The sequence below is a fragment of the Neovison vison genome, chromosome 2 (assembly GCF_020171115.1).
Source record: "Neovison vison isolate M4711 chromosome 2, ASM_NN_V1, whole genome shotgun sequence".
NCBI lineage: Eukaryota > Metazoa > Chordata > Mammalia > Carnivora > Mustelidae > Neogale > Neogale vison.
In genome coordinates, this window is record NC_058092.1 from 85,426,167 (window position 1) to 85,570,345 (window position 144,179).

The 144,179-nt window shown below is 38.8% G+C and overlaps 2 protein-coding genes across 3 annotated transcripts; one reads left to right on the forward strand and one right to left on the reverse strand.

The window, feature by feature from the left end:
* Positions 1–13,965: 13,965 nt before the first annotated feature.
* PALMD (palmdelphin) lies at positions 13,966–66,179 on the forward strand. The gene is made up of 8 exons (XM_044238747.1): positions 13,966–14,430; positions 33,496–33,576; positions 39,504–39,628; positions 58,006–58,120; positions 58,471–58,504; positions 58,622–58,735; positions 60,233–61,324; positions 65,813–66,179. Exons 1-8 carry the CDS (start codon positions 13,981–13,983, stop codon positions 65,854–65,856), a joined length of 2,055 nt encoding a protein of 684 aa, XP_044094682.1. The 5' UTR covers positions 13,966–13,980; the 3' UTR covers positions 65,857–66,179.
* Positions 66,180–89,638: 23,459 nt separating this feature from the next.
* Positions 89,639–138,342, reverse strand: FRRS1 (ferric chelate reductase 1). Of its 2 annotated transcripts, none has more exons than XM_044238749.1 (16): positions 138,308–138,342; positions 127,362–127,557; positions 126,322–126,458; positions 124,881–124,975; positions 123,622–123,769; positions 118,766–118,948; positions 110,467–110,565; positions 109,068–109,215; positions 99,602–99,715; positions 98,150–98,262; positions 96,224–96,310; positions 93,759–93,856; positions 93,447–93,505; positions 92,240–92,383; positions 90,624–90,685; positions 89,639–90,542 (listed from the first exon to the last, which is right to left on the reverse strand). In XM_044238749.1, the coding sequence occupies exons 2-16, from the start codon at positions 127,555–127,557 to the stop codon at positions 90,450–90,452; spliced, it is 1,776 nt and encodes a 591-aa protein (XP_044094684.1). In that variant the 5' UTR covers positions 138,308–138,342; the 3' UTR covers positions 89,639–90,449. The 2 variants fall into 2 exon arrangements, with proteins under 2 accessions (XP_044094684.1, XP_044094685.1); XM_044238750.1 differs by lacking the exon at positions 138,308–138,342 and adding an exon at positions 129,220–129,241.
* Between the last annotated feature and the right edge of the window lie 5,837 nt (positions 138,343–144,179).

Sequence of the window (144,179 nt, forward strand, 5' to 3'; positions counted from 1 at the left end):
ACTGCTCAATCTAAATTAGCTCACCACCTACCACCACCACCAACAACCCAACCCGTAACTCTACTGAAAAGCCTGCTTTGTCTTCTCCATAGCACCTAACACTAGCTGAAACTGTGCTTATGTGTCTGCTTTTCTCGTGTCTGTTTTCCAGTATTGAAATCTAAGGCCCAAAAGAGCAAAACTGCATGCATGCTGCTCCGAACCCTATCACCAACCCCATGCACAGTGCCTGGTTCACAGTAGACAGACACCAAATACTGGTGGAATGCATGAATTCAACTATGCCCCAGCAATCATTTCTTTAAGGTGGATGGCATTGAAAAAGGTTCACCCTGTGGGTAGAGTTTCTGATCTCAAGAGACTTTCAGCTATCATTTGATTCCGGAAACATGTGTGAAACCAAGATTTTCTTTGTCACTCCAAGTGATTCATCCTTTCCAACTAACCGCACAGGCACCACCACAACACCAACTGGCACACAGGTGATCATGTGCAATGCGATTCCCACAATGGGCCTACTGATTTCAATCCATCTCTTTAGGGAAAGGATCATTTGTCACATGAGTTGACCCTTCAGGAAAGCATGAAGGCTTAAGCTACTATTCCGTTTAGACTACAAGAAGTGTTTTCACCATTAAATATACCATTCAGATTGACCTAAACACTTTGAGGGGTGGTAGATTATTAAACCTACTTAAACTCATTTAGCTATATTTTATCGAGAATTACAATTCCAAGGTTAAAAGGAAGAGAAGGATAATGTGGTCTTCATTCAGGGAGTAAGGAAACAGGTAATAAAAAAGATGGCCATGATATGGAATTAATTATGCATGCTGCTAGAATGTTGGCTACAAGCTCCAAATGTGTTATCGCTCCCTGGTTTGGCAGAAAGAACCAAGAGCAATGGACAGAGAAGGGTCCAAAAATAGCATAATATTGTTGTGGGAAACAAAGACTCTCAGCTATTATTTTAATACCTTATCAAAGAGACTTTAGAAAAATCCAGGTTTGTTTTTTTTTTTTCAAAAAACCTTCTCCTTCAAGTCCAAGACAGTAGGATCATACATTCAAAATTTCTCCTCCCCAATAATACTTAATCAGTCTCCTAAACTGAGGTACAAATTTTTTAACAGTATCCTACGGCAAGGTGAGTTTCCTGATTACTCAGGGTGTTTCTAGTACTTTCTGGAGCCCCAGACCAAATTGATTCCTTATTTACCTCCCTATTTCCTCTAGGAGCCCAGATGCAAATGCTCTGAGACCGCAGCATTCTCAAAGGTTAGTAGATCCCAGACTTCCCTCTACTTGCACTCTACCATTATTCTCTTACCAAGGTAAAAGTCTACTGTGGTGTGTATTTGGTGCCTTTGAAGTGAATGAAAGTGAGAAATTTAAAAGCTCAACAAAGCAGCCACAGCACTTCTTTGTTTATTGCAGAATCTTACCAGAAGTAGAGGAACATCATACTGAAGAAAGAGAGAGAGATAAAAGGGGAGAGAGAGAGAGGGAGGGAGGAAGGGAGGGAGGAAGGGAGGGAAGGAAGGAAGGAAGGAAGGAAGGAAAAAAGATAGAGAGAAGGGGAGAAAGAAAGAGAATGAAGGGAGGGAGGGAGGGAGAGGGGGAGGGAGGGAAGGAGGAAGAAAGGAAAGAGGAAAGAAAGAAGGAAGGAAGGAAAAGGAGGGGAGGGGAGGAGAAGCGAAACGAGAGGAGAGGAGAAAAGAAAAGAAAGACGAGCGAGAGAAAGAAACTGAAATCAGTGGTTTAGACTACAGTAAATAAAGAGGGAAAAAACTGCGAATCAGCTAACATTTAAGACTTCTCTGTAGGAGTTGAATATTTCTTCTAAATAGAGAGGTCAGCAGGCTGCCATGTAATATCTATTCAATAGGCTAGAACATTTTGCTCTTTAGTATAATGAAGCTTGTAAATAAAGCTAAGCTCTGAGTTGGTTCCCAAGGGGAAAATCACACAGTTTGCTTTGGTGGAATGTCAAGACGTAAGGGGAAAAAGTGATCATCAATAAACAAATGCACAGAACTGAATTATTACATTCTTTTTTGTAGACAAACCCTTCTTTATTCTGAGCCCTATGTTAAGAAGTTACTGCTTCTCCTCTTTATAAATAACTTGGCATTTGGGGGCTATCATCTGTAATGGCCTAGAAGAGCCTCTCTGTACATTTCCCCAGCAGTGTACCCATTACATACCATTTGTTTGCATTCCATTTGTCAGCATGTGTATCTGTACTTGGTAGATTTGGGGGAAGGGAGAGAAGATTCACCAGTCATAGAAAACTCAACAAAAAAAAATTAAAGTGTTTACACTGCTGTGTTAGAAGTGAGTGGACTGCCTTCAGTAACTCCAACAAACCTAATACATACTCCATTAAGCCTTCATAAAATCCATTTTCTTGCTTCCTCACACAGATCTGGCAAATTCAAAAAAAAGGAAAAGAGATCTGCCCCACACCCTAAAAAGATTTGGGTTTTTTTTTTTTTCACTTATCTCAATTTCTAAAAGAAATATCAATAGAGGAGGGGGATAAGAATAGAGCTTGATAAAAATCAAATGTCAAATGGACCAACTATAGTAAGTTAATAAAGCCTTGGACAAAATTAACCAGAGATAGTCATCTAGCTTGACCTTTCTTTTCCAAGTGAATTATGGTTCTTCCCCTATTCAGGACTGACTTTACAGGGCTGATTACTATTGTGGTACCACAATGGCTTAGGATTTCATTTTTAAGAATTCCAAGGTCCATAAGGAACACCAGAGACTGCCCTTTGGAATTTCATTTAACAAACAAAATAAAACAAACAAACAAAAACCAGAAACAAACTCATAAATACAGAGAACAAACTTGTAGTTGCCAGAGGTGTGGGTGAAATACATGAAGGGGATTAAGAGGTGTGAACTTCCACTTATAAAATAAGTCACAAAGATGGAAAGTACAGCATAGGGAATATAGTCAGTAACATTTTAATAACGCTGATCGCAGTGAGCACTGAGTAATGTATAAAACTGAAGAATCACTATGTTGTACATCTGAAATAACGTAACATTATAGGTCAGCCATACTTCAAAGATAAAATTTTTAAAATTAACAAATTAATGGGGCGCCTGTGTGGCTCAGTGAGCCTCTGCCTTCGGCTCAGGTCGTGATCCCAGGGTCCTGGGATCGAGCCCCGCATCAGGCTCTCTGCTTGGGAGGGAGCCTGCTTCCTCCTCCTCTCTCTCTCTCTCTCTGCCTGCCTCTCTGCCTACTTGTGATCTCTGTCTGTTGAATAAATAAATAAATAATCTTTTAAAAAAAATTAAAAATTAAAAAGAAGGAAACATTCATTTAAATTGTTTTTAAATTTCTCTCCTGAAAATATTTTTATATTAAGAGATTTGAAATTAGATAACATAAAAAAAAATTTTTGTTCTTGAGATTTTTTTTCTAAAGAGGCACAATGGGGAACTGATGTGGGTATAAAGTGGCAGCTATCTATCTCTGTCACTATTTGCACAAGACTCAACCTTCAGATTTCGCAGGAAATAAGGACTCAAGAACCTCCAGCTCTAAGGGAATTCCTACAGATCTGTTTGTGGCAACTGTAATTCTTGGAACTTCGTGTTCTCTCGAATTCCCCCTCCACCCACACCACTGCATGACTGTATAATGCAATTCTTTCAGTCTTCGCCCTGGGCACGCATGAAGCAATCTAACTCCTACAGTTAGAATCTCACCAAAAGGAGAGGCAAGGGGAGACGGGAGGATCCAATGATGAAATAAGAAAGATTTTTTTTCATACGATGCTAAAATGGAGTCAAACTTCCCAGTGGAAAATGTTTGGGTTTTTTGGTTTGGTTTTGTTTAGGTTCCTTCTTAGAGATCTCTCTCAGCCATGCAGTAATCACCAGCCCTTACAAAAGCAGGCATTTCTCCAAAGAGAGACCCATTAAATATTTTAGAAGTAAACTTTGAACTGGAATCTTTCAAAACACTTATTTCCAAAAATCTTCGGGCTGGAATTACAATTGTCTGGAATCCAATCTGTCACTGAACAAAACCTCAGAGCCTTCCTTCATACTGAAGTGGTCTGTGGGCAGACACACTGACAGCTGGCTCATTTCTTGCTCTTCCATGTAAATCCATTTCCACGTAACTGGCTGGTTCCCTAATTTTCAGAATGATGGCTCTGCCTAGAAGCCAACCTGATTGGATAAGCTTATAGCATATTTCCATAATGACAAAGAATCAGATCAAGTCTTCTAAGATTTCTAGAGTCAGTAACGGAAAGACTGCTGGACAGAAAATGTTAACCATTTAAAGAACTGGATTCCTGCCCAAATCAATCGGGCCATCCTTGCCTCAGTTTCCCATGTCGGAAATGAACACATCTGATAGCTTCTTGGTTCACAGAGAAGAATGAGATCTTGGTCTTTCTCCTAAATAAGTCAATTACGGTATTAGTTATATGTGTAGAAAGACACATTCACAAACATGGAAGCACTGAAAGAATTACTAATGTGCCTACAAGATTTAATAGACTTTCTAAGAACTTGGCTTGCACAATAAGATAATTAAGTAATAATAATAATAATAATTAGTTGCTATTATTACATAGTTATCCCATGACCAACTTCACCTAAAGAGTCACTTAATCTTAATCAAAAAAATTTTACAGAAACTATTATTATCAGTTTACACCCAAAGAAACAGACTCTCTGAGATATTAAGTGATTTTTCCAAGTTCCTTCACCTAGTAAGTGGAAAGGTTAGACAATAAGACCATGTCTCTCTGATTCCTAAAGCATTTATTCACTTTCTAATGGCAGAGAATTAAGATTCTGATGTATGTGAATTAGTTAAGGATCATTAATAAATATACACTGGCAAATTTATTTATAATACATGTATATATATGAATATGTACGTATAGTCTTTGAACACCACATACCTTTTATAATAAAGGTAAAAGTCTGTATATAGATGATTTGTCAAGTATGTCTCTCCATCATCCATTAAGGAATCTGCATCTGAGGGGTTTATTCAGTTTGTCTTTGACGGTCTAGAAAATCAGGAGCTGTGAGTGCACAATTTGTCTTTTGCTTCCCCACCCCCTACCCTGGCTCGATCTTTGGGTTCACTACCTCCTAACTGTCCAAATATAAAACACACAGCTCAGCTGGCCCCTCTGCTAGAATGACTTGGCTGAACTCTGGCCTCCCCTCTGCCCTGAACGACTTTGGCGACCTAGCACTTTTCACAGAGTGTTTACTTGTCTTCTGTTCACGTCTTTTCCACCAAAAAGAGTTCATTGTCTTATTCATCTGTCTCTAGCACATAGCATGATGTTGGTTACATAATTGGTTGATGTTTAACCGGTCTGTGATATATGGATAGATGAACAAACATTCAGAACCCAGAATACCCAAGCCTCCTGCTCTACAACTCCATATCCAATTTCCAAATTGCATTCCTGTGATGACCAAATGGTTCTTTGGAACCTCTTAGGGGATACAGGTATTTGAAATCTAAATATTACAACCAGAAATAGCCATGTCTAAACGTGAGAGCCTAGTTGAACGATGAGTCAATGACTTCTTTCTGGGGCAGAGAGCCCCCTCATTGATCAGTTTCAACTTTTCTCTTTGCATTTATGACGCCAATACAGATATAAGGGTATTTATTTTGTTATGCCAACAAAAACTGACGTTGAAACTTATGGAGGAAGTAAAAAGTAAATGCAAATTTTCAGTGAACTGAAGGAACTCTACTTAATATTTCTTTGTGCAAACCTAGGGCAAAAATTTCCAAGTACTCAAATACTAAAACTTACAATCAGTTACTCTTTAAACTAAAATCCCAAACTGGAAGAGAAAAAGAAAGAACAATTTTTCAAAACAAAAAGCAAAGAAAGTTCAAACTCTTTAAGTTCAAAAAGCAGCTGAGTACACACAGAAGCACCCTGAACCACTTAGACATCCAGATTCGTATGTGCTAGCATATATTATGGACACTTTCCAAGGTAGTTTTGACTTAAGGAACATTTCTAGGTCCAAATATTTTAAACATTCCATTGAATCCACTGGCTGAAAGTGAAAGCATCAAGGGAAGGTATCACAGTGGAACAGCATTTTGTAAAACACCCCAACCTGAAAACAATGCTGAGGGAAGGGCTGCTTCCTTACGCTGCAAACAAAGGACGGAAAGTGAATAAGGCCAGCGGTCCTCACCAAAGGCTCTGACTCAAAACAACATTTAAAGTTCAACCCAAATGATCCTTTTCATCCCCTCTATGGTACACACTGCACAAAGGCATGCGTACCACAAGGTTTGTACATGGGAGTGGTAAATTGGCAGAGAACTCGTTGTGCTGGGGCATCCACAGGCCTTGATCTTAGTGGGATGATAATTACAGACTCTCTAGTCCCTTGTTTTTCTCCAATTTACAGCGATGCTAATACTTTGCATGATACCCATAATTTTCATGTTCGTTAGTACACTGAGGCAGAGAAAAAGAAAAGATCCCCAATACTCAGCCAAATAAACTTCTCATGTTATGTGCTCATGAGAGGGGAAATAAATGCCAAAACATTTCCTTGTGTTTGATGGGAGCTTGGAGGGATTATTTTGCTACATATGTTTGGTTTGTTAATAGGTTATTTTTTATCTGTGGCTATTTTTGATAGGCTATTGGGTCACTTGAGGCCATGTTCAGAAAACAGCTGCCTCCTTCATCCACAAAAGTCTAACAATTGGACAGGTTAAATATTCTTTCCACTAAATCAGTTGTTCGAATTCTAGGAGTCTCAACCTGAAAGAGCTGTGTGCTATTCAAAGAGAAGCCAACATGCTTAACCACACACTCTTCTACTGCCTGTTAGTAGAATTTTGTTTGCACTGATGTATGTCTACAAGACTTCACTTACAGAAAAGTCATAGTGCATCTTTAGACAAATTCCCAAGGAAAAAGGGTTATAGACTGTCCGGTCTTAAAAAATCAATTCCACGAATCGTCAAAATTATCAAATTTGCTTGTCACACAGAATGCATTATTCTAGACATGTAATGATATACATGGTTAAACCTCGTGCCCTGGGGTCTAGGACAACTAAGGAAAAATAGAGGTAGGATGATATTGCGGACTGAGATGAAGCTTTGTGCCTAGACACTCTTAGAATTAAATCCTGGTTTCACTTCTCACTGGATACAGAACCCCTTGGTAGGTTATTTAATCTTCTTAAGGGCTGATTTCCAAACCCATTAAGTGGACCAATAAAGCACCTGACACAAACGAACAATCAAATAGATCATCATAATCATCATTCAACAATTATTTGTCGAGTGTTCACTAGGTACCAGGACTGTTGTAAGCACTTCAAATACAGATAGAACTTTCACTATCTGTAAGTTACACTCTAGTGAAAGAACACAGGCAATAAACAAACAAAAGAAGTGCAAAATATAGAATTGCAGAAGGTGATAAGGGCTATGACAACAAATAGAACAAAGTGAGGGGCACTGGTAAAATCAGAGAGAGGTATAATGTGAGGGAGGCCTCACTGAGAAGGTAATATCTTGGCAAAGACCTGAAAAAAGGGGGGGCAATGATCTATACAGATACCTTGAGTTCCAGGCGGAGGTAACAGCCTAAGACCCTGGACAGAAAAGAAGTCTACCTTGGAGATTAAATAAATTTAGAGTTCAGCATTAGGATGAGACTAAATGAGATCCCTAGGGAGTGAGTAGAGATTAATGTAAGACAAAAGGGCACCAACAACTGAGCCCTGATACATTCCCATGTCAAGTGGAAAAGAGAAGGAAGGAGCAAAGTAGGCTGGTGAGGTAAGAGTAAAATCAAGAGACCCAGGGAAGATAGGAGGGGAGGAGCAACTCTGTTCAATGTTGTTGATGGTTCGAGTACAATGAGCATCTGTGCTACAGACTGTCTGGAAGCCTAATGCATTTTCTCCACTTGTCCTCTGAACTGTAGAGCTCACATTACCTAACAGACACCAGTATATTGCCAATCCAACTATACAGAGTACTCTACGATGACAATAACTCATGATCAGGAATCTCTTGTAATGTATGCAGTCACCCTATTCACATACCTGTTTGTTACTTGAGGATAGCAGCTAAATCCCATCCAGAGGTCTACCAGAGAAGGAAAGGATGCAAAAAAGCCCATGTTGTCCAGTCATGTGGAAGAGTAAGTGTCAAAGGTAAGAAGAATTGAGATGGCCTGGGGACACTTAGTTTTGGATCAGGTCATGATCTCAGGGTTGTAAGCTCCCTGCTCGGCTGGAAGTCTGCTTGGGATTCTCTCTCTCCCTCTGTGCCTCCTCATCTCTCTCTCTCAAATAAATAAATAACATTTAAAAAGAAAAGAGAAGAGAAAGGAAAAGAAAAAAGAAAAAAAAAAGAAAAAAGGAGATGGCCTGGTTAGTACTAATAAATGTGAGGGTCAGGATTTTTTTTTCCCTTTACGATTCTTTCAGAGACATAGTAGGAAAAAAGAAATTTCCTGTCTTTAGGTCAGTACCACTTCTGGACTTCAGAAGTCTGAAAAGTCATAAAGAAAGAAAAGAGAAAGAATGAGAGAGAGAGAGAGAGAGAGAGAGAGAGAAAAGAGTCAGGAGTGAACACTTACTTTGTTCAAAAAAGTTCTACATTATATGCTGATAAAAAAATTTGTTTACGTTCTAGAAAAGCCTTTTCACATATACATCCAAGAAATATTTACTTCCTTATTTAGACTTTGGTTCTCTGTGGTTTTCAATCCAAAATCTCTAATCTAAGCTTCCCTTTTGTACTTAATTTGGAACCTACAAATTCTCATTCTTCTCTCCAATTTTACGCTCACTGAAATGTTTTTTGGCTTCCTCCCTTATAAATCATTCTTACTGCTGTCACTTTGGGGTTTTTAAATATTTAAATTAGCATGTTAAGTACCATTCCTCTTACTCTGTCCTATGCCTTGGCTTCTGGATTCAGACCTTCTAAAAGACAAGCAAAAGCCTAGGGACTTTCCTTCTTCAGAACATTGGCAAATTTTTAGTCTCTTTCCACAAGCACTCACATTTCATATCTCCTACCTTCCTACCTAATCTTTCCCTCTTCCTGTATGTTCTAAAGGGTCAACAGCTTTATTTTCCTAAAATATGAATTGGATCTTTCGTCTGCCACTGCCCTAGTCCATTTTTCCTGAACATCAAATTCTAGGTATGGATGTATATTTCCATCAATCTTTCTGTCTCATTTCTCCTCTCTCCCAGGTAAGGACATCTCCTTTCTGATCCTCTATCACATTATATGATAATCTCACCCTTAGAAATGGCTTTTGGGGACAGCTGGGTGGCTCAGTGAGTTAAGCTTCTGCCTTCAGCTCAGGTCATGATCCCAGGATCCTGGCATCGAGCCCCACATCAGACTCTCTGCTCAGCGGGAAGCCTATTTCCCCCTCTCCCTCTGCCTGCCTTTCTGCCTACTTGTGATCTCTCCCTCTCTGTCAAATAAATAAATAAAATCTTTTTTTTTTAAATGGCTTTTAGGTTCTGCTTTCCCCCTTCAGTGGCTTTTCTGCAACATACATTAATCTTTATCTTCTTCAACTCCTTTCACACTTACTGCTTGTGCTCCACACTACCGTTACTCTATGATATACTCTCGTGGTTCCAAATAGTCCAATAGTTAGAACTTTGTTTTATCACAATACAATGACAGTTGGTTTACTATTCTTTGTCCCCTAATTTTTTCTAACATATGTCTTACCTCTCCAATGAGATAGTGAATTCATTTTAAGAAAGAGCACTGTCGGGGCGCCTGGGTGGCTCAGTGGGTTAAGCCTCTGCCTTCAGCTCAGGTCATGATCCCGGGGTCCTGGGATAGAGCCCCACATCGGGCTCTGCTCAGCAGTGAGCCTGCTTCCTCCTCTCTCTCTCTCTGCCTCTCTGCCTACTTGTGATCTCTGTCTGTCAAATAAATAAATAAAATCTTAAAAAGAAAAGAAAAGGGCACTGTCTCAGAATCTGTTATAACTCTTACTTCCTAACACAAGACCGGGTCATTGATTTTAATTTCTAACTCTTGACATCTTCATTTACATTGTTTGGCAAACACCAAAGTCTTTGGTAAAATTAGTTCAACGAGATATCTGGGAGCAAATAAGTTCTATTGATTATGTGTTTTACAGAGACTGAATTTGGTCGTGAGTATTTAGTTAATGTTTAATGAATGCTAGTTCACTAGATTCTGCTCCATTGTGAGTTACAGTTCTAGATATTTTGTGATCCAGCTCACTTTCAGAGATGTGACGCATTTTGTAAATCTAGATGAGGCTTCTTTCCTGAACTCCAAACTCATATATCCAGTTTCTCCTCAACATCTCCATGAGGTAACTAATTAACTTGTCCAAAACTGACCACTTGGTATCTGCCCTCTCTGTCAGAAGAAAACGATGTCACCACTTCCCTTTCTCAGTTGATGGCAAACTCCATTTGCTCAGTCCAAGAGTCACAGAGTTATCATGAATCTTCTCTTTCTCTCAAACTCTGTATCCAATGTCAAGAAATCCTGTTGTTCTACTTTAAAATATATCCACAGTTCAACCAATTCCCAATAAATACCCCTATTGCTCTCACCTTGGCTCAAGCTGGCATCATTTCCCAACTGGATTACAGTGATAGTATCCTACCTACTCTCCCTGCTTCCATCCTTGCAAAACAGCTAGGTCACGCCGTTTCTCCGTATAAAATATCTCAAGGGCTTCTCACTCCACACTGAATAAAAACAAAGTCCTTACAATGTCGCATAAAACCTACGCAGACTGAGACCTTCTACATTTCTAGCCACCTCTGTTACCATTCCCTGCAGTGCTTCCTGTCACACCACAGTGGCCTTGTTCCTAAAACAAGCCAGAGAAAGTCTACCTTGGGGCCTTTGCACGGACTTCCCCTGATATGTTCTTCCCACTTGAATACTTGTGGCTAACTGTTACCCCTTCTTCAAGCATTAATCCAAATGCTCCCTTTTCATTCTAAATTGCCAATTGCAACCTTCCACCAGTTAGCAATCTTTATTCTCTTCCCTTGCTCTGTTTTCTTTCCAATGCATTTATCACTGTGGCTGTCATGGAAATGTGCTGCCCACACATCCAGCTACAGGAACATAACTGATAAAGGGTCCCAGCTGTTGCACCCTGAAATCTATCCCTGCCTTGGCATCAGGACCCTATCTCTCAGGGGCTACTCCCAGCCAGTGGGTGAGTAGGACAGAAATGCTATAAGCTCATTCCTGACAGACATGGGCCCTCTCTGGTAGCTGACTTTGGCTCCAAGATTTTTTTTTTAAGTTTTTTTTTTTCTTTTTCTTTCCTTCTTTCTTTTTTTTTTTTTTTTTAGGGGCACCTGGGTGGCTCAGTTAGCTAAGCATCTGCCTTCAGCTCAGACCATGATTCTAGAATCCTGGGATCAAGTCCTGCATTAGGGTTCCTTGCTCAGCTGGAAGTCCGCTTCTCCCTCTGCCTGACACTCTGCCTGCTTATATACTCTCTCTCTCTCTCCGACAAATAAATAATTAAAATCTTCTTAAAATTTTATTTATTTACTTATGAGAGAGAGAGAGAGATAGGAGAGCACACATGCCATCAGGGAAGGGATGGAGAAACTCAAGCAGACTGGGCGCTGAGCACAGAACCTGACACGGGTCTCAATCTCACAACCCTGAGACCATGACCTGAGCTGAAATCAAGAATTGGCCATTTAACGAACTGAGCCACCCAGATGCCTTGACCGCAGGACTTTCTGACGGCCTTGCCAGTCTGACGGAGCCTGCACTGCAGCCCAGGCAGTTCCCACGCCACTTTCTCTTCCTCTCTCCCTCGCTTGAGCCAGACTTGTGACACGGTCTGACCACTCTTCCAGACTCCAGGCTTCCGCCCTCTTTGCCTTCCTCCCCCATCTTCTCTCACAGTCATTCTCTTAATAAAATCTAGTACTTTCCACCCATCTTGCCAATTGTTTACTCTGAAGACTCCAACAGAACCATCTTCTTACCTACTCTGTTTTGCTTGCTTATTATGTTTATCTTTCATTACCTTCCAGAAGAGAAGTTCCAGAGAGCAGGAATTTTACTCATCCTTGTATCCCAGACACCTAGCACAGTGTGTGACACATCACAGGTACTCAATAAGTATGTGCAGAATAAATGCATAACAAATGCCTTTAAAATATTAGCAATTAGGAGTATTATCAACTAAATAAATGAATAAACACAGAATGGTACCAATAGTTGTCACAACTCTGCTCCCTCCTAAATTCCCTGGTCTTATTTTATCCAATCCTCCCCTACACTAGAAGACCTTTGGGTTTTCCCACAGCAGAAATGATATTTGAGCAGTAAATTGTTTTTAGGAAATATCCAGACTAATAATTGGATAACTGCCCATCTGTTCCGGGCTGCAAATATGCAATTCCGGCTAAGATAGTCATCACTGCTTCTCCCTTGTATTTAATTTCATCCAGGACCTACACAAACAAAATAAAAAATTCTGAAGGTCTGATTTTTTTTTTAAGCACAAGTATCCATCCAATAGTCACCAGACTTGGCCCAGACCTAATCAATTCTCCACTTCTCTAGTTTCCCAAACCATCTCTTTTGAGTATGTATGAACAAGGACAGGCTACTCACAAGGATGATTTCAGACTCTTGGCACTGATGGGATTCACTCTGCCATTGGGTAGCTCCACATGACGATATGGAAAAATCTTATCTCTCTAGGGCCACTAAATTACTGTAGAGATTCCCAAGGAGTTCTCCCTAAGGGGTTTGCTTCCAGATGTAAGTGTTCTGGAAGCTAGATGGAAGAGCAGGCTGGGGGTCCAACTCTTTCTCATGAAGACTGATTCAGCCTTCAACCTGTGTCTTCCCTTGCCCCATTTCTTGGGTAGGCCTTGATGAACGGCTCTCATGAAGTCTGTCAGCCAGTCTTGGGTTTGCCATCATTAGCGAGGCAGCAAATTACGGCTCTGAGCCTCGGTTTCCTTGTTTGTAAAGTAAGGAAAATAGCATCTATCTCCCAGCAATCTGTATGATATTTAGTATGTGGAGTATTTCTCTATAGAGAGTATTCAAGATTAGCTATTATTATTACGATCAACAGCGTGTAGGAAATTAAACCACATGGTCACTGTCTGGCTTGTCCCTTTAACGTGTTCAGCTGAATGCTGATCTGAAGGTGCTTGATAACATCCAAACACAGAACAACAAGGTAGATGGTAATTATGGTTTACTGCACAAAATTTAATCAAAGAAATCAAAGAGGAAAGAAAACAAGATCAATGGTAAAGCTTCCAGCCTCTGCTAAGTGTTTCACTGGGCTTGGCTTTCTTTTTCTAAAGGGCAGGGGAACACCCATATAATGTCAGACCACACGAGTTACAGAATGTCTGGCCACACTTTCAAAGGCTCGCTCCTTTCTCTTGCAGCACTGGTGAGGTCCGAATGGGGCACCTTCCTGAAAGCCCAGAGTGTCATTTCTGAATAAGGTCCGAGAAAGAATGGCACCCAGTGGCAATCCAAGACAAGAAATAACCCAGGGTGGTACTGGATGTTTAAGTCACACCCAATGCTGTTCAGTGGGCCGAGCATCACCTTAACCCCTTTGATTTCTCCCTGACCTCAAGACTTTGAGAAATTTGAAATTTGAAAATTTGAAAGCAACTGCTCGAGTGGGAGCAGGAGGGAGACGGAAGGGCGACCTGAGGTAAATTTGCCCCCATACTCAGTAATGAGATAAACACAGAATTTATTATTACTGCCTGAAGCCGGTCAGAGGAAGAAAGGCAAGCGAGTGGCTTGCCCCCGTCAGTCTAGGCGAGGCTCTGTCTCTGCACACTCGGGAGGAGGGTGCAGGTAAACTTTGGACACACACACACGCAGACCCACACACACCCAGAGATGGCCGTGGGTCGCTAGAGCACAGGCCGATGACACCCTCCGCCTCCAGGCTCCCTGGGCCACTCCTGGAAAATAATGAGTTGGGTAAGGAACAGTTAATGAGAAAATGTGCCTTGCTAACTGTGCACATTACAACAAAGAGCTGGCAGCTCCTGAAGGAAAAGGGCTGGTGCGGCTGCCGCTCAGACTTGTCAGTCAGCTCTCGCCAGCAGCCTCAGGGTCTGCCTCCCCAGCACACTCTCATTACATGTGTCTCTGTCTGGCCGGCTCTGGACATCTGCTCAGAGACGCTCCTGCCGCCTCAGGGGTTCCTGCCTTCCTCCACGGGGGCCAAGGGCTTTCTCGCTGTCACCCCTTGCCTCTCCCCCAGGAGGCTCCTGCTTTATGGTAGCTTGGGACTTCCTGCCCCCGTCTGCCTGCCCCTGACTTCCAGCATGGAAGAAGCCGAGCTGGTGAAGGAAAGACTTCAGGCCATCACAGTAAGTCTGCGTCCAGCTATCACTCGGGGAGGTGGTTGCTGAGGGGAAGGGCAGCCGCGCTGCTGGTGCCCCGGGCCGCCGAGCCCCCGCCGCTGAGTGGAAAAACAGAACTGTCATCCTTCGTGGACGCGGCTCGGGCGCTCTCTTAACCCCTGTGACCCTCTGTCATTCTCGGGCTTCAGAACCTGCGGGCAGGGCAATGGTCTGTATTTTCACCCAACTGTGCCAGCCGGCCGTCTTAAAGAGCAATCTGAAGCTTGAGAGGCAGTTCGGTTCACTGTCATGTACCTTCTCAGTACCTTAAAAAGGCAGTTTGTCCAAAGAAAAAAAAAAAAGGCAGTTTCTTCTCCAGTGGGTATTTGCCAGACAGGGGATTAAAAATCAGATCCTCAACTTGGAGACTTTTTTAAAAGCAAGGAATGCACCCAAAAGTTAAATTCTTTGAAATGGGGGAAAGAGGAAGAATAAAACAAACAACTCGAAACTTTTTATCTGTTATGAGGTAGTATGTTCCAGAGAGCCTAACAGAATCAGAATGAATGTCATTGTACTTAATTAAACTAAGCATTAAACAAGAGAATAGTAGGTAAAAGCAAGTATCAGATTCATTCTTAGAGATCTATTTTCAGCAGAGTCACAAACTGAGTAAGATCCTGATAAAGGAATGCAATACGTGCAATGCTGCGGGTTTGGAAAATATCTCCTTAATACCGGGAAGAAAAATAGCGTATTTTTTATGTCTGTTCTGGGAAAGAATCAAAGCAAGAAATAAACTACTTTCCTTAAGTGACCTGGCTTTTTTTTTTTTTAATTTTCTGAAATCCTGTATTTGGCAGTAACCTGGAAATCTGTGGCACAGTCAGTTACGATTAGTTACAATTTGTGATATAATTTTCTTAAAACTTGGAGATCCAGATCCCAATTTCTCAGCATTTTCTGCCACTGAAATTAGCTGTCAGGAAGAAATGAGTACTTTTTAAAAACTGATGTTAAATCAGGATGGGTAGGAGGATATTATTCTCTGCTCTTCCAGTTCCCAGAGCATAAATAATAAGGCTAATCCAAATTTAGCATTTTTATTAAATGGATACAATGTCTTAGTGTCACCCAAAAATGATTCAAGAAGTTGAAGCATTTTCTCAGCCAATAGTAAGAAACCAGAAGTCCAGACGTCCACCAATAAGGTTGGCGCTTTTCCATAAGACAATGCTTTTGAAATGTCTAGCTTCTAATTAGTACATTTCCCTTTCTTCAGAAAACTTTGTTTTGGAACTATTGTTTGTTTTGTTTTGTTCTTTTTTGTGTGTGTCTTTAAAGTCAGCCACCGTTTCAGCTGTCAGGCTTTAAGGGACAGGAACTGGGCCCTGCTCTGTTGTTTTTGGCATGGGCTTTTTGCATTACAGCTGTTGTCTAAAGGTTACTTTATTACACTGTGTGAGTTGTGTGGGCACCAGCTCAGCCTTTGCTTCTACCTCCCAAATTACTAAACTATATCATGTAGCTGGGGAAATACACAAGCCCGTTGTTCCCCATTTTCCTTCTTGAACTATAGCACAGCCTTATTGAAGCCCGCATTCCCTCCAGAGCACCTTTTAACTCCCACTGAAGCAGCACGTGGTCTGAAGTTATGACTGCCTACAGTTATTCAGGAAAACCAGGAGTTTGCACTGAGGGTTCCAAATGAAAATAGAGGTAGAACAAGAGGCATCACACCTTCCAAGCAGGCAAGAGAGTAAGTAGGTTCCTGAGTATACAGGTGTGTGCTTTTTCTGATGATTAACACACACGCATACACACACACACACACACACACACACACACACACACACACCCCTACTTTTTGAATTGTTCCATTAGCCTGAACTATCCCATTAGAAGGAATTAAGCAAATCTCCAAAGTAAGATCACAAAGTAATTCTACCTTGGAAGTAAATTGTTTATATGAAGGTTACGGAGGTTGCGGGGGGGCGATTGGAAAAAAAAGTTTTGGGGAATAAATTCATACTAGCCTCCACCTCACCAGGCAAAACTCAGTCCCATTTGTCACAACCTAGAGGGGAAAATAGAGCAGTGGTGTGTCCATGGAAACAACACATCCACCTCCTGCTAGACACCCCGGGACACGCCAGCTTTCCCCACCCTTGTTTTACCAGGAAGCCACCTCAGCACTGCCCCATCCCCCCTGGGAAAATGAAAACATACAGTATCCAGAAAATTCGCTGGGACTGTTTCACTTTAGGAAGTACTTAAAATTTTCGAAATCTCCGACCTAAATTAGAACTCAGACACAGTCTTCTCATTTTAACTGTTTTCTTCCTATTTCCTTTACTGAAGCAATATGTGTATGCTTAAGAAACAAAATCATAAGACTTTTCCAATGTACGCAAACACAGCAATTCATAGACTTTCTTAGGGAATGGGGAAAAAAAAGAAAACATTTTTACAGTCACAGATCTATTTGATTTTTATATTAAAATTTGTTCCTCCATTTCCTCACTGTGAAACGAGAGGTTCTTTACTGTACATTTATTCCACCTGGTTTTGAGTGTCCAAACAGTCATTATTTCCACTGCAAGGAGTTGAAAAACACAAATGTCCTTGCCTATAACTTGACAGAACCAAGTGCCTGCCCGTCCTCTTATTCCTCTAAAAAATAAATAAATAGATTAAGTACAGTAAGTAGGTGGAATGTGGCAGTTAGGCTCTCAGATTGAAAACTAATACTGTAATTGTGTCCTTCACTTCTCCTATCAGTAAACTGAATTTTAGATTGTCAGAAGTCTTCTCAAAAACTCAAAGAGAATAAAGAAAAAATTATGGAAAGTACACAGAAATAATTGTTTAAAAACCAGTATATCAGTCTGGGTATGTCAAATATGGATTCTATTTTATACACGTACTCTCACGTTCTTCCTTCATACTTTGTCCATGTACCAACCCTTCCTTCACTGAATTAATCATCAAAGTATCTCTTAGCCAAAGAGTTCAGTTTTCAGCTGTAACTCAAAAACAGGACTGCTTCAAACTGATTAGATGAAAAGTTTCTTGAGGCTTTTTTCAAGTTAGTACATATTTTAACAAATAGCCAGTTTTCATACAAAAGAAGAGCTATTGAAGTAGATTAGTAATTTGAATTTCACTTTTAATATTACTGGGATAGATGACACTAATATTTCCAGCATCCTCAGGAAGAGTGAGATGAAGGACTGATAGTTATCCCAACAGAACTCCTCTCTGGCAGGAAACTGGGCCCACAGTAAAACCAGTGAAAGACCTAGACAAATTTCTTCCAGAAAAAGAGAGATCCCCTCCCTTAGGAGTAATAGCATTCCATATGTTCTCGACATCCTACTCTGTCAAGGAACGCATTATCTTATCTCTATTCCTACCATGACCTTAGAAAATACAGTTCCTAAATAACATGGGGACACTCACACTGGAAAACTCCTAGACCTTAAACTGGCTAGAGATCATAAAAATAGCACTGTTTGGGGGCTGACCCCGGAAGAATTCTGAGAACGAGAATCGATTTTTCAGAGAACAGACCCAGCTGGGGAGTGAAGAAATAAGAATAAAGCAAACATTTTAATTCTCATCAAGGTTTATCTATAATTGTGAGGAATGTGTGCTATCAACCCGTCGCCTCATTCCTTGATTCAATTAATGGTGATCGAGCACCTACCATGAGCTAGGCCTTATGTATTTAAAGGAAAGGAAGGGAAATAAGGGAAACCAGGAGTAGGGAGTGGGCGGTGGATCACAGTGACGTTGACAGGACGGGCCTCACAGAGGGGGAGACATGTAAGCACAGACGTGAAGGAGGTGAGCTCTGTCACAATTTAGACAACAGAACTAATCACAACTACAAGCACCTGCCTAGAACGGACTCCATTTGGAAGGGAGCCATATAAAGTCCTGACGCTGGAATTTGAGCAACGGAGCCAGATTTGCCGGCCAAAGCCGCTCGTGACGCAAAATAAAAAGGAGCTCTCACATTTCCCCAGATCCACTCCCTATTTCTTTCCACTTCTAAGGAATTTTTTCTAGACTTGTAAACATGGGAACTTGGGTGGTAGAAATTTCCTTGCATAAAACAGAAATCCACTCAATACAAAGACCAACATTAAAACAAGAACACACACACACAGGTTCTAGTTAATTCATTAGCATGCATAGCCTGTCACCAGACACCACACTTCATCCCATTCCTTTTTTGTCGATATCTGGGATCTTCTAGTGTTTAATAAGACAGCTGATGGCCTCAAAGCAGGACCTGCTACATGATTTATGGGGCCAGCACACAAGGAAAATGTGGGGACCCTTGTTCAAAAAGCACTCAAAATATCAACGTGGCAACAGCACAGCGTTAAATGAAGTGCTGGGCCCTTCTCAGCATGGTGCCAAGTTACCCCAGAAACCAGCCCTACTTCTACTTCCTGGGCCCGCCATATATATTTCTCCCCCATTCATTCTGCCTGTCAGATAGGAAAGTAAAAACAAGAGCAAGCCTCCTGGCTCTTTCCTGAAGATAAACCCTTACGTGTGTTTGGATCATTGCCTCATTTAGAGTCCTAAGGACTTCTTAAAATCATAATGGCTAAAAGAACGCAAGAGGCACCGTTGTTCCGAAGTACCTGGTTAAGACAAAGTTACAGGAAGGTCTTCTAATTTGTCTTGGGCATCTAAAGACAGCCCATAACAATGGTACATGGAGACGCAGGAATCTCCTCAATAAAGAAGTCCAGTGTGAGGATTCGAACAATTAAGCCTCGGCCCAGTTTTCCACAGAGCCATACTGAGATTGCATGTTTCTTCCAGAGAGGGAAAGGTTGCTTCAAACAAAATGTGCTGTACCACATTTCTTTGCCAAACATAATAGCCCACCCACAAAGGAGGGCATGTGACGAGGTATAATAATTTCGATAGTTATTAAGGAAACTGCTTTTTGATAACAGGGTGAGGTTTTTCCAGCGTGCTACAGAATGATAATGCTGCTTTGCAAAGACTTCTCCGAACAAGGATCCCCAGGAACCTTCTGCATAGTACTGGATGGTTAAAAAACAAAAGCTGCTTCTTTATAAAACTCGGACTGAAGTAAATCAGAGTCTGAGCTCTGAAGTCTAGAGTATAAACAAGGGTCACAGGGCTCTGCCTAAAACTCAAACGAGGCTTCCACTCCCTCATCCCCCGTCTCAAATGGCCTAGCTTCTATTAAAATAAAATATAAATCTTTTAACTTATGTCAGTGACAATGATGTCATTTGGGGAAGAGACTCCCTTAAAATTCATTGCCTCCACAAGTGCCCTCACCAAGAAGCCTGTGGGATGTCTGCTCTCCTAAGAGACCATAGGAGCAGTTTGAGTGAGATCCAAACTTTTTTTTTAATGTTTCTTACGGGTTGTTTTTTTTTTACGTTTTTTTAAGTTTTTTTTTTTTTTGTTATGTTTTGTTTTCCCATAAAACACCCAGCGACTGAGAGGACTCAGTCAAGCCCTTAGAGACATGGAACCAGGTAATTCTCTGAAGCTCTAAAAAGAACTCAAAACTGGTTCCTGTCCGAAGCACCACATTTTCCATGTGTAATTGTGTCTGTGATTGACATAGGGGTACAACGTATTCAAATGAGCTACCACTGTTACTCAGAATCCACCTATGCTCACAGATCTAAAACATAAAGGACATTTCTTAAGTGAAAGAATTACATGATTAATAATGATAATAACAGCACCTATTGTCACATAGCACCTAGACCTTAAAATATATATATTACATATATATATTAAACTTTCACATCCATATCTCATTTGTCCAAATATCCTATGAGTATTTGTGAAAGCAGATGTCACCGTTCCCATTTTGTAGGTGGAAAACCTAACACCATGAAAAGCTAAGGGACTAGTTAAATAGCACAAGTTGGGTCAATTCTTCTGCTTGTCACACTCTCTGGCCGCAACATCACAATAAAATTCTAAGAAACATCAAAACCACAAACCTCACCCCATTTAGAACTTCCTCTGTGGTTCACTCTTAATAGAGTTTGAAATGGAACAAAGAGAAGAATCTATAGATGTTCTGCTTCACTTAACCGCATTTTCTAACCCAAACCAGTCCCTCAGCCCTTATAGTCTCCTCTGCTTTCCACAGTCCACAGGGGAGTAGAGGTGGGAAAAGAGAAAGTGATGCCTTTTCAGAAGCATTTGTAATTGCTTCGACAGGGCTGGGAGGGCACCATTTCCCAGAGCATCCCATACTCCGAGACTGTGACCTTCCCATCCCACTTCCATTACACAAGGTCTCTTCCCTCCAGCCGGGATTTGCTAAGGCAGGGACATCACTGCATCTCACACAGCTCCCCAGCACTGAGCTCAGCACTAGCTGGAACACACACACACACACACACACCCCTTTGTGAATGAGTAAATGAATGAAGGCCATCAAGCTGAAAATATTTTTTTCACTAAAGCCAACAACAAAGTTCACCATTACCCTTGAGTTTTGGGGGATTTACCTTGTGTTTGTTCTTTATCCTTGTTTGTTTTGTCACTATTCGTTAGAACAAACAGGAAAGGACAAAGGAATAAATGAGTAGCCCAACTGAGTTTCATTTCGAGATGTGTCAGAGTTTGTTCTCCGGCTAGGAAAGAAGACTAAAGTTACTGAATAAAATAAGGTTTAGAAAATGTGTGCTTTTTCATTCACCTCATAAGATGTAGTGATAACCAAATCCAACGCCCGTGGATAACTTCAGAATGAGGGTGTTTCAGAACTAGGATGCAGAAATAATCATAGAGCCAGGAGAAAACATAGAGATTTCCTGCTCTAGCTGAAGAAAAGTTAGAGAAGGTCCATAATCCCATCTTCAGTATGCTATGCTCCAAAGATGCTTACCCAGCTTCTCCTTAAATGCTTCAAAAGTGTGTCCATACCTCACCCAATACCCTCTTCCATTTGAGAACACTCATCATGGCTCCAGCCACTGAAGCCATAGGGCTTCATTTTCTTGATGTCGATCATTGCTCATATCACAGGCTCATTCTATACACTCTGAAATGTCAGTGTCAGCCTTTAAATAAGTGACTCTTAATCTCACGAAACAAACTGTGGGTTGCTGGGGAGAGGGGGGTTGGGAGAAGGGGGGTAGGGTTATGGACATTGGGGAGGGTATGTGCTTTTGGGTAAATTGGAAGGGGAGGTAAACCATGAGAGACTATGGACTCTGAAAAACAATCTGAGGGGTTTGAAGTGGCAGAGGGGTGGGAGGTTGGGGTACCAGGTGGTGGGTATTATAGAGGGCACGGCTTGCATGGAGCACTGGGTGTGGTGAAAAACTAATGAATACTGTTTTTCTGAAAATAAATAAATTGGAAAAAAAAATTGGGTACTCGAAACACTGACCCATACAGAGTGCTTAGTGCTATACCATCTTGTTTGGGGAGCTATATTTCTAATGACAGGTTTGAAAAAAGATAAGGTGTGGTATAAAGAGCATCATCTGGGGCTCCCGGGTGGCTCAGTGGGTTAAGACTCTGCCTTCGGCTCAGGTCATGATCTGGGATCGAGTCCCATATTGGGCTCTCTGCTCAGCAGGGAGCCTGCTTCCCTCTCTCTCTCTCTCTCTTTCTCTCTCTCTGCCTCTCTGCCTACTTGTGATCTCTCTACCTCTCTGTCAAATAAATAAATAAAATCTTTTTAAAAAATCATCATCTTTGGAGTTATAGAAATTTAGATTCAATACCAGTTTCAACACTGGACCAACCGTACCGTTTGGGGAAATTAATACACTCTAGTCCTTAGCTTCAGTGTCTGTAAAGTTAAGAATAACCATTAACTTGAAAGCCAGTAGCCAGATACACAATGAATACACAAAAATCAGTAGCTTCCTGAAAAACAATTATTCTTCAGAAAATGTAATACAAAAATATCTCATTCCTAATAGCTATAAAATTAAAAAGTAACCATTAAAAGATGAAAAGAATCTTACTTAAGGAATGTATAAGATTTATACAAAAAAACTTTTATACTCTTATACCCACTATGACGAGGAAATGTGCAGAATTTATATAATGAAACTACTAAACAATATGTGTTTGGGGAGGCACACCATTCCCTAAGGTGAAGCTCAAATACCAAAATTCCATCATATTTTTCCAAATTTATTTTATGTTTAATGCAATTCCAATCAAAATCCTCAAAGGAAGCATTCTTTTTTTTTTAAGATTTTTATTTATTTTTTTTCCCAATTTATTTATTTTCAGAAAAACAGTATTCATTATTTTTTCACCACACCCAGTGCTCCATGCAAGCCGTGCCCTCTATAATACCCACCACCTGGTACCCCAACCTCCCACCCCCCCGCCACTTCAAACCCCTCAGACTGTTTTTCAGAGTCTATAGTCTCTCATGGTTCACCTCCCCTTCCAATTTACCCAAATTCCCTACTCCTCTCTAACGCCCCTTGTCCTCCATGCTATTTGTTATGCTCTACAAATAAGTGAAACCATATGATAATTGACTCTCTCTGCTTGACTTATTTCACTCAGCATAATCTCTTCCAGTCCCGTCCATGTTGCTACAAAAGTTGGGTATTCATCCTTTCTGATGGAGGCATAATACTCCATAGTGTATATGGACCACATCTTCCTTATCCATTCATTCGTTGAAGGGCATCTTGGTTCTTTCCATAGTTTGGCGACTGTGGCCATTGCTGCTATAAACATTGGGGTACAGATGGCCCTTCTTTTCACGACATCTGTATCTTTGGGGTAAATACCCAGGAGTGCAATTGCAGGGTCGTAGGGAAGCTCAATTTTTAATTTCTTGAGGAATCTCCACACTGTTCTCCAAAGAGGCTGCACCAACTTGCATTCCCACCAACAGTTGAAGAGGGTTCCCCTTTCTCCACATCCTCTCCAACACATGTTGTTTCCTGTTTTGTTAATTTTGGCCATTCTAACTGGTGTAAGGTGATATCTCAATGTGGTTTTAATTTGAATCTCCCTGAGGGCTAATGATGATGAGCATTTTTTCATGTGTCTGATAGCCATTTGTATGTCTTGATTGGAGAAGTGTCTGTTCATATCTTCTGCCCATTTTTTGATGTGTTTGTCTGTATCGTGTGGGTTGAGTTTGAGGAGTTCATTATAGATCCTGGATATCAACCTTTTGTCTGTACTGTCATTTGCAAATATCTTCTCCCATTGTGTGGGTTGCCTCTTTGAAGCATTCTTTTTTTTATAAGACTATATTTATTTGACAGAGAGAGAGATCACAAGTAGACAGAGAGACAGGCAGAGAGTGAGGGAGAAGCAGACTCCCCACTGAGCAGAGAGCCCAATGCAGGGCTCGATCCCAGGACCCTAAGACCACGACCTGAGCCAAAGGCAGAAGCTTAACCCACTGAGCCACCCAGGCACCCCAAAGGAGGCATTCTTGTTCACTGCTGGTGGCAGCATGAAATTACTAAACAAGACAGTTTGGCAACTGGTAGAAGAAAAGTCAAAAATAATTTTATCCTCTGACCTTGAATTTTATTAACAAGGATCTTATACTAAAGAAAAATAAGAGATGCACTCACAGATGGAGTCCTAAGGTGCTCACGACATAGCAAAGTCATTTCTTATATTACAAAAGTAGAAGCAAACTCAATGTCTAAAAATAGAAATTTAGCTGAGTAAATAGAATGCATATATGTATGTGTGTATACATATATAGTATAATATATAAGTGTATATTACATATAATGGAATAATATGAAGCCATTAAAAATAATTTAGAGGGCGCCTGGGTGGCTCAGTGGGTTAAGCCGCTGCCTTCGGCTCAGGTCATGATCTCAGGGTCCTGGGATCGAGTCCCACATCGGGCTCTCTGCTCAGCAGGGGGCCTGCTTCCCTTCCTCTCTATCTGCCTGCTTCTCTGCCTACTTGTGATCTCTGTCTGTCAAATAAATAAATAAAATCTTTAAAAAAAAAAAAAATTTAGAATACTATTTAATAACATGACATATCATTGTGTTCATGATTTATTTAAAAAGTTCAGATTACTAAATATGTAAAATACACCTCCAATTTTATGTGAGCTATAATATATCATGTAGATATGAATCATATATAAGAGTATTGATCTCTAATTATCTCTGGATAATGATAGTTAATATTAGGAGTAACTTTTAAAATTCTACCAGGATACATGGTTTTTTGCTTGGTTATTTGGCTTTTTATTTATTTATTTATTTATTTTTGATGGGGAGTAAGGTGGATGGAGTATTGTTTGGGTTTTCAAGTTTATTTCTATAGGAATTTTTAAAAAATCACTCCAAAGTCCAAGTGGAAAAAAACAAAAAACTATTGCTACTAATTAAGACATTTTAGAGAAAAGCAATAAAGCTCAAAAACTTGACCAATAAAATGTTAATTTGTCTCATGAACACATTATCTAAATTATGTAATATTAATACCAAACCCAACTATGCAGGTAACCTGGAACCAGACCCTAATATACATACCAAATTAGTAAATGATAAAAATTAACACTTTTTTTTAAAGTAAATCAATAGGAAAGAATCCTTTGATAGAGCTATAGATCAGCCAAAATTTTGGAAAAAAGAATATTAGATCCTTGGCAGTTACCATAAATCAAAATCATTCAGTTAGATGGAAGAGGCTTTTAAAAAAAATCTTCAGGAAACTGGAGGAAAATATAGATGGATAATTACTGTATCTCAGACGATAAAGATATTAAAGACATCAAGATAATAGAGTAACATTTTCAGCACTTTTTTTTTAAGATTTTATTTACTTTTTGCCAGAGAGAAAGCACACACACAAGCAGGGGGAGTACAGGCAGAGGGAGAAGCATACTTCCTGCCCAGCAGGGAGCCTGGTATGGCACTAGATCCCAGGGCTCTGGGATCATGACCTTAGCCCAAAGCAGACACTTAATCGACTGAGCTATCCAGGCAACCAAACTTTTAATACTTCTAATAACACCAGAAGTAAAATTTAAATGCAATTAAAAAAACTACTTGCAACTAAAATGACAAACAAAAGGTTATTATCTTTAATTCAAAGAGTTCTTACCCATTGATAAGTAAATAATTAATAGGTTTTACAGAAAAAAAGGTAGACATCACAAACAGGCAATTTAAAAAGTAATTGATACAGATAGCCAAGAAAATTATGAATATTTCCCCACACTAATCTCAGAAATCTCATTAAGACATCAAAATGAGATACTATTTGACCTATGCAAACTGCTAAAAGAACTTTTACTTGCAATATTCGTAATTAGTAAGGGTGAGGTGAAATATAAGTTACAACTATTTTTCATTGAAGTCTTTTTAACAATCTGTATTAAGAATTTTTAAAACATCCCTATACCTAGCTTCTAGGGATCTATCTTGAGGAAATATTCAGAGAAAAGTGGTTCAAAATTCACATACAAGGAACTTCATCACACAACTAGATACAAAGCAGCCTAAGGGGCAGACAAAAGAGAGAGACTGAGGTGAACCATGAGAGACTATGGACTCTGAAAAACAATCTGAGGGTTTTGAAGGGGTGGGGGTGGGAGATTGGGGGAACCAGGTGGTGGGTATTAGAGAGGGCACAGATTGCATGGAGCACTGGGTGTGGTGCAAAAACAATGAATACTGTTAGGCTGAAAAGAAATTAAAAAAAAAAAAAGATGATGTAAAGAAGAAAGAAAAATAAAATAAATAATCCATTTAAAAAAAGAGAGACTGAGCAAATAATGGTATTCTAAATAAAATTTAATATTTTTATTAGTAAAATGTAATAACATGAGAGACACTCATGACACAATATTAAGTACAAAAAATGGAACACAAACTGTGTATGGGCCCCCTCACGTGGCTTGCACGTATGTTTATGTAAGGGTGCACATCTGTGGTTTGCGTATCCTGAAGAAAGAATGGAATAAAATGCATCAAAATGTGGACAGCACTTAGTTCTAAAGCAGTGGGAGTACAAGGGATTCTTATATTTTTCTTTAAAGTTGTCTGGATTTTTTTAATCTTCTACAATTAACAAATTGTACAAAGTTCCAGCTTACATTTGTTAAGAATAAAATTAATCATTAATTTAGGTCCAACATTCCTAATAGACAAGATATTTCGAAATCTTGATTTGGTCCTCTTTTATTTCATTGATTCCTAAAACTAGCCAACCTGGAGCAGTTTCTAACAATAAATCTTCCAGCACCCCCTACTTCACCCTCAAAATTCTGAGTCAGAAAGTTACCTCAATACATTTATGTTTATTGGTTTATTGGATTTAATTTTAGTGTTCTCTCTTCTTAGAGGCATTGGGGTTTTTTTAATGTTAATATAATCACTTTCAACTATATTTTTTTGTTTGAATTTACACAAATTTCTGAAAGAATAAAATAAGAAACTTTGTCCAAAGCCCTGCTAAAACCAAGGTATTGAATTTCCGTACTCTAGACATCATTTATCAATTTCTTCACCTACCTACTGGGGATAAACATGGTTCCTACTTCAAAACATTTGGGGAAGATAAAATAAATTGATTCATTTAAGAGCTTTAAGTAGCTCCTGACTCATAAAAAGATATCTGTAAATGTTAGTTAATGTTGTAACCACCATAATCATCATCTGCCCATCTAGAAAAATTAAGGAAAAGAAAGTTTTAAATGCTTCATTTTTAATAATCAAATGTTATCTCTTAGACATTGCTTGTCTAAATACAACATTGTTTAATAATTCACTCTACGACTTTGCCAGGGATTAACCAGTAAGTTCACAAATCTTTAAATATTCATAATTCCCCCATTGTCCCTCTTCCAAAAATTAGGACATTTGCTACTTTCAGTCTTTGAGACCTCTTCTCCCAAGATTCCAAGGTTACTTGACAGTAATTTTCTGTTATGTTGGGGCACCTGGGTGGCTCAGTCTGCTGAGTATCAGACTTTTGATTTCAGATCAGGTCATGTTCACAGGGTCATGAGATCAAGCCCCACACTGGGCTCTGTGCTGGGCGTGGAACGTGTTTAAAATTCTCACTGGCCCTTCCTCTGCTCCCCCCACCCCTGCTTACTCCCTCTCTAAAAATAACAAAAATAATACTAATAATTTTCTGTCATGTCTATAAATTTTCTACTCTCTGAAATGAACCCCATCAGAGTCTGGACAGCTCTGTCTTCAGTGTTCTATTTCTTCTTGTGCTTCAGTTTTCCTTTAAGCTTATTTACTCTACCCTCTTCAGGGTTAGAATTGTTCTCCTTAATCAAAAATGTGGAAGCAAAATAGAAATGGAATAGTTCTATTTTCATCATGTTGCTATTATACTATGTAGCTCAGCGATTGTCCAATGATTGCCTTTACCTTCTTGCTCTCAATATGACTTAAGTATACATAATCATTTATACACTTGTGCTTTGTGTGCCCTCAATGTTTTTCACATGATTCTCATCTTCACATCACCTCAGGTTTTTTTTTTTTTACATTTATTTATACTATTACAAGTAGGTACCACTGGCTAATCTTCATTCTTGGTTTCATGAGCTCCCTGGAGAGCTCCCATTGATTCCAAACTATTTGGTTTTGTTTGGCTTATAGCAGCTCTCTTTTCTTCTTACCCAAGATCATTTGTAATTGTGTAGCCATGTTTCCACTTGTAAACTGCCCAGGCTTCATGGTCTACCTTCCCTTTTGAAATGTTTGTCCCCTTTTCAAGAATTTTTTAGGAAATTCTCAAGACTTTTAGAAATCAAAGTTTCAGGGCACTCTAGTGAACCTCTAACTATGCTCGGGATTCTTTTCTGGGAATGTTGTGTTAGCACATCCCTTTCTTTTCATGTTACCATTATCTGCACATTGAAATTATAAGATACTCAGCTTCTAGCAGAATGAATCTGCTAGATTCATTCATTCATTCATTCAATCAAGTCTGAAATGACTAATTGAATTAGCCTAATTTTTCAAGTTCTATTATAATTTCTGATTGACTTCGAAATAAAATTCCATATGGATTCCCTTCCTCTTCTATCCCTTCAGTGTAGGCGCTTCCTGAAGGATCTGTCTTTAGCCCTCCTCTCTTTTCATAAATATGTCTCCAGTCGTGCTCTGACCATCTTCTGACTTCAGCTATCCCTTCTGAAACTCCAACATCTCTATCTTTGACCCCCACATCTCTCTCCAACCAATGTTTCAACTGCCTCCCAGATAACTCTATCTGGTTGTCCCAAAGACACCTTGAACTTGGTGTGAATCCATCATCTCCCCTACCAACCCCTCTTCCTTCTCCTGAATATCTTGCATCTGTTGACAATTCTGCCCTATCTAAGCATAAAAGACTTTTACTCACATTTGACCCCTTCCTTTCCTGCATCCATATGTCACCAGTTGCCAAGTCCAACCAACTTTAACTCCTTGGTCTCTGACAGACATACGCTCTCCTATCTCTTGCTCAAGTTCTCCTGGCCTAACTGATGATCCCCATTTGCACGATCCTCCTTCAATATCTACTACCCAATTACACGAGATTAAACTTCTTAAAACATGGTTTTAACTCTATGAATCCTCTCCCTCTGAACACTTTTCATTGCTCTCTATCAGTACATAAGTAAATTCCAAACCCCTTGTCCTACCATTGAATATTTTCTATTAAGGGCTTATCTTCATCCTCTTATCCCTATTTTTTTTAAAAGATTTTATTTATTTATTTGACAGAGAGAGAGAGAGCACAAGCAGGGGGAAAGGCTGAGGGAGAAGGAGAAGCAGGCTCCCCACAGAGCAGAGGAAGTCCCACGTGGGACTCAATCCCAGGACTCTGGGACCACGACCCGAGCCAAAGGCAGTGGTTCAACCAGCTGAGCCACCCAGGCACCCCTTCTTATCCCTATTTTATTTCCCACTACCCATATGGCAACTTAGATTCCAGAATTGCTGTTCTAGAGAATGTACCAATTTTCTACCTCCAAGCCTTTGCTCACATTGAGCCCTTGACTTGAGTGCCCTTTCTCCCCACTCGCCTGCTCCCCAGCAGCTATCCAACAACATACTCTTCACAAATGCTACATTAGAGCCTCTTCCAACCACATCATCTGGAAACAACTGCTCTCTATCTCCCCTCAACTCTCATAGAGCCTTCTCTTGTGTCTCAGGAAAGACATTTTTTAAAGATTTTTTTTAAAAAAATCTTTTATTTGATAGACAGAGATTACAAGTCGTCAGAGAGGCAGGCAGGGAGAGAGGAGGAAGCAGGCTCCCCACTGAGCAGAGAGCCCAACATGGGGCTTGATCCCAGGACCTTGAGACCATGACCGGAGCCAAAGGCAGAGGCTTTAACCCACTGAGCCACCCAGGTGCCCCAGGAAAGACATTTCTTACCTTTTTTCTTAAATTATATAGTTACTTGGATGAGTGATTTTTTTTTTTTTTTGTATAAGAATGTAAGTTTTGGGGCACCTGGGTGGCTCAGTGGGTTAAGCCGCTGCTTTCGGCTCAGGTCATGATCTCGGGGTCCTGGGATCGAGCCCCACATCAGACTCTGCTCAGCAGGAAGACTGCTTCTCCCTCTCTCTCTGCCTGCCTCTCTGCCTACTTCTGCCTACTTGTGATGTCTCTCTCTGTCAAATAAAAAAAAGAGTGTAAAAAAAAAAAAAAGAGTGTAAGTTTCTTGATGAAAGAATCTACTTTTTTTTTTTTTAAGATTTTAGTCATTTACTTGACAGAGAGAGACAGCAAGAGAGGGAACACAAGCAGGGGGAGTGGGAGAGGGGGAAGCGGGCTTCCTGGCAACCAGGGAGCCTGATGTGGGGCTCTATCCTGGGATCATGACCTGAGCAGAAGGCAGATGCTTAATGACTGAGCCATCCAGGAGCCCCAAAAGTATCTACTTCTGAAAAAATTTTAAATACTGCACAACTTCAAAGGTCACCCTGAACAGAGTGTTTGTACATAAGTACCCCAGTATTAGATAAATTAATCATTAAATAACTCAGGATCAGTCTTGTCCTCTTTACAGATTCAGGGATTCTGGAATATTAGTCCCTTGTTAACCTATAATATCTCTAAAATAGTCACACTCCTAAGTACGGTGCTTATTTTTATCAAGTACATGATTGCAATAATACTGGATTATGGGTGTTCACAATAGCTTTCTAGTTGCGCAAGATAAACTAATTTTCAACATAATCAAGAGGTAGGTTTATACGGAATTGGAATTTGTGGGTGTTAACTGCTAAAATATTCTAAGTCAGACAGCTAAAAATCTATCTAGGCAACTGTTCATTAAATAGAAGTCTTCCTTAGTTGAACATTTAAAAAGTAAGCATCAATGTAAGTTATTCATAAAAGTTAACATTAATAAATATATGATGTGCCAGGTTATAACGGATGTCTATAGACATGCTCAAGCTCCTGGGGAAATTTTGGGAAGCAGATGGCATCCTACATCTATTTGTTTCATGATAATTTTGGAAGGAATTAGCGGGTTATGGTAACTTTTGGTATACTAGCAATAGAGCTAGATATGTAACTTAAGGTTGACTTATTTATTTTGTCTTAATAAAATTAAATTACTGCCATCTTATTTTTCAGTAATTCTTATAAGCCCCTATGAAATTTGGCAAAAGGATAATAATCTGCTATTGAATATTTTATGAGGAATATGTACTTCTATCTTAAAAGAGAATCATGCCTGTAACATTATAAATTATCTTCTTAATTACCTAGACTGACATAAGGGAGGCATCATGTTACCTCTGAGAGACAAAACATTGGTATTCCTTAGCAACCCTCTATAAGCCTTGTGTTGCCAAAACACTTCAGACGCCCTGCCTCTACCCACACAGCTTTCCTTCCCTTATTACCAACCCAAGATGAAACCAGCCCAAACTGGTTATTGAAAGGGGTGGGGAAGCCTTGCTAGGTTCAACATCATCTCTTATACTTAAGACACTCTTCCCTATGGGCCACCTATGGCGTAAGGGAGATGATTAAACACCAACACTAAATATGGAATGAAAAATGGACTCCCTTCTAATGAGAGACCCCATTCCTGTTGCCAGCCAGAACTGGCCCCAGTTCTTCATGATAGACAGGACAGTGAGGGAAATTTTAAGAAGTGGGATTGATTTCTCACTAGGGAAAGTGGTGTGGTGAGTTGGCTAAGAGTGTGGAGGCTAAACTCAAATTGCCTAGATTCAAACCCTAGGTCACTAGTTGTGAGATCTCAGACTAATTAGTTACTCAGTTAGTTAAACTTACACTTCTTCTCCTAAGATGAAAATTAACGCAATACCTTTGTTATTATGATGATTCAGTGAAATAGTGCCTGTAAAATACTTACCAAAATGTTTGGCCTAATATATTTAAAATATTACTAATAGCTGCTCAATTTACAGCCTCTAGATAGAATGGAGAATTGACTCACAGGTCAATTCTCAAAGAGTTTTTGTTCCTAATGACCAGATCTGACCTAAACAAGTAATACTGAAGACCACATTTGTTGCCTAGCTAATTTTTTTAATTTTTATTTATTCTTTTTAATTTCTGTTCACTGTTCCAGAATTCATTGTTTATGCACCACACCCAGTGCTCCATGCAATATGTGCCCTCCTTAATACCCACCATGTTGGCACACCCCACACCTCCCTCCCCTCCCCTCCAAAACCCTCAGTTTGTTCCTTGTTGCCTAGCTGATTTTTTTTTCAAAATAACTGCTTATAAAATTTACAAAGTAGGTTACTGATGAAGTCATATATTCTTCTAACACACAAAGAAAAACATGACATTAAGTTGGAGAGTAACATGTTGTTTTTCTTCGACAAATGTACCTGAACTTAAACATCAAAAAAGAGTTTTTATCTTCAAAGGAGTCACATCAGGAAGGCTTGCACTTATTTCAACAATGTTGCCAAGCATTTTTGGAACTCTTCCTTCCAAATTACCTTCTGAGCCTGCTTCACATTCTTTCAGTTGTCTTCACTGGCAACAAATTTTTATCCTTTGAGAGTTTTCAATTTTGAAAGCTGATTCAAAATCCACTCTTACAAAAGAGACGGAGGATAATGTCACCTCTGGTCAGAAAATAAGGAAATAAGAGCCTTTTTGCATAGCTTGTAAAATGCCTCAGAAAATTCCAGAGAGGGACTCTCTAAAACATTTCAGGCTTATGGCAGCATTATCAGAATTAGTGTGCTACTTTCTGTGATTAACAGATTATGCCTTATTTCCTTAACTTTATTAAACAAATACTTACAGAGTGTTATGCGTCAAACACCATCCTAGGAAATCTGACGTATATTTAACGCTCGTATCTTATGAGCTCAGAGCCAGAAATCAAACCCAGGCTACATAGTATACAGTACATGCTGTATTTTCTAAAAAGTACAACCACTGGGCATTAACAGTTATGCTTCATGGGTTTTTTTGAGGTAATGCAATTTAAACTTGGTGAAAGAAACCCCATCATCTCATGAATATTTTTTTAAACTGGAGCTAAAAGCTCTCTTACTGTTAACAAACATTATCGGAACCCTTTTTTCTCAATCTTCACATAGCAAGTTATACAAGGAGGAAACACTCCCACCTTCTAGCTTCCTAGTTTTCAAATGTTCTGTAGGCTAGCTATCCTGTTTTCCCACAAAAGCAGACCTTTTACCCAGCAGTTTCTTCAGTCCTGTGCCAGGAACAGTCCTTCTCCTCACAGGGTTTCCTCAGGCTTATTTCAAAATTCCCTCCTTAAAATTCACTTTTTCCATTGCATCACTCAGTAGCGCAATCTTGCTAGATTAATGGGGAAGATTTTTTTAAAGAGGACGGGAGGAGAGTGGGGAAGGAAAGACATTGAAATATTTTCAAGTTCTCTTTGAAAAAGCACCTTCTATCGTTTTCCATCAGCAAAATGTTTTGAATGTCTCATTTTGCCCCCCTTCCTTTTGAAATATGAGTTTCCAAAGAAGCTTTCTACCAATGCCAGGAGCGTACGACTGGCCAGCCATTCGGTAATGACGACAACCCCAAGGAAACATATTTAAGCAAACTGAAAAAATAGATTACGCTGGAACTCCTTTTATTTCAGGATAAAAGAAAAATACAGGAAGAAATCTCACAGAAGCGTCTGAAAATAGAGGAAGAAAAACTAAAGCACCAGCATTTGAAGGTAATTTCTGATTTTAATTTCATTTCAATGATTTTGTATTCAAATATTCTAATGGCACTCAAAATCTCTATAGTAAAGATGCTTTGGGAAGGAAAAAATTCAGCATAGTTTTACAAACACCATAATAACTGTAGGGGAGGGCCGAGAAACTAGTAATATTTGCATAGGAGGTTGATATCTTCTGGTAAACATGTAGAAAACAAGTTTTTATTACTTTTATCCTTTATTATTGAATTTCCTCATTTTCTTGGGTAACCTTGAGAATTTAGCCTTGATAATTTGGACCCCTGAGCACAATCTTGCTTAAGATCCCTAGGGACCAATCCAACTAGGAAGTCCCTTTTGAAATAAACGAAAGGCACGCTTTCCCCCAGGGGGTGCACAACAGACACTGTCTGGCCTGGTCAAGGATGTTAGTATTGAAAAGCTCAGTGCCATGAATCCAATATTGTTTGAGTATGTTTGGGGGGTTTTGTTTCCTTTTGCTTTGTTTTGTCTTGACAAACCATGAGATCATCACCAAAAATAAACCTCCATTTTTAAAATCAGACTTTACATATTCTTTGGGTGTGGTCATTTTGTAATTAAAGCACACTGGGTTTCAACATTTTATTATGTAGCTTCGCCACAGGACGCAACCAAATGACAAACAGGAGATCCTTGTGAACAGACCCAGGCAAGGAGCTACCTCTCTGGCAAGGCTGCTACCAACAGATTTAATGAATCCCTCAGTGAAACAATGTCGCACACTCATGGGGTCTACACACTTAGGTAAACGTGCCTAGTTCAGCTGCTTCTAGCTTTCTGATAGATCCAGTGACCTCCTCTGAAAAGAAACATCATTTAAGATTCCAATTAGCTTCAGTTCTCTAAATTCCGTTTGCCTGTTTGCCCCTATATAAATTGACATTTCCAATGTTTGACGGTTAATTTCAAAGTATAGTTAACCTGCTATCCTTGCAGTGGGCCACATTGAATTTACATGACGCATAGATAGAGCCAAGAAATGCAGTGTGTATAACCAGAATGATCAGTGAGATTAAAGCAAACTTTACCAAGTTATTTCGGTGAAAGTCAAATCAAAAGACAAGTCCACAGTAATTGTTGAGCTGAGCCGTTTCTAACACCATAACCAGTGCTCATTCTCTCTCTCCCTCATCTCTCTCTCTCCCTCTCTCTCTAGTACAAACACACCCACAGTTTGAGGCTCTCCATAAACTAGTGACTGGTTCTGAGTAAATGGATAGCTCTCTGGCATTCAGCAATTGCTATCCTTGTCGAGTGGGTCGCCAAACAACCGTGGAGCTCACACTAGGAGAAAGGGTTAAATATCCCAAGTTCATTCTAGGAGGCAAGTTAGACATAAGAACTCTGACTCTGACTCACTGAAAACTCCATTTCCGAGGTGGCACCTCTTTTCAATACTTGCCAAAGTCAGTCTAAAAAGTCATACATGAGGGGCACCTGGGTGGCTCAGTCATTAAGCGTCTGCCTTCGGCAGGGTCCTGGGATTGAGCCGTGGATCGGCGGGAAGCCTGCTTCTCCCTCTCACACTCCCCCTGCTTGTGTTCCCTCTCACTCTCTTCTCTCTCTCTCTCTGTCAAATAAATAAATAAATAAAATCTTTATTTTAAAGAAAAAAAGTCCTACATGATCTTCCATATAGGTTTGCTTTCTGGAACCCAGGAGATTGTTTAATCCAATCCAAACAGAATATTTATAATGTTTTGGATTGCCGAACACTGTTGTACAGATTGTGTACGGCACAAAAATACTGAGAAAGGGGTGCTAAAACCCCTGCCTACACTCCCTTGGAACTGGGCACACTGGATTAGAGCTGGTTCTGGCTGAAGGATGGCATTTCTTTTTCTCTGCACAAAGGTGCCATACATCTTCCCAAGCTGTGCCCTGAGCCAAAGGGGTGGGGTGAGAAACAGCAATTTTTTCTGATTTTCATATTAATACCACAGAGACTAGCAGTGGTCCTGGAGAGCTGTAGCCCTTCTGCCTGCAATCTAGTGGGGAACCCAGGATTAAATAAAGAATTAGGACAAGTTAAGAGATTTTTTTTTTTAATTTAAGTAAGAATATAGGATATATATTCTTAAGTAAGAATATATATTATATATATATTTTCTTATTACTTATAATAATATATATTATATATATATATTATTCTTATTACTTATATATATATAAGTAAGAATATATATTCTTAAGTAAGAATATATAACTCTTTAATCTGAAGTGGTCAAAGCAAGACTATTAAAGGTGTGAGATTTCAGCTGAGTCTTAACCGACTGGTAGGATTTGTATGGGTGTATAGAGAGCCTTTGAGTCAAAAAAAAATTTATTAATTACTTATTACATGTCAGGTACTAAGGAGGACAATAAGAACACACAATAAAGTTTGACCTAGTCTTTACAATGAATACCTGACCCAGAACCTTGAGATAACACAGAAACACCGTGATGAGTCCTGCTTATTCAAGGCACAAACTACAAAGGGAACACAGAGGAAAGAGTGGCTGTTTGCATCATGTTTTACAGAAAATGGTAAGCTGGACCAAACAGGAACTGGGCACCATTATAAATGGGGCTCGGAAATGTGCAGAGGTGTTTTTTTTTAAGATCCATTTATTTATTTATTTATTTATTTATTCGAGAGAGAGAGAAAGAGAGAGAAGAGTGGGAGAGAGAGTCTGAAGCAGACTCACTGCTGAGCATGGAGGCCCCCCCACGGGGCTCAATCTCACGACCCTGAGATCATGACCTGAGCTGAAACCAAGAGTCTGATGCTTAACCAACTGTGCCTCCCAGAACCCAGAAATATTTTTTAAAATTGATTCTACAATACCCTCACCAAGTCAGGAAAGCTCTATTGGCCCCTATAGTCACCAGGTATTCTTTGATGTTCCTCTTCACCCATCTGTCTCCGGTCCACTGACTATCCTCAGCACTTCCCTGATTGCCAACTATTTCGTTACACTTCAATGACACACTTTAAACAACACAAACGCAAACATTTACAAAGCTCTGCTCTGTGTCATTAGTACATACATTGCAAAATAAGACTAGTAATTCACTCATATTCTTTGGCTCTGGAACTGGGCGATCATACCAATGACATGTCGGAAAGGGAATTTCCGGGGACATGAGGAGCATTCTAACTTTCAAACATTTCTGAGATTTGTACACTATGGATCTCCTCACCTAGTAACGTGATCACAGTCTGCCACCCAGAAACACAAACTACACTCAACTTAGAAAACTTTTCTGGAAGTCCATTGGATTCATGATATGAAAAACTAATTTATTCTTTTTTTTTTCTTACACTTTGTTTTCAAGATTTTATTTATTTGAGAGAGAGAGAGAGAGAGAACAAGAAGGGGATGGAGGGGTGGGTCAGAGGGAGAGGCAAACTCCCTGCCAAGCAGGAAGCCTGATGCAGGACTTGATCCCGGGACTCCAGGATCATGACCAGAACTGAGCCTCCCAGGTGTCCCAAAACTAATTTATTCTTCAAGTCCACTCTAAATGCTATATAAAATGCAAAGTTTTTTTACAGAAAAACTTTCCATAAAAAACCTGCTCAAAGATCTATTACTGGCATGTCCTTATATTTTCATTTAGTTAATATGGCTTTTGAATATGAATGTCGTTGTGGAACAGATTTTTCATCAACCTCATAGACGAAAGTACAAATCTAAACAGTGACATAAAAACAAAATAACTATGTTTAAGTTGTTACAATACGTGATTGTACCATATCATTTAAATGCACATCAAAATTATGTATTTTATATTCAGAGGCAAAGAGCTAATTCACAAACTCATTTTTTCATTTTACCTCTGGCAAAGTTCTCCGCCAGAGGTAAATGACAATTTGTGAGTTATGAACAAAGTTTTATGAGGCTAAAATTAAAATTATTCTTGTTCCTAACCATACTAAGAACACTTATATAAGACTATATATCAGACTATAGATATAACACTTATATAAGACTACATGGGCTCAAGTTCACATAACACATCACCAGAATTATTCTCTGCTCCCTGTAACTCAGCAATATAAGACCATCCCATCTAAATGTTTCTTATAGTGATATGGATATAAATGACTGAAACTGTCCTCGTAGGTGGTTTGTAAGGACTATAATTTACTTTGATAGGTGTCATCTGTCTTCTTTATTACTCATTAGCTATCATCACATTCCATCAAATAAAAATATATTAAAATTAAGGTAAATTCTTAAAATGATAGTATACTAGGATTTTCTTGGCATCTTTGATCTCAAAGATAAATCTTGACCTTGATTAATAACATTTAACTGTGTCTGTGGGAGAGCATTTCTACAAACAGCAGAAGAGCTATAATTTAGGGTTAAGATAACACTGAAGGAGAGACTCCCTTGCTACAAACTTTTCTTATGGGGTATGTTGTCCACATGCAATTGTTTGAAACTCTGAAAAGGCCAACACAAATACAATGATCTAGGACAAGATTCCTACTTGATCTAGTGGGTTTTCAAACTGTGTTCTGTGCTTCCACAGCCTGCCAAGCCCCCTCATTGCTTCAACTAGAGCAATGGTTGTATCAGTCCTACAAAGTGTAATTCCATATAATATATATTTGTAATCAATGTAATGTTTCTAATTGGTTTGAAAACCATTGCCTTACTCAAAATAGCCATCATCTGGTAATTACCTAGTGCAGTCAACATCATTTGAATTTTGTTTAAAATTCAAAGGTATTTATATGCTAGTAGTATTAACCCCAGCACCATTCTAAAAAAAGTTCTCTTTACTGGCTCTCACTTTAATCATGCATCAGAGAAAGAATTCTCAGGAAATACAAAGTTCCCATTCTTCTCTCCTCACCACTTTAGATACAGTGAATCCCCAAAAAGTAATTTTTGAACAAATAATTTACCCAGGTAGATTATATAGGGAGAAAAGTTTTCTCCAGGAAGAAAAGAAAAAACTCAAACTCTTTGGAAATAGTGTCTAACAGTTCCTATGTAAGACATGGATGGGATGCTAGCTAAGTTCCCTCCAAAATTTATATGTTTCTCATTTGCTTTAAGTCTTCTTAGGTTCAAGGTCCAGCATTGTAATTCTTTCATGCAAATCCAAGGGGACTTTTTTTCCATGTGATAAAACATAAATTTTGTTTTGTTAAAGTTGACAAAAATTTAACTCACCTGTATTTAGACAGATCAGTGAATTTCTACATCATGTTATTGGAATAAGTCATTTAGGCGAAGCTTAGGTATCTAGAACCAGGTGGCTTCTCAAAAGAAAGAAGGGTATTGGATAGGCAAGGTCATAAATGCTGACCACACCACTTAAGACCAACATTGAATTAGTTTAAGATATAATAGCAATTTCTTGTTTTGCCCACCATTTCAAATAATCCCCCCCAAATTTTTTTGGAGCATTCGCCATACACTGTCATTGAGATGAATAAAAAAATGGCTTCAAGGAACATTTTACTTCAAAGACACAAGATGTACCAACATTAACCAAACAAATAATAGATATCACATGATAAGGTCCCCGTACAACTGCAAGACAGAATGTCTATATAGAGTGCTGCCTGATTCTGAGGAAAGAGAGTTCTCTGAGGGTAAGGATGGGGCTGTGGAAGGTATGGGGGGTGGGGAGAACAGAGATTTTCACAGAGAGGGAGGGACCTGAACTGGAACTTAAAAGAAAAATGGGATTTAGACACATAAAACTGTTTTTGGAAGGGGGTCACAAAGGGTGCAGTGAAGGAAGACACCAGATTTATTCAGGCAAGACAGTGAGAAAAAATAATTTCTCTTTACTCTGTCCACTATTAAAATTCATGAGATTTCAAAGCAGCCAGAGATTGTGGAAACTACTGACTGATATAAGAACATCTTTATGTTTCCTGATATCAGAAAAAAGCCTTAAGGGAGAAATGGCTTCTAGATGGAGTCAGCACCGGAAAAGAACAGGAAGAGATGAAGAAACAAAATCAACGAGACCAGCACCAGATCCAGGTTCTAGAACAAAGTATCCTCAGGTATGGCCCTCACTGGGCTACTCCACAACTTTTTTTTTATTTTGGCTTTGCCCATGTTGCATGTATAAGAGCCATTCTTATTTTTAGAGACATAATCAGATCTTCCATCTGGATTTTTAATAAAGACCAAGGCAACACCAAAGGCAATAGAAATTTTACTATAAATATCCCCTATGCATAGCAACACAATATTTATTTTTTGAATACATATTAGTGACTTACCCCAAGTTCTCTAAGCCTATTTCCTCATCTATGAAATGGTAGTAGCAATATCTATCTTTTACAGTTTTTGAGCTAATAAAAAATATATGTATTTTACATATTGTGGCTAAGTTACTGGCACTTACCTGGCATATAACAGGTGATCAAAAAACAGTCCTTGTTCACAGCCCCAACCCCCACTCTCGACAGGTGACAACTCAATGGGTGTGTTTATACTGTTCCTCCGTCACCCCTCTCCCAAGCTGACCCCAGTCACAACCATACTTTGGAAGAGAAGACACTGTAGGAACACTTCACTAGCATTTTCTCTCTTCTACTTCCCTAATCATTTGGTCACAGGTGTTGACCTCACTTCTCGATGTCCTTCCTTGCCCATCACACAAAATCAGTCCAGAGTCAGCAACTTGCAACATAACAAGAAAAGTTTTAAAATTGCCTTGGCTTAAAATGAGGTGATGGACGTGAAAAAAACAATTGAAACGCTGGAATAGAAGATGGGGTTATTAGTATTACCTCAAAATATAGATAGCATGGAAGAAAGAGATGTGGAAAATGTCACAATCATTTTCTAACCTGCGCGTGGAAAAAAGATGGGATTTCTTGTGGTATAATAATGACAATAATTTAAAGCCTATGGATCTTTGAAACATAGGTAGCTTTCAAAATCTCAATCACTGCAAATTTGTTCTCTTTAGTGAGAACTATAAGAAAGAAAGACCTGGAAGTTGAAAACATCCCGTGGATTGACGACCACATTCTGTCCATCCTCACCACACTCCATAGACAGATCGCATTAGGTCTCAAATTGACAACACGAAGAAAAGTTTCCTTTTTAAACTGATTCTCATTTTACTTGCCTCGTTTCATACACTCGTATATTTAAGAGCTAAAATCACTGATTATGTGTTCTTATTGAGATGTTTTTTAAATTAACAATTCTTAAAAAGTTATGTTGTAATCATTGAAATGTTTACATTCATGAACCCTCAGTTGCTTGCTTAAAGAGAAATGTTTCTGAAAAGCAGATAACAAATACTCAAAAAATAACTCAATAAATCAACTCTACAGTTTGGAAAACTTGATCCTCGTAAGGCATCCCTTAGCAAGAGCTTCTAACCAAACTCTGGCTCAACTGATGATTCCTTTCTCACCACCAACACGGAACCCTTATCTCTGAAGGACTTCTGAATTTAATCCCTGCACACCCTGCACTTTGCAAACACCTTCATGCTTCCCTTCGGAGCCCCCTGGTTAAGAGTCTTTGCTCCTACTGAACACCTACGACTTTCTCTGCACTTGATCATTGAAGTGGCGAGATAGACTCAGACTTCATTAAGAAGTTTGGGTGGCATTGCAAGTAATCCCAGAGAATTTACTAGGGTTCTACTGATTGCTTTCAGACCTTGCCTGAATGCTCTGAATGCCTAGTTAGAGTTTTTATCTGACCAAAAAAAAAAAAAAAAAAAGGAGGGGGAGGAGCAGGAAGTAGAGAAACCATATTTACCGGCCATATTACCTGTCAGGTACTTTACATATATCATCATTTAATCTTCATAACCCTGTGACAAAGTGTCATCATTGTCACTTTTTGCCCAGAGGTTGAAGTATTCACACGATTAGGACGTGCTGGATCAGAAACTAATTCATGTGACTTCCCGATGCTGTCAATAAAGTGATAGCTCACAGCATTCCAGACCACACACTGTGGTCTGAGAAGCTATTATCTCTTCTGTGTCTTTATTTTTTTTTTAAAGATTTTATTTACTTATTTGACACAGAGAGAGAGAGATCACAAGTAGGCAGAGAGGCAGGCAGAGAGAGAGGGGGAAGCAGGCTCTCCGCTGACCAGAAAGCCCCAGGCGGGACTCGATCCCAGGACTCTGAGATCATGACCTGAGCCAAAGGCAGAGGCTTAACCCACTGAGCCACCCAGGCACCCCTCTTCTGTGTCTTTAAAGCATGTTCAGTCCCTCGGTTCTCCTTTCTCCAAACAGCTCCTACCACCCTCTGGATCTTCTTCCGTGTTGCTCTGATGTCTGTATTAAATTACCGGTTCCATATCTATACTCTACCCAATTTCTGGCATCTGGCATCTCATTATGACTTATTAGACTTATTTTATTTTTTTTGTTTTAATTTAAATATAGTTGAATATATTATTATATTAGTTTCAAGTGTACAGCATCGTGATTCAACAGCCCTGTACAATACACGATGCTCACTATGATATGTATAGTCAACATTGGTCAACCATACAATGTTATTACGCTATTATTGACTGGATTCCCTATGCCTGGCTTTTCATTCCTGTGGCCTCACTGCAACTTTGTTTTAGATCTTCAGGGTGTCATTAACCATCAGGGGATCCTTTATTAATACTAGACGATGTTAAGCCCCCAATATAAATAATAATAACACAAATGGTTCATTTTTAAATGGCCTCGTGCAGTTTGCAAAGCACTTGACTTACATTACATCATTGAATTCTCATAGCAATCCCAGAAAGAAAGCAGTGACGCCTCTTTGGCAGAGAGGTCTAAATAGACTCAGAGAGGATAAGGGGATTAACGAAGGTCACAGAGTCATTAAAGGGTAAACTTGGACCTCAAAGCAAGTCAGGCTCTGTGTTCTCCCACTATAGAACTAAAGAAGTATTCTCAAAATGCTAAAACCCCTGACACCCCATAGCAAATTGCTTTGTTTAAGGAATGGTCCTAAAAAGCCGTATTTGCAAAGAGTTAGTAAAGAATATGCATCACTGTGACCCATGATGGCATGTTTGTCTGGTTGACAATGGGCAGGGAACAGAATGTTCTGAAGCAACATGGGGAGACACAAAGTATCTGTGCCTTGTCTGTATCACGCAGCCTCTGCAGCCGCTCAGCATTAGAGAAATCACGGTGCCAAAGCCGCTTTATCTGTAACTGAACATTTTCTTCTCAGATCTTTCTAAAGCTGCTAAACTATCAGGTGCGTGTTGTTAAAGTCACTCTTTCCCCAAAACAACTGCCCACAGAGCCTCAGGAGCTTTTCTTAGCAGGTAAATAAAGTAAAATTTCCTGTGAGCTCCAAGAAGCAAGCCAGTCGATGGACAGACCAGGGAGCTGAACCGTCCTCCTTCCCCGAGCAGGGAAAGCAGCCCAAAGCCTGAATGTGGTTTATCACTTGACTTGGGTGACTGCTCAAGGGTGACATTTGCCATCTGCCAGGCCTCTCAGCCAGAGGATAAGATTTTAATGGGAACATCAAAATAGAAACGTTGCTGTTACCTCAGAGTCTGTAGCAGGGCCGGTCAGCCTCTGGAGTTTCCATTCCCCCTACTACTTACACGGTCTTGTGAGGTGAACTGGAAGAGCGTGGCCTTTGGCTTTCAAATCCCTGTTCTGCCAACCATAAGGCATAGAAGCCTGGAAACGTTCTTCATCTCTTTGGGCCTCAGTTTCCTTGTTAATAATAGTGGGACCATGAGAGCGACTTCACAGGACACTGTGAGTCAAGCAGCTTCTGGAGTGCCTGACACATGGTAGATGTTCAAAAAATATTAGATCCTGTTCCTTTTTAGGAGTCAAAATAATTAAAAGTAGGACGGGGATGTTTATCTTTTGACCAAGATCTCTATTTCTTTATGGCAGTACAAAGAATCTTTTTCTTTGAGTAAACTGAGATCCCCACCCAACAAGGATTCCTTCCATTCAGACATAATTGATGGGTTTTCTTTATGGCTTGAAGACTGAAATGCTAACAACAGCAGTTAATTTTTACAGAGTGTGTAGTTATAGACCAGGCACTGCGTTAAGCACTTCATATGGATTAGTTCTTTGAATTCTCACAACCACCTTATGAGGTAGGTAACATTCAGTAAGTGAGAAAGATGACTTTTGTAGATCCTAACTTGTCTTGACTCATGTAACTAAAAAATTAAGACCCAGGATTTAAAATTTAATTAAGTCTTCATTATAAAAATAAATTATGTCCCAGATCCTGCAGACAAATTTCACATTAGTTCAATCCTGTAAATGCTACCCTTTTACAGCACTTTTCATTTCCAATCCATGCTATGATTTCACTCTCTTGCATGCATCATTTCATATAGACATTCAGATGACCCTGCTATATTGAGCACACCCAAAGTTCCCCTGACTCACACCCAACCTTTAAGGAAAGCATGTCTGATTATTCATCCTCTCATCTTTTCTTTCAGAGAGGCAACATTTCAGAAAATAAGTAGGTTTCCATGGTTTTTGTCTCAGAGACACATTCTTAGCTTTGGAACAATATTAGTGAGTATTTTGCCTGTTGCCCTGATTAACGCCTTAGGAAGAAATGTTCCCAGGAGGAAAATGGTATTGAACATCTCCTTCTGAATCACTTTGCTTAAATAGAGTTTCAATTTGCCTCCCAAATGAGCCCTGTTCTTGCTGTGACCAGTGAACCATTTACTTCCTGATTATAGGCACAGGTGCAAATTCAACACTGACTTCTCAGTCCAGACAGCATGTGCACACATTCATTGGCCGGCTTAAGAATCCTCTTCTGTCACATCTGTTGCTTTCCTCCATCCAATAGCCTATACCCAAAATGACCCCCCCCACTCCAAGCACCCTCAGAAGTATCCAAAGGAGCCATGTCGTTCACATTCTAGATTCCTCTTTCCTATACAGCTGCCCAACTGCTCTCCATGACTCCCTCTGCCAAAATGCCTTGCATCACGCTGCCCTCCAGACACTTGCTACTTTTTGAACTGTGTCCAAAGACCTCTGACTTTAATTGGAGCACAAAGAGCGCCTGACAGAAGTGCCATAAGCATAAAATGCAAAAGGTTAACTGCCAAGGAGAATGAGGCAAACGCACTGCCTTCCCTTTGAGAAGGATTATCTACTTATGGTTAATGTTCTCTAGTAAGGATTTTTTTTTTCATAGTCCAAAGTACCCTTCTGACCCTCCACTTTCCTTTAATGAGCTTTCATTTGTCTCCAAATGGTTAGGAAATGCCTGCCCATATGGTGCTAACAGTAAGTTGCATGAAGGAGTGGATTTCTCTGTGACTCTTTGCCATGAGAAAATCTGAGGCACAGGCCATAACTGCAGCTACCACCACCCCCACATAAGTTAAGGGAAATTCCTCCACAAATGGAGATGCAGTATTAGGAAATGCATTCTGCTCACGTCATATAAAACAATAATCTACCCAGTTAATTCAAAAAAGTGCAGGCAAGATTCGATTTCAAAACGGATCCCAAAGGCCTGATGTAGAAAAATAAAGGTTAAATGACTTTGTTCCTGGTTATAATTTATCAAAGTTCATCTCGTGATTTCTATCCGTATTGCACCCCTACCTGATGCTCAGATCTACCTGTGAAGGCCAGCTGTATCTTAATGAAACTGATGGTTCATCCAACAAAGCGAGGAAGGCTGCCTGAAAAATAATCACATTCTAAATGTTTCTGCCTTCTTGCTCTGACCCAGTCAGCCGTAGCTAACGTCACATTGTGGGAGAAAGGGACACAGTCTGCTCTTCTGTGACAATGCGAGAGAGAAGAGAAAGGGAAGGGAGGAAAAGAAAGAGAGAGAGAGAGGACCTAGCATTTGTTTCTTCTTCTTAAATTTGCTGTTGCTTAGAAACACTTAAGAAATGATCTGAAGCAATTACATGAGTCAAAATCATTCCAAGCATGTTTTTCACTCTCCATATTTGACTAATTGGTTTATCAGGCTTGCAAGAGTTCATCTGTTGTTGTTTTTAATTTCCCAGATATTCTGATAATTTTTAATTCAGGAGATTCTTAAATTTCACAAAAAGAGCAAAGTAAATCAAATTTCCAGCAAAAATAAATAAATAAATAAATAAATAGGAAGAAATCTATCCCTAACCCCCACCAGAGAAAGCCTAGTGCATAGCAGGAATACCTGTCACTACATATTTAATAATGAATGGAAAAATATGCATGATGGATGGATGGATGGATGGTTGGCTAAATGGATGGCCAGACTTTAAAATACCAACTAAGAAAGGGACTAGCTAAAGACTACACAATGACTTAAACACTAAGCAACTAAAAAGGAAAGACTTGAAAATCTTTAAAAAATAAAGAATAAGACCCAACTATCTTGAGTCAAGGGCAAAATTACATGACATTCGTACCTCTGGTTTTTGAGCTCACTGTTGATGGCTCACCATCACTTCACTTTCTCACCCTTCCCCTCTTACATATGCTCTTTTATTTCCTTATTCCCCACCTTCTAGACTTCTCTGTTGTTCACACCTGCCAGTCTCATTCATAGGTTAGTAGAAATAAGGGTTAAATTCACATAGAATAAATACTCTCTCACTGTGGTAGGCCAAAATGTAGATTAGAATAATACCATTCCACTGAAGTTCAATAGTAACAGCTACCCTTTACGAAGCAAATATTATGTCCTAAGAATTTTCTGAGAGTGACAATTCTCTGGGGGAAGTCTGATTGGCGTTATGTCACATATAAGGACACTAAAACACAGAAAGCTGTAAACCTAATAACAGTCAAGCCATGAGTCACACATAGATCTTTCTGACTGCAGACCATTCCATCATGACTCACTCTGCTTGTTCTCGATTCAGTTCAATAAACATCTATAGAGAAGCCCCCGCTTTGAACCCATCTTTATCTTCTAGAGGAGATTAAGAATCATAAGTGCATCAAAGCAACTATTATTTACATTTACCTCTCTTTAGATCTTTTAACTTTTCAAAGGATTTTATTAATTATTTCATTCAAAACAACATTCAGTACTTGAAACACAAATTTAAAACCATTAGTATGAAAAAAAAATAAAATAAAATAAAAAAAAAATAAAACCATTAGTATGGATGTCATAAAACTTTGGCCGTGTTGACATGAGTCAAGAAGGAAGAAAGGAGTAAAGGAACAAAGAAGAAACTGGGAGGGCAGTTGGTTTCAGTGATCCATACTTCAGGTCATGGTCATAAGGAATGTTCAAAAGCAGAGAGCCTTTTGTATAATGTGCTACCAAAGGGTGTAGCCCTCTCATGGCCCAAGAGTGTCCCCCACCCCAGCTGCAGCCCCTTGGCTAAATTTATCAGCTCAGAAAGCTTCCACACCACGCCCCTTGGAAAGCATCTTTTGTCTGCCAAGAAGCAAGTGTCATTTAGTCCATTCAGACCACCCCAGGCAAACTGATCATTGTTGGTTATTCTATGTTATATTAAGGTTGGAAATTATATTTATTGGTCTTCAAATAATAGAGTTCTGTTCTTGGTATCAAATATGAACAATTCATACTAAAAACAAAGCAAAAATGATTATTCGTGGCTGCTCTACAATTCTGTGGGAGGCAAAGGCTAAGGCACAAAGCCAGTCATTATTTCTGAGTAGAGAGAATCAGCGGCTGTATACATCATTGGATATGTTTTGTCATTTCATAATATGGTTACAAGTGGTTTATTCACTAAAAATACTTTTTCCTACAACTTTTTTTTTTTTTTTTTTAAAGAAGAAAGATTCCCCAAACCATGAATAAGCCTATTTGCAGCTAACTTGCCATGACCTGGTGATAACAGTATTTGAAGGTCACTTGGGAAACTCATGACACCTATGGAGAGGTCAATTTGAATTATTATTATTCAAATTATTTAACTCTTATTAAGTGTTTTTCATGTACAACAAGGCTCTTTCCAGGCTCTAATTAAAAGCCACACATCCGGTTTCTGTCATCCGGTTTCAGAACATTCAAGAAGCCCATAACTAACCAATCTGCCATACCACACCAACCTCCAGAGCATGCATTTATTTGCATTAATTTGAAAATTATGTTTGTAATCTGCACATGAAAGTGGCTGATTCCCTGAAAACCAGTTTGGTTTCTTATTTTTCGTGGCAAATGAAACCCTTAATTTACAAAATATGATTCTGATTAAGAGGGTTTGCTTTTCTACTGAATTATTATCTTCTAACATTACCTGCCTACATGGCAGTGTCAAATCAGTATCATCTGCCCATGAGATAATTATTAATATTTGCCAAGTTATATTAGGAGATGAGATTCACCCATGCAAAAGCTGCTCGCATGTAACTATAAATTATTCAGCTTTTCTAAACATCTGCTCTCTTCCCAATTACCAGAGCAGACTGATACTTTTTCAGTGTCACTGCTGAGCTAGCTCTCTGCCTCTTGTTATCTTGAAGTTGCTGTGTTGTAATGCTCCTCCTGTTCTTAAATGCTTGGGATTAGAGGCAACAGATCTGGCTCAGGGCATACTGGGTGTCATACGCCAAACGCCCTTTAATTCTCTGGCATGCTTACCCATAGCATGTGATTGTTTGCACTGGTGGGTTAGCTCTTCCTTATTAGACCCATGCCCTTTGGCAAAGGCAAATTCTTGTCCTATGCCTGTGCAGAGAAGTATTCTTCATCTTTTTTGATATACTTTTATTTCAGTTTGGTGAATAAAACGTGCCTGACATGTAGTAAGTGCTTTTAAACAGTGTGTTAAATGTTCAATGAAATTTACCAGACCTCTAGTTTTTAAAAATAAAACAAAGAAGCACACCTTCTACTAGACTACATGTTCTCAATTTTATGAGAAAATATAGTTTGATAATACTATGAAGCAAACTATCTATCAAGATAAAATATCTTTAACCTCTGATCCATTAGTAATCACTTATTTGTCCATTACATATGACCAACACAGTGCAATCAAGATTACTGCGTTAGGGCGCCTGCGTGGCTCAGTGGGTTAAGCCTCTGCCTTTGGCTCAGGTCATGATCTCAGGGTCCTAGGATCAAGTCCCACATAGGGCTCTCTGCTCGGCAGGGAGCCTGCTTCCCCTTCTCTCTCTCTGCCTGTCTCTCTGCCTACTTGTGATCTCTCTCTGTTAAATAAATAAATAAAAATCTAAAAAAAAAAAAATGTTCCTTTAAGATTACCGGGTTAAAGTCATCGTCTACATATACTCAATAGTATCTGTCACGATTCCAATGCTATAAATTTAACTGAGTTTTGATTAAAAAATAAATAAAAAGATCTTTCTTTTTTTATTATAAACCTTAGCCATTCAATAATGACTAGCTATAGTCCTTATAAACCATGTCAGATTTGACAGATCATCTAGAAACTTATAAATTCCTTAACTGCTTTGCACAAAGCTGATTTATTTTTCTATTTTTATTGGCTAACTACCAGAAATGCAAGGTACTAATGAGTAATTTTGCAAATCAAAGAAAAAATATGGAAAAATCTCATCCAAGTGGTGACTCAAAGATTCATCCCCATAAGGCAATGCAATATTTAGTATACTGGTTTTGATGCTGTAAAAGATTCCATAAAAGCAATGACTTAAACAAGACTAAAAAGTTCATTTCTCTCACACCCATAATAATTTTAGCAAGGGAAGAGGAGAAGCAATGTCCTATGAGATGATAAATGATAGAGAGACCCTGTTTCTTTCTGTCCCCTTGTTTTGCTTCCTAAGTAATGCCCATGATTGGATGGCCAAAGACAGCTCACCATCACCATGTTCACATTCCATTGTAGGAAGGAGAGTATAAATGGAGGGCAAACAGTTCTATTTTCAAGATATGACCTGAAAATTGCAGAGGTCACTTCTGCTAATATCCTATTAGCCAGAATTTAGTCACATGGCACCATTTAAATGAAAAAGAGACCAGGAAATGGCAGGATAGCTAGGGAAATACATAAAACTCAAGGTGTTCTATTACTACAAAGAACAGGAGAAATGGATTGGGGTGAGGGGGAATTAGCAGGTTGTCAAAACAAACTGACCTATTACCTCATTTATAAAATAGATAACATTTGTTAAATAGACACCATCCCCATAAATATTATGAAAATTCTAATAATGCTAGAGTGTTATTTTGGTTTTCTGTCTAGAACTGTATTTTTCAAGACAGGTGTGTCCCTGAAGCTATAGTAAACCCACACTTGCTCCAAAATCATTGATATTAAAGTTGAAGATCAAATACCCAAATGGACCTGGTAGGTTTCCTTTATTGGAGTTGTCCTAGATGGTCCTCCTCGCCCTAGCAGAGTAGGAAGAGAAAAGGCTAACTACTACATTACCAGCTAATTCTTCCATGTCGCACCCTGTGCTAGGGGCTTATAAACATGATTCCCTTCACCTCCCAAAGACAACCTTTTGTGAACTCAATAAATAAGAAATTATGTTTCACTAAATAAGATTCACTAAATAAGAAAACCGGAACTTGGTTGGACTGAGTAAGTAAGCCAAGTGTGTTAGCTTTGGTTAACTTTGGGTTCACTTTCTTGTTTCCATGGGTAGAAGTGGAAACAAAAAAGTAGACCTTCCCACAAAATAATCACAAATGTAGGTAAGCCACCAGCCACCTCCTGTTCTCCCAAGATTCTGTGGGAAAGAAAGGAAAGAGAATCTGCACCCAAGGGAAGAGTCAAAGATTACAACTGCTCACCACTCCAGGATGCATTCAACATCTGCTGGAAGCAAACACGTTCTGAGAGCCTGTGAGTCCCAAAAGAAACTGGGTCCTTCTTTGTCTAGCTTGCCATGGGGCTGGTGAGGTGTTGCTAGCACGTCCATCACCTGGTTTCAGAGGTATGACAGAGGTAGCACAACCTGGATGAAGTCCTGCTGATTCACACCATCCCAGAGAAGTGATCGTGGGGTGCTCTTTGGGTGCAGTACTTGCTTTTAATAAGACAGCATGGGCCCCCAAGAGGCAAACAGGTCATCAGTCCTTTCAAAGTATCTGGCTAAAGCCAGTCATAAACTTAATTTCAAACATAGCATCAGTGATTACCTTCAAACTGCAGCTTTATAATCAAATTACACCAACCAGCTTTTATTTAAGACCTATGACTCTGAACAATAGTTTTGTTCTCGAAAAAAGAAAGGCTCTCTATAAAGTACCAGAGCTGAGTGAAACCTCAGACTCTGAAAGAGACTGTTCTAAGAACTTCTACCAAAATCCAAACTCAAGCAGCCAAAAAAAGAAAAGAAAGGATAGAGAAGAAAGGAAAGAAGGAAGGAAGGAAGGAAGGAAGGAAGGAAGGAAGGAAGGAAGGAAGAAGGAAGGAGACAAAGTCTTGACTTTAATCCTGTTCTGGCTGTCCACTAAGCAGAAAAATTCCTAGTATAACACAGTAACCCTAATGAAGGCCAGGACAGAAATATTCTTTATATGTAATGAGTCAACACTTTAACATGTGGGTGGACCCCAGCTTGAATGTCAATCTTCTCTCTCTTTATTATGAAAGGAAATAAGAAATCCTTTTACACTGCTTTGCAAAATGAATATTGCATCTAAGTTCACAGGAATCCACTTTTTAAAGTTGTGTTCCCATAGTGGTTAATTAGAAAGTTGTTAAAAGCTCAGACTGTCGGCGGAGATTTGATTTCAAATTCTGCGCTGCAACAAGCCACCTGTAAGCCTCCAGGCCAATTGCCTGTCTAGGTGCCCTGCTTGCTCATCTGTCAAACGGAACTAAAAATGGTGCTCCAGGGGGTTGTTGGGAGGACTAATTAGGACAACGTCTGATACAGTGTAGGTACTCAGTACATTTTAGAGGTTGTTATAATTACTAGCAAATAAAATGATGGAAGGTAGGATGTAAATCTCCCGAGTTCTGGCCTTTTGGGCCCCAGTGGCAAACTTCATTAGGTTATTAGTCCTTGTTAACCACCCCCCAAAACTGAAAGAGATAAATGGACACTTAGCAGCAGAAAAATTGCCTTCTGAAATAACCCTTCTTGATGCATCCAGCATTTAGGTGTTGTCCTTCTTCTAAGACAAAAAATTACATGTTGAAATTGGATTGGGGACATTATTTTGTGATGATTAAGGGAGGTTATTACTAGAACAGTGCACGAAATGAAAGCTACCTGCTTTCACCTAGGGAGCTCTTGAAAATAACCCTATTTTTTCCCAGCAAATAGGCAAGGAGAAGAAAGATTCCAATAATGGATAGCATTACAAATCCTTTTCCATGTACTCTGCTTATCTAAATTGGCACACGATGCCTGCCCACCATCTCTCAGAAATCGTGAGAGGTGCTAACTCATCCATCAGGCCCCGCCTAACAGCCCAGGAGGTACAAAGAAGGATATTTCTCTTTGTCCGCCTGCCTGTTTCTCGTCAAACTGAATCAGTATTTCTGGGAGCTCAATTCCCATTCAGAAAGGTAATACCTTTTAAAGACGGACATGGTGGCACTTATGGAAATTCTAACCCACCTGCTGAGAGATAAGCAGGTGAAGGTTAGAAAATTATCCCCTAGTGACCTCTCCAAAAGCTTTCCATGTACAAAAGAGCTTTACATATATATAAATTTATATTTTTATATAGAAAACTAAAACCTCATATATACACACATATGTATGTTTTTGTATGTGTGTAATATGATGAGCTTACAAACACACATATATACACTCATGCACAGATATATATACACACACAAATTTCCCCAGTATTTCATTTATACTTGCTAAATTTTTGTCTCTACCCAAAACTTTTGGAAAAGGATTAAATATAAGTCCCTTATTTAAGCTCCAAATTCTTTTTGAGTTTTAAATCAAGGTTGAATATCCTCTTCACTATGAATGGTCACTGAGCCAGAAGAAAATCAGTAAACGCATAGATAGATATAAATACAGAGAAATTTTTTTTAAAGATTTTATTTATTTATTTGACAGAGAGAGAGAGATCACAAGTAGGCAGAGAGAGAGAGGGGGAAGCAGGTTCCCTGCTGAGCTGAGAGCCTGACCTAGGGCTCAATCCCAGGACCCTGAGATCATGACTTGAGCTGAAGGCAGTGGCTTAATCCACTGAGCCACCATGGCGCCCTGAAATTTGAAATGAAAATGAACCCAAATAGTAATTTTAAATGAAAATAAGGCTGATTAAATTCTATTCAACAAATACTAGTTTGGATTCCATATTAGCTATACGGAAAAGAGAAATAATGGCAAGAAAGTAAAAATATCAGAGAAATGGATATTTTAAAAATCCCTTATGAAGCATGTATCAAGCACCTACCAGCACCTGTCAAGGGTCTCTCAACCTCAGCACCATTGACACTTCGGACCAGAGAGGTCTTTGTCATGAAGGATAGTTCTGCGTCTCCTAGGATGTTTAGCAGGGTCGCTGGTGTCCGCCGACCAGATGCCAGTAGCAAGTCTTCAAGATATGAAAACCAACATGTCTCTAGCATTGCCAGATGTCCTTAGTAGGAAGATCACTGTTAGTTGAAACCCACCGTGCTATATACACAAAAATAGTGCCTACATACCAGCTGCAATTTTTGTTGGGGGGGGTTGTTTTGTTTTGGGAGGTTTTTCTAGGATTTTACTTATTTGTCAGAGAGCGAGAGAGAGCACAATCGGGGGGAGCATCAGGCAGAGGGAGAAGTAGGCTCCTGATCCCAGGACTCTGGGATCATGATCTGAGCCAAAGGCAGACGCTTAACCAACTGATCCACCCAGGCCCCCTGCAATTTTTGTTTTATGTTCTTTAAGAACAGGCAATCCTCAGAAACTTGGTGCATTATCTAGTGTGGAGCTCCTTAGATCTCCTCTTCTTCCATTGCCAGACTACTATAGTGCCTTCCCTGGGAGAGGGAGACCAGCAGCAGCCAGGTACCTGCTCTGTTACTCTTTTCTGGCTTTCTCATCACTTCCACTGGCATGGTGAGCTGTCAAAAAGCTTTTCTGGAGGAACAAATCTCTAATATTTATATTTGGATGTTATTTATTTTGTCCACAAATAATATACAGAAGTAACAAATCAACATATAAAAATGGGATATAGAGTTTTGCATTGAAGTGAGAATTTTAGGAAATGCTCTGTATCAGTAAGCATTTCCTGTAGAGGTTTGTGATTCCAAGTAATTAGCACCAAGAAGCTTCCTTATTATGCGATTTAACTGACAGTTGGCTGTGACTAAATGATAAAGAACAGAAAGAGGGTGTTTGTTTGTTTCTGTTTGGTTTTCATAAACAGATGTGTCATCTGACTACAACCTCATATTAATGCATCTTTCACCCAGTGACTTGAAAACCTTCAAAAACATTCATTAGCAGATACTTTGATGAGGTTAGCAGGCTTTCAACCTCATAGTCCTACCTTATTAGTCTGAAGACATCCATGAAAATCACATCTCTTTACATTACCCATAGGCCTCTCTACAGTGGAAAACAACTACAAATACCAGTGTCTTTCTAAGTCCCTGAGATGTAATTGGCCAAACAGATCCAGAATCTGTCTCTGTGCTCCACCTATGGAAAGGGGAAGAAACAGGAAGAAACTAGCATTTGCTGAATACTTGCTATTTCTTTCATTCTTTATTATACCTTGTGAACTAGTAATATTGCCCAGATCTCTAAATGCTTAATTGCTCCAGGATTCAGCCCTTGGTAACCCTGACTTTCTAGGAAATCTTATCCATTCCCATAGCCATAAATACCAACTCCCAGATTTATTTCCTTTAAGATTTTACTTATTTGAGAGAGCAAGCATGAGTAGGGGGTCAGAGGTGGAGGAAGAGAGGGAGAAGCGGACTCCCCACTGGGCAGGAAGCGCCATGCGGGGCTCAATCCCAGGATATAGGATCATGATCTGAGCAGAAGGCAGACACTTAACAGACTGAGCCACCCAGGTGCCCCACTAACTCCCAAATTTATAATCAAACCCAGACTTCTCTGAGCTCCTGATTTTTATATCTAGCTGTTTTCTCATGTCACCATTGACATAATTAATTAGTTAATTAATTAAAATTAATTATTAAAATTGGGCCCAGGACAAAATTTAGTCATGGCCTAATTAATTGTTAATTAATTTTCGTTGACAAAATAGATGCTAAACAAATACTTTTGAATGAATGAATGAATATAATGAGGCTTAGCAAGGTCTGCTGACTTGTCTAGGGTCACACAGTAAGCTGGAAGATGAACCAGTATTTAAACCCTTGTCCATTGGTTCCACAGGTGAATCCTGCAGTCTGAGAGCTACTTGTAGCAATGATTTGAACAGCCTCATATTCTACTCAAAGGCTCCTCATTAGACTGTCTCAAACATGCTGTTGGGTAAAGGACCCTGTGAGACAAGATGTAGAAGGAGAAAGAAACACAGCATATGGCAGAAAACTTTTAATAATTACATCATAATAACACTTAACATCTGATATCAATCATATACATCACCTCTTCTTAGCTTCACCAAATTTCTGTATAAAGTAAGGCAGATACCATATTCTCATTGTTTATGCTACAAAACCAAGTTTCAGGGAGGTTAAAGGAAATGGTTCTCAAAAGTGGTGAAGAGCAGAAACAAAGTCATCCAGATCTATCACTTTTAGTATAGACCTTTCCATTCTCCCAACCAACATGCATGCCCACAACTCCACTGATGGACAGACGTGCTACAATGGATGGAGATAGACTTTTTTATAAAAATTAATTTAAATTCAATCAGTTAACATACAGTGTATCATTAGTTTCTAATATAGAGTTTAGATATCATCATCCATTGAATATAACTCCAAATGTTCATTACATCATGTGCCCTCCTTAATGCCTATCATGCAGTTACCCCATCCCTGCAACCCTCACTTTGTTTCCTATAGTTAAGAGTCTCTTATGGTTTGTCTCCATCTATGACTTCATGTTATTTTATTTTCCTCCCCTTCCCCTATGATCCTCTGCTTTGTTTCTTAAATTCCACATAGGAGTAAAACCATATGATAATTGTCTTTCTCTGATTGACTTATTTCATTTAGCATAATACCCTCCAGTTCCATCCACATTGATGTAAATGGTGAGATATCATCTTTTTTGATGACTGAATAATATTCTCTTATATAATACACCACATCTTCTTTATCCATCCATCTGTCAGTGGAAATCTGGGCTCTTTCCACAGTTTGGCTATAGTAGACATTGCTCCTATAAACACTGGGGTGCAGGTGCCCCTTCAGATCGCTATGTTTGTATCTCTGGGGTAAATACCTAGTAGTGCAATTGCTGGGTCATAGGGTAGCTCTATTTTTAATTTCTTAAGGAAACTTCATCCTATTTTCTAGAGTGGCTGCACCAGCTTGCATTCCCACAAATAGTACAGGAGGGCTCCCCTTTCTCTGCATCCTCACCAACATTTGTTTTTTCCTGACTTGTTAATTTTAGCCATTCTGACAAGATTGAAGTGGTATCTCACTGTGGTTTCAATTTGTATTTCCCTGGTGCTGAGTGATGTTGAGATTTTTTTCTTGTGTCTGCTGGTCATTTTTGTATCTTCTTTGAAGAAATGTCTGTTCATGTCTTCTGCTCATTTCTTGACGAGATTATTTGGGCTTTGGGTGCTGAGTTTGATAAGTTCTTTATAGTTCTTGGATACTCGCCCTTTATCTGATAAGACATCTGCAAATATCTTCTCCCATTCAGTAAGTTGTCTTTTGGTTTTGTCAACTATTTCCTTTGCTGTGCAAAAGCTTTTTATCTTGATGAAGTTCCAGTAGTTCATTTTGCTTCTTTTTCTCTTCCTTTGGAGATATGTCTAGCAAGAAGTTGCTACAGCCAGAGGTCATAGATGTTGCCTGTGTTCTCCTCTAGGATTTTTTATGGATTCCTGTCTCATATTTAGGTCTTTTATCCATTTTGAGTTTATCTTTGTGTATGGTGTAAGAAAATGGCCCAGTTTCATTCTTCTACATGTGGTTGTCCAATTTTTCCAATATCTTTGAAGAGACTTTTTTCCATTAGATATTCTTTCCTGCTTTGTTGAAGATCAGTTGACCATAAAGTTGAGAGTCCATTTCTGAGTTCTCTGTTCTGTTCCATTGATCTCCAGGATAACAATCACACCTCAGTAACTTCTAAGAAAACAAAAGTACTACATTTTACCTGGAGTTCTATTGATATATGAGAAATCTTCCTTAGTTACAAATAGCCAACCACCAATGGCCAGAGGCAGCAGGAAAGTCAGAATTTTGAAGCTCAAGCAATGAGTAGGAGAATAGTCAAGCAGACCATATCTTCATCTCTTACTGATGTGACATTAGCACAAGATTTTTGAACTCCCAGATCCATAATCATCTTAAAGAAGGAAGTCAAGAAAACTGACAATTATCATAGCAGGTGTGAATACCCCTGACTCTCACCTCCTGGACTAGTTGCTCTGCCTAATCAGCCATTCCCAGAGGCAGCTGACGTTGGAGTTTAGAGCATTTGGCTGAGAGACTGCATATGTCGTGGTAGCCAAAGGTCAGCCTTACTAACTTTATGAGTGCCATGCCCGATGTTTTTATACAGGACAGAATTCATGACAACACACCCTGATGTTAACTTGAATCGGATATGCAGCTGCACTCTGGTCAAGATTCCAGCTCAAAATGTTTGTGACAGTCCAATTTCAAACGTCTGTTTCTTTGTCCTTATAAGTTCCCTTACATTTCATCAGGCCATGTGTGCTTTTTTTTTTTTTTTTTTCTCCAGAAAATGTAGTCTCTATAAACAGCAGCAACTGAGTCCACTACCCTAGGCTTTGTCCATTTCTCATCTCTCTGTTCTACTCATTATAATATGGCACAATTCTTAGGAAATTGTAAAATTAAAAGGAGATGTCATTTCCAATGATAGGATACACAGGGTTTCAAAGTGATAATTTTGATTATTAAATTAATTCTAAACATTATAGTCTTATGAAGTGTTGATTGGTTAGAAAAAAAGTAATTATAATGCTTTCTCCAAATAATTTATATGGAGACTTAGGTAAGAAAAATTGGTGAGCTACATAATAACTACCAATGAACCATTCCTTTTGGTTCAACTTTAAACTTAAGTCTCTTTATAAAAGAAATTTCTCTAATTATTTGGACATAACATTCGTAATTGCAATAAAGAAAATGAGGCAAGGTTCAAACACTTTACCTAAGAATTCCCTTTGTCAGAAAAATTTTTTGTTTCAACTTGATTTAAAAACTGTTCAATCAAAGTCAGGTGTTATATCCCTTATATGTACTAAATGTGGTGGTTGGTGTGATGCTATGTTCTTAAAAGGTACCCAGATATTTACATGCAGTATTCCAAGGAAAGTGTATATATGGAGAAAATATATTTGGGAACTCTGTAGTGCCTTAAGCAATGAAAAGCATATCTTTCTGTTGTCAGACTCGAGAAAGAAATCCAAGATCTTGAAAAGGCTGAGCTCCAAATCTCAACCAACGAAGAGGCAATTTTAAGGAAACTAAAATCAGTTGAGAGGACAACAGAAGACATAATAAAGGTGAGCGTTAACATTTAAACTATGAGCTCTTGGGGCGCCTGGGTGGCTCAGTGGGTTAAGCCGCTGCCTTCGGCTCAGGTCATGATCTCAGGGTCCTGGGATCGAGTCCCGCATCGGGCTCTCTGCTCAGCAGGGAGCCTGCTTCCTCCTCTCTCTCTGTCTGCCTGCCTCTCTGCCTACTTGTGATCTCTCTCTGTCAAATAAATAAATAAAATCTTTAAAAAAAAAAAAAAAACTATGAGCTCTTCCCAGAATGAGTCCACAAATAGTACATAATTCTTTAAACTATATCCACATTTAGAATTTATGTTTTAACTGTATTAATCACGGAGGATTCTTTTTTCTTATAGTCTGTGAAGGTGGAAAAGGAAGAAACATCAGAAGGTATGTTTCCAAACATCCTATTCTATGGCTAACTATGACATTTTTAAATAAACTCACAGAAATTTTTCTCATTATTATATATCCTAAATGTATTTTGAATTAATATTAATTTTACAGAGTCAATTGAAGACATCTATGCTAATATCCCTGACCTTCCAAAATCCTACGTGCCTTCCAGATTAAGGAAGGAAAGAAACGAAGGAATAGAAGATGATGAACAAAACAGAAAAGGTATATGAAAAATCTGTATCCAAACGCAGGTTCTCAAATTCAGATTTTACAATGTCAGATATTAGCAACTTGCTAAGACATCTGATGCTTCAGGTGAAGCAATGGTCCATTTTACAAAGTTCCAAGAGTTATTTGAGTCACTTGCATTGGTAGGGATAGAGGGGTTACAGTATTTATGCAAACTAGGTAGAGACAAAGAAGGTCAAGACTTGAAAGAGACAAACTCTTAAAAGCAAAGCTCCCCTGTTCAAAAATCTCTCTCCCCAAGTACTCCATCTAGTAGACACTCTCTTGGATTACTAAGATTCTTTATGAAAATAAAAATATCACCTTGGAAACTTTAGATATGATTTACCCCCATGTGGGAGTGACTTTCATAAAACATACTTCAAAGCCTCCAGACAAAATGAAGGCTTGTCTGGGGGCAGGGTGGGAACCTTTGAAGTTTAGATTAGAAAAAGAAGCCACACTCCACAGGCAGGGAACAGTCATTCATTTAAATATTCAACAAATATTTAGTGACCATGTACTACATGGCAAGCTCAGTTCTTGCACTAGGAGTCCAGGAGTGAATGAAACAGCAATAATCTGTGCCCTCGTAGAGGTGGGATGCAGTTTTAGTTGGGTAGTTAGGGAAGGCCAAGAACCACCAGGCTACTGAGGAGGAGGTATGGAATCTGAGATGGGTCCAGAAAGGGAGGTGGGAGGTCACAACGGAAGTTAAGCACTGCCACATTGGCCCAGATTCCTATTAGCTCTTAAAACTCCAGTCATAAGGAATCTGCCTGGGCCATGCAGCAGAGCTCTATTACCCAGTGTTCTCCAGTTCAGCTGTTTTCAGTTCAGCTGATACCGCTCTATCATCCCCCCTACTTGAAAACTGGAGCAAAGGAAACAGAAAAAAAAAAAAAAAAAAAAAAGGCAGAAGGAGAAGGATTCTTACCTCCCTCCTCCCTCTTCAATAGCTGTTCTACATTTAAACAAGCTCCCTGCTGTGGAAACTCTAGAACACTCCTCTATAATTTCAGTGGGCTGCTGGCCCACACAGCAAGGATGTAACTTAATAAAATATACTGTGCTAGGCCTTTTACCTGTTGCAATGCCTAGTGCTACATATTCCTCCTAACTAACAAAGAGGTCTGATTCCTCCCATTGAATAATGTAAGAGTATAATCTGTCTTGTCAGATTTATTATTTATAAATAAAATATTTTTTGGTATATAATATTTTGAGCCTTACTGTTTGGAATCCTCAGCTTCTCTTCTCCAATCAGCTTTTCAACCCCATTTCTCAGCCATCCCACGCATCGTTACATAAAGACCTATGTCACTACCATGTTAGCCATTATACAACTAATGCAATCAAAAGTTGTAAAAACAGACAGCAACATCTCACATAAAAGAATATCAAAGAGTATACTTAGCATAAAAACACACTGTGAAGGCAGGCTATACTTTTGAAGAGAAAATTTTAACTAACAAATTTCTCTCTCAACAGCTTTGTATGCCATGGAAATTAAAGTTGAAAAAGACTTGAAAACTGGAGAAAGCACAGTCCTGTCTTCAATACCTCTCCCCTCAGATGACTTTAAAGGTACAGGAATAAAAGTTTACGACGATGGGCAAAAGTCAGTATATGCAGTAAGCTCTAATCACAGTGCAGCGTACAATGGCACAGATGGCCTGGCCCCAGTTGAGGTGGAGGAACTTTTGAGACAAGCCACAGAGAGAAACTCTAAATCCCCAACAGAGTATCATGAGCCTGTCTACGCCAATCCATTCTGCAGGCCTACGACTCCACAGAGGGAGAAGGTAACTCCTGGACCAAACTTTCAAGAAAGGATAAAGATGAAAGCTAATGGACTGGGTAATGATATGAATGAATCCGTACACAATCTGGACAATGGGCTTTCAGAGGGGAGGGTCAACAGCTTCAATCATGTCAGCCCCGTTCGGCCCATACCTCAACCCCGATCAATGACTCAACAAGCTGAGGAGATGCCCCACACTCTACAAAGGAGGCTGATGACTCCTTGGGAAGAATCCAACACGATCCAGGACAAATATATGGCTTCTCCAGAGGCAAGACTGAGTCCCAGTGAAGCCCTAGCTGGGAAGTCAAAACACCAGGATTCGTCTCCTGCTTGCCAGGAGGATGAGGAAGATATTAGATATAATATCGTTCATTCCCTGCCTTCTGATATGGCTGATTCAGAACCTGTGACAATGATTTTCATGGGGTATCAGCAGGCAGAAGACAATGAAGAAGAAAAGAAGCTTCTGACAGGGTATGACGGGATCATCCATGCCGAGCTGGTTGTGATTGATGATGAGGAGGAGGGTGAAGGGGACGCTGAGAAACCATCCTACCATCCCGTAGCTCCCTACAGTCAGGTTTACCAGCCTGCCACACCAACACCACTTCCTAGAAAGAGAGCAGAAGTTAATCCCTATGAAAACACAAACCACAAATCTCCCCACAAAAATTCCATATCTCGGAAAGAGCAAGAAGAAAGCTTGGGCAATCCAGTTCATTCTCCACTTGACGTTCAGATGGCTGGAGATGGGACTGAGGACCCATCCTTAACAGGTAAGGAGAATGATAAGGCTTGCCACTGCTGTTTAATCATGTGACAACCTTCTTTTTGCCTTAACAAACCCTTTTGCTTTCAGCTTTTTTGACCACCTCATAGACTAATACAAGCTAAGGGTTTGGGGTTTTTTTAAATTCATGATGACCTGAATTATTGTCACTGTAACTAAAGTGATTAAGTCACTTGGAAAGAGAGAAATGAAAAAAACAACTGTTGTCTACTTTGGATAGTGCAATAGTAATAGTAATCAATGGATTGACCTTAGAAACTTGAAATTTGTCTTCTGTCACAGTGTGGTACTGTTTGTGAATGTATTTGGATCAATAATATGTTGGATCATCTACATCACATCTTTTCCCACCAGAAACTGATGCCAGCTAATTGTTTATACATTTTTGTTATTTAAACATCTTACCTAAGTTAACAAGTTGCCTTAATTTTGCAAGAAAAAAATAAGAAACAAATTCTATTTTCAGTGTGATATTTTATTACTTTGCTATATCTTGTTTCTCCATACTTTCATAGTTTGAACTATGAAAGTAGTTTAAAGTTACGTTAAAAGTAAACTGACTTTATTAAAGTTAAACTAACTTTATTTCCTTAATTTTTCTACATTTTAAAACAGAATGTCAATTTATTTTAATTATCTGTAACATTTATCTTTCCATAGTCTTCCTGAACTTAGCAATTTTTTCCATTTTCTACATACTCATATTTTTCATTCTCTATAGTTTTATAGCTATCTAGCTTGTTTAGCATTAAATGGAAAATAACACTTTTTCCTACAAAAGTGGTAGCTCATTGGTTTAAATTCCTTATTACCACTTGGATATTGTATTCTACAATTTTTTTGTAAGTACATCCTCACTTACAAAAAAAAATAAAGAAGATTCTGACAAAATCAATTATAATAGCTATACTTAACCTTAGCTAAAGACCAACATAAATTATCCAGACATACAGATTCTGGATGAATGGATGGGATGGTAAATTTTAAGTGTATCTAATGGAAGGATTCTTGTTAAATAGCAATAAATATCAAGACTCAGCTAATTCAGCAAGCAGAACTGGATAATTCTGTAGAAGTGTGGAAGTACTTGCACAGTTCAGGAAGGTTTCTTCTGCAACCCATAAGCTCAATTTGGGGCTGCCAATAATATAATTAAATGGACTTCTTCCATTCTTTTGGATAGTTAAGTTAGGCATACACTGAAATAATTACCTGAGGAATTTCTAACCTCTTGGCAAGTGCACGGTTATCTTCCTCATAGTTAAGTGATGCGTCCCCACAATGAAAACCTGCTAAAACTAAACATTCCTCTCCGTTTTGAGAATGAATTTTGTTTGCTGATCAAATTTTGCATCTTAAATTCATTTTTAAAACAACAACACAGTAGACTTAGAAGAGAAAAGTAGACTTAGAAAAGAAAATCACACTGATTATGGTCAAGAGCAGTAACATTACCTACCATAAAACCTTCCATTTTTGAACTTGGATGTTAGTCACCTCCCACTGAATGCCCTTATTCCTTCTCCCCTACCCATGTCAACACATTTACCCCATAGAAAAAGACAGGAAGTGACTAACATTTCCAGACAACACTAATCATGCCACTGAACTAAAATAATGAAAACAGGAAGACCTTTTCCAGACCAAGTAACAATACAAAGTTCCGTACTATCAATCAAAGCGTATTACAAACAGAATGCTCCAAATTCCTTGCCTTCCATCATGATATTGTTTTACAATCCTGTTTTCAAATTCAGTGCATGGATTACAGAGCCGATATTTTTCTAAGGGGTTTTTTAAATAAGCATATCATATTGACACATGCCCTCAGCCTCAGGAGGCATCCATATACATAGAACAGATAGCCACCTGTGCAGTTCAATTCCACAAGCACCATGTAGGTTAAGCGTCTCCCCCAACACCCCAAAAATGCTTTTTGATACTTGAAAATCCATCATCTCAATAAATTCCTTCATCCAAGCTTTAGGTCCCCTGCTAAAATATTCTTGGTAGGCATAATAAGTCTCTTAGTGTAAATGTTGTTATGAAAGTCTTATATAACAGCAATTTTGAACTTGGAAAAGAGCACAAAAAAGGAAGAAAGAGGTTGAAAAGTGGAGCCTGGAAGTCCATATGTCTTAATCAAAACCTTTGAACAGGTTTAGACATGACAAGAAAATTCAGCAAAGTTATGTCCATCTGCTAATGTAAACGTAACAGGGTCATTTTCTAAAGTATAGGTCAATGCTGGGCACAGCCACCAATGAGTGGTCCCAGTAAGCTTTACTGGGATTTTACTACTATCCCCACCATATAAGCATCTGGCTTTTTGGTAGTTAGTCCTCACCAACCTACTCTTGTATTCCTTCTAGCTCTATTCACCCCTCTTAGATACATCTGCAGCATTTCAGGATGATAGAGACAGGGAACCTCAGCTCCGAGGGATTCCTATGCTATTGGTGTTAAAACTGCAAACCTGTGGCAATCATTAGGAGCCAAGGAATGCTGAGAGTAAGGAGGCAAGCTCTCCTCCACCAAGTTCAACCAGCCAAAACTACGTGTCTGAATTGCTGTCGGGGAAGGAGGTGAAGATCAGAAAAGAGCAGAAAGCAGAAATATAAAGAAGAGCTAATGGCCCCCGTTATTTACCTGCCACCCCTTCCTATTGCCAACATGCTCAGGCCCCAAACTTCTACTTGAAACTCACACCATCTACCAGCCATAGGCCTAAAGAAAAAAACAGCAAACTCTAACACCCTAGAATTCATTTTCTTCCCTTAAGAAGTTGGACAGTGAGCTACTGCACACCCTCACTCCCGAGGATGTGCACATCTAGGATGTCCTTCAAGAACTTCAACGAATTGTCTATAGCACAAAGGCTGTGCCTGATTTACTGAATCTCAAATTGAGGAGTAAATGTAAGGAGTAACTGCCTTAAAAGGGGCGCTAGGGTGGCTCAGTGGGTTAAAGCTTCTCCCTTCAGCTTGGGTCATGATCCCAGGGTCCTGGGATCAAGCCCCGAATCGGGCTTTCTGCTCAGCAGGGAGCCTGCTTCCTCCTCTCTCTCTCTGCCTGCTTGTGATCTCTGTCTGTCAAATAAATAAATAAAATCTTTTTAAAAAAAAAGAGAGAGAGAGAGAGACCTTTAAAAAGTCTCTTAAAATGGACTTTCCCCTGCTCTCATTTTTGGCATGACCAAGGTAGAGGTCCATAAAATCCAAGAGTAGAAAACATAAAGCCTTGCCTTTTGCCTTCAGTTCACCTCCTGCTCTGGAAGTATAGTCCTCTCCTCAGGCTCCACCATCCATCATCTCCCAGCAACAGAGACCATCCTCCTGGCTACAGAGTAAAGGACATTCTCCCAGCTGGTCCTAAGTTCAAGGAAATATTCTTGACTCTGACCTTAGAAATGACCATTCCCCATAAGATTCCAGAGGAAAGAATCCTCCTTGACTTCATTTAAATGAAAATATTCCATATAAGTAGAATAACAACAACAACAACAAATAATCATAGTCTTGTTACAGTAATGGATCCCCCATCCCTTCTCATATTTATGAAAAAGAGCACCTCAGAGATGAGATCATTTCATTTGTTAATAGACAACTAATTAAATGGCTGGAAAATGAGGGAAAGAGTCTTCCCTTTTTTAAATTTTTTTCATTAAATGGAATCTTGCAATCAGTTAAACAGCTGGCTTTTGAGCCATATTTACATATGAATACAATGATCAGTGCCTTGAAAGCATCTTTCAACTTTTGGAACATGACCCAGGCAGCTATACTGATACCCTAAGTATTAAGGGCATGATACCAGAACATTGGAGGAGTATTACAAATTCTAAATCTATGTTTTTAAAAATGGTTTTTACATCATATTTATCATTAGCAGTGGCATATGCTCAAAAGATATGTTGTCATTTGAAAGTATACCTGATGAAGACACAATTTTATAATCACTCCAGCTCTTATTAACTGGGTTCACATTTTTTCACTCACAAAGAAAAATGTTTTTATCATTCTATATCCAAGGTTGGAGTCCCCAGAATAACCAAGTTTGATGACTTAAATGATAACCATGAATTAAAGTTTATGTCAATGACTTTTTTATTTTTAGTAGTGCATAGCTCAGAAATAGGAACAGAACATGGTCATTGATGTATAGGAATTTGTCTAAGGCTAATAGTACAATTGCACACTAATCCTATACTTACTCAACTTGTGCTGTGTTTACCCTACTAATTTTTCTAATCTTTATAGAAATAGGTTCCTTCTAGTTCTGAACCTGCTTCAGCCCTAGTTAACCATAGCTTATTATTTCTACTATCTTTTTGTGCTACTAAAACAATGCTCACATTGTTGGATAAAACCATCTGAGGTATGTTTCAAACTTTCCTGCATTCTATGAAATGGTCATTTAGAGTGAAAACTAAAGCTCTCCTTTTATAACTCTCTATTGTTTTTTAAATTTTCAGCTTTAAGGATGAGAATGGCAAAACTGGGGAAAAAAGTTATCTGAGAGGTGTATCATCATCGACCTAAACATCCTTTGAAGAAGAAACTAAGAAACGTTTGCCAACTTCTCTTTTCGGTATTTTGTTTCTTTCTTCCTGAGACTCCAAAAATTATAATTATAGCCATATTAAGCCATGTGAATAAGCAGTAGTCATCATTCGTGAAAAAATCCCAAAAAAGCTAGGGAGAACAAATGCTTAACTTTTCCAGTTACTTGACACAATTCAGTGCGGGGGAGAAACCAGCATATTTTTATTGTATTGATACCAAAGCATTTCTAATAAGAGTGTGTTAAATTTAAGAATAAAGTTATTTAAAACAGCCTGACTATAGTCTCTTAACTGACATGGTAGTTTTGCTAATACAAAGATTGAAAGATCATAGGACGCCATTGCAACCTCATCACAGAAATATTCATCTTCCACCCTAACAAGTAAACATGGTTTCCCAAATCTACAAGGCATTAAGACAACTGCACCCTCCTGCTAAGGACCAGTTTATTTGATAGAGACTTCAAACTCTGCATCCATTTCAAAGGTGCATGCAATAATTAACCTCACATTTTGGGCCTAGGTTTGTAGTATCTTGATAGTTTTCATGACTTTTGTCCATGATAACTGACACATTGATTCTTCTTGAAATATTATCTTTTCTTTCATTCGGTTCAGTGTGAACTCCATGGTGCAATGACTGATTATGACCTAAGGCTATTAGATGGAGAACTTCCCATATTCTCAAAGAATACAAATCTAGTCTATGTTTGACCAATCCTTATAAACATGTTAGAAGCCTAATATTAAAACTTAGTAGGAATGCGTACAGCGTCTCATTCCTAAGTGTTCTTGCCAAGATGTTAAATCCCGATTTGAAGAATATTCCCATGCCAGTTCTCTCCTACTCTACCTTATTGTACTGTTTTCCGCCCAGCACTCTCAAAATCCATTCTCACACACCTTCCCCTGGATCATGCCAGTGCATATTACACAGAAACCGCAGTCCTTCAGTGAATAGTCTGTTTCCTCTCAGGGCAGAAACTGAATTTCTCTGGTGAAACTATAATGAGACCTTACCTTGGTTACTGGTGTGGAGGCAATGAGAGGTCAAAGAAGCAGATCCCGATGAGAACAAGCTTAACCCTGCCAAGCATCAACCTCAGGTGAATTGTTTGCATGGGACAGCTGTTCTCTAGCATGAGAAAGCTCCTCTCTCTGCTGGCCTGAAATCCGGGAAATCTGGAGGTTCAAATTTCAGAGACACCTTGACACAAATTCCCCTACCCCAGGTCCAGTGGTCCCACTCCTTCCCTTTCATGGCTCTGACTTTAGCATAAGTGACTCATCAAAATTGCAAATTCATTTGTAGCTCTGCCATCTTTGTGATTAAAGCATTGGCTTTTAGTTTTGATTGTGTGTACACAAATGTTTCCTAGAACACTGCCTGGCACCTAGTAAGTGATCGATAAATGAATGAATAAATGAATGGTTCGGGAAGGAAAAGATGTGGTCTGCCCTGGGGTGGAAGGGGGGGAAGGCCAGTCAGGGCGGTCGAAGTGAAAGTTGTTTTGTTTTGTTTTGTTTTAAGTTTTTGGTTTTTGTTTTATTTCTTAAGATTTTATTTATTTATTTGTCAGAGAGAGAGCACAAGCAGAGGGAGCCGCAGGCAGAGCAGGCAGACAGAGAAGCAGGCTCCCCACCCAGCAAGGAGCCCCATGCGGGACTCCATCCCAGACCTGAGCCAAAGGCAGCGGCTTAACCGACCAAGCCACCCAGTCTTCCTGAAGTGAAACTGTATTATCCCACACACCAATTCACTGATTCCTGTGCTCAGTGAAGAAAGGAAAACTAGAAAACGGAAGTGAGGTGCCTTATTGCGGCTCTTGCCTCACAGCGTCCCTCCAGCACCCTCTATCGGCAAAGCCTAACGTTGCATCAATAGGCAAAGGAGAGCTGTTTACAGGGTCAAGATCATGGAACAGGGTAAAGGGTGCATTTGGAGATGAAGCATTAAATGATGAAGATAAAGATGAAGCATTAAACTACCATAGTCCACCCATTTTTCTAACCCATCTTCCCACATTTTTCCTTCCACATACATTTTACCATTCGAGAAACTGAAAAACTCTGCTTCCATCTAATAAGATGCTGCTATCTTTTATACAAAGACTTCACCCTCTCCCCAAAAAGAGGAGACACACACTCTCAAGAATCATTGTATCCACAGCTAACTACATTAGACATTACTTTTAAGAACAATTTTGGATTTTTTTTTTTAGATTAACAGAGAGATTGAGAAGATAATACAGAGTTTCCATATACTGCACACCCAGTTTCCCCTATGACTAATTTCTTTATTAGTGTGGTACACTTGTTATAATCAAGTGAACTAGTAATGATGCATTACTAAGTCCCATAGTTTATTCAGATTTCTTTAGTTTTTACCTAATATTCTTTTTTTGTTGTTGTCCCAGGATCCCACACAGAAACATTACTTTTATTTCTCATGTCTACTTATGCTCCTTTTAGATTTTTCCTGTTTTTGATAAGCTTGAAAATTTGAAAATTACTGGTCAGATATTTTATAGGATGTCCCTCTGTTGCAAATTGTCAGAGGTAAAGTGACATTTTCATTGCATCATATCAGGGGTACATAATATCAACAGCTTATTACTGGTGATGTTGACCTTGGTCTCCTGGCTAATGTGTTTGTCAGGTTGCTCCATTGTAAAATTATTATTTTATCCCCTTCCAACTGTAGGCTTTGGAAGGAAATCACCATATACAGCCTACGCTTAAGGGAGTAGGGAGTTAGGTTCCTTTCCCTGAAGGCAGAGTACCTATATAAATTATTTCAAATTCCTCTGCACGAGAGATTTTTCCTATTTTCCCTATTTATTTTTTCAATCATTAAATCAATATGGACTCGTGAATGTTTACTTTACACTTGAGTTATCATCTAAATCAACACAATTTGCTGCTCAAATTTTTTTCAGTTTGGGCCATTTAAGGTGGCTCCTATATGCCTTTTATGTATGCCCAAAAATGTTTTCAATATGAAGTGTCTTTCCATTTCATCATATCTTTAGTTTCTTTCAACAATGTTTTGCAGATTTCAGTTTAACAGTCTTGCATTTACTGGGATTTATTCCTATTGTATTCTTTTTGATACTATTGTAAATGGAATTGTCTCTTTAATTTCACTTTCAGATTGTTCATCACTTGTGTTTGGAAATACAACTGATTTTTATACATTAATTTGGCATCCTGCAACTGCAACCTTCTTGAATTCATTTGTTCTAGTAGTTACTGGATTCCTTATAATTTTCTTTCTTTCGTTTTTCTTAAAGATTTTATTTATTTATTTGACAGACAGAGATCACAAGTAGGCAGAAAGGCAGGCAGAGAGAGGGGGGGGAAGCAGGCTCCCTGCTGAGCAGAGAGCCTGATGTGGGGCTGGATCCCAGGACCCTGGGATCATGACCTGAACTGAAGGCAGAGGCTTAACCCACTAAGCCACCCAGGCGCCCCGCCTTAGAATTTTCTATATATGAGATTATTCATCCATAAAAAGTAATAGTTTTACTTCTTTCTTTACAATCTGGATACCTTTTATATCTTTTTCTTGCCTGATTGCCCTTGCGTGAGCCTCCAATACCATGGAGATGCAAAATGGCTAATGTGTTTGTCTTATCTTATTCCTGATCGTAGAGGGAAAATGTTTAGTCATTCACCATTGAGTATGATGTTAGCTATAGCGTTTCTCACATAGCTTTAACATTGAGAAATTCCCTTTTATTTCATATTTTTTGGGTGTTTTATATTATGAATGAGTGCTTCTCTTTAATTCTGTCTACTTTTTCTTCATGCATTTTGAAGTCTGCTGGTAGGAACATACATATTTATGACTGCAATGTATTCTTGATAAATGAATGCTTTAGTCATTAAGAAAGGTCTCCTTTTATCTCTGTTAATACTCTTGGCTGGAAATGAAGTTATCTACCATAAATACAGACATTGCGCCCTTCTTGTGCTTAATATTTCATGGTATACCTTTTTTCATTTGCTTTCAAACTATCTGACTATATTTAAGTCACATAATGAGTTTTCCCTTTTATTTTAAATCAGTCTGACATTCTCTGACCTTTAATTAGAGTATTTAATCCACTAATGTTTAATGTAATATTAATATGGTGAGTTTGGGCCTACCGTTTAATTATTTGTTCTCTATCCCTTCTGCTTTTCCTCCTTTATTTTTCCTTTCTTGCCTTTCAAAGTTATTTAAATAATTTTAAAATTCCATGTTAATTCTTCTTTTGGCTTTTTTTATATAAGTCTCATTTTTTTCTCTAGGAATTACAATATACATTCTTAATTTTTACATTAGAAGTTACTGAGAACTAACACTGTAACTTTAAATAAAATGCAAACATTTTGCAACTATTTAGGTCCATTATCCCTTCCCATCCTTAATGCTAAATTGTTGTATGTAGTACATTCACCTATATTACAAGTCCCATGAAAAAATGTAGGCTTTTTTATTTACTTGTTTTAAACAGACATATTTATTATAAAGAATTGAAATGGGAAAAATCCAAAACAGATTTTATATTTACAATTGTTTATCATTTTGAGGGCTCCTCATTCCATCCATGCTCCCGTTTAGTATCACTTCTCTTTAGACTGCAAAACTTCCTTTTTCATTTCTCTTATAGTTCATATGTGTTAGCAACAAATTCTCTTAGATGTCTTTCACCCAAAAGTGTCACCATTTTGCCCTCATTCTTTTTTTAAAAAAATATTTTATTTATTTATTTGAGATAGACAGGTAAAGAGCGAGAGAGCACAAGCACAAGCAGGGTAGGGGGAGGAGGGTTGGGCAGAAGGAGAGGGAAAAGCAGGCTCTCCACTGAGCAGGGAAACCAGTGTTGGGCTCCATCCCAGGACTCTGGGATCATGACCTCAGCTAAGGGCACATACTTAACAACTGAATGAGCCATCCAGAGCCCCCACACTGCCCTCATTCTTGAAGGATTTTTTTTCTTTTCTAGATAGAATTCTTGATGATTCTTTTCAGCACTTTAAAGATGTTATTCCACTTTCTCTGGCCTCTACATATTCCTACAAGAAGTCAGATATTAAATCATTATTTCTCTGTATATAATTCCTCCTTTTTATCATATTTTTTTTTACTTTCAAAAGCTTGACTATGATTTTTAAAACATGACTGTCTTTATGTGTGTGTGTATATATATATAATTTTTTTCTTTTATTTTTGCTTAAGTTGTTTTCCTACTTCATGAGTCAGTAAAGTTAAGCTTTTTAGCAAATTTGGGAATTTTCTGTTCATTTTCTCCTCAGATTTTCCTCTCCTTCTTAAATAACACCTAAATATGTTATTTAACAAGTCCCTGAGACTCCTGTTCAATTGTTTTCCAAATTTTTTTCCTTCATCTCTTAAAAGATTAGACAATATCCATTGATCTGTCTTCAAGTTCATGGGTTCTTTTTTTTCTGTCTCCATTCTGATATTAATTCCCTCAGGGAATTTTTCAAATGGTTTTATTTTTTCAGCTCTCCAATTTCTATGTGATTCTTTTGTATTGTTTCTATTTCTATGCCTCTTTTTTATTTATAGCAAGCATATATTCTTTTACATCATTGAGGATAGTTATAATAGATGCTGTGAAATCTTTATCTCTTTAATCTAATCATCTAAGAAATCTCAAAGGTTAGTCTTGATTGATTATTCTTTCTTTAAAGCATGGGTTGAAAAACTATAGCCCATAAGGCAAATCCATCCCACACCCTCTTTTGTGTATGTTTTTGTATGGCCCACGAGCTAAATATGCTTTCTCAAATTTTTGAAGGATTGGTGAAAAAAAAAAAAACCCACATATGTGTATTCTACAGAGACCATATGTGGTCTACAAAGCCTAAAATATTAGCTATCAAGCCCTTTAGCAAAAAAGTTAGCCAATCTTTACTTTGAAGACTGGATCAGAATTTCCTGGTTCTTCTTATATTAGGTAATTTTGGATTATCATCTGTACAGCATAAAATATTACATTATGAAAATACCAGATTCTCAGGGCACCTGGGTGGCTCAGTCAGCTAAGCATATGACTCATGCTTTCAGCTCAGGTTGTGATCTCATGGATCATGGGATCGAGCCCCATGTGGGCTCTATGCTGAGAGGTGAGTCTGCTTCTCTCCTTCTCCCTCTCCCTCTGACTCTCCCCCCTCACACACGTTTTCTCTCTCTGTCAAATATATCTTCTTAAAAAAACACTGGATTCTCTTATCTTTCTCCAATGAATGATGTTTCTTTGGAAATGAAGAGTTAACTTTTCTAATTAACTGGATTAGAAGGCTAACTCTGTTTCTTGTGTTACAGCTCCAATTTCAGGTCAACTTTTTTTCTTTGCTCTAAACTGCTTTGTTTGCTTCACACATGTGAACATATCCAAGGGTCAACCAGAGCTTTGGGTAAATAGGAATTGGGATCCCCTCTCTCATGTTTTATTTCCAAGATTACCTTACCCCACCCCTGACAATGGGAGTTGTCCCAGCCATCAGTCTTCTGGTTTCCTATGCCAGAAGCACTGTAGGTCCCCCACCACCCAGCACCACACACCATTGATTACAACTCCCCAGAACTTAAAAATTTTGAAAACAGGGCACCCTAAACCATTTGCCTTCTCTGGCTGTTGACTCGTCACCAGCATCCTCCTACTTCTGTTCATTCCTGGGACCTTCAAGTAGATACTCTGTTGAAGTTTATACTAGTTTTCTGGAGGAGAGTTAGTTTGGCAGGATCTCACTCAGCCATTATCGGCATTATCAGCCATTATTGGCAGTACATGTTTAAAGTGTATGGGTTCAGAAAATTCTTGTACCAAGAATCTGATTACAAATCAGAAAATGTGTTTAGGTCCTTACAGAAAACCCAGAATACAGTAACAATTTCTTTTACACATGAATAAGACATCATATGAAGCATATATACTTCTAAAGGTATGTCCTAGGAACTTTTCTCCCCTAAACTAGGGGAATATAACCAGGCATAAAATAAAATTACATTAACTTCTCTGATAATGAAATAATGAAGCTGAAACCAAGTTTAGGGCCAGCAAAACCCCTAGATCTTTCCACCCAAAGGAATAATCCAAAAGCCATAACATCATAAGTATTTGTTTCACTGAGGTGATAGTCAAACAACATAAAATAACCATTTTATAGTGGACAATTTAGTGGCATTTCTCACATTCACAATGTTGTACAACTATCACCTCTATCTCCAAAACATTTTTGTCACTCCAAAATAAAATATTATTCCCGATATGCAATTACTCATTCCCTCCTCCCCTACCCTCAAGACTATGGCAACCACCATTCTGCTGTCTCTATGAATTTACTTATTTTGGATATTTCATACAAGTGGGATCATGATATGTGACCTTTTACATCTGACTTCTTTCACTTAGTATGATATTTTGAAGGTTTATCCAAATTATAGCATGTAGTAGTACCTTATTCCTTTCTATGGCTGATGATATTCTCTTTCTTTTTTTTTTTTTAACATTCTCTTTTTTCATAGCATTCTCTCCACCATTTGGCTATTGTGACTAGTGCTGCTATGAACACCAAATTTCTTATTTTGTTTTGTTTTTTTATTGTGTTAAAAATATACATAACACAATGTTTACCATTTTAACCATTTTTAAGTGTACAATTCATTGCATCAAATACATTCAGTATTATGCAAGCATAGCCATGACCAATCTCCAGAACTATTTCAAAATCTCAAACAGATACTCTGTTAAACATTCTCTTCTGTTCCTCAGCCCCTGGTAATCACCATTCTACTTTCTTCTCCATGAATCTGACAAGTCTTGGTACTTCAAATAAATAAAATCACACCCTGGTTGTCCATTTATGCCTGGCATTTCACTGATCATAATGTTTTGAAGGTGAAAATCAAAAGTTTTTATAAAACAAAAATACACATTTTATATGTAAGAATGACTGAAGTTTAACACTGTAATCAAACAGCATCAACATCACAAAGCACCTTTTGCTAGAATTACTTCATTCCTTCCTCACAACTGCCCTGTGAGGTGGGCTTTATAGATGAAGGAACCATGTTCAGAGAAGATATAACTCATTTGCCCAAGGACAGGCAGCTTATAATATAAACATGCATACACATATCTTCCAATTCCATTCCCAAATTCCTGGTCCTTTTTACTTTTATTTTTTTTAAGATTTTATTTATTTGAGAGAGACAGCACATGAGTTGGAGTGGGGGAGGGGGGGCCAAGGGAGAGGGAGAAGCAGACTCCCCACAGAGCAGGGAGTCCACCACAGGATCAGTCCCAGGACCTTGAGATCATGACCTGAGCTGAAGGCAGGCTCTTAAGCAACTAAGCCACCCAGGCACCCCACTCCCAATCCTTTTTAATTGAAAGGATCAGCTGCCTCCTAGCCCAATACCACACCACTTATAAGGATGGTCAGGAGGGACCTACATGGAAGGGAGAAACAGAGAGGCACCAGGGACAAGGAAGATCTTGAGACAGAACTTGATAAACCAGATTTTGCTAGAAAGAGAAACACAATGGGAATTCCAGGAATCACCATGACCATCCAGGACCTGGGTGCAGAGAAGCCTGGGTACTAGGCAAGGAGAAAAGAAGCAGGATATGGATAGGAATAGTGTGTATCCTAATCAAATCTGAGAAGAGTTAAGAATCCTAGCTTTCATTCCCATCTATAATGGATTATCTTAAACAAGGACATTTGTTCCTCTTATTTTCTCCTGCTTTACCAGAACATAGAGGTAAATAAAATTTCAGCCAAAAGCTACATGTGCCCCTAGAGCTTCCTAGTTGGCATTGACTGCCAGTCAGCACTGTCTTTTTCCACTGCATCCTGGACTGAGGCAGGATGTGGAAGGGATGAATATCACTTCCCACACATTACAGCCAAAATCCTGATTGAAACCAAGTAAGCACTAAAGTGAATTTGATTCATTTATTTGATAACTTATGCCATAGGCTACCTACACCGTTAAGATTCATTTTCACAGAGGAGAAAATAATAAAAGCAAAAAATAACCTCAGCTGTGAATGCTAACCCAACCACTTATTTTTATTTTATAGAGGAAATCATCTTTAAGAAGAAAACTTGTGATTTTGATCACTGAGGGTGACACTGCTGAAAATCTAAAGACATTTCATTTTATAATCACTCCTATTAAGGGAAGTTTTTAAAAAACTGTTTATTACAAAAGCAAGAATCATGATAAGAGTGAAGAATAAACTCTTTTCAATCTGTGGATATCAACCATTCATAAGCAGAAAAATCATAATTTGGTATTAATAAAATAGTGTCTCTATCAAGACTAAATAAGAAAGACTTTTTAAACAACTCTGTATATCAACTGATGATACAGCAAAATAGTGCCAACAGTGAATCAGGGAAAAGAAAAAGTTAAAATATCTTGGCCTCAGCACTAAAAATCCCATAACTTCATGTATTTGAAAACCAAACATACCAAGGTTCATTTTCCCTTAAAAGGAAGTTTTCTTTGAGGGAGGAGCAAGATGGCAAGATGGCAGAGTAGGAAATCTAAATATAGTTGGGAGCTCAGCTAGATAGAATCGAACCATTCTGAACAGCTACAAACATAACAGGAGATCAAAGAGAATTAGAGCAGCAATTCTAGGAACAAAAAAGCAACCACTTTCTGGGAGGCAGGATGTGTGGAGAAGTGAATCCGAGGAGACGTATGGGAAAATAGACTGTGGGTGGAGGGGCTGGCTCCACACAAGCAGTAGAGCAACAGAGCACAAAATCAGAACTTTTAGAAATCTGCTTCACTGAGGGACATCACTCCAGAGGCTAAGCAGGTGGGTGGAGCCCTCATGGGGACAGTGTGGTCTCAGGTCCCTTGGGGTCACAGAAAGACCGGGGCTGTCTGAGGGTGGCAGAGCTCCCAGATATCGGAACCAGGAAGCCAGCTGCAAAGATGGAGCTGAGGAATGGGCTCTCAGCTCAGGGTTATTTTAGACTGTGATCCACAGTACAGTCAGGCCACTTGCTCTTCAAGCAGGGACCCCACAAGTGGGGAGGCTTATCTTCCCTCTCTGGAGGCAGGAATCTGCGGCGTTTGGGCACTCCAAATGGGACTGTGCACCAGAGACAGAAACGCTCAGTCACAGGCTGGGTGAGCTTGGAGTGCAGCCAGAGACCAGGGAGTTGGGAGGGACTGACTGCTTTTCTCCAAGGGCGCACTGAGGAGTGCAGTGCCAAGCTCTCAGCTCCTCCTTGTGGAGATTAGGAGGCTGCCATTGTCATTTCCAACCTCCAAAGCTGTACAGAAAGCATTCAGGAAACAAAAAGCCACAGAGAGCTAACATGAGCAGATTACTTAGCCTAGACCCTGGGAAGGGCGTGCAATTCCGCCTCAGGCAAACAAGTGTGATGCAATTCCACCTCAGGCGAAGACATTTGAGAATTATGGCAATAGCCCCCACCCCCACCCCCACCACACCCCCGCCGAAAAGATTAGCAAGAACATCTATCCAAGACCAATCACTGAGAAATACAATCACCGATTGTATGAGAAATAATCGATTTCTGAGAAATAGATCACTCAGAAATATGGAACTTCAGAACTAGGGGAAAGCAACACATAGAATTCATGGCTATTTTCCCATGATTCCTTAGTCTTTCAAAGTTAAATTTTTTTAATTTTATTTTTTCTTATTCTATTTTTAAACTTTGTCCTCTTTCTTATTTTAATGTTTTTCACCTATTCTATCTTATCAATACCTGTTTTAAAAAGTCTTTTTTTAAAGATTTTATTTATTTATTTGACAGATAGTGATCACAAGTAGGCAGAGAGGCAGGCATAGAGAGAAGGGGAAGCAGGCTCCCTGCTGAGCAGAGAGTCCAATGTGGGGCTTGATCCAAGGACCCTGGGATCGTGACCTGAGTCAAAGGCAGAGGCATTAACCCACTCAGCCACCCAGGTGCCCCTAAGTCTTTTTAAATTTTCATTGTTATAGTCATATTCTATCCCTTCATTGTATTTAACCCTATTTTGTGTATACATACAGGTTTTTCTTTCTTTAAAATTTTGGGATACAGTTTCTTCTAACTGATCAAAATATACCCTAAATCTAGTGCATGGCTTTGTTCTAGTCTCTAGCCTGATCACATTCTTTCCTTTTTTTCTTTTTTTCAACCAACTTCTTATCAATTCCATTTTTAGAATCTTTTTTAATTTTCATCTTTACAATCATATTCCATCCCTTTATCATGTTTCCCCTTATTTCTGGATATATATAAGATATTCTTTCTTTAAAATTTTGGGAAGAAGTTTTTTCTAACAGACCAAAATACAACCAAAATCAAGTGTGTGGTGCTATTTCATCCACTAGTCTAAGAGAATTCCCCCCTCAAAATCAATAAAAATATGTACACACCCTGTCATCTAATAGTAAAACTTACAAGTCTCAGTAACAAAGAGAAAATCCTGAAAGCAGCTCTGGACAAGAGGTCTGTAACATATGGTGGTAGAAAGATTGGCAGAAGACCTATGCACAGAGACCTGGCAGGGCAGAAAGGACTGGCATGATATATTCAGAACACTAAACAAAAAAATATGCAGCCAAGAATACTATATCCAGCTACGCAGTCACTGAAAATACAAGGAGAGATAAAATGCTTTCAGGACAAACAAAAACTAAAAGAATTTGCAAACACCAAACCAGCCCTACAGGAAATATTGAAAGGGGTTCTCTAAGCAAAGAGAGAGCCTAAAAGTAGCAGACCAGAAAGGAACCGAGACAATATACAGTAACAGTCACCTTATAGGCAATACAGTGGCACTAAATTCGTATCTTTCAAGTTACTCTGAATGTAAATGGGCTAGATGACCCAATCAAAAGAAACAGGGTTGGGGCACCTGGGTGGCTCAGTGGGTTAAGCCTCTGCCTTCAGCTCAGGTCATGATCTCATCTCAGGGTCCTGGGATAGAGTTCGCATCACATCGGGCTCTCTGCTCAGCAGGGAGCCTGCTTCCCTTCCTCTCTCTCTGCCTGCCTCTCTGCCTACTTGTGATCTGTCTGTCAAATAAATAAATAAAATCTTAAAAAAAAAAAAAAGAAAGAAACAGGGTTTCAGAATGGATTAAAAAGCAAGACCCATCAATATGCTGTCTGCAAGAAACTCATTTTAGACCCAAAGAAACCTCTGGATTTAAAGTGAGGGAGTATAAAACAATTTACCTTGCTAATGGACATCAAAAGAAAGCCAGGGTAGCAATCCCTGTATCAGATAAATTAGATTATTTAACCCAAAGACTCTACTAGTTGATGAAGAAGGACACTAAATCACATGTAAATGATCTGTCCAACAAGAAGATCTAACAATTTTAAACATCTATGCCCCTAACATGGGAGAAGCCACTTATATAAAGCAATTAATAACAAAAATCAGGGGCGCCTGGGTGGTTCCATGGATTAAGACCTCTGCCTTCAGCTCAGATCATGATCCCAGGGCCCTGGGATTGAGCCCCATATCAGGCTCTCTGCTCAGCAGGGAACCTGCTTCCTCCTCTCTCTCTCTGCCTTCCTCTCTGCCTACTTGTGATCTCTGTCAAATAAATAAATAAAATCTTTAAAAAACAAACAAAAAAATAACAAAAATCAAAGAAATACATCAATAATAATACAATAATAGTAGGAGACTTTAACACCTCCCTCATTGAAATGGACAGATCATCTAAACAAAAGATCAACAAGGAAATAAAGGCCTTAAATGATACATTGGACCAGATGGACATCATAGATATATTCAGAACATTCCATCCCAAAGCAACAGAATACACCTTCTTCTCTAGTGCACATGGAACATTCTCCAGAATAGATCACACCCAGGATAACGAATCAAGTCTCAACCAGTACCAAAAGACTGGGATCATTCCCTGCATATTTTCAGACCACAATGCTCTGAAACTAGAACTCAATCACAAGAGGAAAAATGGAAAGAACTCAAATACATAGGGGTTAAAGAGCATCCGACTAAAGAATGAATGGGTCAACCAGGAAATTAAAGAAGAATTGAAAAAATTCATGGAAACAAATGAAAATGAAAACACAACTGTTCAAAATCTTTGGGATGCAGCAAAGGCAGTCCTGAGAGGAATCTGTATAGCAATACAAGCCTTTCTCAAGAAACAAGAAAGGTCTCAAGTACACAACCTAACCCTGCACCTAAAGGACCTAGAGAAAGAGCAAAGAAAGCCTAAACCCAGGAAGAGAAGATAAATAATAAAGATCAGACCAGAAATCAATGAAATAGAAACCAAAAGAACAATGGAACAAATCAACAAAACTAGGAGCTGGTTCTATGAAAAATTAGTAAGATTGATAAACCCCTGCCCAGATTTATCAAAAAGAAAAGAGAAAGGGCCCAAACAAATAAAAATCATGAAAGAAAGAGGAGAGATCACAACCAACACCAAATACAATTATAAGAACATATTATGAGCAACTATATGCCAGCAAATATGACTGGAAGAAATGGATCCATTCCTAGAGACATATAAACTACCAAAACTGAACCAGGAAGAAATAGAAAACATAAACAGACCCATAATCAGTAAGAAAATTGAAGCAGTCATCAAAAATCTACCAACAAACAAGAGCCCAGGGCCAGACGGCTTCCCAGGGGAATTCTACCAAATGTATAAAGAAGAATTAACACCTATTCTCCTGAAACTGTTCCAAAACATAGAAATGGAAAGAAAACTTCCAAACTCATTTTATGAGCTTGATCCCAAAACCAGCATTACCTTGATCCCAAAACCAGACAAAGATCCCACCAAAAAGGAGAATTACAGATCAATATCCTTGATGAACAAGAATACAGAAATTCTCATCAAAATACTAGCCAATAGGATCCAACAGTACATCCCATGACCAAGTGTGATTTATTCCAGGGCTGCAAAGTTGGTTCAAAATCCACAAATCAATCAATGTGATACAATACATTAATAAAAGAAAGAACAAGAACCATATGATATTCTCAATAGATGCTGAAAAAGCATTTACAGCATCCTTTCTTGATCAAAGATCCAACTCAAACTTGATCAAAACTCTTCAAAGTATAGGGTTAGAAGATACATACCTCTATATCATCAAACCCATCTATGAAAAACCCACAGTGAATATCATTCTCAATGGGGGAAAAACTGAGAGCTTTTCCCCTAAGGTCAGGAACACAGCAGGGATGTCCACTATCAGCACTGCTATTCAACATAGTACTAGAACTCCTAGCTTTAGCAATCGGGCAACAAAAAGAAAAAAGTCATTTGAGTCGGCAAAGAAGAAGTCAAACTCTCAGTCTTTGCAGATGATATGATACTTTATGAGGAAAACCCAAAAGACTCCACTCTAAAACTGCTAGAACTCATACAGGAATTCAGTAAAGTATCAGGACATAAAATCAGTGCACAGAAATCAGTTGCAGGTCTATACATCAAGAGCAAGACAAAAGAAAGGGAAATTAAAGAGTCCATCCCATTTACAATTGCACCAAAACCATACGATACCTAGGATTAAACCTAACCAAAGAATCTGTACTCAGAAAACTATAAAGTACTCATGAAAATAACTGAGTTAGACACAAGGAAATGGAAAAACTTTCCATGCTCATGGACTGGAAGAAAAAATGTTGTAAAAATGTCTATGCTACCAAAAGCAATCTATACACTTAATGAAATCCTTATCAAAATATCATCAATATTTTTCAAAGAAATGGAACAAATAATCCTAAAATCTATATGGAACCAGAAAAGATCCTGAATAGCCAGAGGAATGTTGAAAAGGAAAAGCAAAGTAGGCAGCATCACAATTCCAGATTTCAAGCTCTCTTACAAAGCTGTAATCATCAAGACAGTGTGGTACTGGCATAAAAACAGACACATAGATCAATGGAACAGAATAGAGAGCCTAGAAATGGACCCTCAACTCTATGGTCAACTAATCTTCGACAAAGCAAGAAAGAATGTCCAATGAAAAAGTCTCTTTAGCAAATGGTGATGGGAAAATTGGACAGCCACATGCAGAAGAATGAAACTGGACCATTTCCTTACACCACACACAAAAATAAACTCAAAATGCATGAAAGACCTCAGTGTGAGACAGGAATCCATTAAAATCTTTGAGAACATAGGCCGCAACCTCTTTGACTCACCCACAGCAACTTCTTCCTAGAAACATCACCGAAGATAAAGGAAGCAAGGGCAAAAATGAACTATTGTTGGGACTTCAAGATCAAAAGCTTTTGCACAGCAAAGGAAACAGTCAACAAAACCAAAAGACAACCAACAGAATGGGAGAAGATACTTGCAAATGTCATATCAGATAAATGGCTAGGATCCAAAATCTATAAAGAATTTATCAAACTCGACACCCAAAGAACAAATTATCCAACCAAGAAATGGGAAAAGACATGAACAGACATTTCTGCAAAGAAGACATCTAGATGGCCAACAAACACATGAAAAAGTGCTCAATACCACTTGGTGTCAGGGAAATACAAATCAAAACCACAGTGAGATGCTACCTCACACCAGTCAGAATGGCTCAAATAAACCAGTCAAGAAAGGACAGATGTTGGCAAGGATCCTACACTGTTGATGGGAATTCAAGTTGGTAAAGCCACTCTGGAAAACAGTACAGAGATTCCTCAAAAAGTTGAAAATAGGGAGAGGAGTCAAGATGGCGGAGAAGTAGCAGGCTGAGACTACTTCAGCTAGCAGGAGATCAGCTAGAGAGCTTATCTAAAGATTGCAAACACCTGCAAATCCATGGGCAGATCGAAGAGAAGAACAGCAATTCTAGAAACCGAAAAACAACCACTTTCTGAAAGGTAGGACTGGTGGAGAAGTGAATCCAAAGCGACGGGAAGATGGACCCCGGGGGGAGGGGCCGGCTCCCGGCAAGCGGCGGAGCAGCGGAACACAAAATCGGGACTTTTAAAGGTCTGTTCCGCTGAGGGACATCGCTCCAGAGGCTAAACCGGGGCGAAGCCCACCCGGGGTTGGCGTGGCCTCAGGTCCCGCAGGGTCACAGAAGGATCGGGGGTGTCTGAGTGTTGCAGAGCTTGCGGGTATTGGAGCGAGAAAGCTGGCTGCAGAGACAGAGCCGACAGTGAGCTCGCAGCTTGGGGTTACCTTGAACCAGTCGCAGGCTCGGTGAGCTCGGAGCGTGGTTGGTGGTCAGGCAGACGGGAATTACTGGGCGCTGTTCTCTGAGGGTGCACTGAGGAGTGGGGCCCCGGGCTCTCGGCTCCTCCGGGCTGGAGACCAGGAGGCCGCCATTTGTATTCCCGTCCTCCGGAACTCTATGGAACCCTCTCAGGGAAAAAAAGCTCCTGAAATCAAACCCCAGCGGATTACTCAGCCCGGCCCCAGGTAAGGGCGGTGCAATTCCGCCTGGGGCAAAGACACTTGAGATCACTACACCAGGCCCCTCCCCCAGAAGATCAACAAGAAATCCAGCCAAGACCAAGTTCACCTACCAAGGAGTGCGGTTTCAATACCAAGGAGAGCAGCAGAATTCCAGAGGAGGAGAAAGCAAAGCACAGAACTCATGGCTTTCTCCCTGTGATTTTTTAGTCTTGCAGTTAAAGTAATTTTTTGCTTTTTCATTTTTTCTCTACTTTTGCTAAAATTTTAAAATTTTTTTTAAATTTTTAAAATATTTTTTAACTTTTACCCTTTTCATTTTCAACTTTTTTTAACTAGTTTATCTAATATATATATTTTTCTTTTTCATACTTTTCTTTCTTCGTTTTCTTTTTTTCTAATTCCTTTTTTTTTTCTTTTTTTCTTTTTTTTTTCCTTTCTTTTTTTTTTGAACCTCTTTTTATCCCCTTTCTCTCCCCTCACGATTTGGGATCTCTTCTGATTTGGTTAAAGCATATTTTCCTGGGGTTGTTGCCACTCTTTTAGTATTTTACTTGCTCCTTCATATACTCTTATCTGGACAAAATGACAAGGCGGAAAAATTCACCACAAAAAAAAGAACAAGAGGCAGTACCGAAGGCTAGGGACCTAATCAATACAGACATTGGCAATATGTCAGATCTAGAATTCAGAATGACAATTCTCAAGGTTCTAGCCGGGCTTGAAAAAGGCATGGAAGATATTAGAGAAACCCTCTCGGGAGATATAAAAGCCCTTTCTGGAGAAATAAAAGAACTAAAATCAAACCAAGTTGAAATCAAAAAAGCTATCAATGAGGTGCAATCAAAAATGGAGGCTCTCACTGCTAGGATAAATGAGGCAGAAGAAAGAATTAGCAATGTAGAAGACCAAATGACAGAGAATAAAGAAGCTGAGCAAAAGAGGGACAAACAGCTACTGGACCACGAGGGCAGAATTTGAGAGATAAGTGACACCATAAGACGAAACAACATTAGAATAATTGGGATTCCAGAAGAAGAAGAAAGAGAGAGGGGAGCAGAAGGTATACTGGAGAGAATTATTGGGGAGAATTTCCCCAATATGGCAAAGGGAATGAGCATCAAAATTCAGGAGGTTCAGAGAATGCCCCTCAAAATCAATAAGAATAGGCCCACACCCCGTCACCTAATAGTAAAATTTACAAGTCTTAGTGACAAAGAGAAAATCCTGAAAGCAGCCCGGGAAAAGAAGTCTGTAACATACAATGGTAAAAATATTAGATTGGCAGCTGACTTATCCACAGAGACCTGGCAGGCCAGAAAGAGCTGGCATGATATTTTCAGAGCACTAAACGAGAAAAACATGCAGCCAAGAATACTATATCCAGCTAGGCTATCACTGAAAATAGAAGGAGAGATTAAAAGCTTCCAGGACAAACAAAAACTGAAAGAATTTGCAAACACCAAACCAGCTCTACAGGAAATATTGAAAGGGGTCCTCTAAGCAAAGAGAGAGCCTACAAGTGGTAGATCAGAAAGGAACAGAAACAATATACAGTAACAGTCACCTTACAGGCAATACAATGGCACTAAATTCATATCTCTCAATAGTTACCCTGAACATTAATGGGCTAAATGCCCCAATCAAAAGACACAGGGTATCAGAATGGATAAAAAAACAAAATCCATCTATATGTTGCCTCCAAGAAACTCATTTTAAGCCCGAAGACACCTCCAGATTTAAAGTGAGGGGATGGAAAAGAATTTACCATGCTAATGGACATCAGAAGAAAGCAGGAGTGGCAATCCTTATATCAGATCAATTAGATTTTAAGCCAAAGACTATAATAAGAGATGAGGAAGGACACTATATCATACTCAAAGGGTCTATCCAACAAGAAGATCTAACAATTTTAAATATCTATGCCCCCAACGTGGGAGATGCCAACTATATAAGCCAATTAATAACAAAATCAAAGAAACACATCAACAACAATACAATAATAGTAGGGGACCTTAACACTCCCCTCACTGAAATGGACAGATCATCCAAGCAAAAGATCAGCAGGGAAATAAGGGCCTTAAACGACACACTGGACCAGATGGACATCACAGATATATTCAGAACATTTCATCCCAAAGCAACAGAATATACATTCTTCTCTAGTGCACACGGAACATTCTCCAGAATAGATCACATCCTCGGTCCTAAATCAGGACTCAACCGGTATGAAAAGATTGGGATCATTCCCTGCATATTTTCAGACCACAATGCTCTGAAGCTAGAACTCAACGACAAGAGGAAGTTTGGAAAGAACACAAATACATGGAGACTAAACAGCATCCTTCTAAAGAATGAATGGGTCAACCAGGAAATTAAAGAAGAACTGAAAAAAATCATGGAAACAAATGATAATGAAAACACAACGGTGCAAAATCTGTGGGACACAACAAAGGGAGTCCTGAGAGGAAAATATATAGCGGTACAAGCCTTTCTCAAGAAACAAGAAAGGTCTCAGGTACACAACCTAACCCTACGCCTAAAGGAGCTGGAAAAAAGAACAAGAAAGAAACCCTAAGCCCAGCAGGAGAAGAGAAATCATAAAGATCAGAGCAGAAATCAATGAAATAGAAACCAAAAAAACAACAGAACAAATCAACGAAACTAGGAGCTGGTTCTTCGAAAGAATTAATAAAATTGATAAATCCCTGGCCAGACTTATCAAAAAGAAAAGAGAAAGGACCCAAATAAATAAAATCATGAATGAAAGAGGAGAGATCACAACTAACACCAAAGAAATACAAGCAATTATAAGAACATACTATGAACAACTCTACACCAACAAATTTGACAATTTGGAAGAAATGGATGCATTCCTAGAAACATATAAACTACCACAACTGAACCAGGAAGAAATAGAAAGCCTGAACAGACCCATAACCAGTAAGGAGATTGAAACAGTCATTAAAAATCTCCAAACAAACAAAAGCCCAGGGCCAGATGGCTTCCCGGGGGAATTCTACCAAACATTTAAAGAAGAACTAATTCCTATTCTCCTGAAACTGTTAAAAAAAATAGAAATGGAAGGAAAACTTCCAAACTCATTTTATGAGGCCAACATCACCTTGATCCCAAAACCAGACAAGGATCCCATCAAAAAAGAGAGCTATAGACCAATATCCTTAATGAACACAGATGCGAAAATTCTCACCAAAATACTAGCCAATAGGATTCAACAGTACATTAAAAGGATTATTCACCATGACCAAGTGGGATTTATTCCAGGGCTGCAAGGTTGGTTCAACATCTGCAAATCAGTCAATGTGATACAACACATCTATAAAAGAAAGAACAAGAACCATATGCTGAAAAAGCATTTGACAAAGTACAGCATACCTTCCTGATCAAAACCCTTCAAAGTGTAGGGATAGAGGGCACATACCTCAATATCATCAAAGCCATCTATGAAAAACCCACCACAAATACCATTCTCAATGGAGAAAAACTGAAAGCTTTTCTGCTAAGGTCAGGAACACGGCAGGGATGTCCATTATCACCACTGCTATTCAACATAGTACTAGAAGTCCTAGCCTCAGCAATCAAACAACAAAAGGAAATTAAAGGCATCCAAATCGGCAAAGAAGAAGTCAAACTATCACTCTTCGCAGATGATATGATACTATATGTGGAAAACCCAAAAGACTCCACTCCAAAACTGCTAGAACTTGTACAGGAATTCAGTAAAGTGTCAGGATATAAAATCAATGCACAGAAATCAGTTGCATTTCTCTACACCAACAACAAGACAGAAGAAAGAGAAATTAAGGAGTCAATCCCATTTACAATTGCACCCCAGACCATAAGATACCTAGGAATAAACCTAACCAAAGAGGCTAAGAATCTATACTCAGAAAACTATAAAGTACTCATGAAAGAAATCGAGGAAGACACAAAGAAATGGAAAAATGTTCCATGCTCCTGGATTGGAAGAATAAATATTGTGAAAATGTCTATGCTACCTAAAGCAATCTACACATTTAATGCAATTCCTATCAAAGTACCATCCATCTTTTTCAAAGAAATGGAACAAATAATCCTAAAATTTATATGGAACCAGAAAAGACCTCGAATAGCCACAGGAATATTGAAAAAGAAAGCCAAAGTTGGTGGCATCACAATTCCGGACTTCAAGCTCTATTACAAAGCTGTCATCATCAAGACAGCATGGTATTGGCACAAAAACAGACACATAGATCAATGGAACAGAATAGAGAGCCCAGAAATAGACCCTCAACTCTATGGTCAACTAATCCCCGACAAAGCAGGAAAGAATATCCAATGGAAAAAAGAAAGCCTCTTCAATAAATGGTGCTGGGAAAATTGGACAGCCACATGCAGAAAAATGAAATTGGACCATTTCCTTACACCACATATGAAAATAGACTCAAAATGGATGAAGGACCTCAATGTGAGAAAGGAATCCCTCAAAATCCTTGAGGAGAACACAGGCAGCAACCTCTTCGACCTCAGCCGCAGCAACATCTTCCTAGGAACATCGCCAAAGGCAAGGGAAGCAAGGGCAAAAATGAACTATTGGGATTTCATCAAGATCAAAAGCTTTTGCACAGCAAAGGAAACAGTTAACAAAATCAAAAGACAACTGACAGAATGGGAGAAGATATTTGCAAACGACATATCAGATAAAGGACTAGTGTCCAAAATCTATAAAGAACTTAGCAAACTCAACACCCAAAGAACAAATAATCCAATCAAGAAATGGGCAGAGGACATGAACAGAAATGTTTTGTGAGATTAAGAGATTAAGATGTCTTCTGCAAAGAAGACATCCAGATGGCCAACAGACACATGAAAAAGTGCTCCATATCACTCAGCATCAGGGAAATCCAAATCAAAACCACAATGAGATATCACCTCACACCAGTCAGAATGGCTAAAATCAACAGGTCAGGATATGACAGATGCTGGCCAGGATGCGGAGAAAGGGGAACCCTCCTACACTGCTGGTGGGAATGCAAGCTGGTGCAGCCACTCTGGAAAACAGCATGGAGGTTCCTCAAAATGTTGAAAATAGAACTGCCCTATGACCCAGCAATTGCACTACTGGGTATTTACCCTAAAGATACAAACGTAGTGATCCAGAGGGGCACGTGCACCCGAATGTTTATAGCAGCAATGTCCACAATAGCCAAACTATGGAAAGAACCTAGATGTCCATCAACAGATGAATGGATCAAGAAGATGTGGTATATATACACAATGGAATACTATGCAGCCATCAAAAGAAACGAAATCTTGCCATTTGCAACAACATGGATGGAACTAGAGCGTATCATGCTCAGCGAAATAAGTCAAGCAGAGAAAGACAACTATCATATGATCTCCCTGATATGAGGAAGTGGTGATGCAACATGAGGGCTTAAGTGGGTAGGAGAAGAATAAATGAGACAAGATGGGAGTGGGAGGGAAACAAACCATAAATGACTCTTAATCTCACAAAACAAACTGAGGGTTGCTGGGGGGAGGGGGGTTGGGAGACGGGGGTGGGGTTATGGACATTGGGGAGGGTATGTGCTTTGGTGAGTGCTGTGAAGTGTGTAAACCTGGCGATTCACAGACTTGTATCCCTGGGGATAAAAAATATATATTTATAAAAAATAAAAAAATTTATTAATAAAAAAAAATTTGAAAATAGAGCGACCCTACAACCCAGAAATCACAATACTGGGTATTTACCCTAAAGATACAAATGTAGTGATCTGAAAAGGCATGTGTACCTGAATGTTTATATCAGCAATAACCACACTAGCCAAACTATGGAAAGAACCTAGATGCCCATCAACGGATGAATGGATAAAGAAGATGCGGCATACTATGCAGCCATCAAAAAACGAAATCTTGCCACTTACAACCTTATGGATGAACTACAAGGTATTACACTAAGCGAAATAAGTCAATCAGAGAAAGACAATTATCATATGATCTCTCTGATATGAGGAATTTGAGGGGCAGGGGGAGGGGGGGAGGGGTCATGGGCAGAAGGGAGGGAAAAAATGGAAAAAGACGAGACCAGGGAGGGAGACAAACCATAAAAAACTCTTAATCTCAGGAAACAAACTGAGGGGTTGTGGGGGGGCAGGGAGGGATGGGGTGGCTATGTTATGGACACTGGGGAGAATATGTACTATGGTGAGTGCTGTGAACTGTACAAGACTGATGATTCACAGACCTGTACCCCTGAAGCAAATACTACATTATATGTGGGGTTTTTTTTTAAGGCAATAAATAAATAAATAAATAAAAATGAAAAAAGAAAGAAGAAACAAAGGAAGTCTTCTTTGCATATACAGACTATAATTTATTTAAAAGAAGTTTATTTGCTGGCTAATAATTTAAAAAGTAATTTATTAACCTTTAAGCCCCTTATAATTAAAACCTAGAGGAAAATATTTTAGTACACATTTAATTTTCTATATTAAAAAAATATTTTCAATGAAACTACTTAAAAGGAAAGTTTAAGCTGTAAATAATAGCCTGCCACTCACAGAACATGAATACAGAAGATTCACATCTCAACCCTAAGCTATGTACGATAAACACTTATATAAGGAACAAAACTGAAACTTCACATTGTTTTACCCCATTAAAGATGTAGAATACACAGACAAGGATATTATTCACTCCAAATGTAAATTAGGTACTTGGACCAAGCAGAAACTGTAAGACAATCAGACAGAACACCTAAAACATAAAATATGCCCTCCTAAATATTTTTTTAGTCATGTCCAGTTTTGCTTGGTTCCTCTGCTTAAGATATAGTAATTTGTCACAGCATCAGATGAACGTAAATGGAACTACCAAGCAACTGTTACAAATAATCATGGGTAGAAAACAAATGGAAATGTAACCAGAAAAATAGTAACAGTCCCTAATTTCAGTTTATAACTCACAACCCCAACCCCCTCACACTTCCCAAAATGGCAGAAACTTTTCAAGTAAAGATTGGTGAATTTAAGGGAAATGCCACACCATGGTATTACTAATCTAAGTACTAAAAATGAGTAGCAACACAATGAAACAGGACCAAAGCATTACTTTGATACTATGGCGCCACCCACTGGCTAAGAAGTCCCCATAGCAAATATGAAACCCAGCCGTTAAAAAAAGATTATTGAAATAGGAAGGAGAATAACACTGATATTATAATTCATTACAGCACCAGGAACTTCTGAAAAAAAAGAACCATCCATATTATTTATTATTACAAAGAAAGAAGAGTAACTGCTAAATATATTCACAAGGGTAAATTTTATTACTTTTGAAATGCAATTCTACAGTCTCCAAAAGCTAGGACATAAATCCTAAAAGTCAAAACAATTAATATATAAAATGTCCTTTCAGCCCTGTAACTGTATATAAAAATACAGTCTTAAGCAGAAGATGCACACTTGTATTTCACTGCTAAGAAAGAAATTATAATATTCATAATATATTTAAATATAATTTAATATATAAGATATATATTTAAATATATTTAAATGTTAATAAAATGGAGTTAGCCCCATTTCCACCTTTACCAAAGAAGTGACAGAATACACAGAAAAAAGGACATGTTCAAAAAACTGGACTGAAAAACACAGTGTGCCCCCAAAAAAGTCCTAAGAAAGACCATTCAGATAAACTAGCATAAATTTTTCTTTAAAACAGCACCTTTATAGTCCAAAATATATTCAACTTAATACAATCTCCATTTCCTCCAAATGACATCATTTCTGTCTTTCCAAATAGTTCTTCTCTTAAATGCCAGCATTCTAAAAATCTCATCATGGAAAATACCTCAGAGTCATTTCTCCTCAAGGACAACCTCCCCTGATAACGCTCAGAATCACACATAAAGGTTTCACGTCCTTTTTAGAGTCCGTAGGACCCTGCTGACAGAGGATTTCTAAAGACCACACCTCAGAATTCCTCTGCAGAGGTGAGCTGCTCTTCCAATTCAGAACTCATGCTACGCTGCGCAGGCAGTCAGTACAGACTTCAAGTTTCTTTGGCTTAATGATCATTATCATCTGGTCTGCAAAAGCCAAGGTCTTTGCTTGCTCAGAGTTGGTTGATTGCAGATAAGAAGATGATGAGAAAAGTCACATTCCCACAGATATAAACTGCAAACACCACCTTTTTAAAAGAATGACCCTGGAAGAAAAATTGAGACGTGAAAGAAAGAAACAACTCTCATTGAGGTTTGTGTCAATAAATAAGAAAAGGGGGACTTACTTCTGCTTCAGCTACAGTAAATGACTCAAGGATCTGAATTCTGGCATCATCCAATATTTCAACTGTCAAAAACAACAATGTAAGTTTGTAAGGCCAGTAAACTAACTCAAAAAAAAAAAAAATCATGTGTAGCATTTGTTGATTTCCAGGTATATATATTCTCCCATGTCAAGCTAACAAACATTGCAAACTTCCTGAACATGTAAGGTTCTCACAAATCGGGACAAGCTGGCTACGGAACATACTTGTCGAGGGACTTAAAATACGCCCCTTCTCCTGGTCAGTAAACATCATATCAAAGTCTTAACAAACAATGTTTTAAGTACATATATATTTTAAATAGCAAGCCATAATTCAGTGGCCATCAGAAACCCTATGGATGTGACTCTACTGTGAACCAAAAATGGCAGGACAGATATTTAGTACTAGTCTCCTAAAAGTTGTCTAGGCTCCTAGATTGAAAACTAAAAGGTCCTATTTTTAGAAGTCCCCCTTAACTTATCATTTAGGAGGCTGGAACTAAATAAGACACAAAGGACACAGCTCAGAAGCCCAGCTAGTTTAAAGTGACACGCAGTCTCTGCTAATGTCTCCATTCCTAATAGCTGCAGGTATCTTGACCCTGTCTAAGGTCCATTTGGCACTAAGATCGATACGGACTTGCCATTAGAAAGTCTGGGTAAGGGGCACCTGGGTGGCTCAGTGGGTTAAGCCTCTTCCTTTGGCTCAGGTTATGGTCCTAGGGTCCTGGGATTGAACCCCGCGTCGGGCTCTCTGCTCAGCAGGGAGCCTGCATCCCCCTCTCTCTCTGCCTGCCTCTCTGCCTACTTGTGATGTCTCTCTGTCAAATAAATAAATAAAATCTTCTACAAAAATAGTTAAGGGCGCCTGGGTGGTTCAGTGGGTTAAAGCCTCTGCCTTCGGCTCAGGTCATGGTCCCAGGGTCCTGGGATCGAGGCCTGCATTGGGCTCTCTGCTCGGCAGGGAGCCTGCTTCCTCTTCTCTCTCTGCCTGCCTCTCTGCCTACTTGTGATCTCTCTCTCTCTGTCAAATAAATAAGTCAAATCTTTTTTAAAAATAAATAAATAAATAAAAATTTAAAAATAGTTTAAAAAAAAAGAAAAGAAAAGTCTGGGCAAAAGAAGTTTTTCCTATCCCACTTGCCTAGTTAGCTAGCTATATATGATGTAGATGGCAACCGAATTGTTAGCTCACGGCAAGTTTATCAAATAGACAAAGTCTGCCTGCAGCTCTGCCCTGTGCTGACTTTGGACATCTCTTCTTCCTCTACTTCTGGGTTCTCTTAGCTCCATGCATTCAGGATTCTCGGTGTGGACGGGGTCCAAGTCAGACCAACATGCAACATAATAAGTATTTATAACAAAAGACTTCTTCCCTAAAACCTAAGATCATTACCTTTTTTCCCTCACAAATTCAAATGAGTATCAAAACCACAAGAGCAGAATATTTCCATGAGTTCTAATACTGACTAATCACCACAGACATTTTCAGTGAGCTACCCTGTAAGAGTCAACCATCAGTATCTACAAACTAATTACATTCCTGGAGTTTGTATAAAGGTGATTCTACATAACATAGCTGTTTGAGCAGGTTACCTTTTCGAGAGAGTCGGTAGGCATGCATCTCCAGAACAATCTCTGTCCCAACATGCCAGGCTACAAATCCAATCATTGCATAGGTTTTCCACGGGCCAGGAAGATCTAGTCCTGGTAAATCCATTCCCAGGAACATTGCTGCCACTACATGTATAAGAAAAATGTATCTATTCAAATGTAGTCCCCCTCAAGAGAGGTAATTATGTGAGTACATGTGTGTGTATTATATCAAGTAAAACACAACAAAAGAGTTTATGAGATGAATTAGACTAACATTTAAGACCAAACAATAAACTTAGTCTTTTTTTTAATTGTAAGATGAGAAACGGTAAGATGGGAAATTATACTTATGATCTACAAATTGTTTAAAAAGAGACCCTCAAGGGGTGCCTGGGTGGCTCAGTGGGTTAAGCCGCTGCCTTCAGCTCAGGTCATGATCCCAGGGTCCTGGGATCAAGTCCCACATCGGGCTCTCTGCTCAGCAGGGAGCCTGCTCCCCGCCCCCCGCTGCCTCTCTGCCTACTTGTGATCTCTGTCAAATAAATAAATAAAATATTTTTTAAAAAAGAGAGAGAGAGAGAGAGAGACAGACACTCAAACTTTCCAAAAAGGTTTTTAAGTCTGCAGTGTAGGAAAGGGAGAAAAGTATGGAAATCATTGCTGACTATCCTCCTCCTTCCATGAAGAACCCCCAAAGACTATCAAAATGTAAGCGTAGGAGGTGTCAGTTTAGGCATTTATTATACAAAGCATCAAAAAATACTGGATAACCGTACTTGACTTCTGAAAATCACCCTTCCCTGGAAGGCACCATCCCCATGGAGAGGACCTGCAGACAGAAGGCTGGGACACCCCCAGCCCACCTCAGCCCAATTCACAAATGACCTTCAACTTGAGCATTTGGCCATTAACATAGCTTGTTCTGTGGGCAAAGGCAAATGCTAAAAAAAAAAAAAAACAAAACAAACCAAGAGCCTTTGAAGAAAAATTTTTAAAGCCATTTCAAAAACCTTAAGCTTAACACTGAAATAATGACTTAGTCACCCCTAGAAATTACTTTCTAGATTTCAACTTTTAAGGCTGATCTCTCCTCAACAACCAATTACTCCAATTACTAATACATCTAAAAATCATTTAAGCCAAATTACCACCTGCAAAATAAACCACCAGCAATTATATATGAGTAAGTGGCATCACAATCACTTACCTGCTATTATTCTAGCAGCTGTGCCCACACTCCAGTGAGTCCAGTTAAACATTTGCCTTCTACCAAATAAAGAACCAGTCAGCATTCTCAGAAGTGACAGAACTACAATTAATTCCCAAAAGAATGAAAAGCACGCAATTTCCCTTACTGCCTAGGAATTAGGTATCTGAAATATGTTTTAAAACCCTTTAAAGTAAACATAGTTTATCACTGAATTTTACAAAATGCAAAGTGTTTTTACTTAAAAAGGCATTAGTTCACCAAGTAATGATATCCACGTTAAGACCACTTATACAGAAAAGCTGTAAGTACCTTGGGTCATGTAAAGGAGGTCTAAAGGCTGCCAAAAGAGGCTGAAGAACTGCTAAAATCGTCACTATGCAACCAAGGTACGGATGATAACCTGCATACTGAACAAAGTAACATCATTTTAATGGTCTCAATCTCGCCCAGCAAATTAAATCCTCAAGTTAAAAATAAGACACACAGATGATGTATTCTTAGCGTTTTTCTGTCACTTAAAACATTTGCTAATAGAACAGGACCATTCACTGAGCACCTACTATATACCAGGCATGTACTTCATATACATTATTACTGATGCTCACTACAATGCTTGACACTCATTATTACCCCACTCATGGGGAATTGAGACTTAGAGATATCAAATAGTGTGTCCAATGTGTAAATGGTTGTGGTGCAGTCCACGCAGAGTGCTGCCTCACCCCCATCAGGATGTTAGATGATTACCAACACCCGTACAGCCCACCTACGACTAGTTAGTATCCCCATGCCAAGAGCAATCACCCCGATGTACAGTAATTTTGTTTAGAACTCTGTGTTTCCCTGAGCTGAAGGTTCTAGATGATCTGTTGTAACTCAACTGCTTAACAGAGCCTTAGTCACTCAATAAACATTGAATGAATGAATAACCCAGGTAGCCACTGCATGAAAATCTCAGGTCCTCAGTTCAGAATGGAGGGATAACCTGAGAAAAAACATCAGCGAAGTATCTCAACACTGTCAGCTCCACTCCTCACTTAGAGATGCCACATGCCTGCTTAAAACAGCAGATGGTTGGGTCCGACCACTTGGCACAATTATTCCACTTAAAAACTTAGAGAGGGACTAAGGACATGCTCTAACCTGTGACATGTTTAGATGGGGGAACATTACAGTCTGTTGTCACTGACTGCCATGCGTGGGTAGGCTCTAAAATCTGTGATCTAGAACAAGGGTATAATAGTTTCTAGCTCATGATGGGAAGCTTTGGTCAACAGGATAAGCTGACAAAAGAACGTTATAAAAACACGCTCAAGTTATGGCCTCGGTTATATGTGGATAAAATTATAACCAGGACCATGGAGAGGGAAAGTGTCTCTATTTCATAAAACCATAGTAACAAGAGCAATAAAATTCCTGTATGTGCTTAGAATGTGCAGGGAACTATCCTAAGTTCTTTCAGCTAATTAATTCTCAATTCTCAAAAAGCCTGTGAGGTAGTTATCATAATTTCCCCTTTATACGATCCGATTCACTAACTGCAAAGACTGCAAACTATGAAACTTACAAAATAAGCAATACCCTTGTCCCAAATACCTGCATAAAGTAAGGTTCTGCTGTCTAGGCTCATATCAGAAAATCATCACCATTTCCTTTTAAAAAAAAAACAGGTTGACCAATTCAGAAACTACCTAAAAAGCAGGAGGGAGGCTTCCTAGTATCCCACGATTTATCAATCTTGCCCTTATAACAACAGTCCAAACTGAAATACTAATGTTTGAGATCGCATTCTGGCCAGCTATAAAACTGGAAAACTATCATGGAAGCACAGATCTGACCTTGGGTATATCATTTATTCTCAGTAAGCCTTCCTCATTCATTCATTCTTTACTGAGGACTTACTATACACCAGAAGCTGCTCTGGGTGCTTAAGATACACCAGTGAGCATACCAGTAAATATAATTGCTCTGGCATTAGCTTACTGGCAATCATAGTATTAGTTAGAGAAAAACACTTAAGTGTTCATGTTCCTTAGATATCACACTGTGATTTTTCACTGCTCCATAGTGAGAAAATTCACCCAAGCTCTGTGGAGTCTTCATAACTGGATGCAGCCTATGGGCGCCTGGGTAGCTCAGTGGGTCATGATCTCTGGTCTCTGCCTTCAGCTCAGGTCATGATCTCTGGGCCCTGGGATTGAGCCCCGCATGGGGCTCTCTGCTCATGGGGAGTCTGCTTCCCCCTCCCCCTCTGCTTGTCCCCTGCCTACTTGTGATCTCTCTCTCTGTGTCAAATAAATAAATAAAATCTTAAATATATATATATACATATACATATTTCATTACCAAGTAATCTGCAATGACAACCTCGATCTCCCCCGATCCCCAGCCATATGGAACAGTTACCAGATGATTAAAAAAAGAAAGAGAGATGCATGCAGAAATATCTTTTAAGCTCTCATCGGAGAATAAAACAGCAACATCAAAATGAATTTCTATAGAAACATCCTGTTTAAGGGGCACCTGGGTGGCTCAGTGGTTTAAGCCTCTGCCTTCAGCTCAGGTCATGGTCTCAGGGTCCTGAGATCGAGCCCCGCATCGGGCTCTCCGCTCGGTAGGGAGCCTCCTTCCCCCTCTCTCTCTCTCTGCCTGCCTCTCTGCCTACTTGTCACCTCTCTCTCTCTTTCTCTCTCTCTCTCTCTGTCAAATAAATAAAAAATCTTTAAAAAAAAAAGGAAAGAAAGAAAGAAACATCCTGTTTAAGAGATACCTACCGAGCTCCAGCCTCCTCTGTAAACAAAAGGCAGCACAAAAGCAATGCAGGTAAGGGTGGTGGTCGTGAACATGAGCGCCCGATGCACCTGCAAGGGTGAAATGGCACCAGGAGAATTCAATTAACTAGGAAAGAGGATGAGGACGGCGTTGGCATTACCATGGGGTGGCATTCACAGAAGGCACGCATTCAATGAGCATCTAATCACCATTTACATTGAGTTAAAAAAAAAAAAAAAAAAAAAAGTTTGGGACGCCTGGGTGGCGCAGTTGGTTAAACGACTGCCTCCGGCTCAGGGCGTGATCCTGGAGTCCCGGGATCGAGTCCCACATCGGGCTCCCAGCTCCATGGGGAGTCTGCTTCTCCCTCTGACCTTCTCCTCGCTCATGCTCTCTCTCACTGTCTCTCTCTCTCAAATAAATAAAATAAAATCTTAAAAAAAAAAAAAAAAAAAGTTTGGTAAATGACTGAACTTAAACTCTGAGCTGTCATCCTCGTCATTCAAAAGCATTTGCCAAGACTTCATCAGCACGGAGCAGCAGGAACGACTCCTTCACACATGGAGCACGCCTACTTGCCAAAAGTCCTTCATTTCCTTCCTTTGTTAAGTTCCACCACCAAGGACAGTGCTGTACCAGATACCCTGGGACAGCAAGGAAACAGAAAATACTGTCTCCTGAGGAGCTTAGCACACAGTGAGCAGATGAGAGAAACGTACATGAAATGTCAATTCCTTGTCTAAATTATACGAGTGGAAGGACAGTGTCAACTGAGTATGTCAGGATAAATGGTGCAAACAGAAACCGTCTCAGGGAAAGGAGGACACATAATCGCTCTATGGGTCACACTCCATATAGACACATCCGGATTTGAAAGGCAGTAGAGAACTGAACTGATAAAGTGGAGACACAAAGATTTTTCCAACTGGGAAAATCCATACGAGCAGATGAGACAGAGAGAGAAATCAAAGCCAGAGACAGAGATGAGCAAGGCCCATAGCAGTAGAAGACCCCACCAGCCAATAGTGAGAAACCAGGCTAGATAAGGTAAGTCTTAAAGGCTACCAACATGTATCAACATAAAGTTTCAAGAATACCCTTACACAGTTCAAACTGTTTCAATAAGCAGCATTTTCTCAAAAGCAGACTTGTACCTTCATCTCAGCACAGACTCACTGATCTTCCACTAGACGTGCAACATCTATAGTCCACGACATGCGAAAGGGAAGGTTTGTTTTGCTTTGTTTTGAAGCAGCCTTATTGACTCTTGTCTTTCTATGATGAGACTGCCTCTTCATCCCATACAAAGGGGCAGCATGAAAAGAAACACTTCTAGCTCCTCTTCCTACCCACAGAGGAGATAGATGATCTTGATTAGTGAGTGAGGGACAGTCTAACATTTGCAGGCATCAACCACAGGACAGGCCCCTGTTTGGAAATGCATTAACCCCTGCTACTTCTGTCTTCCGCTTTCCCATCCTCCTTGACCTAACTGCACTCAGGGAGGGCAGTGCACGCATGCTCCTGCAGGCTCTACCTCGGCCAATAGACATGCAAGTCAGATCTTTGGGTCCCAAAGTTTATGTTACAAAGGGATGCACATGGCCCTGAGACCTTCTCCAATCCAGCCTGACCCTCATAAAGTTGTCTCTATTTTGACCACCACCAAGCGTCTTACGTCTCTTCTCAACTGGTTAGGAAGCTCCCTGGTGGTCTAGTGGCTAGGATTCGGTGCTTTCAACTGGTTAGGAAACCAAAGGGCAAACTGAAGGAATTATTAAGATTCCACAACTACAACTAGAACCATACACACACACACACACACACACACACACACACACGGGAAAGAAACCCACATATTGCGTATGTCTTCATATCACAATGTTCAAATAATATGGAAATTTCATTCAACTTTTTCTCCCGCCTACCTGAAACCAAGCTGCTTGACCAAAGAAAGCCTTTGACCAAACAGATTTGAAGAACCGAGCAGTGAGCACACCTATGCTCACGGTAGTCATCCATGCCACAAACATTAAGGCACCTGCAGGTGGAAAGACAGAATGGTTGACATCACAACCCAAGCTGTTTCTTAAAGACCACACCAAATGTTCAGAACATAGAAAACAACTAAGGAAATAGATTCAATGAACATTAAGTATAACCTAAAAATACCCTGCACATCATAGCTTCTACCACCACCACTACTACTTCTCATAGCTAACACTTCCATCACTCCTACCCTGGGCCAGGCACTGAGTGCTTTACATGTATTACTCTAATTGATCTTTAAAACAATCCCATTCAGTAGTTATAATGATTATTCTGCTTTTGCTGGATGGGGAAACTGAGGAAGAAAGAAGTTAAGTAACTCGCCTAAGGTTACAAAGTTGGGAATCAAACCCAGTCTGGCTTCAGCAACTGTACCCTTAACCAGGACAATAATACAGCCCTTCTGCAGGTCTACGAGCATCTTCTCACTTCTCATTCCAAAATAGTGAAAAACAAATGGGCAGATTATGTGCAAAATCCAATTACTGTCCCCCTGGAGCTACTTGTAGAAGCAAATTGCCAATAATAAAATTATTTTCAAGCTTAACTATGATGACATTTATTAAAACTCTACTGGACAGAATAACTCTGGAGAATATAAAGGAAATATATCAAATAAGGACAGATCCCCTCCCCATACAAGTATACACTTCACTATTCCCCTACTTTTGAATCCCATCTTTTCAACAATAAACCAGGCTACTTTTCAAATGGAATCAATTTTCATCTGCAGAACCAGGGCATGTTAGAGTTTTGTTTTAGGCTACTGCTCTTCCAACATGGTTAATTTCATTATTTTAATCATTTAATCATTTCATGTTTAAAATCATCATATGTGTAGCATTGAATAATTTGTATACCCTTAATTACTTATATGCTGGTCAGTTCTTCAACAAAACTGTATCTTTGAAGCCAAACTACTGTTAGACAATCAAAATCACAAAGCACTCTTCTATTACAAGCCTTCATTTTAATAAATGGCCTAATTAAGGTGCTACAAAAATTAAATTGATTAACCCAGATACTCAACTCTGGCTAAGGTTAGAAATAACTAGGGCACTCTTGAAAAATTATGGATGTCTTAAAAGCTCCATTAGTGATTTTAATGTACAGCCAGGGTTTAAACCACTAATTATCTCTATTTTTCATTTTTAACAAAAAGTTGCAAACATTAAGACAGATATGGCTACTTGCAAATATTAATATTTAAACATGGAAGACTGATAAACATTTGGTAAATTATACCCACCGCCATTCCAAATCCAGCCAGCACTGGGTCATCAGGTAAATTTCCTACACAAAGTAGTAAAAATACTTCCCCTGTAACTTACCATGAGCCTTCAGAAGGAATAAAGAATGGGATCCTCCCACGCTCTTCGGATCGTCTGTCACATTATGTTTTTCATATGTAATCAAAGGTTGCTGAGAGTGCTTATAAATTCGACCTGAAATTTCAAAGATAGGAAATAAAGAATTACTTCCTCAAGAGAGAAGGAATGGAAAAACAGTGGCATGGCACAGAAACAGTCTTTCTTAAGGTGATAAGAAATAAATAAATATCATCAGGGATGACACTCATATGCAAAAGCCATGTAAATGTATATCACAGTACACACGATCATCTTGAAACATGTTAAAGAAATAACTGAGCCAATCAACAGCTGAATCACCATGAAGACGAAGAATGGAGAAGTTATGCTGGAACAGCTGGTGGTAGGCAAGAAACCAGTCAAACCCTGTGAAGTCAAAATGATCACTGACAATATAAAAAACACTGAAAATGTCAAATATAATTCTTCAAAAATACTAATACTTTTAAAAATCTGGAATCCTAAACCAAACTAACAGAAACTGGACCTGGACAAAGTGGGTGGGTAGAAGACAAACAAAGGCATTTTGATGCAATATTGTATTACATGGCATATGGTCAATTTGGACTGGCTTTGACTAACAAATCAAAATCCCAAAAAATGGTGATGTAAACAAACTGAGGATGTGTTATTATTTATTATGCATGAGATTAGGTCTGTGAATATGTAGAATCAGTTTGGTATGTGAGTATGCATGTGCGGTTGTTCATTCCGGGAATCTATCCTACAGAAATACTCCCCTTTTACCCACAGATACATACACAAGAATGTCGATAAAAAGCTATGGGTTTTTTGTGCTGGACCAAAAAAAAAATTAAGCAAGTTAAATGTCCATCATTAAGAGAATAAATATAAATGATGGAACACACATTGTTTTTAGAATACAACACCAAGTGTCAAAAAGAATAAAAAGAATTAAGAAATCTGATAAAACTGATATACAGGAATCTTTTCTCAATGAAATAAGTACTAGACTACTGGTTACATCTCAGTAATTTCCAAAAAGAAATAATTATACAAGATACAGGTTATATTATATCCAAAATGCAACAAAACAAAAAATGAACAAAAAGATAGGAAAAAAAATCTACCTAGATATTTATACAACTACTCTTTAAAATAATCCTGGAGCTAAAAGGAAATCAAAATTTAAATCACAAGTCTTCTTTAAAATGAGTTAACAATGAAGATACTTCCTATCAAAACAAATGTGAGGGGCACCTGGGTGGCTCAGTGGGTTAAAGCCTCTGCCTTCAGCTCAGGTCATGATCCCAGGGTCCTGGGATCAAGCCCCGCATTGGGCTCTCTGCTCAGCAGGGAGCCTGCTTCCCTTCCTCTCTCTCTGCCTGCCTCTCTGCCTACTTGTGATCTCTGTCAAATAAATAAATAAAATCCTTTTTTAAAAAATGTGATACAATCAAGGTACATTCAAAAGAAGTTTTTATCATTTAAAAAGCATTTATTTAAAAAAAAACACTTAAAGTATTGAAGTCATCATTTAATTCAAGAGGTGTTTACACCAACAAAATATAACCCAGGAAACCAGAAAGGAAGATGGATTAAAAATAAAGGTAGAAATTAACAAACTAGTAAGTTAAAAAATGAAGTCTATGAAAAGCCAGTAAAATCGACTGAGTTTTTGCCAAGTCCAAACACAAGATAAAAAAAAGAGCACAGGGGTGCCTGGGTGGCTCGGTGGGTTAAGCCGCTGCCTTCGGCTCGGGTCATGATCTCAGGGTCCTGGGATCGAGTCCCGCAACGGGCTGTCTGCTAAGCGGGGATCCTGCTTCCCTCTCTCTCTCTGCCTGCCTCTCCATCTACTTGTGAGTTCTCTCTGTCAAATAAATAAATAAATAAATTAATTAATTAATTAAAAAAAAAGAAAGCACACAAACAGTATTAGAAATAAAAAGCTGATACAGAAGATACTCTAAAATTATACAAAAATGCTACACACTACTTTAATTAAGCCAAAAATATTCTAAAATCTAAATGCAATGGATGAATTTCTGGAAAAATCTTAAATTAGAAAACTTCACCAAAGAAGTAGTAGTAACTGGAGAGTACTAATGATAGAAGAATTTTTTTAATTAATCCCTAAAGGTTCAGACAGTTATTATGTGGATGAGTTCTAACATACAATTAAAAAAATTTTTTTAACTTTAAAAATTCTTATGTATTTAATAAGCTCTTCTAGAGTTCATTCTATGAGATTAGCATAATACTGAAACCAAAACTAGACATGCATGTGCACACACATACACATTCCCACAACCATAGACCAAAATCAATTACAAATATAGATACAGAAAGCTTAAATAAAATATTAGGGATTCAAATCAACTGTGCATTAAGAGAGCTATACAACATAGCCAAGCGAAGTTTACCCTGAGAGAGAACTACTGTCTGCAATTCTGAAGTCTATAAAAATAATGGTAAAATATTATCTCAATTGCTGCCTGAAAGATACCAGATGAAATTCAGCACATGTTCATGTCAAGAACTCTGTAAAGTTAGGAAAAGATAATATTCTAAGCACCATAAAGACATCCACCAAAAAAATACAACAAACATGACACAGCACTGACTATCAGAAGCATTCCCATCAAAACCAGGAACAGGACAAGAATGTCTGCCACATCACTGCTACTGATCCACGTTTTCCTGGGAGAAGGTGAAGAGGAGAATTACCAAGCAGGCCCAGGCCAGATGGCCCCAGAAGATGTAAAGTTACTAACAATAAGCTAGAGATAACCAGAAGCCCTATTGGGAGCAAGAGATAACCAGCTGCTTCTGCTTCTGTAAACAGGTTTCCCACCACAGGCTCCTCACACGACTGCTCCCAACTAAGGCAGTGCCCCCACCCCTGCTCCCCTGGTTTAAACCCACCTACCAGCAGTCAGCTTAGCCCTTGGAACCTGACAGCCAGCAGGCCCCTATAAAACTCTGTAACTCCATTGTCCGGGGCCCAGAATTTTGAGCACAAGCCCATCGGGGTCTGCGGGTATAAAATAAATGAGTTCTCCTACTTCTCCAAGTGTCAATTGATCTCTCCCTGGTCTGATTTTTCCTTTTCCACAACAAAGTAAACAATGCAATGAAACAAGAAAAAAAAAAAATAAGGACGGCTGAACCTTGTCATTATTTGCATAAGATAAGACTTTATCTAGAAAAACCAAAAAACATCAACTGGCAAAACAGATGACTAAATTCAAGACAAATATTCAAAAATCAGTAACTTTCCTATACAACAACAAATTTAGAAAGTGTAAGAAAAATAATCACACAAAAGCTTGTATTAGAAATCTATAAAATACATAGAAACAAAGTAACAAAAAATATATAACCTATATGAAGACATGAAGAAAATCACCAGATTTTATCCACGAAAGACTCACTATTGCAAAGATGTCGATTATTCTCAAAATTAACCTAAAATTTCATTGCAATTCTAATCACAACCCCAATACGATTTTCAATGGAATCTGACAAGTGTTTCTGAAGTGTATCTAGTAGAACAGATACACAACAAAGAGGCAAGAATTCCTGAAAAACGAGGCCAGGAGGGGAATCATGCTCTATCAAAATACATAACCTTTTATAAAGCTACTGTAATTTCAACTGCTACAGTAATAAATTAATGGAAGAATAAGCTAGAAATAGTTTGATTTACTGATAGATGTTTGGCATATAATAGGATTTTTGGGGTGCCTGGGTGGCTCAGTGGGTTAAGCCTCTGCCTACGGCTCAGGTCATGATCTCAGGGTCCTGGGATCGAGTCCCGCACCGGACTCTGCTCAGAAAGGAGCCTGCTTCTCCCCTCTCTCTCTGCCTGCCTCTTTACCTGCTTGTGATCTCCCTCTCTCTCTCTCTCTCTCTGGGTCAAATAAATAAAAAAATAAATAATCTTTTTAAAAAATAAGATTTTTGAAGTAGCAGAGATAAAGTGAACTATTCAAAAAATGGTTTCAGGACAACTAGTTATTTGTTTCACAAATACTATTATATCATGGCTTGTTTATAACAGAGAAGATCAGAGAGAAAGCAGAAAATGAGAAAAGCTTTATATAATAAATACCTAGAGAAGAGAGTCAAGAAGAAAAAGACAGTAACTATTGAGAATTATATTGAATTAGCAGAGTTGTGGTGATGAAAACCAGACCACAGTCCAAATAGCCTGAGAGGCAAGTTGGAAAAAGTATTTTTAAACTCTGATTCACTGCAGACCCACGGGCTAACCAAGAACTTAACCTTCATTAAGGCAGAAGTCCATTATAATTTTGGGATTCCTTTGTATGTCTCCATCATAGTCTTGGATTTCTACTCTAAGGCAGATGGAGTTTGTGTTTAGTACAAGACTCTATGATATTACATGATGTAATTGTTAAATAACCAGTCATTTTGTTAAACTGTTAAATTGTTAAATTTGTTAAATTGTTAAAATAACCAGTCATGTGATGACAGGGTCTCCAATTCCTGAATTATTTAAATTGGTAGATTTCCTAATTGTAAATTACTTATTCACCCAAGTGAGTTCTATCATTTCCCATGACTCCTTATTTCATGATAGGACAACGTCAGCATTCTGGGGGAGGGAGGGTGAAGATAGCATTAGAAAAAGGTTTTAAATGGATTTTACTGCAATTGTGTACCTTTTACATTTATATGGGTTACAGAGTTTTATGATTGCTTTGAAAAATGGTTTCAAAAAAAAAAAATGGTTTCAACCTCACAAAGTCTCACTGCTTTTAAGCAGAGTGCAATTTATACCTGGTTCACATACACATAACTAGATAACAGAAGAGACAATGATTTATGTGGCAATACTTTATTCCCCAACACGAGGGTAATGGAAAGTTTATTCCCTAAAGCAGTAATATCTAGGTTTGGGTTTTGGGGTTTTTTTTTTTTTTTTTAAGGTTTTGTTTTGGTTTTTTTGCTCTGCACTCCAGTTATTTAAAAAAAAAAAAAAAAAAGTCCAGGGGCGCCTGGGCGGCTCAGTCAGTTCAGCATCTACCCTCGGCTCAGGACACAATCCTGGGGTCCTGGAATTGGGCTGCCACGAGGCTCCCTGCTAGGCGAGGAGTCTGCCTCTCCCTCTCCCTCTTCTCCTCCCCTCTGCCCCTGCTCTCTTTTTAAAAATATTTTTTAATCTTTTTAAAAATCTTTTTTTTACTATTTTTTCAATCTTATTTATTTATGAGAAAGAGAGAGTGAGAAAGGGAACACAAGCAGGGGGAGCTGGAGAGGGAGAAGCAGGCTTCCCGCTGGGCAAGGAGCCCAATATGAGCTTTGATCCCAGGACATTGGGATCATGACCGGAGCCTAGGCAGACGCTTAATGACTGAGCACCCCAGGTGCGCTAAAGTCTTAAAAAAAATTTTTTTAAATTAAAAAAAAAATGAGTCTATGCTCCTGATATACATATACTTTAGTTAATAAACATATTGATGTACTATTGTCTTAATGCATTATGAGCACTGTAAAATATATTAAAATAGAAATTTTTGAGATGAGATCAAATCAATCTAAATAGAAGTTTCTAGCGTTGTTCCTTGTATTCTCTAGACTCTCCTACAATGCATATACCTTATTTGGGAGAATCCTGTCCTGGAGTAGTAAGTTATCAAACTACAGTATATATAACAATCACTTGGAAAGTTTGTTAAAAATGCAGATTCCAATCACCAATGACAAGAGATTCAGAGAGTCTAAAAGCTGGAGTTTGGGAATCTACATTTCCAGCAGTTCCTCCAACTGGTTAGGAAGTAGGTTGTTTAAGGCCACACTTTGAGAAACACCACAAAAGAGAGAGATTCTCCCCACCATACCATCAGCATAGCAACACCAACTGGAAAGGGAGATACAATACTCCATTCTACACCTACATTATCCATGAACTAGAGTTTTCTAGGCAAATATTGGAACTATCACTTAAAATATTGTTTCTATCAAAATGTATTCCAATTTCTACAGTGCTACCCTAAGAAGAGATTTTTGGCATTGTCACACATCCCCCTCCCACACACACATAATTTATTATGTAATAGAATTCATCCACTTAAATGAAACTGCTTTTCCTTTAAGATGTAAATTTTTTAGTATCAAGATTTTTTTTTTAATTTTGTTTATTTATTTGGGAGAAAGAGCGAGCATGAGCAGGGAGGAAGGGGAGAGGGAGAAGCAGACTCCTCGCTGAACAAGGAGCCCAATGTGGGGCTCGATCTCAGGACCCCGAGAGATTATGACCTGACCCAAAGGCAGCCACTTAACCAACTGAGCCACCCAGGCACCCCTAAGTATCGAGTTTTTAAAAGTATAAATACAAACTACTAAATCCCCTAGCAATGGAAGGTATCCATTTGCATCCGTATTCATACATGAAGCACCTGTACCATACTGGGCACCAAAGGAAGCAGTTTGGTATCATGAAAAGGGCACAGCTTCTGTAAGCGGAACAGTCTGGGGTGTAATTTCTGAATCTGCTACTTGTTTAATTTGGAACAAGTTACTTAGCCTTTCTAGGTTCCAGTTTCCTTCTCTTAAATGGGTACTATAATGTCTACTGACAAAGCCTCTGTGAAGCCCGAGATATATGTAACACACAGTAAGTGACCGCTATGATAACAACAAACATAATTACCTCTACTTAAGTAGTATCCTTTTAAAAACACAAAAGGTTGACCCTTTTCCTCATTAAAAATTCAGTTCCTATATTTTTCACATTCAAAAGTGTTGACTGGGCACCTGAGTGGCTCAGTGGGTTAAAGCCTCTGCCTTTGGCTCAGGTCATGATCCCGGGGTCCTGGAATCGAGCCCCTCATCGGGCTCTCTGCTCAGCGGGGAGCCTGCTTCCCTTCCTCTCTCTGCCTGCCTCTCTGTCTGCTTGTGGTCTCTGTACATATCTAATATAATCTTTATTAAGATAAAAATGAAGGATCTAACTACAGTGCTTAGCCAGTCACTGGCACTCATGAAGCACTGAGTAGTTTTTCTTCATTAATATCACTTACCAAGAAATAACTTTCAAGCTATATTTGCTACTGCTGGTACAAACAAACTACATGATTTGACTAAAATAACTACACATATCACCTACAACTAAATCTACAAATATTCCTAAATTCTCTCCTAACACTGAGTGGACAGTTTATCCTGCTTCAAAACCATCATCTCCCCTTTACCTAGAGTATAAAATCAAAACCCAGGGGCACCTGGGTGGCTCAATAGGTTAATCCTCTGCCTTCAGCTCAGGCAAGGTCCTGGGATCGAGCCCTGCATCAGGCTCTCTGCTCAGCAGGTAGCCTGCTTGTCCCTCTCTCTCTCTCTCTGCCTGCCTCTCTGCCTACTTGTGATCTCTGTCAAATAAATAAATAAAAATCTTTAAAAAAAAATCAAAAACCACATGATAGAAAATGCAAAGGCTTTTCACAATTTTACCTACACCACATTTTTGCTCTTCCTCTTCCTTTACCTCAGCCCCTAACCTTCCGTTCGATCCACCCAGCTTCTCGCCATTTTCTTTTTTTTTTTTTTAAAGATTTTATTTATTTATTTGACAGAGAGAAATCACAAGTAGATGGAGAGGCAGGCAGAGAGAGAGAGGGAAGCAGGCTCCCTGCTGAGCAGAGAGCCCGATGCGGGACTCGATCCCAGGACCCTGAGATCATGACCTGAGCCGAAGGCAGCGGCTTAACCCACTGAGCCACCCAGGCGCCCCTTCTCGCCATTTTCAAAGGAAGTTATATCCTCAAAGTTTGGGGCCGGTATTATCTCCCAAGAGATGAGTCACTACATACTACTTCGGCATTTCCTGTACTTCTTCAAAACATCATCAGCCAAGACCTTAAACAAAATCTAATATTCCTTATTAATAGGTATTGCAATACCCACCAGGTAGTCTTCTTAAGAAAAAAGGAAAAATTCTTTAAAAAAAAAAAAGGATAAAGTAAATATTCTGAAAAGGGTTTTCTCCCTCCCTTTCCCCCTCCTTCCCCCTTCTCTTTGCTTAGCCAACACCCCCTTCTCCCACTCCCTTAAACAATCCTCTCATGTTGTAAAAAGTGATAAGATACTACAAGGAATGTTGAAAGGTCAGTCTACATGCAAATAAGGGATTGTAGTCTGACCAATGCCGATGGTCAGTCTACATGCAAATAAGGGATTGTAGTCTAACCAATGCCGATGGTCAGTCTACATGCAAATAAGGGTTTGTAGTCTGACCAATGCCGACGGTCAGTCTACATGCTAATAAGGGATTGGGATCTGGCCAATGCCGATGGTCAGTCTACATGCTAATGAAGGATTGAAATCTAGCCAATACTGTCTGTTTCCCTTTTTGTTAACGACCAATGAAAGTAACTTCTCACTATGTAAATGAAGGATGCTGAGCGAACCAATCAGGGGTATTCCCGCACGCCAAGTATGCCTTTACATTAGAACTAGCCAATCTACAAACACCAAGTATGCCTTTACATTCAAACCAGCCAATGAAAACTTTGTAACCGTGCTTTTGCTTCTGTACGTATGTTTTCGCTTCCCCAAACCCCATAAAAAGGCCCTGAACTAAGGGCTGGCGCGCGAGTCCTCCTAAGACTTGACCGCCCGCAGGTACCTGTGTCTACTCAATAAACCTCGTGCTGTTTGCATCTGACCAGTCGACTCGGCTTGGTTTTTGGGTCCGGGGGTCTCCTCCTGAGAAGGGGTCCATTCCGGGGTGCTTGGAGCCCCAGGGGGATCTTTCAATTCAAACTCATAGAACTACTGTGGGCTGCACTTGACATCAGATTCACTTAGATGTGGTACAGAGATGAGCACAGCTGCAGGGCATTTAAAGGTGTTTTGCTTTGATGAGAGATCTTGTAGCACCTTATTCAGTTGGTCAGAATCTATTTTCCCTACCCCTCCTCCACCTCCCCCACCTCCCTAGAGAAAGCTCAGGTTCAAGGAGATGAATTTCACATTAGACAGGTTATCCTGCAAAAGCAGTATCTCTTGCAACACTCCTACAGCCACTGCTAACAGGAGCCCTGCCAGGGACCTGCCAATGTCACAACACTTAGGGAAACCCAAAGATATGGCTTTTTGCTAGGTATTTATAGTTCTTCCTGGTCTCAGTGCACTTTGCCAGTCAGAAGTCATTTTTATCATAAGCATGTCACCTTACAACATAGTTGACACTACTTTTATCTAGTTCCCTGGGAAACAAAATGAGAAGGTCATCCAAAGTCAAACTGTCAGGCAAAAATGGAAAAGGGTTTTGATAATTCTTTACCCACAAATATATATATATATATATATATATATATATATATATATATATATCTTAAGAAATGAGCAATTATAGCAGTCTCTCCGGGAAAGGTAGAAAAGGGAAGAAGAGAGAGGAAAAAAAACTTGAAAAGATAGTTTTCATCAGTATACGTACCATCGTCAGCTGCACCATCTGCTAGAAATATGTAGTAGCTTGTGTTTAGATCAAATCTATTCTTAGCCCCAGGAAGGGTAATGTTTCTTCTGAAAGAACACTGCATAACACCATCCGCCAGCCTCCAAGCCAGATCCTCAAGAGTGTCCTACAAACATACACAATGGGTCTTCTCAGCACTTCCCACAGATTTGCTAAAAATAAAATATGATCGACCTGACCTGCTGGATTTCCTTTCCCTAAGATCCTTTGTGCATGTTTTGTCGGCTGTATTGTTGTTTTCCCACTTCCTCTCTGAGGAGTACAAGAAACATCTTCTCCTAGTTTGTCTTTATCCCCAACTTGGCAAAAATATTTTTTACATTGAATCGGAACCCCACAAGTCCTCTACCCAGGTTAGAAACTTTGGCAGATGCACTAACCCCGTCTGGCCACAGACACAAAATCAAAACACTGAAGAAACAATTAGGAAGTAATACACTCATGGCCAAAATGTAACATGCAACAAGGGAGAAGGTCCCAAGCCCTGGGGAAAGCTCTACAGAGAGTGTGAAGTCATTAGGCGACAGCTACTGCTCTGTCAGAGCTCATGTGCTTGCCAACCACCACATGAAAAGAGACACTTCTCTACCAGAAATCCCTGTGGCACAGATGCCAAGAAGAGGCACAGAAGACAACTGACCAAGGCACTGACCCAGTCCCTGCCCTACACGCTTTTCTTTCTCACTGGACGAGAAATATATTCTTTTCTAAGATGTGAAAAAAGGATTTAGGTGACATAGGCAAGAATTCATCTTTTGCTACAAGAGAAACTTATCTGGTGCTTTTCCAAGGTGTAGAAAAGGGGAGATCGTGGTCAAAGGGGACAAAGTTGCAGTTACGTAGGATGAATAAGTCTAGAGATCTAATGTACAGCATGATGACTGTATTTAGTAATACTGTATTGTATACTGGAAATTTGCTAAGTGAATAAATTTCAGGTGCTCTCACCACAAAAAAGAGTTAAGTCTGTGAGGACACAACTGTGGTAATCATTTTGCTACGTATATGTGTATCAAAACATCATGTTGTATATCTAAAATATAATTTTACTAATTTAGAGAAAAATAAGATATATACTTTAATATATGATGTTAAATATAAATGATATAATGATATTAATAATACATTAAACCTATAACTATAATAATACAATTTATATTTTTACATACTATTTTTAAAATAAAATAAAGCACAGAAAAGTTTCTCCCAGAGTATTATAAGAAAGGAAACCTGCTGCCAGACTCCTCCTCTGGCTCTCTGCTAACTGAGCTATCTTGCAGCACAGTTCTGCCACTGTTGGCCACCTAGCCAAAAGGCAGACAAACCAGGTGGAGGGTCCCAGAATTTTCACACCTACCCTGGAGTCCATCACAGGGTGACTTCGCCCCATCAAATGGGAAGGTTGTATGTGTACAGTCTGATCTTCACGAATACACAAATAAGCATCATCGTCACCCTGAAAACGTTTGCACAGGAAAAAAATTCAAAGGAATGTCAACATTTTGTTTTTAAAAGCACCCCTAATGAAATCACATCAAATGGTGTTGGATGCTTTTAAAACATCATTTGCAGATTCAGTCTTAAATGATACTATGAATTCCAAGAACTGGCTGTCCAGTTTATAAATTTAAAATAATTTTGCTATAATGAAGAAACAAACAAAGAACAGAAACAGACCCATAAATACAGGGAACAACCCTGATGGTTGCCAGAGGGGAGGAGGGTGAGGGATGAGCAAATGGGCGAGAGGCTGTGGGAGATGGAGGCTTTCAGCTATGGAATGAGTAAAGTCATGGGAATAAAAGGTAGAGCACAGGGATACAGTCAATGGTATTATAACAGTGTTGTATGGTAACAGATAGTAGCTATACTTGTGATGCGCACAACATGATGTTTAAAAATGTCCAATCGCTCAGTGGGTTAAGCCTCTGCCTTCAGCTCAGGTTATGTTCTCAGGGCCCTGCGATCGAGCCCCACATCAGACTCTGTGCTCAGCGGGGAGCCTGCTTCCCTCTCTCTCTTTGCCTGCCTCTCTGCATACTTGTGATCTCTCTCTCTGTCAAATAAATAGATGAATAAAATCTTAAAAAAAAAAAAAAACAACTGTCCAGTTGCTACATTGTACACCTGAAACTAATGTAACATCGTGTGTCAATTATATATTATTCAAATTAAAAAATTTGTTTTAATTCAAAAGCAACATAATTTCAATGTAAAAATAGATTAAAATAACATGTTTATATGCCCATAAACTCAAACAGGACTGTCAAAGCTTTCATGTATATTCATCCAAACCTATTTGTAATTATACTCATCTTTTCACCCCAAAAAGGAAAATACTCAGTTCTGTTACCTTTTTTCACTGAATTTATTATGAACATTGTTTGTAAATAAGTATCTGTGTTTACAAATTTTCGTAACTATAAATACACTGCACTACATTGGGTTTGGGGCAGTAACTTTTAAGATGAAGACACTGTGTGGACTGTTAATACTGTCCACACTCAAGAGATTTACTACTACATATTAAAACTAACTTGTCTGAATTCAAGGAGCACTTTTTCGTCAGTCTAATTCTTATCTACCCTTTGGTCTCCAATATTCCTTAGCTCTAAATTTAGAGCTTAAAGTGACTATCAGAGGACAGACTGTATCTTCAAAATACATTTAAATGATGGTACAAAGAAATAATCTGCACTTTAAATTACTGTGTATAGTTCTGGTTCTTTCACCTATACTAAACCATTGTCTGTAAACTATATAACAAGATCTTTCATATGTTGCAGAAGTCACTAAACTCCTTAAACAAAGCCAAGACTGACAACTTAAAATAAACTTTGCTATGAATCCCAATGATATTCTAACATATTTTAATTTTTTTTAAAGTTCCACTTTTGAGAACTCCCAAGTTCATAACCTTAACAAACCAATTATTCACTGTTACACACCTTCTATTCAAACCAGAATTAGCCCAACTCAAAGAGTCATGGTGATCTAAACCAGCAATCAACAAACTATGGCATACAGACCAGATTCAGTCTGATGCCTGTTCTGGTAGACCCCACAGGCTAAGAAGGACGTTTACATATCTAAACCATTTGTTAAATAGAAGAATATATCATGATGAGTCAAAATACATGAAATCCAAATTTCATTGTCCACAAATGAAGTTTGGTTTTTTTTGTTGTTGTTGTTTGTTTGTTTGTTTTTCTTTTTTTTTTTTTTTTTTGACAGAGAGAGAGAGAGAGAGAGATCACAAGTGGGCAGAGAGGCAGGCAGAGAGCGAGGGGAAAGCAGGCTCTCCATTGAGCAGAGAGCCTGATGCAGGGCCCGATCCCAGGACCCTAAGATCATGACCTGAGCCAAAGGCAGAGGCTTAACCCACTGAGCCACCCAGGCGCCCCCACAAATGAAGTTTTATTGGAACACAGCCACACCTATTAATTTATGGATTGTCTTTTGCTGTTTCAGTGCTACCACACAGAGATGAGTATTTAAAACACAGATCAGATCTCCACAAATTCTAAAGTAGTTACTACCTGGACCTCTACAGGAAAAGTTCACAGATCTCTAATTTAAACAAACAATGGTGTATTTTCTAGACTATCATCTCTGAGGTATACAAACTCTTCTTTTATTTAAAACAAATTTTGCTTTTAACAAAATGGTTGATTTTGAGGCAAAATGCTGATGGGCCAACTGCCATACTAACTCACTGCAGAAAGAACTCTCCAATATTGGAGAGAATGTTGGGGAAGAAGTACTCTCAGTTCTCTCTACTCTACAGCAAAGAGTATGAAAAGGTGCTTTTGTAACCCTGGCTCCAGGCAATTCTAAAAACCCCAAGTTTGGAGCAGGGAAGCACACATGCAAGAAGTTCCACCAAGTTTCTGAATCAGACAGATCCTCTTTCTCCCATTTATTCCTCTTGAACCAAGCATTTAGAACGTATTCTGTTCAGAAAATAATTGTGTGGATATTGTGGGAAAAATAAAGATGACTACATTGTTCTTATAACCAAAGACTACATTTTAATGGAAGAGATAGTTACAATAGTATGTGAATTATGATAAAAACAGTTTAGACAAAGTACCACGGAAGCACAAATCATGTAGAGCCAAAAGACTGGAAAAAAAAGTTATCAGAAAAGATTATAATTATGTAGGCGTTAGAGAATAAAAAATACTTACACGTGGATAAGGTAGAGCTGAGATTAAAGGAAAAGTTTTCTAAACGGAGGAACTTCCAGAACCAAATACATAGAAACAAAAAAATATGTGAAACTTTTAGGAAACAGGTAATTACGTTAGCCAAAAAGATATACATGGTAAGGCTGGAAATTCCAACATGGACCTTGAAGAGTTTTGAAAGCCAAGCTAATGAAAAAAAGAACAAAACAAAAAAATTTTTCCTATAATTACTAAAGGCTCACCAAAGTTTCTGGGAATAGGATTGAGATGATCTCCATGGAAGCTCAGGAAGAAAACAACAGTGACTATTAAAAGATGACATGCGGAGAAAAAAAAAAAAAGATGACATGGAATAAAATTGCTAAAAAATAGTGAGAGGCCACTGTGGTGGTCTGGAAATGACAATAAAAGTGTAAGCCAAGTCAGAGATAGTGACAATGCAAAAAAGAGAATGAAGAAGTATGTCAAAGACAGAATCAAAAGTATCTGGAAGATTAAAAGTAATGAACACACTAGCACCCCAATCTTGACTTCTAAACATTATTCCTATAACAGAGAACAGACCTCCTTTGAGAAATGAAAATGCATAACAGCGTAAGATGAATGGACATTTTGTTACACCAGAAAACAAACCCACACCAAAAAACTAATAGAGATACATCAAAGGGCATTAAAAAAAAAAAAAAAAAAACCAGCAACACACACACAGCTTGAAGGAGCCACATTTGGGTCAATATGAGCATCTAAAAGAAGAATGATGATGATAAACCATAACACAACAGACCAAAGGAATTCATCAGTCCATACTGTTTCACCAAAAGTGAAGGGTGGATGCCAAGAATGCTCTTCTTTTTAGAAGAATGCCAGCTAATAAATAAATTAGAAAATCACCATTTTGCAACCACAAATGTAAAAACTGTTTCAGGAAAGGAACATCAATAGATGCTAAAATAATTTGGTAAAATGTTATTGAGGAACAGAATATTCACCATCAAAGTATCACCTCACAGATGACTTACTAATTAAAAAGAGAAAATACGCCTTCACAATGGAAATATCTGACAGATACAAGTGATGAAACACAGAATCACCAATAATGGAATAATCGGACATTACACATCTCTTGATATGATGCACTGAGATAGAAACAAACCCCTTAGGTCGTACTGTGCCAAAAACCTGAACCTAAATCTACTGTACAAACTGTGGGACATTCTACAGAATTAGACTAAAAAAAATCTAGAAAACAGTCAGGAAAACAGATGAAAGAGATGTAACAATTAAAGGTATTGAGTGATAGATGACTGGCTCTTGGGTCAGAATTTGTTTTTAAAAAACAGCTTTATAGCTGTGAATAAAAGGGAAGACTCTAAGTCACAACCAAATTCCCTGAACACAAAGACGGCGGCGGCAGCAATGAATGAGAGTCTATAAATTGCCCAGGACAGTATCTGAAAAGAAGCAAGGAATCAATAATGGTAACTGCTTTTTTACTACTAGTTTTGATCACCAAGAATGGGGGACACAAGAAACATGAGGAGGGAATATATTAAGTTCAGTTTTACAGATGATGGTTAGTGTCATCCAGGAACATTCATCAGGACAAGATCAGCTGGCCACTGGAAATTCCAATCTGAAGTACAACAGAGGCCAGAATTGGGAACATTCTAGAACTGAACATTAAGAAATTATGTACAGGGGTGCCTGGGTGGCTCAGTGGGGTAAAGCCTCTGCCTTCGGCTCAGGTCATGATCCCAGAGTCCTGGGATCGAGCCCCACATTGGGCTCTCTGCTCAGCGGGGAGCCTGCTTCCTCCTCTCTCTCTGCCTACTTGGGATCTCTGTCTGTCAAATAAATAAATAAAATCTAAAAAAAAAAGAAAAGAAAGAAATTATGTACTGAGCAAGGTGACACTGGGCAGGAGAAGGAAGGCAAAAGAAGATAATATATAGTATTATATATTGGATCTTGGTCAGAAATTTTTTTTTTAATAGCTATAAAGGGGCACCTGGATAGCTCAGTGGGTTAAAGCCTCTGCCTTCGGCTCAGGTCATGATCCTAGGGTCCTGGGATCGAGGCCCGCATTGGGCTCTCTGCTCAGCAGGGAGCCTGCTTCCTCCTCTCTCTGTCTCTGCCTGCCTCTCTGCCTGCTTGTCTGTCAAATAAATAAAAATCTTTAAAAAAAATAGCTATAAAGGACTGTATGGGGACAACTGAAGTATTTGGAATATAGACTATATTGCATATAATTATTATATCATTGTTAAGTTTTCTCAATGTGATCAGGATATGGTAATTACAGGAGCACATCCTTGTTCTTAGGAGATACTTGCTAAAAATTCTAAAGATAAAATGTCATGATATATCTATAACTCAACTTTCAAATTGTTTGGGAAAAATATATCAAGAACATACAATATTATTGATGTACTTTATATTATTTAATAAAGTATCTGAGATAGGGAATATGTGTGTGCTTTGAAATGTAGTTAAAATTCAGACATTATCAAGTCATTGTTAGCAAAAATATGGAAAATTATACTCTTCATCAATTTTAATGGCAAAGCCTAATACCAAAACAATTGTTATCATTAATTTACAAGTAAAACTGAAAAAGGTAACATTTAGCTAATATTCATAGCATCAGATACCTTTGTATTTAAATTTATATTAGGTACTGAAAAGAAACAGATCATAAAAATATCCTAAAATTTTCTAAATAGCCAAAAATAGAAATAACTACTTTAAAAATATTTTCTGAGGATGATTTATTTCGCTCAATTTAGGCAAACAGGTGTACAGATGATTTTAATCATTAAGTAAGATTGCTCTGTAAATCAACGGCACCTGCATAATTAAGTCTTTTTTATAAACATTTTTTGATGAGTACTATACTAGAAAACATAAGATTTCTAAGTAAGATAAATATATCTTGAATTAAAGACAAATGCTTTTGTGCCATCTATGCCTACAACTTAGAAAAGAAACAACTGGTCTACTTATGGGCTCCTCATCACCTGGCCCAGAGGAGCAGTAGTGTCTTTTCCTCTTGCTGACAGATTTTCTGTGACCAGAGAAAGAAAAATATGAACATACTGCTGCCTAAAGTTTGGGTCTAAAGTGACTGTTTTTTAGTTAAGGGACTGGAGCACATATCTAAATGAGCACTGTGTGTTAGAGATGAAGCTAGACACTAATTCCAACAAGACCACCATTGTTAATCAATCCTTGGGGGGCCCATCTTCAGAATTTCCATCATAACCAGTTCCATCCCATTCACACAACAAGCACTACCACCTTCTTTTCTTATTGCTGTGTAGTTCCATTTTATTTTTAATCCAGTCTCATCATCTACCTTAGGTGCCAAACTTGGTTCATTTTGGCCAGAACTGCAAGTACCCAAAAGAATATGTTATAGCTTGGGTCGACTGGGTGGCTCCGTGGGTTAAAGCCTCTGCCTTCGGCTCAGGTCATGATCTCAGGGTCCTGGGACTGAGCCCCGCATCGGGCTCTCTGCTCAGCAGTGAGCCTGCTTTCACCCCGTCCCTCTCTCTACTTGTAATCTCTGTCTGTCAAATAAATAAATAAAATCTTAAAAAAAAAAAAAAAAAGAATATGCTATAGGTCTGATGACAGTTACACAGGGAAATGGGGAAAATGTTTTGGAACTATTGTAACATCATTCAATCAAGTATAAAACTTCCCAAAAAACAAGGTTTTTTGTTTTTTTGTTTTTTTATTTGACAGAGAGAGAGGTCAAAAGTAGGCAGAGAGGCAGGCAAAGAAAGGGGGAAGCAGGCTCCCTATCAAGCAGAAAGCCCAACGCGGGGCTCGATCCCACGACCCTGAGATCATGACCTGAGCTGAGGCAGAGGCTTTAACCCACTGAGCCACCCAGGCGACCCCCAACAAAAAACTTTAAAAAAGAAAGAGTTTTAATTTCTTTTATGTTATTTTCAAAAGCATATGATGTATCTGGGGCACGTGGGTGGCTCAGACATTTAAGCACCCGACTCTTGATTTCAGCTCAGTCATGATCTCAGGGTCATAAGATAGAGCCTCGCGTCAGGCTCTGCACTAGGCATGGAGCTACTTATGATTCTCTCTTTCCCTATCCCACTGTCCCTCCCCCCTCTAAAAAAATAATAAAAAATAAAAGCATATGACATATCTTATCTCTCCTAAGCTTAAGGTATACATTTTGCCTAATGAAAGAGAATAATGGGAGCATTCAAGGACTATATAGTAAAACATCTAGATCATATGCAGACACATATAGTAAAATACCTTGGCATAATTTTTTACCCCTGGCTTCCTGCAAAACTTCCAAGCAGCCTACAAGGACCAATATGATCAGAGTACACTTTTAGGGAAATATTAGTTCTTACAGAATCTCAGCATTCCTTTCTTTTTTTGAAATAGGATTTCCTACAGAAGTGATGTTAAGTTTAAAACCGGACAGGAAAGACCCTGTTGACTTTGCTAACATGGAAGTAAAAGGCTTTCTCCATTTGTAGTCATCCCTGAACTCCTGCCAACTCTGCTTTGAACAGGACTCGAACGTGTCCTGGCCCACACTTTCTGGCCTTCCCTCGGGGAGATCAGGATGCCTTGGCAGCACGCTGTTCTTCCACACCGTGGCACAAGGCTGCCATCTACAGAACTATTCCATCCAGCCAGCACTACCAGGGGAGAGGGAGAATCAGCTCAAAACAAATGCTGCCCGGGCGCCTGGGTGGTTCAGTGGGTTAAAGCTTCTGCCTTTGGCTCAGGTCAAGATCCCAGGGTCCTGAGATGGAGCCCTGCGTCGGACTCTCTGCTCGGCAGGGAGTCTGTTTCCTCCTCTCTCTCTCTCTCTCTGCCTGCCTCTCTGCCTTGTGATCTGTCTGTGAAATAAACGAATAAAATCTTAAAAAAAAAAAAGAAAACCACAAATGCTGCCTTCCCTAGATCTGACAAAGGAGCCTCCAGTGAAGGTGTATCTATGCCTGGACACAGTAGGTGTCATTCTCTGGGATATGTACCGATCGATGACTACCAAAATGGAGACACTGAGGCAGCAACTCACGCTGTGGTTGCTGGCCATTGGAGAAAACAACGAGTGTTGGAAAAGCATCACAAACAACGTAAGACTTTTATGCACAGCAACTTTTCTTAACCACACTTCCTGCTTTTATCACAGAGACAGACAGAAAGATACAGGGGCAAGTCCACCGGCTATAGAGCAATTTTCTGAACTCTCCGTAGGATGGACTGTTCTTAGAGCTGTATAATTGCACAACTGTTATAAACACAATATACCTAAAAAAGTGTTTAAGTCAGCATCTCCTCTAAGTTACTGTGTCTTGCCCTCCCCCTCCCCCTCCCCATTTTAAGTATGATCATTTGACCATGGAACAAACAAGTCCACCGCCGTTGATTAGCCTCCCTCTTTCATTATCACTTACATAAGTAAGGGATACAAACCATCCATCTGTCATGAGAAAGCGCAAAGGATAAATAGCCTTTACTGGGCCCACTCATTTCAACCACCACTGACTGGTCATCTCGTGTGAAGGACAAGAAGAAACAGGCGTGCTCCTTCTCTGGGTCACAGTTCACAGGACTCCTAACACAGAACTTCTTGTTCCCACAATCTGAAGCACTGAACTAGAAAAATGACAGGGAGAAAAAGTCTTAATTACCGACAAGGCAGTTCATTTCACCATGATAAAAGAGCCACTACTTGAAGCACAAATTTTCACAAAAGTATCTTTTCATAATAGAGATTCAAAGTAGGAGACAAAAGACACAATCCAAATTAGAAATGATCAGAGCAGTAGTTAGGTTGTGAACTTTTAAACTTAATTAATTTTAATTGAAATCTGGAAGACACAACATTAGTTGGACTATAATGGGATGAGTATTAAAAGGACTTTAATACACAAAATATTTCACATTAATTAAGTTCTGGAGCAAAGTTTTTAGCAGATTTTGAAAAACATTTTAAAGAATATTTAGGTTCACACTGACTCTTGCCTAAAGTGTATCCTTGAGTTTCTAGGATGCACTTCTAAAAAGCAAACAGACAAACTCTTCGCAAGTTTTTATATTTAGATCCTGGACTCTGCTTCTAGAATTCAGGTTCAAATTGGATATGAAAATAGTATTAGAAAAAATGGTTAATCCTATATATACCACCACTCTAAATAATAGTAATAACAATTAAGTGGAGAAGAAGCATGAACAACCTACAACGACTTAATTCAGAGCTCCTTGTTATAGCAAAAAAGAGAAATAGTATCAAAAAATGTCAGCTCTACAATCTGACAGAGCAAATGTACAGTCATCTTGTGAGAAGGCGCTGTGAGGGTATATTTCAGAAGAGTTTTTTTTTTCTTTTATTTTTTCAGTGTTCCAATATTCAGTTTATCGACCACACCCAGTGCACTATATGATACATGCCCTCCTTTTTTTTTTTTAAGATTTTATTTATTTATTTGACAGACAGAGATCACAAGTAGGCAGAGAGGCAGGCAGAGAGAGAGAGAGGAGGAAGCAGGCTCCCTGCTGAGCAGAAAGCCCAATGCGGGACTCGATCCCAGGACCCTGAGATCATGACCTGAGCTGAAGGCAGCGGCTTAACCCACTGAGCCACCCAGGCGCCCCGATACATGCCCTCCTTAATACCCATCACCAGGCTAACCCATCTCCCCTCCATTCCAAAACCCTCAGTTTGTTTCTCAGAGTCCATAGTTTCTCATGGTTCATCTCCCCCTCCGATTTACCCCAATTCACTTTTCCTTTCCTTCTCATAATGGAGGACATTACATACAAATAAGTGAAATCATATGATAATTCACTCTCTCTGCTTGACTTATTTCACTCAGCATAACCTCCTTCAGTCCCATCCATGTTGATACAAAAGTTGGATATTCGTCCTTTCTGATGGAAGCATAATACTTCACTGTGTATGGACCATATATCTTCTTTACGCATTCATTTGTTGAAGGGTATCTTAGCTCTTTCCACAGTTTGACGACTGTGGCCATTGCTGCCATGAACACTGGGGTACAGATGGCCCTTCTTTTCACTACATCTGTTTCTCTGGGGTAAATACCCAGCAGTGCAATCACAGGGCCATAGGGAAGCTCTAATTTTAATTTCTTAAGGAATCTCCACAGTTTTCCAAAGTGGCTGCACCAACTTGCATTCCCACCAATAGTGTAAGAGGGTTCCCCTTTCTCCACATCCTCCCCAACACATGTTGTTTACTCTCTTGTTTATTTTGGCCATTCTAACTGGTGTAAGGTGGTATCTCAATGAGGTTTTGATTTGATTTTCCCTGATGGCTAATGATGATGAACACTTTTTCATGTGTCTGTTAGCCATTTGTTTTGTCTTCTTTGGAGCACTGTTTGTTCATGTCTTCTGCCCATTCTTTGACGTGATTATCTGGTTTTTTAGGTGTTGAATTTGAAGAGTTCTTTATAGATCTTGGATATCAGCCCTTTGTCTATAGTGTCATTTGCAAATATCTTCTCCCATCTTCTCCCAGTGGGTTAAACACTGTGTAACTAGATCTAATGGGAACTGTATCCAAAAAAAACTTCTCATTTCTTCTACTCTACCAATACTTGTGGCCACCAAATGTATGGCGGGTTTTCCCACATTAACCAATTCTGCAATTCTCTGTGAACACCAATCGCGGTCCCACATTGCAATTCCATTCTGACACAATCTTCCTGAAGTTAGTGTTCAATCCTACAAGTTGGGGGCTCAGTCCCAGAAGATTACTCACTTCAGAGGCCAATCACAAGTTCCAGGTTCCCACTGGAGAGGACTGGAGGTTCCCATGACCCTCTCCTCGAGTCTGATAATGTACTAGGATAGCTCACAGAACTCCAGGAACACGGCTTTCCTACTAGATTACCAGTGTGATATTTCTTTTTTAAGATTTTATTTATTTATTTAGAAACAGAGTGAAAGAGAGACAGAGCACACATAAGCAGGGAAAGGGGCTGAGGGAGGGGCTCAAGCAGGCTGCTTGCTGAGTACAAAGCCCATGGGGGGCTGGATCAACCTGAGATCATGACCTGCACCAGAATCAAGGGTCTGACGCTTAACAAGTGAGCCAACCCCAGGTGCATCAAGTGTATTATTACAGGATGCAACCCCAGGAACAGTCAGATGCAAGAGGCACACAGGGCAAGGAATGTGGGAAGGGGCATGGAGCTTCCACACCCTCTCCAAGGTACCACCCTTACAGCACTTCCATGTGTTCAGCAACCTGGGAGCTCTCTGAACCCCATACTTTTGGGATTTTTATACAGGCTTCATCATGGAGGCATGATGGATTGTTGACTCAATTTTCAGCCCACCTCTCAACTCTGGAAAATAAGGAGTGGGGTAGAAAGGCATGGGCTGGTCTTTCTGGAGACCTGCCCCCATCCAGGAGCCCACACAGAGTTACCTCATTAGAACAAAAGGTATCCCTATCACTCAGCAAATTACAAGGGATTTAGGAGCTCTGTATCAGGTACTGGGGTCAATGGCCAAATATTAGCAGGAAACACAGCAGAGACCAATATATATTTCTTATTATTTCACAGGAACTTAAAGAAAAGTCACTGAGTGGAAAGAGCAAGCCACTACTAAACTTGGATTTTGATCACTGCTCTCCCCTTTAATCCATCACATTTGCTCAAGAACTTACTGCCTGTCTCTCTTGCATCCTTCAACTACACAACAGAGACTGAACCCTGAGGTCACTTCTAGCTCTACAAATGCTATAATCTCGTGACTCTGCCTTTCTAAAATCAGGATTACAAACCTGGTGCAGAGATACCATAAAGGCTCCGAGAACAAATGCCTTTTATGTGAATATATGGAAAGATAATTCTATCAGTAGATTCCTACCAGGAAGCTCAGGTCCAAAATGGCCATTTACTACCCTAAAGCAGCTTTGAAACTAAACATTAAGATTAAGTAAACTGAGGGGTGCCTGGCTGGTTCAGTTAGTGGAGTGTGCAGTGCAACTCTTGGTCTCAGGGTTGTAAGTTCAATACCCACACTGGGTGTGGAGATTACTTAAAAATAAAATCTTAAAAAAAAAAAAAAGGCTAAGTAAACAGAACTAGTGCAAATAAAAGATCTAACTGTATGGTCAAAAGTTTAAAATTCGGGGCACCTGGGTGACTCAGTGGGTTAAAGCCTCTGTCTTCGGCTCAGGTCATGATCCCAGGGTGTTGGGTTCGAGCCCCACATCAGGCTCTCTGCTCAGTGGGGAGCCTGCTTTTCCCCCTTTCTCTCTGCCTTCCTCTCTGTCTACTTGTGAGCTCTCTCTGTCAAATAAATAAATAAAATCTTCTTTTTAAAAAGTGTAAAATTCATAATAATGTAGTCAAATAAAATCATCATATACTGCAAAATGTAGAAGGGAAACAAAGTGAGACATTACACAGGAGCACAAGTGCTTTACTTAGTCTTCCCTACAAGAACAAAGAGCTATAAAAAGATTTTAAAAAAGAGAAGGAAAAGAAAAAAGGAACTAATATTTACAGAATTTCTATTAAGTGCAAAGCAGTTAGAAATCTTATTCATTACTTTGTTTAATTCTCATAATGATACTAAGAGCTAGATATTATGATTTCTCATTTCTTAGGTAAAGAAACTGACCTCTTGAGAATTAAATAGCTTGTCCAAAGTCACACATAAAGTAGACAAGTCGGGAATCAGACCCAAGCTTGTTCTTTCAACTGTAATCACCTGCTCTAAGACATGTTTCATTTAACGGACTTCTGAATTAGTAAGTCTAACATCAGAATTTCTTTCAGTGAAACTTGCCTAATGTTTCCCATATGCATTATCCTTTACCAAATATGTTTTCTTCCGTCATCATTCTTCTGAACCAGGGGGCCTGAATGGAATTCTGCCTGAGGGGTTTGTGAAGAGTTTCTGTAGCTCAGCACAGAGAATCCCCCAGTACTCATTGGCCTTCATGAAATGGGATCCAAGAGTTACATCACTATTTCAAGATTCTCCTCCAAATCCTGTCTAAATTTAGCCCAAGTTTTAATCTTCCTCTCCACATTTGCTATTTGGCAGAAGAGACTCTGAGTGATATCAGATCCACACCTCGAACATGCAGGGTCTTGCACTGTCTTTATTCTGACCTCCAAGTCATAATGTTGCCATGAAGATTTCCTGCAGAAGCCCCAAAAACTTGCTACCACAACCCAGTACAGCTACTTCTCTATATGCTTCACCAACCTAGAACCACAGTCCCTAATGACACCATTATTACAGACTGCATTTGTTGAAACCATAAAAAGGTCACTTACTGATTTGGTTAGATGGGAGACTGGAGGTAATGTCGACAAAGGGGCTACTGTAGCTTCGGGTGTGGTAAAAGGCAGTGCGTTTGGTTGTGAAATTACAGGACCAGGAATCTTCACCCAGTAGATTTTATACTTCTCAACAACTGTGACTCTGAAATGCAGTACAAATGAGATCAAACAGAACCCTGATTGTGGCCCATCATAATCAAATTGAAAAAAAAAAAAATAGGGAAAAAAAAGGAATAAAGTAGGGACACCCTACTTAATACTACCTAATAGTACTACTAGTTTTGTGTGAAACTCTATGACTCTTCCACCTCATCACTAAGTGAACTTTTACTGCCCTTGTTCTCTTGCTTGCTCTCAAGCTTTCTTTTCTTCTCTTCTCCTCTCCCCCTTGTCTGTTCTTTGGACATACAGCAGTCCTGAATGCAGAACTAAGAACTAAACTGCACAGATTTCTACTCCCTGACACATAAAGAACATACTACTGTAACTATCTATTTCAGAGTGCACTATTCAAATTATTCCACAGAGCAGGTGTAGCAGGGAAATACAGGGAGAATGCTACACAGGTGACCATCAGCTCTTACTGGAGTCACAGTCCCTTTCCACATTCCACACAACAGATAGGGGCAAAGCTGTGTTCCTGTGTGCTGGGACCTTTGTACCAAGTAGAACAAAAAACAGAGACATGCCAGGAGAGTAATTCTCCTTAAAATATATGTCTCTAACTCCACTAAGGAATCATTACACTGCTTTATGACATTCCACTTACCCTTGCAGATAGAAGGGGGAAGGACTTCTAATTCTATTGAATTTCATTATTCTGAGGGCATGCACCATCTTACTTTTCTGACAATCTAATCTGCAAGTTGTAACACTACAAAAAAGTCACCCAAACTTCAGGATTTTTTTTTCATATTCTCATATTAAGACAAGAGCAAATCAAAAAAAAAAAATGTAATAGTCTGTACACTATACATAGACTCAAGTAGTAATTGATGCCTCTTAGTGTTAAGGCATTGCAATACTTCACTCATTCAACAAATGTCTATTAAGTGTCTATTAGGTTCCAGGTCGTGTGCTAGGAAAAAAAAAAAACAAGCAAAAAAGTAAAAGACTACTTGTCTTGTTAAGGTGGTGTCATTACTACAGCAAACCTCTCCTGTACAGGTAAATGTCCAAAAGGTATCAAAAATGATCCAGACCATTACTGTCTCAATTTTACTAGTTGCACATTTGTAAGCCCTCCTACTCACAGAAACTTTACGTGATTCGGAGCATTGCTTGGAGCATTCCAATAGACTTTAATTTTTGTTTTCTTGGATGAACTTGTGTGACTCACAGCATATCCCTGAAGTAAAATAGAAAAGAAAGACCATTCAGCCACTCAATATTTGAGCATGGCTGGAACTACTATCATTTTGCAAAGTAATCTATCACTGTGTGATGCTAACACCCTGGTAAAGACAGTTTCATTCAGAAGAGGGACTCAGAAACTCAACAAATACATGTCGGCTAATGGACACCAGATTGGCAGCCAGCTCTGTAAATAAAGTAGAGTCGATGGAAATTTAAGAACTGCAGAGGGTTATGAACACTGGGTACACTAATGTTATATAGAGCCTGCTCCTTATTTCATTTATACTATAAATTTATATTCCTTCCATTAATTGATACAAAGAGAATGCAGAAAAGTCATCAAAGGAAAAAATTCCTGCCTCCACATACATATATTATATTTTAGGGATACCTTTCCCTTGAACAATCTCATTTCCCACTTTCATTCACCTGGAAAATTCCTACTCATTCTTTGAGGCTGGATGTGGAGACTACCTCCTCCCAAGGAGCTCTCTCTCAATTTCCTGCAGCCTGTGTGTGACTTTCCCTGCCTCGCTTCCTACCTATCCTGTGCATTTCTAAGCTGTCTACTTATGTGTTCTCCTTGTGTATCTGTTCTATACCCTTACGTTCTACTTTTGTATCATACATCCTATGTTCCTATGTTCTCCCTATGTGTAATGCTCTGAGCTCTTCAAAGAACAAGAATAAGTCTTGCTCATCACCATATCTCTTTGCACCAGAACAGTTCCTGGCATAATAAATGCTTATTAAATGAAGGAATGAATGACAAAAATTAGACCTCTGTTCCACTCTAGAATCCTATCTTCAATACTAACACCCTTTTTTTTCCCAATTTATTTATTTTCAAAAAAAACAGTATTCATTATTTTTTCACCACACCCAGTGCTCCATGCAAGCTGTGCCCTCTATAATACCCACCACCTGGTACCCCAACCTCCCACCCCCCGCCACTTCAAACCCCTCAGACTGTTTTTCAGAGTCCATAGTCTCTCATGGTTCACCTCCCCTTCCAATTTACCCAAATTCCCTACTCCTCTCTAACGCCCCTTGTCCTCCATGCTATTTGTTATGCTCCACAAATAAGTGACCCTTTATAACCAATATAGTAAGAGTCAATACTACATAAAATATCAAAACTCTTCAAGCTAATGCCTTTTCTAGGATGCTGATGTGTAAAAATATATTGCAGATAGGAAAATGAGAGAGAAAGCTTGATCAGTGTGAATCTGTTTAGATGTCTGCAACACATGGGTAATGTCATTGTGTGTCTTACAACCACCATGCTGTAATGAAAAGAACCTCGGGAAACCGACAGATTTCAAACATAACACAAACCTGTACATCTTCACAGGTCAGAAGCTGTGACACTTGACTGTCAATCAATGTGAAGGAGCCAATAGGAGGGCCACTCAAATCCTCAGCAGCCCGTGCTTCTAAGAGAAAGCCTCTAAATGGTTGCCCTGACAAGGTAACTGAGAAACAAATGAAAAGATAGTTCAAGAGTCTTAGCAACGTCCCCACAAGAAAACTGTTCAGAGGAGGCACTCACAGTTTGAATCTGGCATACATATACAAAACTGCACCAGGTGAGAAAATGGTAGAAACTATCCTACAGACGAAGAAGTTCTAAACTGTGTTCCACTGGACATTCACTCTGTGAGATATCAATAGCCATTCTAAAGGCAGGGGGAGGAGCGGTAGGTGACGGTCAGGGAGCGGTCCACGGGGCCAAACTGGTTTGAAAAATGCTGACTGAAAGTAAATACTTGTCTCTTTACTGAAAACTTGCAAAGCCTTTCACATCCTATGTGTAAGACAAAACTCTCCAAAGTACATGATATATAACACATAGAGGGTTCCAAACTTATTTTCCACACACTCTTTTTATCAGAGTTTGTTAATATTTTGCATTTCTAGAATTGCAGAAAATAGTTTGTAAAACACTGCTCGAGACACACCTTTAACAGTCAGCCTACATTTCACCAGAATAATTAGAAAAACACAAGAGTTTACACTGTACAAAGAAGAATAAGGGTTTATTACACCTTAAACCAGACAAAAGAAAATTTATTTTCTCTTCTTCTGAGTTAATAGCACTGTTAAAAAAGATCTATTAACTAATGATAAAAATGTACTTAAAACCTTCTCTGACTGGGGAGGAGATATACCACTTACGTAATATAGTCATCAGTAGTAGTTAAACGCAAAATGAGTATGAGACAGTGGTATCTTATAGAAAGTATGAGACAGTGGCATCTTATAGAAAACAGGTGAATAGATTTAAATGAAACTGTATAAATCCCTCAGTAATACAGATTTGATGTACAGGAAAAGAGTGAAACTCAAAACGTAAATAGTTCATCCCAGCACAGTACCTTCAATCTGATCTCCTGGTCTGAATGTCACTTGACTCACTGAAATGTTGTGAACAGGATCAGGGCGTGCCGTGTGGCCATGTTCAGGAACCATTCCATGGCATGACCTTCCTACTTCTCCAGTGGGATAATTAGCCACAGAACTAATGAGCAGCACAAATACGAAGGTACCAAGGGTAAATCCAAGAACTGCCATCTCAAAAAGAAGATTAAAAGGACATTATTTTCATACATAATTAAAATATAAAGCTTTCTTACCACAGAATAGTAATTCTAGATGGCTGCTTGCTTTCAACAGACAGCTAACCATATTTTCCGAAATATGTAATAAAAAGAATGATATGTGAAGTGTGACCTGGATTTGCATCTTGGCTCTACCAATGACCAGTTATGAGACCTTAACCAAATCACGTTTATGCCTCCACTTGCTTACCTGAAAAATTAGGAAACTAATACCCTCCTCTCAAGTTGATTTAATAAAATGAAGATACAAAGAAATAAACACACAACCCAAAGTCTGACAAAGATAATTAATGTTAGCTTTGGTTAGCATGATTTGTAATAATAAACCAGTCTACTAAAAGCAAAAGGTTCTATCCTACTTTATCCTAGGAAGCTTGAAGAATAAGTAAGAAATGTTTCTCCAGATTTAAATACCATCACCTAAATAGGTCTCTGATATGACTTCTCCCAATTTCCAATTAAATTAATCATGACAGGGTGGATGATTTAATTTGCTATACTGAAAACTGAGGATAACAGAGAACCAATTGCAAGAAACAGTATTCCTATTACCCACAGCCCGGGTACTTCTGAATTAAGAAACACAATGGTCAGTCCAAGCAATATTCTTCTCCGCCTCTTACCATCTACCTAAACAGAAAACCAGCTACTTTATGTCAGTCCCACCCTCTTGTGGCCTACAGCAATCACTTTACTTCGTTCGTATATTCAGAACCTGCTAATCACTGCACATAACAAGGCTAGAGAAAGATGGCAGGGACATGTTACATAGCAGTCAAGAAAAGTCAACTGTGGGGGCGCCTGGGTGGCTCAGTGGGTTAAGCTGCTGCCTTCGGCTCAGGTCATGATCTCAGAGTCCTGGGATCGAGGCCCGCATCGGGCTCTCTGCTCAGCAGGGAGCCTGCTTCCTCCTCTCTCTCTCTGCCTGCCTCTCTGCCTGCTTGTGATCTCTCTCTGTCAAATAAATAAATAAAATCTTTAAAAAAAAAAAAAGAAAGAAAGAAAAGTCAACTGTGGAGAGGCTACAAATGGGCAGAATCCACGAAGCAGCTCATTCTCCTCCACAGAGATGGAAAGGGACAAAATAAAAGCACCCTTAGAATCACTAGAGTACATTACTCTTTCCTCATCACGTAAATTACAAACCCCATACTGAACCAGCACTAAACTACAGGAATTCCTGCTGGACACCAGAAATTATGGTGGGGCCTACACATTTCAACCAGCCCTGCACTTTCCACCAGTTGCTATCAAGCGGATAGCATAGGATCCAATGGTACCTCATACTCCTCTATCTTTTCTCAAACATCAAATCTAGGTAGAGTTTTTCCCATTTAAAGATGAGCAAAAAGAACAAATAAACAAATCAAGAGCATCTGTAAAAAAAAAATGTATAACATAAGAGAAGCACAAAATTTCTCTAGAGTCATAAGAAAAAGGTAGATTTGGAAATGGTTAATTACTATAGGAAACAATATTTCAGAATTAACTGTCTTAAACATATACAGCAATCTATATCATTTCTCAATGAAACTGGAAGAAAAAAGAAAAGGAGTACAGTACGGGAATTTTTTTATTCAAAGATGGCGCTCGTGGGCTTTTGTCAGGGGCAGACCTGCTTTGAGGACCAGGCAAGATCGCTGGAGAGAATCAAGGTCACAGTTTGAACCAAGTGAACTTAGCCAAATTATCATGAAGATTAAATGCAGTAATGCACCACTCGACTAAAGGATGGTATAGGGGAAAAGTCAGCCCAGTTTAGCAAATAATTACTTGGTACTGACTTCCTGTCCAGTGAAAGCAGAAACAAGACATGATTTCCAGTCTCTGCTATGCACTGTGCAGCTGAATGACGTCAATACAGTTACTTAATCTCTGTCTCAGCGTCTTCATTTGTGAAATATAATAGATGAGCCAAAATAAATTCAGGATCATCTTCATGCCTAACATTATGGTTTTAAGAAAGTCAAGGGTGGGGGCGTGCCTGGATGGCTCAATCGGTTAAAGGTCTGCTTTTGCCTCAGGTCCTGATCACGGGGTGCTGGGAGGGAGCCCTGCCTCTCTGCTCTGTAGGAAGTCGCTTCTCCCTCTCCCTCTCTGTGATCTCTCTCACTCTCACTTTCTCTCAAATAAATAACACATTTTAAAAAATAATAAAAATTTAAAAATTAAAAAAAATTAATAAAAAAAGAAAGAGAGCCAATTAGGAAAGGATATCAGGAATGATCAAAGCAAGATGTGTAAACTGGGAAAGGGAAGTGACCAAGGCCCACCATCTGTCAATCATTAGGAAAATGTAACAAACAAGGTGAGGAAGGGAAGTAAACCAGCAATTTCTCTGTCCTTGGTTAGATGCTGACCCTTTAGGGTGAAACTCTATTTGCATTACAATTGTTACTGATGATTTTCCAGTTAATGATTTAAGAAACAGCCTTTTTTCAAATACTTTCATTAGCCAACTTATGCCAACTGACTGCACAGTTATGAAAGAGAATAAGGAGTTATTCATGAGACATTTAAGTTAAAATTATGTAATATGGATAATGAACTGTATTATATTCATTTATGAGGTCTTCAAGCACTGAAAAACTCACACCAATTTTGTATGATTCTTTAAACTTTTTATATTCACATTTGACAGTGGATTCGATGGTGAGTACAATATAGAAAATAAAAGTATCATAATTTGCATTTTGTCATCCCAGGACAAAGATAGACTGATTAGTTTAAAAAATTAAAAGAGAATCTATTCTGATTCTCTAACTGGTTCTCTAACTGAAATATTCCCAAACGTGATATTTACATAGTTTTCCTTCCTGCCAGAAAAACAGGCATTTAGTAATAAAGGATGCTAACTGCTTATACCATGTTCTACACACATCCCACACAAAGATAAAACTTCAAAACAAATGTACCCTTTTTTATTTAAATGCCAAATTCTTGCACTTGCATGAATATTTAATTAGTATTGTGATTGTGGACCACAGAGGTAAGTGATATAAATCAAGACAGTATATTTAATTAAAGCAAAGATAAAATTCAGATAAAATAAGAAGAATCCAATTGGAAAACATTTAGGTTAAGAAATTCATTAGAATAAGGAGTCTGTTAAGAATTTTTTTTAAATTAGTAATTTCATGTTTTTTTATTGTGTCAACCCAAGAACATTTGAGGAAAAGAGGAAATGGAGGAAAGCACATCTTTTAAAAACATGTCAGATGATGAAGCTAGCAAATAACTAATCAAGTCTAGTTAGACTGCAATCAAGCTCTAGCTCTCATTGTTAGTCATTCATTTTAAATTAAGGCATCAAAAAGTTCAAAAATTAACATACACACAAAAATTTCAGGAACTCAGCCCAGTAACACCCAGTCTACATTACCAAGATATGAATATAAGCACACAGTGAGAGTCTTTTTTTTTTTTTTTAAGATTTCATTTATTTGACAGAGATCACGAGTAGGCAGAGAGGCAGACAGAGAGAGAGGGACAGAGAAGCAGGCTCCCTGCTGAGTGAAATGTAGCTGCATTAACCCACTGAGCCACCCAGGTGCCCACACAGTGAGAGTCTTAATCAAAGCATAGCTATGAGGTAACAAGGTTTTCTTAATTATGGGAAATGAGTTGTTTAAAAACAAACAAAACAAAACAAAACCTTAACCAGAAGGGTTCACTATAAAATATTTAAATAATTTAGAAAAGGTTGGTTTGAGGTTTATTTGTTTTTTGGGTTTTTGTTTTTGTTTTTGCTATATGCAGTGAATTTATGTAATTTTCTACCATACCCGGGTAAGAAAAATAAGAAATATTTTTACATTATGACCCAACAAACATTTCAAGAGACATTATTTACCTTTACCTCTTGGGATAAATTCCTACATTTTCTATTCCTTACTTTGTTTTTGTTTTTCTTTAATGTCGATTTCATCTATCCTACTGAATCATTATTGTACAACCTATCAATAGGTCTTAACCTGCAGTTTGAAAAATGCTACTTTAGAGCATATACAGACCATTAAGTTTCAGCCTTGAATCAAGCTCTAAATTAGGAGTATTGAGAATTTCAGTAGGAGAGTTCTTAGAACCGAAGAAAAATAAGCCAAGCAAAAGGGAGGATTTTGGAGATGGGAGATGTATTTATTCGATAAAAATGTCTTATTCTCTCTTATTCCATTTGTGAACCTAAACAGAAACTAATAAATAAGCATTCTCATAGTGACCTTCTGCATGAGAAAAAAAAAATATTTTTAATTAATCACAACAAAAACACGGCAATCCCTGAAACATCTAAACACTTTCAGAATTTCCATCAACTGCATTCCACAGTGTTCAAAGAAAATAACTTCTTACTCAATATAGTTTTCATTTTATTTTATTACTAGAATTACAATGGCATTATTTTCTTTTCCTTTGTTGTAAATGTAAAATATCTCAATTAACTTCTAAGTTAAACATGCTTTCGCTTTTAGGCTTTGGGCCTAGAAACAAAACCACCACTTATAATATTCCTTCTCTTGGAAAATGGAATTAAAATTCCAAGCTGAATTGGAAATTAATTTGGGACTCAGCACACTTGTAACATCAGCATTTTGTGCAGGATCTAGGGTAAACCAGATAGGCCTGTGACCAAAAACCTAGAGGGCCTAGGGCTAGAGGTGGAAAGAGGTAGAAATAGAGTGGCAGAGTTAGGTGGAAAAGAATTTCAGAAAAATAGGTCAAGGAGCACCTGGGTGGCTCATTGGTTAAAGCCTCTGCCTTCAGTTCAGGTCATGATCTCAGGGTCCTGGGATTGAGCCCCTCATTGGGCTCTCTGCTCAGCAGGGAGCCTGCTTCCCCCTCTCTCTCTGCCTGCCTCTCTGCCTACTTGTGATCTCTGTCAAATAAATAAATAAAACTTTTAAAAGAAATAAAATTTAGGGGCGCCTGGGTGGCTCAGTGGGTTAAAGCCTCTGCCTTCAGCTCAGGTCATGATCTCTGAGTCCTGGGATGGAGCCTGCATCGGGCTCTCTGCTCAGCAGGGAGCCTGCTTCCTCCTCTCTGCCTGCCTCTCTGCCTACTTGTAATCTCTGTCTGTCAAATAAATAAAATCTTTAAAAAAAATTTTTAAAAAGAAATAAATAAAATTTAAAAAATAAAAAACAAACACAAAAACAAAGAACAAAACATTGAGTCCACTCTAGGAGTCTAAGAAGCAATGTAGAGATCTGTCATAAAACTAAAGCTCCTGAGAGAATGGACATTAAAACAACTGGCTTGATGCCTAAAAACATCAAGATGTCAATAAATGGTAACTGCCATTATTTATTATCACTATTAAAGTTCCTTATCACCAGTATATGCTAATTTCCTCCAAACACTGTTGTGGTTAGACAAGTGAGATTTTCATATATTTCTTTCATCTGCATTTAATTTGTTCAAGCCTTCTGAAATATTTCAGAAAATGTGCTCCCCTTCTTTCCAGCAATTTGCTTTATCTTCACAGAAAGTTCTACATCAAAAATTGACTTTGAAAGTAGAATCTCAAATTATACAGAAAATGAAAAATAGGTCAAGTATTGCCACTTCCTCAGATAAAAATATTTCAGACTCCATTTGCACAGCAGGAGCAAAGAGAAAAAAAGATTTTTTTTTTAATTAACAATTGGAGTTATGACATTTTCAGAAATGGTTCTAAAAAACAAAGAGGCACCAAAATTGGCACACTGAACACCAATCTGAGATCTGTCAGGTCTCACAACTTAACATGGTTAAAAAGAATTCTGAAAAAGAATTTCGAGTTTAAGTAAAAGCAAGAAAAAGGAAAGGAAAGGTAGAGGAAAACCACTAAAGAAAAAATAGTGGGGAACTCTACAATCTAATCCTGATTCCCCTAATCACAGCATCCTCAGCAAGCAACGTTTTCATCTTCTTTATTCATCTCTGAAAAAAAGGCTGGAAGCAAAAATCTTATTACATGATAGAGAGCTTTCATCTGGATCGTTCCACATGGCCCTCTCAATAACCCTCAAAACAAAATTAGGTACAATTTTGGTGGAATGGCACCTTCTCTAAAGATGCAAAACTAATAGATGAAACAAAAGCAAATGCCATTAATCTATCATTTAAATAATACTATTTAGGGCACCTGGGTGGCTCAGTGGGTTAAGCCTCTGCCCTTGGCTCAGGTCATGATCTCAGGGTCCAGGGATTGAGTCCCGAGTCAGGCTCCCTGCTCAGCAGGGAGACTGCTTCCCTCTTTCTCTCTCTCTGCCTGCCTCTCTGTCTACTTGTGATCTCTCTCTATCAAATAAATAAATTAAATCTTTAAAAGTAACAATAATAATAAATAAATAAATGACACTACTTATTGAATTCATTCTACTCATCACAGTAGGTGCTTCACAGAAATGAACTCTAATCCTTGGAAAAAACAAAGGTTTTTTTGGGTTTGGGGGGGGAGGAGGCTGGTTGGTTTGTTTGCTTTTTTGCTATGTGGACACTGAAGCTCATGTAGTTTATAACAACTATGGTCTAAGATCACACAGGAGCAGAATAGGAAAAAACTGTATTTCATTGTAGATATCTAGAGGTACAAGGAGAAAATAAGAAGAGCTAACAATTACCAAGGGCTTACAACATGTCAGACATCATGTCAACTATTTGGCATGTACTCCTCAAAACAATCCAGGAAAGTGTGAGGGGTGTAACTGTTGCCACTGTAAACCAGGGCACTGATTAAGACATTTATCAGAAGCACAGAAAATGAATGGTGAAAAGTATGGTCTCTGATCTGACTTCAGATCAGATCAATAAGCCATCCATAACTTCAGATCAGACGCTTAACATTGACATAGTAATTGTAAACAAGGCATTATGGAGGAAAAGGGGCTCCAAGGGTACACAATTTGAACAGGAGCAATAAAAGAACCAAAGGTGGAAAAAAAAAAAGTGGGCATGGACTTTTGGGGGCTGTCAAAGGATAGTCTACCTAGATCTGAGGTCAAATGTTAGAAATAGTTATTGTAAAAATATTGTAATTAAGTCTGGTTCCTCTTTATGCCTCATACGTGAACATATCCATTCCCAAGACTTTTAACCTTTCCCCTATGTTTCTCTGCCAGTTCATCAACACTTCCCTAGCCTCAGTTTTCATCTGTAGAGTATCTCCCAATTCTCCAACTGCCTCACCCCACATCTCCATAATGCTTTCATTCAAATTTCCAGTTCTATACAGATATCCAGTATATTCTATGCAAATATCCAGTTCTGTTTGGATGACAATAAGCTTAATTTGTCTGCAATGAAATTCATCATTTTTTCCTCCAGACTAGCTCTTACAACTGACTTCCCTATTCTAATGGTGGCCTGTCAACACATGACTGGTCAGCAATACTCGAAACCCTGTATTCTCAAGACTTGAGCCCAAACACTCTTTAAGACCCCAATTTCCAAACCAGTTCTGCAGATTCTTCCACTACCCTTCTACCTATCCCTTTTGTATCTCTCTTCTGCTTTCCATTCTATTACATCTGTCTGTTACTTTCCATTCCATCATCACTCCAAGCACAAAGCCTTCATAACTTGTCACCAAAATTAATGAAACACTCTCAACTGGCCTCTATTTCGTTATCTCCATTCTAATCTGTCCTGCACACCAGCACAAGATCATTTTCCTAAAATATATTTCTCATCATATCACCCTTCTCCCCAGAAACCTTCATCTGCCCCCCAGGAATAATTAAATTCAGGACAAAAACTTTAGACATTTAATGTTTTGTACTATTCAGCCCAACCCCATTTTAAGGATTTTTTTTTCTCCCATGCTCTAATGACAACATACCATTTATACTAACTTCCAGAATAAGCACCACTCTTTCTTTCTACCCATGTTCTGCCTTCTAACTGGGACCTCCATTATTTCATGCATCAAATTCCTATCTATGTAAAAACAGACTTAGGGTAAATGGGAAAAAACAAGATACAAAAATCTCTGTACACTATGCTTTTTATGTAAAAAAAAAAAAATTTATTCCCTGTCATTTCATGGAAAATGCAAAAGACTGCTAATATCCAGAATAAGCAAGAATGTAGAAAAACGAGCACACTCATACACAGTGAAAAGTGTTAAGTGGCACAGTATTTTGGAAGAAATTTGACAGAATCCTACTAAACTAAAATATGTTTAACCTCTGACTTAAGAATTTTATTTCTAGGAATTTATCCTACAGAAAAATTTCCACAGTTACACAAAAATTATATTTGTAATAAGAAAAATCTAAGACAATTTGGGTGGTTACAAAATAAACTAGAATACTGTATACTCACTCACTTAGAAGAATGAAATAGAATAGTCAAGGTCAGGGGCACCTGGGTAGCTCACTCGGTTAAGTGTCAGCCTTAGGCTAGGGTCATGGGATCCAGCCCCATATGGGGCTCCTTGCTCAGCAGAAAGCCTGCTTTTCCCTCTCCCTCTACCTGCCACTCCCCCTATTTGTGCTCTCTCTTTCTCGGTCAAATAAATAAATAAAAATAAAAATAAATAAAAGGAAAAAAAATTAAAAAAAAGAATAGTCAATGATAACAGCTAATAATTACTGAGTGCTTTACAGGAGCGAGGTATTCTTTTAGGTGCTCCACAAGTATCAACTTGTTTCACAAAAACTCTAAAACAGGAGTCTACATATACTTAAGTGGAAACATGCTCATGCCACACTGAGGAATGAAAATAGGCAGATTATGAAATGATACCTAGTATACGGAAAGAAATATTACTTAAAAGCTAAAGGGAAAAGGAAAAAAAACAAAACAAAACAAAACAACTTTACTCCACACTTTCAACAGTTGTCAAGAGTGGTTACCCCCAGGAGAGTGTTTTCAATAGGGGAAGAGGAGTGGACTTCCTCTTTTTAATCCTCATTGTATTGTACCTATTTTTGAAAAGTATGTACTGTTTATAATATAAAAATGACTTAAAAATTTTAAAGCATGTAGTGCTTTATAATATAATAAAAGAATTTATAACCACAAAATATGCATATATAAAGACTGTAAAGAAATGATAAAACTGTTTAGCTTTTTTTCTTTTATCTATTTTCAAACATTCTATGTTACTTTCACGGCTTTTGTTTGTTTTCGTTTTAGTAAGTAAAACCTCCTCCCCTCTTTCACAGTTTATTTCAAATGTCATCTACTACTGTATCCCATGGAACAGTGAACGTTATGGACATCAAAATCACATAGTTCAAATCCAGCAGGATTGGAATCCAGCGGCACCACCTTAGTGACTGTGGGCAAATTATTTAAACTCACCAGGTCTTAGTTTTCTCATTTTGTTAGAGAAAATACAACTAATACCAAGGTGCTTTGTGAAGATTAAGTAAGGCAATACGTATGAAACATCTAGCCCAGTGCCCACCATAAACCAGGTTTTCCGTTAAACTCTCCTTCATAGGAAACAAACTGAGGGTTGCTGGAAGGGAGAGGGCTGGGGAATGGGGTAACCCGGTGATGGATATTAAGGAGGGGAGGTGATGTAATGAGCCCTGGGGTGTTATAGAAGATTGATGAATCACTGACCTCTATCTGAAACCAATAAAACATTGTATATTAAATGAATTTAAGTAAAAATAAATTAAAAGAAAAAATAAATAAGGTCTTCGTTCCATGGAGTCTTGCCTAATTCTGTCCACCTTCTGTAACTGCTCTTTCTTCGGAACCTCCCGAAGCTTTGGTTTTGCTAATAAAAAACATTATCACACTTTCCCCAGCTGGTGACTTGTCTTATGGTCGGCTTGATGATCCCCTTTCACACTGACTAGCAGACAACCCTGAAAACAGCTCTTGTACAGTGGGATTTCCAGAGAATCTGATATTACCCTAGTGGAGAGCTGTGAAATAGAAGCTACACTTGGCTAAAAGAGTCAGCATGTTGGCTTACTAAAGAACCTACCAGCACTCATCCCCTTAAACAAAACTATGATCTAAAATGTCTAACTCATTATTTTCAACAAATCAATAAACCAAAATTTAGCCTCCACTTCTATACAGCACTCAAATCTTTCCACTTTAATTCAGAAGAAAAAGAAGATACCTGAACTTTAAAGTTTAGCTTTGTAAAGAAATATCCCTGATAACACATTTACAAACTGAAAAATCTCCTTTGTCCCAAGGTAAGCACTGACAAGATTTAAAAAAAAAAAAAAAAAAAAGGAGGGGGCGGCAAAGGTCTTACGAGAGCCTTTCTGAAATTCCAAAGGCACACCAGGGGTAGGGGGTGAGGGGAGCTAAAGCTTCTAGATTAAAACGTACTTTAAAAACCAACAAAGCTCTAAGTAATCTGCATACAGGTAATTATGCCATTAGGTTTCATTATAAAAGAGAGCTCCCACAGTTTCAAATTTTTTAAAAAAGGAGAAACACACGTGCATGAATAAAGTCCATGCTTTTCAGGATCCCAAGCATGATTCTACTTATAATCACCCTTTTCTTGGGATTAAAGCTCGTTAGTCAAAGTCATGGGACATATTATTAACCTAACTCGTTTGTGAAAACTCATTAGCTCAATACAAGCTTCAGAACGCACTTTGTTAAAGCTTTCCTTCTGCATCGCCTACCGCCCCCATCATCACAGGGGCCTGCTCTCACTACTGCTGCCTTAGCTGGCTTCAATTTTTAAACGCTTTGCAAAGAGCTCTGACTTAAAGAGAACAGAAGGAGACGCTTACCTTGAGAGGCGAAGGCAGCCCAGCCAACTTCCGGTTTTGTTACAATTTGTATCTCCTTTCAGCAGCTGGGTGGAGCCAGTTTACCCGGTAACCAGAAGGCAACGTTTCCCAAGCTAAGCAGCAAAACTTGATTTGCAAGACCAGTACTAGTTTTTGGACTCCATTTCTGAGAATTAAGTATTCTGTTTTATACATTAGAGCACTTTGCCAAGTACTTGTTTCATTGAGAAAACTGTGTTTTTGCTTTTAACTACAAAACCACTCAGAAGTAATATATCTGTTCTAAATATTCTAAATAAAGACAAACATAGGAAACTAGTTGTGCTTAGGTAGGATAGGGTTGCCAAATTTGGCAAATTAAAATATTGGGCACCTGCTTAAACTCAATTTCAGATAGACAACCAATATAAATATTGTTTTTGCAGTATTTGAAATATAATTATACTAAAAAAATAATTGATTGTTTTTTCTAGCAACTCTAAGGCAGAACAGTAATTAGCAAACTATTTCAATTAACTACAAAAGGTGCAAAAGAATCAGACTGCATAGAACCGAAACCTTGGGAAGTAAATGATACCATGCAAAAAAATTTACTTAGAAACTTGGGAATTCGCTTTTCATTTCTTTTTAAGCCTTTAATCTCTGTTTTGCACAAGATTTTTTTTGCAAAAGAAAATGTTTAGGGCTAGGAAAAGACAATGTATCTGAAAATATTAAACATTCCACTGCGGCCTATGATTCACACGTGCACACTGGAAAATAAATGATGTCATATACATTCTGGCCTGTGATCCTTGGTTAGCAATCACCACTAAATTCTCTAAAACCATTTGAAAAGGAGAGAAGAGAGAGGAAAGAACACCATCCGTTCAATCTTTCTCCTTAAGAACTAACCACAACTAACAAAAACTCATCTATAGGATTTTAGAGAGAGGCTTTTAAAAAAGTGCCAGAGAGCTGGTTTTTCTCTCCTAAAGCTGTGTGAAATGTGAGCAGATTGAAACTAAGTCAGTAGAGCTTCGGTCTTTCTGTATAAAGCCTCAGGTGATGTCAGAGCTTTCTGCAGTTATAATTAAACCTTTTCCAGAAATGGTCCCCAGTGGACACTTGGCATGCCAAAAGCATGATTTTAAAAAAAAAATTTTTTTAAGACAAATAATTCTTAGAATATATTGTTGTAATCTTTCATCCTAAAGCACTCTTAACTGCTTAAACGCTTAAACGGATGAACATGTGGGCAGGGGGTGTGGAAGAAAGGCAAACCAGGAAAGACTCTTAACTATAGAGAACTAAAGGATTACCAGAGGGGAGGGAGATGGGCAAGGGGATGGGAGAAATAGGTGATGGGTAGTACGGAGGGCACTTGTGATAAGCACTGGGTCTTGTATGGAAGTGCTGAATCACTAAACCCTACACCTGAAATTAGTTTTATGCTTTATGTTAACTAACTGCAATTTAAATAAAAACTTGCAAAAATAAATAAATAGATAGATAGAGGAAAGGGGCCCCGTGGAAAGAACTGAATGGAGTGGCTTAGCTCTATCTAAAAGCACCCTTCTCCAGGCCTACCGTTTCCCCTGAAATCCCCAGCTGAAACTCCCCTTATCACTCCCTGCAAGATGTTCACCTCTACCGGGCTCTTCTTCATCAGCTACTTGTCAGCTGTCACTAAAGGAACCAAATTTAGTTAAGATGTTCAATGGAGCTTGGACTCTGAGAAGTTGATGCTACCCTATTAGATCCCATTCTCATGCCTCTAAATTATCAGTTCTCAAATTGATCGGTCCAGACTCCTTTACAACTTTTAAGAATTACTCTGGACCCCAAAGATATATTTGTTTATGTGGGTGATATCTATCATTGAATGTATTAAAAATTAAAAGTGAGAAATATTTCAATACTTACAAATTCATTTTTAAGTGATAAAAATAAACCCATTACTTGTTAACATAATTTTTTTTTCGCTACTGCTGTTATGATTGTTGGCCAAAAACAAGAATTTAGTGAGAGGAGTGTTGTTAAATTTTTGCAAATCTCTTTAGTGCCTGGTTTAACAGAGGACAGCTGGATTCTCACATCTTTTTCTATATTTGATCTGTTGCTGTATCATGTGACACATCACAGAGCCACTGGAAAACTCCAGTGTATATTCATGAGAGAATAAAAATGAATAAGGCAAATAAAGTATAGCAAGAATAAGAATTAGCATTTACTGAGCACTCATTCTGACCAAGGCACATGCACTATCCTAACTCTCAAAAGAACCCTAAGTGAAAGGTACTATACTATTATAGATATTCTACCACTGAGTGCTGAGGGCATGCAGAGCCAAGAAAATTGCCCAATATCAGGCAAAGAAAAGAAAGAGGTAAGACAGAGTCCTAAGCCACAGCTATTCACTTTCTACCCTGAACCTCATTCTCAAAACTGAATGATGTCTGATGGACCAAACATAAACTTGCCTTTTCTATGTTACTCAGCATTTCATAAAACATGGGATTCAAGTAGAACATCTCCAACTGATTGGACCCTGCCTTGACTCAGTAAGTCCCAAACCCACCATCTAAAATGAACCCATTCTCATGTGGCCTTTAATTTTGTCGTCTTATCCAAATTCGTTGCCTCTTTATCTCCACTGCCATCACTTATCCTTGGTTTTTGTTACCTCAAGAGTAAAAATGAGGGGTTCCAACCAGAACCTTATATTCTCTAAGGTCTCCTATCAAATTGTGAAAGCAGGTTTCTGTTGGCCAAGGAGAGACACATAATGGGCCAGAAAAAGACTAGATTGTTTTAGAGTGACAGGTCACTTAAAAAAAAAAAAAGAAAGAAAGAAAGAAACATCACAATCATTCAATAGCTATTTTATCAAACACCTACTATATGGCAGATACTGTGCTAGGCACTACCCTATATTTGTACAAAGTGGCTCTATGTATAATATATTGTGGTTTCTCAGGTGGATACAAAAGAAAGAACAAAAAAAAAAGAGAGGCAGCAAGGAGGAGAGGAAGGAAGGAAGGAAAGATGGAAGAAAGGGAGGAAAGAAGGAAGGGAGGGAGGAAAAGGAAAGGAAATGAAGGAATCCAGGGGCATAATTACCTGATAAAGCCATGTTCCTATAGATATGCAGTTCTCATTGTTTTCCAGATGTCTTTGGCTTAAGAATCTTGAGATAGAAAGATTATCCTGAATTATCTATGTATGCCCTAACTGCAATCATGAGTGTCCTTAAAAGAAGAGGCTGAAGGGGTGCCTGGGTGGCTCAGTCTTTTGAGCATCTATCGGTTTGGGCTCAGATCATGATCTCATGGGTCTTGGGATCAGGCTCTGCGCTCAGCAGGGAGTTTGCTTGAAGATTCTCTCCCTCTTCTACTCCCCCCCGCCATGTTCATTCTGTCTCTAAAATAAATAAATAAAATCTTAAATAAATGAAAAAATACAGAAAGGAAGGAAGGAAGGAAAAAAGAAAGAAAGAGGGAGGCAGAGGAAGATTACACGCAAAAGAAGACAATGTGACCATGGAGGTAAGCATGGGAGTAATGCAGCCACAATAACGCCACCAGCCGCTGGACACTGGAGAGACAAGGGAGATTCTCACCTAGAGCCTCTGTAGGAAGTGGTTCTGCCAGCACCTTGGCTTTGGCCCAGTGCTAGTGATTTTGAACTTCTGGCCCCCAGAACTATAAGAGAATAAATATCAGTTGTTTTAGCCACCAAGTTTGTGGTCATTTGTTACAGAGCTGCAGGAAACTTCATCAATCGCCTTTCCAATGCTCAAGCAAAACCTAGAGGTGACTTTCAGCTTTTTGTCTCTCTCATATTTTATAGTTCAGAGTTTTCCAGTTTGGAGACACAACCCACCTGTTAGTGAAATATAAAATCTTTAGTGGGAGGGGCGCCAGCTGGCTCAGTCGGAAGAGCACGTGACTCTTGATCTCAGGGTCATAAGGCTGAGGCCCATATTGGGGGTAGAGATTACTTAACATAAACAAACTTTTTTTTTTTTAAGATTTTATTTATTTATTTGACAGGCAGAGATTACAAGTAGGCAGAGAGGCAGTGAGAGAGGAGGAAGCAGGCTCCCTGCTGAGCAGAGAGCCCGATGCGGGACTTGATCCCAGGACCCTGAGATCACGACCTGAGCCAAAGGCAGAGGCTTTAACCCACTGAGCCACCCAGGCGTCCCAACATAAACAAACTTTTTAAAAACCTATGTAAAGTCTTTAGGAAGTAACAATCAGAAAAAATATTAATAAAATAACAGAAAAACATTAGAGCACATTGTAGGCTAAATAAATGCGTTTCATGGATCTATTCAGATTATATCTGTGAGTAGATATGTCCTGGTTTGTGCATTTCCTATTTCTTCCTGTGGGCAGCAGCCCAAATGTTGAAACCAACTGCTTTTAATATCTCCTCAAGTCAATTATCCAGTTCCTCCTTTCTCAGCACTCACATACAGGCCTTCCTACTTATTGATTCTGAGCAGGGAAACATGGGGCTCTGGAACTGGATTACCCAGGACTGAAGATCAGCTCCGTCAAGGAACTTTGTGATCTAGACCTCTCCAGACCTATCTTCTCACCATGAAATGAAGATCACAATACACTACATTGTTGTGAGGTTTAAAGATAACATACGTCAAGTGCTTAGTTCAATGTCTAAACATAAAATTGTTCAATAAAATGGGCACACTATAATTACCTATGCTCAAATTCTCTGGAACTAATCTCTCCCACTTGTTCTCTCATGACCCCCATGTACTACATTCTCCTTGCTTTCCCACCAGGTATTTCTGACTCAATCACTCCGTGAAACACAGAGTCCCATTCTCGTCTTTTCACATTTGCTAATGCTGTTCTCTTACCACTTATCTTTCCACATATTAAATGACATACATTCTTCAAGGTTTAGCAAAAGTCCCAATTCATCTATGAAACCTTTCTGATAATCAGAACTAATATTAGTTCTTCCATTATAAATTGACTATAGGGCCAAGTAAAATGATTCTCTGGGTCAAGTAAATATTCTCTGGGTCTGACCCACTTTGGTTGAAACCTCAGTTCTACTATTTAAAACTGTTGACTTTAGGCAAGTTACTTATTAACGCCCTACTCTCACTTTCTTCATTTGCATGAAGAAGATAAGGGTACCGAGGTAGGGTTATTGTTATGTTTTCATGAGATAATATCTCACTACCTATAATGTCTTGTATTAGAGTGAGGAAAAACATATTATATAAAAAATGCTATTCCCACACGCAAGCAGTCATCATCAATTGTAATACTTTTTACTACTAAGCTGGACATAATTTCAGATCCTTCTCAATACACTATATTAAGTACTCAGTACCAATGGATGAAAACTATACCATAAGCAATCGCTGGGGTAGGAACTATGTCATTACTTTTAATACCTCTTTTTAGGAACTCAAAAAATCGATGTTAAATATAAGATCTCACCTTAATTTAAGTAACAAAAAGATAAGATACTAGAAAGTCCCTGCTTCTGTTTTACCCCTTTTCAAACTTGACTTAAATTTCAGTTCCTTTTTTTTTTTTTTTTAAGATTTTTGTATTTATTTGAGAGACAGAGCACGAGCAGTGGGCAGATTGAGGAGAAAGGGAGAAGCAGACTCCACTTAGCAGGGAGCCCAGTGCAGGGCTTGATCCCAGGACCCTGAGATCATGATCTAAACTGAAGGAAGACACTTAACCAACTGAGCCACAGGCATCCCTTGAATTTCAGCTCATTTTAAGACCAATTTATTGATGATAATGGAAGCATGGCAGACATTCTTTGTCCTCTTTAATTACTTTATCTTCTTTTGTAACATTTTAATTTAGTACAAGACAATACTAATACTCTG

Coding starts and splice junctions, on each gene's coding strand:
- PALMD (XM_044238747.1), top strand. CDS start 13,981: ATGACACCCTCCGCCTCCAGGCTCCCTGGGCCACTCCTGGAAAATAAT. Junction 58,736..60,232: donor TGATGAACAAAACAGAAAAG/GTATATGAAAAA, acceptor CTCTCTCAACAG/CTTTGTATGCCATGGAAATT. Junction 61,325..65,812: donor TGAGGACCCATCCTTAACAG/GTAAGGAGAATG, acceptor TTAAATTTTCAG/CTTTAAGGATGAGAATGGCA.
- FRRS1 (XM_044238749.1), bottom strand. CDS start 127,557: ATGGCAGTTCTTGGATTTACCCTTGGTACCTTCGTATTTGTGCTGCTC. Junction 124,976..126,321: donor TGACCTGTGAAGATGTACAG/GTTTGTGTTATG, acceptor ATTTTACTTCAG/GGATATGCTGTGAGTCACAC. Junction 93,506..93,758: donor CCTCCTTTACATGACCCAAG/GTACTTACAGCT, acceptor TTTATTTGGTAG/AAGGCAAATGTTTAACTGGA.